Consider the following 103042-nt stretch of genomic DNA (forward strand, 5'->3'; position numbering starts at 1 on the left):
CATGCTGGGTCAAGCACTCACTTCTCTCCAGCCCTCCCACGCTGCTGAGCTGCAGGTAGCTATCGGTCCGCTTGGTTTTCTGCATTCCTTTCCTTCCTTGAAACTTGTAGCATCATTGACGTGTCAGGAGTTGCTTTACAGAAAGGTGACTTATGAAAATATTGAAGTATTTTCACTGTGTGGGGAATTCATCATCAGAATCAGTGATTAGGCTACGGCTGGAAGCGAGAAGATTAAGAAATCTTATTTATCCATATTAGTGTCATTATTCATATGAACACCTGACCATTTTGTACACCTTAGGATGCACAACATCCCATACGTCATGTGGCAGAAAGCTGCACACATAACTTAAGATCTTATTTGCATGGCAAAGAAAAGAGCAGAGCAGACAGTTCCAGAAAGCGTAGTCTGCTACAGCACGCGGCTTTGAGGACTGACTTGCCCAACACATGGTGAATTTGAGCATTCTTTCGATGGGAAAAAATGAATATCCATAGGCTTCTTCCTTCCTCGGCACTCCTTGGTCACAGATCAGAGTGTCCGGCCAAAGAGCTGGACACCCTGCACACCGCAGTGTGCTGCACACAGCATCCTACTTCAGCCGAGACATACCAATAGGCCATCGATCACTCTGGAGTAAGGAGACAAGAATGCTGGCAGAATGACACTATAAATAATTCACTGACACTTCAATGATCTCTCCCGGCACTGCTGAAACTTTAAAGGTGCTCCAGCTGCCAGACTGAAGTTAATCTGGAAAAGGAAAAAAGTATACAAAGGACATAAGAATGACCCCACTGCCTTTCCTCAAGTACTCTTCAAACTGAAGCATCAGCAGCTGCACATCTTCCTCCCTCTCTCCAGCTCCTCTGCTTTACCCTAATTAGCCAGGACGGAGACAAACACAGGAAAATGGAAAACTAATGCGTTTCCAGCACTGGGAAGCTGTGTATGGGAGAAGCAGGGGAGGTGCAGTGAGACAATCTGGTCTCCGAGATGTGGTAGGTTACTGGATAACGTATGTGTAACCTATCGATATGTACGGGCCTACGGGGACTTGCACGCTCAGCCTCACTTCTGGCTGGATCTGGGACAGCGCTGAAGCCTTGCCACCGTTCAGCTACTGGATTTGGCAGCCCTGGCCAAACGCACAGGAACAGCTCGCTCTCTGACCCCGTCAGCTGGAAGGAGTTAGGGAACAGTAATGTCATCAGGATGGGAGTCAAAGAATCCAGAAATAAATCATCGAATCAGAGACAGGAAGGAAAGAAGATAAAGACACCGACGAGTACCACAACAGCCTGCCCCCTTAACGCCCCTCCCACAGCTGCCAGCAGCAGGCATCACGTTCTGCTCCCCGCTGCCAGCCAGGCCCGCAGCGACCTTTCGCCACCCGCCCCCGGAGGACACGAGAGCCACGCACCAGCACACTACACCCAATTTTCCTTCAAGTGCCCGCTTCTTCAGCACGTGCTAACTTTAGGGCAATCGGAGATGAGATTTCGTGCTGGCTTTTGCAGTTAGGAGCAGGAGCTCGTAAGAAAAAGAACCGAAGGTGGGTTTTTCTCCCTCCACGAGGAAGGTGAAATCATGCTCTTTAAATAGTTCCAAGTCCTCAGCGAGCGCCCTCAGTATAAACACTGCAGAGAAGGCAGAGCTGTCCTTTAACTCAACCACTTGAAAAATGCTCTGCACATGTAACTGATCTTAATTCAAATTGCATTTTACTATGCTGGTAAGGCACAAAGTAGAAGGACTATGAAGAAACAGCACTGCTTCCCACTCACCGCAGCGGAGCAAAGTTTGCAATTACACCGCAGGCACTGCATTCCACGCCAGCCACCGCCCCGAGTGAAGCCCGCAGCGCCGGGGGCAGAAGACTGGTCGGCTCCTCCCGAGCAGAACGAAGCCCTGCCCCACGGCCGTGGTCCCCAGGCGCCCGAATGTGACCCAGACAGGGAGCAGAGCTGCTGCAGCCGGGCCCCGTGGCTCCAGAGGTGAGCCATGCTCACCGTTTTGCTTGGCGACCAACTCGCATTGACTTCGCTACAGGTCAAAGAACCAGGATGTGCAGCTACAAAGTTATCAGTGGGTGAAAAAGAGCATTAAAGTGAGCTGTTTTTAAGAGGTAAGTGCAAAACAATGGGTTTTACTCATGCGAGAAGGTCCATCCCCGAACGCCTGCTGTCCCCGAGCTGTTCGCTGCCGTCACAGACTGCTAAAGCCCCCAAATTTCCTCCTTAAGCAAGCCACTGCCGGCGAGCAGGTGCGCACCCACCTGAGGGCCAGCAAGGCACCGCCCCAGGCAGCTGCCTGCCTTCCACTGAATTTCGCTGGAAAACAGTACTACAAAACTAAGCCTCTTCGTTAATCCTTTTTTTTTTTTTTTTTTTTTCTTTTTGTCATTTCCTTCTCAGTCCTCAGAAAGAGCAGCCTAACTTTGGAACTGCAGCTCCACTCTGGTCGCCAAGCGCAGGTTTCCCTGATCCCACATGGGTTTGTCACCAGCCTTTGCGCGCAGGGAGGTCAACTGATCTCCCAGAAGAGAGGAGTGCTGGGCGGACTGGGCAAAGTCCCGCAGTTAACAGAAACTGCAGGGGAAACAACAGCAGCTGTCTGCCCCACTTTAAACGGGGAGGTAAAAGTGGATTCAGAAATATTTCCTCCGGCCCATCCGCTCGGATGGTTGCTAACCCCGCTCCCCAAGCACAGCTGCTCTGCAGAGGCCCCCGGTCTTTTTGCTGCCCCCCCCCCCCCGCGCACAAAAGAGCGCTGAGCTGCCGACTTGGTCAAACAGCAGCAGGGCGGACTCGTGCATCTCGCCGCCCGCCTTGTAATTAACTCTGGGGCAGCGGAGCAGCGAGGCAGCCTTGAGGACGCGGCACAAAACCCCATCTCCTCTTCAGCGGAGAAAAACCGTAGTCAGGAGCCAACCGGGGAGAGAATGAAGCATATTAGTTTCCCACTCCAATCAAAGTAGAAATCTTTTTCCCACCTTTCTTGACAAATCCCCTTATAGTTGAGAATCCAAGCCCTTGCATCTCCTAGCTGTTCCCATAGGAACCTAACAGCCACAACTGCTTCCAACCTCATCGTTCTCCAACCGCAGAAATATCTAATGAAGTCTCGGCAGCCTTGCTCCTCTGCAGCAGGAATGTTACGCATATTTGAAGAACAGATAGAGATTATGCTCCTCATCTCTTCTACTCCTGCTCCCTACAGAAAGGGTCGCTGACCCTGGGATAAGCATATCTTCCTCCCTATTCCCCTCTGCTAATTGGCATCTGCCACGTTTTCTCTCCAAAAAAATCTAGAGTTGGAACAAAAACTCCATGATGTATGAAATGCCAGCTCCAGGAAAACTCCTGCAGAGAGGCAGCAGCCAGGTGCAAGGCACTTGAGCAAACACCACCATAATCAGCTAGAGTACAAGGAAGCCACCAGACACATTTCGGGGAAGCAGAACCTGCTGATTCTCCAAGCTCGGACAAGCAGGTTCCAGTGTCTTCCTCTCTGGCACCGCACCTCAGCAAGAGGCTCATGTGTCCAGACGCAGCAGACCGACCTGCAGCTCCTACTGCCGACACGAAAGCCGTAAGCGCAGACATCCCGGCATGACAAAGGGAACCCCGGATCAGAACAGGAAAAGAAAAGGGGCTTCATTCACATTCCCCACCCAAAAGATTTCATATTAAAGATTTCAGGAAGTAAACCAAACATGTTAACTTGAACAAAGCCTGCTGGAAGGACTGAAAGTTCAACTTACTCTTTTCTTCGGGAGCGTTCAGCCCTTGTGGTTTAGGCCAGAGGCTGAAGAGCTGTATTTTCTCATGCTAGTCAAAGGGAGTGTTTTGGCATAACACCAGGTAACTTACAGCCGAATGGTTTGCAAAGCAAATCTACGTTAACATTGAGATTTTCATGTCATAAATCCGGTAATTTAAAGTGAAAAGGTTCCTGATTGCTTTAGCCACACCCTTTTCTGCATTTGCACTCAAAAGGATTTCATTTCATGGCCACAATATATAAGGGGCAGTGACACGAAATGCAACTGACCTGCAGCTACGGCAGCAGGAACAATTCCTTCCCTTTCTGCTCAACTCTGTTGCTTTCCAAAAGAACATGCCTCCTTGTCTAGTGCTGCGCTCACATGAACAAAAACTAAAAGGGCCTTATTCCTATGAACGCATTAAAGTGGGAAGCAAGACTCGAGCTTTCGTCTTTTGCTCTCTTCTCTTCAATTAAAAACCGATCCATTACGCTGCTTTCAAGTCTCCTTTTGTTTATTACAAATTAAGAGTTCACTAGAGAAGAAATATGAGCTGAGCAACTGGAAAAGCAGAAGTTTTCATAGGATAAACACAAGAGCAGCTCAGGACATAAAGGCCCATCCTTCGCACATCATTAGTGTTTTAAAGAGTGATTAGCTCAGAGGACAGGCCCGGATATTCAGTGTTGCAGAGACTTCCATGTTCCTTTTGGCTACTCCATCCTCCCCCCACACTAACCAAGCAACTCACCTCACTCAGAGAGCTGGCAGAAGCATCCCGTACACGTCCTGCAACTTGCTTTATATTAACGTGCATATTCCGAGAATACGGTGAATTTCCTTCTACCTTGTTGATGCAAGAAATACTTTTGAGAGCTCAAAGTCATTAAAAGCAGCCCCAGAACAAATCTGCTGTTTCACCTCCCTGGTTGCTACAGCATCATCTCAAAATACACAGCAATGCTAAGCTCTTATCAGGCTTTCAGTTAACACTATGCTAAAAGTTCAAGTCCCACAAAAACTCATTTCCTCATCGTGTCCTTGATGCTGAACACTTTGTTCACCAACTCATTTCTCTGATGATGGCTATTGTCTCGAAACATCCATTTAACCTCACCCCACCACCATCTGCAGACCCAAGCGCACGCAGGAGCGCAGGCAAACAAGGCGGTGACAAGCTCTGTGAGATGAGAGCAGCGCGCAGCAGCAGGCTGAATTTCTCTGCTCTTTGCTGCTCCCAGTAGAAGGGAGATCACTATTTCTGTGGCCCCGGGAGCTGGTCAGAGTAGCTCATCACAAAATACGTGCTGCGTGTCCCAAAGAACATGGAACGCAACCATCGTACCTTCGAGCTCCTAACAGCCGACTCCCAAGCCGTTCCAAGGAACAAACACCCGAGGAGCCAGGAGGATCAGGGACACAAAAACGTAGGTTTCTCACACTGAAGAGCACAGTTTGCATTGTTTGTTTCCTCCGTGCAAGTCTAGCGACTCAGAAGCACGTGGGCCTGCACTACACAAACATACGTCCAGCAAATTTGCACGCTCAGTTACAGGAATAGACGTCTCTTCTCCCCAAACACCCGGTACCCACCTCACGGTGGATTTTCAGGCTACCTACCCACCCCTCCCTGAACAAGCTTATGCACATCACCCTTCACTGGCACAAATTAACCATACTTGATACTTCCTGTGCTTGCGTGCAAACTCATACACTGCATACTCCAAATTCACCAACTCTGTAAATATTACCAGCAGGCTCCCATGAGGCACTTGAGATGCATGCACCACACTTACTCAGCCGCCCGTTCACAGAGGAACGAGCATTTTCTGCAGCGTCCCACATGGCTCCCACCTCCAAAACCGCCTGTACTAATTCCTCCACCTTCATCTGAGAGAAAGTCAGACCAAGGCCTCGGGGAATTGATAGATTCTCTTCCCCACCAGCAGCGAGCTGCGGTCCTATAAAAAGCAAAGTAAACAATTAACTAGCTAGCTACATGCAGCCCACAAAGATCTTTATCTCAGACTCTTCTAAGCCTGCAGAAGGCATCCAGGACAACACCGCATTTGTGGATGTCCCAGTTTCCCGTGGAGTTAAAATTGATCACGGCCCCTGAGGCATTCAAAAGGGTTTGCTCTTAGAGATCTGGAAAAACATGTGCTACTTTTTCTTCTGTCCACAAAAATCAACAGGGATAAAAGACCGGTTTCCAAAAGCAAAGCACTGAACCAGGAATAAGCATGACATTTGGAGAGGAAAGGGCTTCTGGTGGAAGAATACCATGGTTTCCTGCAGAGAGAACTTTTAACACCACAATCATGCAAGGGCATTTTGCCCTGCACTCCAATAATGTCACTGAAGTTCGAGGAAAGCTCTGCTCTTTCCGGTCTTAGAACACACACGTAATGTCTCAGGAAAAGCACCTCTCCCTCCCTCTGCACTTCATTATTCATGTGCCAAGCAGTTCTAGCCCCGTACTAACCTTGGAAGGAAGACTTGAAAGAAAGAGCAGCCTCTTTCTCTGCTAGAAAATAAGTGAAAATGACAAAGGTGAGGGGAAGAGCAATCCCGCAGCATGCAAACCGAGAATCTCTCATTAAAGAAATCTGTCATTATTCTGTCCATTCTATGCAGGGAAGAGCATCCACTACAACAGGAACGTAACACAAGTCACAAAGTGCTGCTGCTTCATCTTCTTTTAAGGAAGAAACTTACCCACCATTCAACAGAGCAAACAGGAACTTTTCCCTTTCCTCTGATGGAGGATCACGCGCACAGGTTACCCCTAAGTAGAAGCTGAGGTTGGTACCTGAACGCCCTCCTTTAGGGGAGCGGCTGTCACCAGCAGACACTGGGATACCACGGAGATGGTGCCAAACAACCGAAGCAGGCAGAGCACAGTAACAAGAAGGGCGCCGTGGTTTACAAGGTTAAATCCGGCTGAGAGGTAACGCAGTCACACGGGACCTTCAAAATGGAAGGACAGATTGTCTCGGTGGGGATATTCTGGAACACACGAGACAGGCCGCTGGGCTAGAAAAACTCCTCCGTTTCCGGAGGGTCAGAGGCAGACGCCCGAGGACTGGCAGGCATGCTTTTAAAAGAGGGCTCTTGCGAGTTCAGCAGCAGATGAGCAAACAGAGCGGCCCGCTTCCTGCTGCCGAGCCATTCGGCAACGGAGAGCCACACGGAGTTCATTTACTACTTCTCACATCTGGATCGCCGGAATCTGAGCTGCATTTCAACAAGGAAAGAATATAAATTTTGGCCATTCATAGGCATGCTAAGCATAAAGGGAAGTTATAAGATGGTACTAGGTTGAATTTTGAGGAAGAATGCACTTTTGACAGGTCCTGATATGCTCTACTAATGGAGTATGCAAGACAACAGAAGACAGGATTTGCCTTATTAGGATAATCGCAGGCTGACTGAGATACTGCAAACTCCCAAAAACGCATCTGACTCGCTCTTCTATTATGGGAGGTGAAATAGTTAATCTCCCACCCGAGAAAAGAGCACAGTTCTGCAAGATCTGCACATCACCTGGGGAAAAGGCAAGCCTCCAGACTTTTGAGCTGGAATCTACGTTCCAAAAATGCATCAAGGCTGTATCTACAGCTGTAAACACCAGCAAGCACACGACAGAAATTGTGCCAAATCATTTTTATTCTTCTTCCTAAAAGATGCAGAGCTCTAAATTCCAACTATATACATAAATCTGATAGGAGACCTTTCGGGGAGAAATGCACTTAAGAGTTTTTATCCCTACCAGCCAGCCCAATTCTATTGTACTTACTGCAATGACACAGTAACGAGATCCTGAATTTCCCCATTTCTTCCTATTATCCAGTTCAATTTTATTTAAGCTGGCCTAAGGGATTCACCATTTCATTTGCACATCTGTTGTTCTTCAGAAAAGACTGACTCAGTCTAGAAGCCTGCCTGGATCTGAACTCGGGATCTCCCAGGTCTGTGCCGACAATCACACCTCTAGGCCAACAAACCCAAAGCAGACATTACGCAAGACAGACACAGCAACGGCTTAGAGCACCTACGCACTTCTGGTAGTCCTTGCACATTTCTTGACTGACTCCTAGATCTACAAACACTGGTTAAAACTATCTCACCACAGCTCCACAAGAGGAAGAGGATCTGGTACAAACCACCCAGTATCAGCGAGTCTGCCCTTTCAGCAAGGAGCGCAGTTGGGAGCGTAGCTCCTCACCAACACAACAGACTCACTGCTTGGATGCTCCAGCAAACCTCCCCACCTCACGTGTCACCAGGCTGCACCACGTAAGGATCCCAGCAGCAAAGGTGGGCAAGCAGGCTACCATAAAGGATCACCAACGCTCGCCCACCCCTAACGCTGCCCATGCCCTGACAGGAGCCAGGGCCTGGCACAGGCGCCCTGAGCACGTCTGGCAGCCGTCTCGGGGCCCCTTAGGGCACAAGGACACTCCCACTCCGAGGAACGCTCCGAAGATGGAAGCGCACGCAGCAACACAATCCTACCTCTTTTTTATGCACCTCCTTTGTGCATAAGGTTAGGGAAATGAGAGCAGCTTAAACAACTCCATAGGAGACGATGCACCTTACTGTTAGCTTGGTGGAGAAGTTACCGCTGCACCAGGTTTCTCCCTCTATTGCTGCCTGCTGAATAGCACCTTCGCCCGATGAAATGGTATGTGAAGAGCACAAGGAAAATTACAATTTTTAAGGCTCTAGATTGTATCTTGCTCCATCCTGTTTGCAGGGAGAAATTCTTATTAAGGTCACGGATCTCACTGAGTAATCTACTTGTAGTTTTAATTCCGCACACGGGGAATGCGCAAGAACCAAAAGAGGGCTGCCTATCGAGTTAACTTGACTGGAACTAAAAGCCATGAATTCTCCTGCAACTCCCCCAGACATTTAGAGGCAACCTGAGGGAGACCAAGAGGAGGAGCAGAAACCGCAGTGCAGGAGAAGGGAGAATTTCCAGGAGGCTGCCAGAGCCCCACCGTCTGCAGGAACATGCGTCCAGTTAAAGGAGCATTTGTGCAGAAGCAGACTGTCTGTACACTTGGGGGTTAAGAGCCCACAACAAAACTCCTTGTTCGACAGGCAGTCTCTGCTTGCCACGCACATTTTTTACTCTTGCTGCAAGGAAGAGTAAAATAATCAGCAATCTTTTTTATTTCATCTTTTAATTTGACATCTTTTCAAGCAAATCCAGTCTATGAGGTAAGGAACTTTCAACCTTTCGCTGGACGGTGCAGAAGAAAGAAGGGAGATGGAAAAGAACAGAAACGAAGAAACACATGACTGAAGAGAGAGGGCACATTTCTTCCTCTGGCTCAGTAGGAATTTAATTCAAAATCACCAACAAGGTACAGCAGCGTCATGCTCTGCATTTAAAACCAAATTGTGTATGCATTTTATATTAGGATATTCCACTTTACTGGATGTTGCTTCTCAAATATAAAAACGTCAGTTTTCACGTTCATTGTTGTCACTCTTTAAGGCTTGCACTAGTGCTTCAAATAGTTAAGTGACTTCTTAAGCAGATCACTTAAGGGTTCATTCCTGTATATGCTCAGTTCTATAACGCGCTTAAGATCCAGATGCCAGGCACCATATGACAAGCTCACGCACCCAAACAAGCAAGCAGGATAAGAAGAGCGCTGAGCATCTTGTACTACAGAATTACACATAGAGCAATTGCACTCGGAGGAGACGAAATACATACGGTATTACTGGAGAGCAGGCTGAGATCTAGCGAACAGGATCCTAGTTTTTACTTTTTCCAGCATACGCTTTTCTCCATTTCTTATTAAAACCAGAAAAAAATAATTTCTTCCTTCCTAAAAGTTCAAAGCTAGAAAGACTGTGCAGCAGGCTTTAAAAATATATATATATATATTTTTTTTCTTTCCTGAGATTTCTCTTCAAAAACACAAGAGCCAGCAAGCGTTAGCTTGAAGCTGGAGGAGTGTAGTTCTAACTAGAAGTATCACAAACATTCCCACCACCGTCGACATGCACCACACGTGTTTGTTCTGGCAGACGTGCACTTAAGCTAGATTCTCATACATGTACACCGAAGAATAAAGATATCAGCACAAAGCAACTAAAAGCTTGATTTACTCTTGAAGAATCTATTCCAGCAGGAATAACCATCCCAAAGCTATCCACGTATCTCAAGAGTCCCTTTGTCACAGTCCTGATAGCACAAAGGGCACTTTCATAAACCCCTTCCCCGTCTGAAGTCTTCCTTCAGAGAAGTAACTGGCCCCACAGCTCTCTAAAAGAGAACCAAAATAGTTTCACTCCTCTAAGCATCTCCACTGCTGTCTCTTTAAATATAACTTCCTCAAACTGCAACGCTGAATCCAGCTCAGGATGTACTTATTCATCTGCTGGATCATTGTCAGCACCAGACTCTTAGCTTTAACCACGTATTATTAACTGCTACCTAGGTGGCAAGCTGAAAAGCCAAGCGCAGTGTTTTCTTAGAGGGAAAGCAGGGTACAGGCAGACTGCCCAACATAAAAACTACGCGTTCCAGAGGAGATATAGGACTTCGCTACTCAAGGAAAGAAGTCTCAAACAACTTTCCCCTGCCAGCAGGCTGAACAGAACCCCCGCTGTTTTAATGCAAGGAAGATCATGAAATTGTAGGCAGGGCCGTAAATGACTCAAAGCGCCACATTACCTAGCTGAAGCTGCGCGGGGTACCGAGCATCATGGGGCTCGCGCTCATATGTTTCCTACATGTCCCCAAGCTTTCTGGTCCTTCCCTGGAAGGCACCCACAAAAGCAAAAAGATTGAGATTTGCATTGCTTTAGGAGGGTTTCATAAGCCACGAAGGCTTGGAAGAAGCGCACGAATCCTGCTTGTGAATTCATACAATTTTATTGCAACTCAGAAACCAAAGTGACCTAGTTTTCATGATCTATCTCAAAATTAATTCACTGCTGGAATGAGGCTGCATATGAAACACCTCTCCGCCCGGTTTTGCTCTTGGCACTCTAAAAAGCCATGGAACATCTGCATCTTCAACACCCTAGGATTAAAGCTTGCATCCCAAAGAAACAACCTGAACTTCCCTTGGATTACATGACAATCCACAGCTGGCATGCTCAGATCCCACAGGGAACGCCAAACTTTTGCAGAGGGAAGCAAAGACAGGCGGGGCTGAAAAAACATGCAAATTAAGTGGGTCTGTCAAAGGGTAGCTAGACAGCTTGCAAGTCTTCTTCGCCAGCCTCTGGTTAGATGCACACAGTGCTCAAGGGATGCATAAAAATCTTCTCTATGAACAAACTGAGGTAGACATGGGACAAGAAACACAGCATCTCTGTTTCCACACGAAATCCAAAAACACATCCGTGCACTCACGTACACTCCAATTTTTCTGTTGTCATAATTATTTGCTCACAGGAATTTTGAGTTTCATAAAAATTAAAGCTGCCACAATTTAGTAGAATGCACTGAGAGACAAGTCTGTTCAACTCTTTTAAACAGTTTCTTATCTACGTTCATTCATTTTTTATCAGGCAGACCAATGAGTATTTTCATTTACCCTATTTCTCCTCTAGTTTTTACCACAACTTTGTCATCAGAGGGGCTATTTTTGACCTTTCCACTTTTCTGTCACTTACTAGTCACTAGTTTCTCAGTTTTAACCACTCAGATCATGTTGTTGCACAACTGCTCCTTCCTAGGGCTTGAGAAGAGGAACTGGTAGACACAGCTGAGTGAAGTTTGCCTTTTTCGTTACCCATTTCTGGCAATGATTGAGCCATCAGGAAGTTACAGAAATCTCAGTTTCTGATCATTCTGATTTCGTTTTGCAGACAGTGATCAAAGGGATCTAGCCCGATGCCTTACGTTCAAATAGAATTCTGATCAAGTCTCCTTTTACAGGCCAGCGCCATCGAGGTTGGCACAGCAGTACGTACGTAGCTCAAAAGGTCAAGCCCAGAACTTCATTCCCTTCATAACATGCTATAGAGTAAAAGTTTTCGTAAAACAACAGACACAGTAAGTCCCAAGTCCGTTATTTAACCACTGATTAGAAGTTTTTCTCTTTTCCAAAGAGTTTTGGTTACAGAGGTACTGGACTACATGCCTTACAGCATAGCAAGTGCTGTTCATGTTTCTCTAAGGATCTTGCATTTCTCTAAGGATCTTGCCCCGTAGCCATCACAGGGCTGCACAGACACGCGTTCACTAGGCTGAGCAGTAATACAATCAGCAGCTTGAAGAACCCAATGCAACTTTTATGCCACAGAAAGCTAACACCTAGCACAACGATAACTGGGTAACTTCATCCAGACCATGTATCCTATTCTGAAAACCTTCCAGCAGTGCCTAATAGATATCCCTTCCTCCCCAATCACAAGCAGACCTCCTTACCGGCATAGACACTTCCCCACTAGACCCACATTTCACTGAAGCAAATGTCATAAAACCCAAAGATTAAAGAATCTGTCTTTACAGAAGCCACTTCCTACAATTTCATTATCTCCCAACCACGACTATTTTAAAAACACTCAGCCTGACCGCAAGAGCTCAGATGCTTCTCCCTGCTCAACCAGAGAACGACAGTCAGCGGGATGTGGCAACTCCTCACCAGGTAACACAAGGTTTTGTCCTCGCAGGCGGGTAATCTCCTTCCCACCTTGGCAGGGGTTATACTTTCCTCCAGACCCATTTTTCTTTTAACGAGCTGGCTAATCCACCCAACAGAGATTTGCGGCTTTCAATACGCAACGCTTACAAGCGCTCCAGCGTCCCAGGAGCTGGATATACTATCTTTGGCAATCCCTGTGCTATTTCCCCACTCGGAACCGCCTGCTAGTGCCACACTGCCTATACCAGGACCTGCAGACTCCGCAACCACCAATTCTGTATTCCAAGCGGCAACCGAGCCTGTCCCAGCCGCACAGGCACCAGCTCCCTGAACGCGCCCAGCGTGAGTTGTGGCCGAGCAGCCTGGCAACGCCCCAGCCCTGAGATCTCAAGGCGATGTACGCGCCCTTTACTTCGCGAAGCACGCGGGTCTCTGACCTTAGCCGTGGATCCCTCTGGTCAGGGCTCACCCCCCGCCGTGGCGGACGCATGTCGCAGGAGTATTGCCAGAGCCGGGAAACTTTTCCACGCGCCGGTCCCTGCGGAGAAGCGGTAACGGCTGACAGGGAGAAAGAACCCACGCGCCACGCCCGCCACCGAGCCACCGGCGGTGCCCGCCCCCCCCCCCCCCCCCCGCCCCGCGAGGCACCGGCACCTCGCCTTGACGGGCGGGGCCGGTACCGGGGCCTGCCCCCGGCGGGCCCCAGGGCAGCACGGGGAGGCCCCACCGCCGGCCTCGGGGCCCGCCCGGGCTGGGAGCCGGGGGCTCGGCTCCGCCCGCAGCAGCCCCGCTCCGCTCATCCCCGCCCCGCGGGCACGGCTCCGCCGCACCTGCCGGCCGGGACGGGGTGAGGAACCGGCCGGGGCCCGCACCTGCCGCGGCGCCTCCTGCCCGCCCCGGTGCCCGCCGGCACAGGCCGCGGGGGGCGCCGCCACCCGCCCTCACCTCTCTGCCGCCGCCGCCGCCGCCAGCGCCGCAGGCCCGGGGCCGCCGCCGCCGCCTCCATCCCGGGGCCTCGCGGCCCCCCGATTCTCCAACGCCGCCTCCGCCCGTGCCGGGGCCGCCCCCGCCCGTGCCGGGCCGCCCACTGCGTCAGCTTCGTAAGGGCCGCTACGCACCCAGCGGTCACCATGGCGACGGCTGGCAGGGGAGGGGGAGCGGGAAGGTCGGGGGGAGCCGGCGGCGCCCCCTGGCGGGCCCGGCCCGGCCGCGGCCTGAGGCGAGCGGGACCCGGGTGGAGCCGGGCCCGGGGGCACCGCGGCAGCCCCGGCACGGCCGTCGTCCGCCTGCCCTCCCGGGGAGGTCCCCCCGGAGGTCCCCAGCGCTGCCCCAGCCCCCCACCCCCTCCCCCGCAGCCCCATCCACCGGCGGTGCCCCCGGGCACCTCTCAGCCAAAAGCTCCCTCCCGGTGTAGCGGGACGGAGAGGGAAACGAGGCCTCTGCGGGGCTCAGAGGGGTGCCCGAGGACATCACTGAGAGGCTCTTACTGCAAAAGAATAGGAAAGCACCAAAAACATCTCCGGTGGTACGAGTACAGGTCCCAGAAAACAGGCAGGTTCATCCAGCAGGAGTTAGCGGCACACATGTTTCTGTCCGTTCCTCCTCAGAGCAAGGGGAGCTCTTCAAATGGCCCACTCGGTGAACGCCACCGTACCTGGAAAATAAAACAGCCCAACAGAACTATAGGTGGTGGAAAAACTTCCAGCAAAAGCTTTGAAGCTCCGGTATTCATTGATGCTGAGATCTTTGTATACTGCGCAGGCAATAGAATTGCACTCATGCTCATTTTAAGTCCCTTTATCTTGCCAGACAGGTGTAAAGTGGCTCCGGTTTAGATGAAAAGCTGGTGCCAAATATAGTGTTTGGAGAAATCGTTTCACCCCGCGTTGTGGCACTTCCAAGGCCTCCTGTCAGCACAAGCCGTTCCCAGCAGAGCCGAGCCAACGCGGTGGGCAGACGCCCCTGGGAGCTCTGAAACCTGCAGCAGACAGAAGCAAGCATCTCACGAAAGCTATACCTGACTTTTATTAATGAAAAAGCAATCAGCTGCTGTCCAAGACTTTCAATTCAAGCCGTGGTAAGGAGTATATAACAGTCCAGATGCTGCCAATTAACCTACACAACTCATCACAGGCAATTAGCCTCGTCCAGCTCAGGTGTTCAGCATGAGCAGCCCCAGCCATCCGTGCCCGACTGGAGCTGCCCCTTAAGCAAGGATCTGACCACATTTACAGCCCAGCCCCAGCAGCAGAGCACATCACAGCTATTGCCAGCTCTTCATCAAAACTCCTGTGGCAGTGACACAATTTGCAAACAAATTTGGACTTTTTGTGTAATGATGTTTCCTTAACACTCCCTCGAGTGTTAAGGGAAGGACTCAACACCCCTCAGAAGTCCCCCATCTCTGCCCCTGCGCCACATAGGCATCGCCCTCTGTCCTCCTTGTGAGGGTGGGTGGAGGAGCACCGTGGGTAATGACTGCTTGCCAGAAAATCTGCCTGATTAAGATATTAATGGGAGCGCATTATAAGAGAGGAGATGTTTGCTAAGCCTCAGAGAACCACCTCAGCCCTGCTGAACCTGATCCTCACTTACATCCTCTGTAGCAAGAACATTACCTTACAAGCTTCCCAGCCTGGGGAAAATGAGAGAGTTCAGCTTTGAGTGCCCAGGGTGATGGCACAGAAATGTAAGTGCATCAGTGACAAGCCCTACATCTTAGGAGAGATATAGGAGAGCAGAGTTACAACATCAAAGATAACATACATCATCTGGGTCATCATTATGGATAGCTCAGACACATGCCTATTAGGGCTCACTTAGGCTGCTTGATTGCCTCTTCATCAGGAAATCAAATCCACTGACACAACTGCTGGTTTCTCAAGAAAGCCTTTAGCAGCAACTCTGGCTTAGTAAATTGCTGCCCCTTACTCATGCTTGGACTATACCCCACTTTGTGCAGTCAAGCTCAGCTGAAAAATAACCCAGGGATAAAAGATGGCACAGAGCTGGTCTGTCACCACGCCCCCGGGTCGCCAATGACAGCCATCCAGGACAAGCAGGGAGTCCAGACCACTGCAGCCAGCCTTGGCTGGGCGCTGGCAAGCTCTTGACATGCCAGCAGTGCACAGGAAGGATGTGATCAGCGGAGAACCAGCAGCTCTGCTGATCTGAGGGTCCTGTGGAAAGCCAGTGGGATGCTGGAGTTAAGGATCACATCATCCTAAACCTTAAAGCAAAACAAGATCCTCCACAGGAAATTTGGAAAAGTATCAAGGCTCTGAAGTGTACAAACCCAGGAGCCACCAGCTTCTAAAAATAGCTGCCTACATGGGAAGCTGTTTTATTATTATTATTATTATTCAGTTTGTTTTAGTTACCACCACCCCCAAGCACAGCACATCCAATTGAACTGCTCTTAAATCAGGCTCCTGCTTGCTTCACAGAGCCAGACAGCTCATTACTCCGTGGTAATGAACCCCTCTCCTTGGTCCCAGCCCTACCCGTTTCCCTGAACTCCTCCATAAGAGTTACTGTAATACTATAGGGGCCAGGAGAAGGAAAAAAAAAAAAAAAAAGAAGAAAACGCCACATTAACAGAAATCCTACATGAGATCTTCCGAGAGCACAGCAGCCTCCTTGACACCAGGCTTCAAACACCCAGGCTACCAAGGCGCCTTCTGCCTCCTGTTCAAGCCCTGTGAGACCCCAAACCAGGGTAAACCCCATCACCCGGCTTTGTGCCAGGCTCACCTCCACTTCCCTGCAGGTTAAAACTGCCTCGAGATCACTTGCGAGGTCAGTTTTGGGGGTCTCACCACCAGACGATTGTCCCACAGTTTCTTCCACTACACGTGCTGGGAAAGTGAGCCATCTCCAGCTGCTCTGCGGTGCCCGAGCTGCATGCAGAGAGAAGCCAGGACCCAGCCCCTGCGGAGGACCCCGGTGCTGGGTACAGTTTTGCACAGCTAAATTCAAAGGGAAAGCCTCTAGGACAGGCAGATGAGGGATAACGTTGCCCCGGTATTCCCCTCGGAGGAATGCCCCCCACACCTCACCTGCCATCTCTCACTCCGGGGAATGTCGATCAACCATGTTTCCACAGGAGAGTGCCTGCAAATCAGAGAAACGCCGCACTGTTGCCAATGCCAGATACAACCAGAATTGGACAACTTTAAAAAATGAGCCAGTAGGGTTCCCTGGCCCCCAATTCCGTCGTATCAAGTGCCTGTCTTCGCCTTCAGCACCGCCATAGCCGTGCCTCCCCAGCCTGCCAGCTCTTCTTCACCACCCAGCGTCAGCTCCTGCCTGCAACCAGCCCGAGCCATCAGCTCCTACTACCCAAGTGTTTCGAAACCAGTGCCTTCAGGCTGGTTCTACCCAGTTTAGGAGAAGCTCCCCACAGACTGGCCACCAGGTCTATCACTGTCCATGACCAGAGCTCCCTGAAAACCTGCTCTGCCTCGATGGTCACAGAAACAGCCCCAGTCCCAACACACACAGCCACCACATCCCAGGAGAGATGTTTGGGTCCTGTTGGGGACAAAACCACAAACTCACTCAATGCAAGCTCTGTCTTGTCCCCATTCATGCTTTTCAGAAGGCTAGGGTTGCTCCAGCCTGGAGTAGCCCAGCATCTAGATCTGTTCCTGTCCCATGCTGTGTGCTCAGGTCCCTGAAACAAGTTCCTTCCTGCAAGCTGGGGCTCACTTCGGAGATCAGAGCTCCCCAGCCTCAGCCACTCTAACCTGGGGACAAATGTTCTGCGGATGGTGGGAGCACAAAGCCAGGCTCCTAGAGGGACACACCAGGGTTTACAGGCTGCTCTGGAGCTGAATCCCAAAATCAGGCAGGGCAGACCAGGACCTCTTCATTCACAGCAGCATCTGCCAGGCACCTGAAGAGGCAGAGAGGCAGAGCATCACCGAGGTGTGGGGCTGCAGCCAGGTCCCAGCAGGACAAGCTGGGCAGTGCGCTGCCAGCACACTCCCAGCTAACCCAGCAGCTCCTTGCCTCATCGCTGCTCCCCGGGTTCTGCTTCGCAGGATCCATCCTTCCTGCAAGCCGCCCTCCACACAGGGAGCCAGGGCACCACACGCCTTCAGTGCTTTGGGTTCACTTTCGGCAGGGTAAATACACGTGTGCACACGCATTTATTGTACCGGCCTAGACAAAAAGCCTAGAAACCGTTTCCCCCCTCCCCAGGGTTGCGCTTGGTAATTCAGCACAACCCTCGCTGCTAATGATTCCAAGCACAAACTCATCCTCCAGCTGCTTTTCTAAATCTGTGCCAGATCTAACTATGGAAGCCAAGCCTCAAAGACTTGCTATAAATCCCGCCAGCGCTTCCCCCTCCCAAGGACATTATCCAGCATTACCCAAGCTGTGACTCCTCAGCCCAGAAATTTCTCACTGGTAAATAGCCATCTCCACTGAAGAGGAACATTAAATAACGTTTCACTGGAGCTCTCCCTGCTGCTGAGGCTGGTTAGCAATGCTCAGGGCCTTTTCCTGGCCATCAGTTGCAGGTGGCCTCTCCATCAGAGAGGAGCTGGTGGGTGGTCAGAGCAGTGCTGGGGGCTGTTGATACGTTGGCCATCCGCCTCCCTCCTGGAGGAACCCCTCAATCTCAGCAAGCTTTTTTTTTTTTCTCCGTGTTGAAGCTTGCCTTGGATTATAAAGCCTCATGGCTTTGCAGGAAAAGGAAGCAGAAATGAACCCTAGAAGCTGAGAGGGGACAAAATGCAAGCCCATGAGCTCCTCATCCTGGGGGCCTAACTCGAGGTGCTGTGCTTACAGTGCTGGCAGCCCAGCAGAGGGCCTGGCTTCAGCACAGCGCTGCCTAATTCGGGTGCAACAAATGCCGCTCTCGTCTGCTCGACCCCCCTGAATTCCTGTGTGCTCTAATTCCTCCCCACCACCCACCTCTCAAATGCCCTTGGCTCCATCCTCCTTGCTAAAACCTCACTCGGAAGGAGAGCTCCAGCCCAGAAATGAATCAGGATTTTTAACAGGAGCTTTAAGGGACGTGGGATGCATTCACCCCCACAAGCAGGAGAGTTGGCCTTTTCCCAGGGCCCTGCGGGACTCAGTCAGGTGGCATGAGCACAGCCTCCCTGCAGAAGAGCAGCAGCCAAGGTGCCAAACCACGGGAGCTCACCCCATGGGCTGACCAAGAACGAGCACCTTCCCTACTGCTGGTGGCTTGTAAAGTTCCTGCAATGGCAATCATCACTGCAGCAGGAAAGAAAAGTTTGCAGTTCAGCTGTGTTGTGCCTGTTAGTGACAGAGAGAAGCGGCCATAAGAGAGCACTGAGCCTGCCACATCCTCACCACGCAGCTCCTGCAGCCTCCCAGGAAGCAAGGGGGCTGCGAGCACCGCTGTCGGATGTGGGCACTGCACAGAGGATGCAGGTGCTGCACAGAGGATGCCACTGCTCCCCAGTTGCCTCGTCTGGACATCAGTCAGATGCAATTAAAAAACAGCAGCTGGAGCCAGGGCACTTGGATAATTTCATTAGGCCAAATGCTCTCCTGTCTCTGCTAGCTTGGGAATCTGTGCTGGTTTCTGGAGGTGATCATTAGCGGGACTGAGGCAGTTGTACTGAACAGAGAGCTTTCACATCAGGGATTCCTCTCTGGCTCTGCTCCTGGCTCCTTTCCCACTCCTCACACCAGGCTGCGGGGCCATCCCTCAGTTCTCCAGAACCTCAAAGACCTTTCTAACACACTTGGCTTCAGCCCAGCTCTGACCTGATGGAGGGGAAATCTCTGCTCGCGCCTGGAGAGTGCTCCCCAGTGAGAACCTCACCCAGAAATATCCCAGAATAATTCCCCCATGGAAAAATTCCCAATTTTCCCTTGCAGGCAGCAGCTCCCATTTGTACAGGCAGTACAGCAGCACACGAGACTCCCTCAAACACAGGTTGCTCAGCGCTTCCAACAGCAGCAGAGGTGTCACCCCTGTGCCTCGAGTGCCCGAGATGGCCTTGGCTTTGAGGAGGGCAGCCTGCCTCTGGGGATCTCTCCTCCAGGAGGAATTTTGGGTTCGGTGGTACACCAACAGCCTTACCCTCAACCCCAGAGGGGCAAGATGGCCCAACCAAAGCACTGCATCCAGGTGGCCTCCAGGAGCTGCCCTCACTGCCCAGAACCCATTTCTGATGGGAGAAGAGCTGCAAATCCCCAGCTGTTCCTTCTTCGGGCACTGAACCACAGCCTGGGGAAGCAGCAGAAAGACAGCAAGCGGCGAGCAGCCGGGGTGAAGTGGCAGGGCTGTTAAGCAAATGTGGAGAATCTGCGGGGTGCCAGGTTCCCCTGCCTGCTCATGCTGTGAAGCAGAGGCAGCACGAGGATGGGGAGCCCGAGCAGGCAGCGCCAGACACCCCGATTGCTCAGCTGCACCCAGAACAGGGCAGAGGAGCTGGGGAGCTGCAATCACCCTGAGACCCAGCTGTGTACATGCACCTTGGCTGCTGTGATTTGAGCTCTTCTGTCCTGGAAACTGCCAATTCAACACCCACATCATCTGCTAAAACAGCAGCCATCAGATTAACGCATGGCACAGCTCTGGTTCTACCTCTCCAAAGCCACTTCCCTAGAAATTAGTGTCTCATCTTTGCCCTGCAGCAGCAGCAGGCAGGCCAGGGCCCAGACATGCTGCAGGAACACGAGCAGTGCCAGCCCCCAGTCCCTGCGCAGACCTAGAAACGCGATGCAGGCTGAGGAAGCAGCGTGTGGATCAGGACGAGGGAGCTGGAAAAGATCAGGCTGTAAAGAAATAGCCAGCACACAGGCAGAGACACCAGCGCCCGCCCAGAACGTGAGCAAACGCAGAGCTGTCACAACACGAGCGGGACACGTCCCCGTGTGGGACGGCATCATGCTTCTAGGTGAGGAGCCTGTGTGACAGCGACAAACAGGAGCAGTGATCCAGAGAGCCGAACGCAGGAGAAAAGGGAGCCGAGAGAGGGTCTGACAGTCGGGATCTGCTTTAGCTACCTAATGAAGAAGAAAAGGACAAATGGTTGCTAGGGGAAATGGGACAGATGGCTGGCATGGAGAACTTGCTGACTCCTGGAGACTTCAAACTCTTTTTGGGGGGTGGCAGAGGAAAGCAGGCAAACATGCAGTGACAAAAGCAAGGAGATGACCACCGCCTCCTTCCGCTCCGCCTCCAAGTGTCAGGGCAGATCACTGCGTAAGGAGAAAGGTCAGACAAGCAGCAGGAGACGCCGGGCGCTTGCACATCAGCCCATGGAGAGCTCTGCCCCCGGCAGCGCCCCATTGCCCTCCTCAGCACCGGGGGCCAGGGACACCCACACCCCCCACGCTGCGGGCACAGTGCTGCCCTGCCACAGGACGGGGCAAAGTCACCACCGCCGCTCCGAGAGGGGGGATGCTGGCTCCAGAGTTCAGGCTGTCTGCAAAATGCCATCGCTCCTGGACATGCTGTCTCTGAGATGCATTCACACCTCTCCCTGACATTTAAAACCATCTGAGCCTTTTGGCTTCTGCTGCTGTCAACCCGGTGCCAGGTCTTTTCTGGCTCTAGAAGTCTCCAGCTCGATTTCCCTGCAGAGGCATCTGTCCCAACAGGTCCCTAACCACAGCGGCAGGGCAAGGAGAAGCGGGCGAGGGCGGGAGGCTCTGCTGCCATGTCATCTGCTGGGGGTGGGAGAGGTGCCAAGAGCCTGTCAGATCCTGACGGCCATAAACAAGTCTCTGAAGGGAAGAGCTGAGAAGGAAAAAAAAAAAAAAAGCTTTGGCAGCAAAGGCGGCAGAGCTCAGCCTGAGACACGCACTGCCACGGCGCTGAGCAGCATCTCTGCACTGGGGTGCAGGGGTCCAACAGGCAGAGCACCAGGGCTGGGGAGCCCGAATCAAGCTGCCTCTCATCCCCACCACCCACGGGGCAGCACGAAACAGAGGGACCTGCAAAACACAGTGGGGTTCCAGGGGCAGCAAGCATGGCACCACTACCCAAACCACCGCTATGGGCACTTCTTGGACCAGGAACTACCTGGAAGGTCCACCAGGCGAGGCTGCTGCGGGCCACCACGGGTTAGCAGGGAGGAGGAAGGTGAGGATGGGCGTGAGCACCAGCCCAGAGCCACTCGCCCGTCCCGTCCCGCTGCCTGTGTGGGCAGCTACATCTCGGAGCTACACTCGGAGAAGCTGCACATGTCAGCAGCTACCATATTGCGTGCCAAACTGCCACGGCTGCTGTTGAGATAAACCCACACAAACAAACAGACGCTTAGGCAAGCCAAGAAAATATATCAATGCCGTTCGCATGCCACGGGCTGTCCCCGGGCTGGCTGCTCTCCAGCTTGTCCCCTCCCTGTGGTCCTGTTGGGGAGGAGAGGCCACTGGCATGTCTTATTCCTGTGCAGCAGGGCAGTGGGAGGGGGGGTGTCTGCAAATGACACAGCCCCCTCCTTGCCAGCCCCTGTTGTGCCTGGGTGACAGCAGCCTGGATTGAAGCTCAGGCACGCAGCAGCCAGTGTGCAGCCCCGTGCTGTTGGCAGAGCCTGCAGAGGGGTCACAGCTCTCCTCCAGCCTGGGCAGCCCATGTTTCCTGCTGGCTGGGGACCCATGGAGGGTCAACTCCCTCCTGCTGGTCAAGTCCCACGTGGCAAGCTCAGCCTGGGGCAGGTGGATGAGATGTGCTCTCCTTGCACACCTCCACCCGCCCACTTCCATGCAGGATGCAAAGATCCCAGGGTTCAAAGCAGCCTGCTAGCTCATGGGACACAGCCGATGAAAACCACAGCCATGCCTGGCCTCCCCTCTGACCATCAAAACCACCCACCCTCCAGGAGACACAACATCTCTCACTGGCAGAAAACTGCCCTAAAAGCAAGGGAGTAAGTATTTCACGAGAGCCTGGTAGAGCCCACATACAGCTGGCTGGGCGTTCAAACGCACCTGGAGCTCAAGCCCAGAAAAGCTCAAGTAGTTTCTCTGAGTCCCCTCTCCTCACCCCACTTCCAAGGTACAGAAAATACACACTCAAAATAAACACAGAGGATGGGGGGGAAGGAAGCTATCCCACTCCATTTGCTTCCCTTTGCCCCTGCACCCAGAGCTCTTCCCGCATCCACTGGGGTGCCAGTACCCTCCTGCCCCTCTTTGGGGGCTCAGCCCTTGGGCACCAGCTGGGGGCAGCTCCCCTCCTGCGCAGGGCACTGCCACAGCAAGGGGACCCCTCAGGTGGGACAGATGCGCTCTGTCCATTTCTGGTGGCCTCAGGGCTGGGGACAAGCGGGCAGTGTGGCACGGAAGCTGACAGCTGCCTGGAATTTGGCACAGCAGCTCCAACCGTGAGATGGCTGTCCTGCAAATGAGCCTGGCAAGAGGTTAAGAGCCTGATTTTCAAAATTAGGCTGGTGTAATTACTCACATCCTAAAAGCACCGGGCTCAGCTGCTCGCGGTGACACCAATTACACACCCATGGCCACACAGTTGCAGCCTGCTGCTGCCGGCAGCTTACCCCAGCATCCTGCTACCGCAGCTGCTCACAAACCATGGAGCACAGCACGGCCACTGCCAGCTCCGAAGTTTCCCAGGTCCGGGCCAGCAGCAGCCCATGCCACCAGCACAGGGACAAAGTGACACTGCAGGGAGCTGGGAGGGCTCCTGCATGGTGCCAGGCCAGCCCCACGGGGCCGCAGGCAGCGCGTCCCTGAGCAGGGCGGCATCCTTCTGACGGGAGGGACGCAGCCTGTGCACCGCAGTGATGCCGCAGCGGGGCTCGGGCCAGCCCAGGGCCACAACCTGGGGTTCAGCACATACTTGGACTTGCAGACCCAGCAAGGAGCCAGAGGCTGCCCAGCTCTGCACAAAAGAGAAGCTGCACCTGCCCCAGTCCTGCTCTTATCAGGGCAGCCCCACGCCAGCACCCCTCCTCTCCAGCCGTCAGGCTGATGCAGCACACCTGGGGTCCCACCATCCGTCCCTCCTGCACGATGCCGTGCCTCCCCCTGGCGTTAGCCCCCACATTTGTGCCCCAATCTCCTTGTAATAACAGGCCTGCCTGTCTTTCTCTCCCCCTCGGGGGCTCCCAAGCCCCCTCCTCATCCAGGCAGAGGCCGATTTCCACGCTTTGGCCCCACGTAGGTGCAGCGCGGAGGCAGCGGCAGCTAATGAGGGAGCTCATTTAGCCGCTCACACCGCTGACCTAGATATGCCGCCGTGCTCTGCTCCCCTGCCTCAGCATCTCTGTAATCCGGGGGGGGGGGGAACCAGCCCCCTCCATCCCTGCGGGGATCCCCGCTCCCCACGGGGCTGCTCCTGCTCCCCGCAGCTCCATGCTCCCTGCTCTGCCCCCGCTGCCACCCCCCTCCCGGAGACGATCCCGGGGAAGGGGGGGGCCTCCGTGCGAGGAACGTGGGCTGGGACAGCGCAGGCAGCGGTGGAATATTCCAGCACGGCCAGCCTCACCTCCTCGTTTTTGGCTGCTGTTTTTTAAAGCCTGCTTCCCCCGGGACGAGGCAGCTAATTTAGCCAGAGGTCGGTCTCTCTGGGTCAGGGCTGAGGAAGGATGCAAATGGGACAGCTTGCTATAAAAAGCGGCGCGCCGCTACCTTTCCGTGCAGCCAGGTATCGATTTTTCCTTGCGTATCTCCAGCCGGCGGCTACGGCGTGGTGGGGGCACCTCTGCCGGCCTGGGAGCCCCCCTCCCAGAGAGCCTGCATCTATCGGGCATCTTTCGGGGTCCCAGCCCCCGAAATGGCCCCATCCCCTCCTCTCCTCCCTTGCTGCCAGCTGTGCCCACGCTGCTCCTGCTGCTGCTCCCCGCGCAGGGAGCAGCGAGGAGGAGCCCCTGGGGGCAGGCGCTGTGGCAGCATCTCCGCAGCTCCCCGGGTGCCGCCGCCCCCCGGTTCCAGCCCCCCGCGGAGGAGCAGGGTCCTGCCGGGCCGGGGACACGGAGGGTCTGGCAGAGCCCACCCGGCATCTCCGCTGGGCGTCCCGCCGCCGGTGCCCGGTTGTTCTCCGCGGGAGCCACCAGGAGGAGCCTTCAGACCGCGCCCGGTGCCCCAGGCGCATCCTGCTGCTCCCGGCGCTGCTGGGGATCCCAGTGCTCCCAGTGCGTCCTGCTGCTCCCAGTGCATCCGGGCGCTCCCAGTGTGGTCTGCTGCTCCTTAGAGCATCCCAGTGCTCCCAGAGCTCCAAACGCTCCTGGTGGTCTCAGCGCCTCCTGGTGCTCTCGGGGTTCCTTGTGCTCCCGGAGCGTCCCAGTGCTCCCAGTTCACCTCGGCCCTTCTCGCTGGTCCCTGGTTCTGCCCTCCCAGGGGTGCTGGCAAGGCCACAGCACCCAGCAGCACTCCAGCCCCATTCCCACTCTCACCCCCCAGACCCCACATCCCACTCGGCTGTCCCATGGGAAGCCACCGGGAAGGGCCAGATTCAGGCCAGAGCTTTCCCAGAGCCCTCCGGCGGTCCCCAGAGGACCTGGGGGGCTGCTGCCACGGCTTTGATTCCCGAGGTGGCAGGACAGCAGTGGGAGATGGGAGCAGCACCTGCATCCGCACACGCTTCTGGGCAGGGATGCGCATGGTGCTGGAGACGGATGCTGTGCTGCTGGGCAAGGCTCCTGCAGGCACTGGGGTTTGAGGCAGCATGGACTTCTCCCCTGCTGTCGGGGTGAGTCGCTCCCAGCAGCCCTGCACCATCCTCACCGCTGGGGCTGGGGGCGTCCGATTCCTCCCGCCACCCTCCGTAAATCCCATCCAAATCCTGTGCCGGCGCTGGGGGTGGGAGGATTTGCGTCAGCGGGTGACACTCAGCCGCGGAGGGGGACTCCGTCGGGGGAGGCAGCTGCGGTTGAGTCACACAGGTAGAAGCTCCCCAGGGTGGGAGGGGGCCTGTGGCAGCCCCAGGATGTGCAGAGAAGATGAGGGTGGAGGGAAGGGGGAGAGGAGCGTTTTGCTGTGCTCCCCCTGCAGCAGCACTTTGCCAGTTCCTGGCTTTGGAGCTGCTGGGCTGGAGCCATGCATGGGGACCCTGCCAGCACCCCCTGGCTGCTGGGGCTCCCCAGAGCCCAGGAGGGATGAGCCAGACCCCTCTGCTCCCTCTGTACCACCCAGTAGGTTGGGGTGTGTTTCTGCTGGCTGGGAAGGATCATGGGCTCACCCACGCTTGGAACCCCAAAATATTGCAAACAGGACCAGAAACACCCTGTTTAGATACACCTCAGGGGGGCACTTTAGCCATCCCATCCCATCCCAGTCCGACCCCCTATCCCATTGCCTATCCCACCCTATATCCTTTCCTATATCCCACCCCATCCCCTGCCTGCCCGGGGGCTTTCTTCCAAGCAGGTGGAGAAGACTAGCCCCAAAATCCCAAGGGGGCAGAATCCCTTCCATCCCTGGGCCGAAGGGGTTGTTCTGCCTTTCCTCTCCCTTTGCGATCAGGCTGCCTCTAACGAAGGCAAGACATATCAGAGCCCAATTAAGCACTGGCACTGCCCCAGCACATGCACATCAGTGCCTGAAGTGCCTCCTTGGGATGGCGTCGTGAGCCCATCGGTGGAGAGGAGGAGAGAGAAATTAGAACAGCAAATCCTTGCGCTGCTTCAATCCGTCCGCCAGCTCCTGCCTCTGCTGTATGACGCAGCCCCAAAGTGCACAATCCTGCTGCCTGCACCCTGGCCCCACGCTGCTGCTCCCCCCAGGGATGTCTGGGGACTGGGGAATGCCCGGGGCCCCCCGTACCCTCCCCAGTGCTCAGGGGGACACAGGGGGAGTGGCAGGCACTGGAAACTCATGCTTGGGTGATGAAATGGCCTGATCTCAAAAAGATGCTCGAGGCTCACACATCCAGGCGAAGCTGGCAGCTGCTCGACAGCCAGACGCTGTTTTTAAAGCGCCTTTGGGAATTCAGGCTGTGAGCGTGGGGACGGGAGGGGGACGGTGTCAGGCAGCAGCGGGTGCCGATGGTACACGAGCAGCCCCAGGGCCCGCTGGCAAGCGGCGGTGCGGCTGCTGGCATCTGCAGGAGCTGCTGGGAGCTCTCCGATGGGTCCCGTGTCTGGCGGTGGCTGGTGTGGAGCAGAGCCACTGCCTGGGCAGCCTTCCCCAGCGTCCCCATCCCCAGACGAATGCAAATTATCCCACCCTGTGAAATGCAGTGCTGGAAGCTCCATTCGTGATGTTCAGGGGGAAATCAGGTGCCCGCTAATGCTGTCCCCATTGTGGAGGGGACGGGGTGAAGCCTCTGTCCCTGTGCTAGCTTGGGGAATGGCCAAGGATGGACACCTGTGGCCCAGGGAGGTGGCAGGGAGCGGGACGCCTTGGGGGCAGAGTGGCATGGCCCCATCTGGGTCTTGAAGGTCTGTTGCAGACAGGACATCCCCAGCCAGGGCTGTGGGACCGAGGGACTCTGCCCTGGGTGCCACTGCCAAATCCCCCTGGCAGTCAGTGTCCCCCCAGCCCCGCGTGGGCAGGGGGCTGCCGGTGGGGGCTGCTGGCAGCTAGGATGGACAGCGGCATCTTCATCCACTTGGGCAGGGGCCAATTTCTTAATGCGTGCACTGTGGCATCGCTGAAAGGCGCAGAGCCGCTCTGCCCTCCGCTCCCTTATCTCCTTCATCAGTGATTACGTTTAAGGAGGCTATTAGAGGGGTTTGGCACAACCTGTTCTTAATAAACCCGTGTTGCTCGCTGGCTATTAGAAACCTTTCTCCTAAGCACTCGCATTACCGAGTGCACTCCCCACGGGCAGCTGTGCCTCGCTGGGGCGGGATGGCCAGCTCATTTCCCACCTTCTCTCCCCGTTCCCAGGTGCCTCCTTGTCCCTGCTCCTCCTCAACTCAGGGCCAGGGCTCCTGCCTCCCTCCTGGGCAGGTGCTGGGCCTTTTCCTGCCGCACTGGCCCGATCTCACTGGTGGTGGTGAAGGAAACCAAATTTGTTGGGTTTCCAGCCCTGTGCGGGATGGAGCAGCCGGTCCCATGCCCACCCTCACAATGTGGCCACCAGCAGCAGCGGAACCAGCAAGTGTAGTCTCCCCCCCCGTGCCCCCATTGCCCGCCGGCCATCAGCCCATCCCTAATTGCACAGCTACTCGGCAGAACCTGGCTGCCTTCCTACCCACCAGCGAACCCGACGATGTACTGCAGGAACTCCTGATGGGGCTAATAGCATGCCTAATAGAGGTCACTGTTCATTATGGCGCCGTGTACCACAAATTACGTGAGCACCAGGACGCAGAGAGCTTTTCTTCGGTGCGCAGAGAGAGCCTGGGGCCCGGCTCGGCGTCCAGGAGCACTTTGGGCGGGCAGGAAGGGCAGCGGCTGTGCCTGCCCAAGGGCAGCATCTTCTTGCAGCGCTGCTTTTCCCAGCCATCGACCGCCAATGCCTTCCAGCGCTCATGAAAAATACATGTCCCGGGGGCAGCCCTGAAGGGCTCGGGAAGCAGCAGGGTGAGGACAGGGTTCAACAGGCTTTGGGCGGGTGCTAAAGGGGAGAGCAGGGGCAGGCGCTGCGGTGAGCTGCTCTCAGGCTGTCCCCAGCCCAGCAGCACTCATTCCCCTGCAGCAGCCGGGGACACCTCCATAGGCCACCTTCTGCTCTGTCCCTGGAGGTGGGAGTGCACGTCACCCTCAAGCCCCTTGCCAGGGTGCCCTGGCGCCAGCTCTCCCGGTCACGTCCTGAAGGCGCAGCGTCCCATCCAGGGGCTCAGGGAGCCGCCGGCACCCAGGCACAACCGCAGTGCCCGGCTCTGCCGTCCGACGGGGCGGCGGGACCTGCTGAGTCAGGCCAGCGGGGCTGGAGTGAGCATTTTCTAATTGATCGCAACCTGACTCCCAAACCACGAAAGCTGTGCTCCAGAGACTGCTGCTTGCTGCGCGGCCACTGCGTCGCTGCCCTGCCCTGTACCCCCTGCCCCTGGCCTGGTGTGAGACACAACCACGTCCTTCGTGTCAGGCTAAGAGCTGGAGCAATTACCCATCCCTTTATTTAATGGCAACTCAAACAAGGGAAGGCACCGCCCGGGAGTAGGGCACAACGCAGCCGTCAGCACCACTGGACTGGGGGAGAGGTTCGGCTGTAGCCGGCAGCAGGGGAGGATGCCGGCACCAACCAGCTTTTGGCTTGGTGCTGCTGGAAAGACCAAATGTGCGATTCAGGGGGCAGCACCGCCGAAATGCACTGCAAGGATTCCCGGGGCACCGCTGCAGGGTCCCTTTTGCCTTGTGGCTGCTGCTGCAGGGGCAGCGGAGCCTCAGCGCCGTGCCACCTGCCGAGCAGCTGCTGCCAGAGCGGGCAAAGTCTGCGGCGCGACCTTCAGCCCCCACCTGCCGCCTCTCCCGCTGGCCCTGCTGCTTGGCAGCCACCCTGACGTGCCAGGTCCCTCGCCAGCGCTGCCAGCTGAGCATCACGGTGCCAAGCATCACCCCCACAGCACCGAGCACCATCCCCAAGCAGGGAGTTGCAGCAGCACCAAGGGTGCTCGGGGTGAGGCCAGAGAGGTTGGCCAGGAGCAGGCAGGGATTTAGGTGGCCCCGTGCACAACTGCTGCTCTCTCTTCTCGTCCTCCCTTGCATCATGTTTACACGCTTCGAGCCAAAGGGGCATGAAAATGGGGTACAGCCCTGAGCAGAGGGCACACATGGGGCTGCAGAGTGGCTGGGTGACAGTGAGGCTCCATCATCTTCATGGCAGCGCTTCTCTGCTCAAGACTCAGCAGGGAAGAGGTGCCCAGTCCCGTCCAGGTGGAGGAGAGGAGATGGGGGCTGTGGCGGGGCTGTCCTGGTGCCCCCGGCTCGGCCAGCCCCAGGCTGTGGGAACGGCGCCGTGGCTGCCCCGGCTTGCATCTCTCCAGCCACGCCACTGTCTGCAGCATTTCACATTGATTATAATTCATGGTTCTGGTTGTGTTTCTTTTGTCCTTTTAACAACATTTGCTGCCTGGGAGAGGAGAAGCAAGGAACTCCTCCAACCGGAGCTTGCTCCGCACCAGGGCCAGAGGGATGCAGTGCAGCACCCCACTGCCCACAGCCCCCAGTGCTTGCAACTGCCCTGGAGCTGCACCCAAATTGGGAAAAACCTCTGTGCCATGGGCTCGTGCTGCAGACAGCACTCTCCGTGCCGGGGTTCCCCAAGCTCACCACCCAGATCCCAGAGGGCTTCAGCCACCCCAAAATCCCCAATGTGCCTTCCTGGGGAGCCACCGCCTGGGCTGAGCTGTGCCCAGGGACTTGCTGTCTCTTTGCACTGGTGTGGCTGGTGTGGCACGGCACGGCACGGCAGCGTGCATCCCAAAGGGCTGGTCTCTCCACTTCAGTCAGGCAAAGCAAACAGGCAGGCTATGCCCACAGCAAACAGCGCCAGCCACGGCGGAAATCTCCGAGCCCAGAGCAAACGCGGCGCCCAGCATCTGCGCTGCAGGAGCAGCCCATGACGGATGCTCTCCCGATAATTAAAATACACGCCAGGGCGTTCGGCCACTGCCAGCCCAATTATTCACATGCCAGCCTCCCCAGGAGAGGCAGCGCTCATCTGTCCCAAAGCTCGTGGCTGCTGCTCATCTCCCCACGCCTTTAGGGCCGTGCGGGTCCCCAGGGTGCAGGCAGAGCCACAGGGGCAGCTCGGCAGCGCTGAGCCCGCTCAGCTGCCCGACTGGTTCTGTCCTGCACTGTTTGCACAGGAAGGCAAACACCGCGCCGTGCCGCCCGGCTCTGCTTCCACCTGGCTGGCGGATAAGGACGGGCAGGGACCCTGTCCCTCTCAGCCACCTCCTGGGGCAGGGGCATGGTGCTCAGGTCCCCTGCCCTGGGGTCCTCCTTCCTTGTCACCCTCGGGGACAACGGCAGAGATTCGAGGTGCCTGAAGGAGAAGGAAGGAGATGGGAGGAACAGGAGAGCCGCCTCGTCGCTGCCGCTTCATTAACATTTTTATTAGCTGTAACAAGTGCCAGGTCACAGCCTGCTCTTGTTAAAGTTGCAAAATAGTTTGCTTTCTAACCCCCTGTAATTACCCCCATTAGGCTCTGAAAATTTCATCATTTTACATGAAATTTCCCCAGGCTTGGCCTCCGCCCAAAGATTAATTTGTATAAAAGGCTGAAACGAGGGAAAAGAGAAGAAAAGGTTCTCCCCTTTCAGTGCAAAGGGAGAATAAGAAATACCCATCTTCTCCCCATCGACAAAATAAAAGAGGAGGTGAGAAGAAAGGCGTATAATGACCCTTTTCCAAACAGCGCAAGAGATGAAGCGGCTGGGAACTGAAAACTGCAATTTGGCAGCAAAAGCTGCCTTTGCTGGGGAGCCCTGTGCTGGCACCTCCCGCAGAAATTTGGGTTGGTTTGGCAGAGCCGTGGCCTGCTGTGAGAGGTGGCCCGGGAATGGCGACACTGGTGCAGGACAAGGAGGCCAGAGAGGGGCTGCTGTGTCCCCACACTGCCAGGATCAGGAGCTGGAGCCGCCCCTCTCCCAGAGCTGAGCCCTGACAAGCTGAGCGCTGCCAGCCCGGGGGACGCAGCGGTCCCTGCAGTGCCCAGAGGGGCATGGCCAGCACCATAGCAGAGCCGCAGGGGCATCTCCCTGCCCCATGGCCCCGGGAGAGCACAGCCACAGGGCAGGGGGGACACGCTGGGCTTCACTTGGAGACCATGGGGTTCGGGATGGCAAGGCTCAGGTAGGCCAGGGGTTTGGGGTGGCAGGGGTTTGGGATGGTAGAGCTCTGATTGCCCAGGGGTTGGGGTGACCAGGGGATTGGGATGCCCATGGGGTTGGGGTGGCAGGAGTTTTGGTTGCCCAGCTATTCAGGCTAGCAGAGCTCTGAATGTCCAGGGGTTTGGGATGCCCAGGGTTTGGGATGCCCAGGGGTTTGAGGGAGCCAGGGTGTGTAGGACATATACCAGGAGAAGGGCTGTAGAAGATGGGGCTGGGACTCATATCTCCAACGCAGTGACACAGAAAGCGACAGGGCCCCTGGCTACGAATCAGGGTCCACCTGCACCACCTTGGTTGAGCCAAGCCTTTGGCCAACCTTCTCGCTCCCCTGTGGCTGGATGGCAAAGGGAAAAGCTCCCCGGCGCTGCTCAGCACCCAGCCGGTGCCGTGAGGTGCCGGGCCCTGCCCCGCCGTGAGTCAGCAGCGCCGCACACCCACCCGGCCCCGGTGGAAGTGACGGCGCGCGGCGGCGGCGCGCGGCTGCGTGGGTGCGGGAGGTTACGGCGCTGCCGGGACGTCTGCGTGCGGGGACGGGGATTTCAGTGCTCGCTGAAGAGTGCGTGGGAAGCGAGCGGAGAAAAGCGGAGTGAAAGCAGGGGTTTGTGCCAAGGGCTTAATGAGAAGGTTCCCACCGGGGGGGAGGGGGGAATAACAAAAAATCAAAATAAAGCTCTGCACTTCCCCATGACGAGGCTTTGGCAGCCCCTGAGTAGAGGGGGCAGAGGGTCGTGCCGGTTGCTGCCCACTCCACAGCCTGCCCCACGGCCCCAAGGCTCGCACCCAGCTATCCCCTCACCCGGCTGCGTGCACCAAAGCCTGCCTGGCAGGCAGCCCCCGGCCAAGGGGTGCGCATGGGCACCCACCCCGTGCCAGGCCGTCGGGCCAGAGCGGGCTGCAAGGAGCCCGTGGTGTGAGCTGGGCGCGTGAGACCTGGTGCCTTGTGGTCCTTGCGCACCTCCGCATGCCCCCTGCTCAGTCCCATCCCCAAACACAGCCCTGCTGGGGCAGGGTCTCCTCCGCAGCCTCTTTTAGGAGGGGGCATCCCCTGCTTCCTTCCCTGCTCAAAACCCAGCCTGCGGGCAGGGCAAGTCGAGGTTAGGTCCCAAGAGGTTCTGAACCACCGCGGCACAGGGGCCTGGCTCTGCCCGGCCCAGGACGGCTCCAGGGAGCACCCACCTGAGCCCCTCCGTCCCACGAGGCCAGCTGGGGCTCTGCCCCTCGGGGCTCCACGACACCCTGGCCGTCCAGGTGAGCATCCCACCGCTCCCACGGTGGGGGCTCCCCCTGCCGCGCAGCCCCCCAGGGGATGGAGGCGGAGGTGCCGCTGTTTGCACAGCCCCAGCGCTCCGCAGAGCCGCGCTCCCGTTTGTTTGCTCTTCTCCTGCATCTCTTTAGCAAATGGTAACGAGGCAATAAAAGCCGGGCAGAAACTGCCTCTGCGTGCTGGGGCGGGGGGGGGGTTAGGCAGCGAGCGCACGGCTCGCACCCGTTCCGCGCCTCCACGGCTCCGCTCCGGGTTTTCCTCCGCCCGCCGCTGCCGCCCTGCCCGCAGTGCCCCGGCGGCGGCCGCCGCGCCCCGGCACCGGGAAAACCGGGCCTGGAGCCGTCCGGAACGGGGCCGCTCGGGGAAGCTGCGGGGCTGGGGCGTCGTGCGGGGCGTGTGCGCGCGTGGGTGCGCGCGTGTGCGCAGCCCCGTGCCCGTGCCGCGCCCGTGGGCCCCCACGCGTGTGCGCCCCGCGGCCGGCGCCGCGCGCGTGCCCGCGGTGCCCCCGCCGTGGGCGCGCTGCGTGGGGGCGCGCGGGCGGCGCCGGCCGCGGTTCCGCGTGGGCGTGCGGGGGCCGGGCGTTCCCGCGGGGGCGCGGCGCCCCGTGCGCGCCCCCGCGTCTTACCGCGCGTGGGCGTGGGCGCGGCGCCCCGGGCGTGTGCGGCACCCGGTGCACACGCGTGGCCGCGCCGCTGCCCCCCCCCCCCCCCCCCCCCCTCCCTCGCCGCGCTCACGGCACCGACGCCCCCCCGTCCAAACCCCCCCCCACCCCTCCCCGGCGGCTGCAGTTTCCTCTCCCGCCAGCAGCGAGCAGCAAGTGGATGCGCGGTCGGGGCACACGCGCGCACACCCGCACACACACGCACACGCACCCGCGCGCCCGGCAGCAGGCAGGCAGCGGGCGGGCAGCACGGGCTCCGCGGGGCTCCCGGCCCCCCGCCGCCGCATGCGGGCCCCCGCGGCCCCGCCGCCGCCGCCCGCGGCCCCCGCGCCCGCCCCGCCGCCGCCCGCCGCCGTCTGATGAGCCGCGGCCCCGCCGCGCCCCGCCGCCGCCCGCCACCATGTACCTCGACCCGGAGGCTGCCAGCGCAGGTGAGCCCGCCGGGGGCACCGGGAGGACGGGGAGGGGGGGGGGGGCACCGAGGGTCGCCGCCGCCACCCCCCCGCCCAGCCCCGGGTTCCCCGCACCGCTCCCCACCACCGCCGCCGCCCCCCGCCGCCCTCCCCGGGCTGCCCGGCTGCCCCCTCGCCTCCCCGGCTGCGGCTCGGCCGGAGGTCCCGGCCGGGAGTTACGGCACTTTGGGGACAAAGTCACCGCCGCGGCTCCCAGACGAGTCACCGCCCTGCGGAGCCGCTGGGGCCGGGGCTCCCCGGCCACCCCCCCCCCCCCCCCCCACCGGCACTGCCCCAACCCTCGGGGCCGGCGCCCCCCAGCCCGGGCAGCGCCCGGAGCCCGAGGCTGAGCGCCCGGTGCCGTCCCCGCAGCCCCTCCCCAGCCCTCGCCTCCCGGGGTCCCCCGGCCCCGTTCCTCCAGCGCCGCCACCGCCGCGCCAGGGCTTGGGGAGGGGGCTCTGGCCTCCGCCGTTTTGCTGAGCTCATGCTCTGAAGGCATCGCTCGGCCTCGCCTCGAGGGCTCCGGGACACCGCCGGGGTGGTCTCGGGCAAGGGCGGCAGGAGGGATGCTGCTGGCACGCGGCGGCTCGCCGGGGCCCGGCAGCTCGCACCCTTGGGGTCCCCGGGCCCAGGGAGAGGGCAGAAGGACGGCGTGTCCTGCGGTGGCAGGGGACGTGCCGGCGGGGATGTGGCGGAGCACAGGGAGTGCAGGAGCTGCCGGCGTGCCTTGCTGGGGCGAGCTGCAGGCAGCCGGCAGAGCCAGGCCTGCGGGAAGCGGCAGCGTGGGGCCACGCCGGGGACCGCCACGCACCCGTCACCCGTGGCGGGTGACAGCGTCGGCGCTGCCCGGGAGCTGGAGGCCCCGGTGAGCAGCCTTCGAGTGGAAGCTGTCATCTCCATGGGGCTCGGCGCTCCCGCCTGCTGCGGCACGGGAGCAGCTCGGTCCCACGGTGCTCCGTCCCCACAGCCTCACCGGGATGGGATGCCCTGCGGACAGGGGAGCGCGACACCGCCGATGGCCTGGCCAAGGTCACCCGGCAGTGTGGTGGCAGAGGGGGGACGTGAGCCCGGTCCCCGCCGGCACTATGCGTGGCCCTTCCCTCCCAGAGCTCGAGCTCTGCGCCCGAGTTGATTTTCCCCCCGAACTTTGCACCTGCCCCCAGTTTGCCCCTGCCCCTTGCCCCCACCATGTGTCCCCCTTGGCACACGCTGGGCCACCAGCTGCTGTGCCAGGCTGCGAGGTTGCACGGCAGAGCCTGAGCTGCTGGGGTGGGAACAGGGCGCAGACCCCTTCTGTTCCCCCAAATCTGTCCCTGGCTCTCCCCGCACAAAGGGTTGTCCCCACAAGGCTGGCTCCGGGGCAGCGGGGTGCTGCGGTGCCCAGCACCAGGACACCATCTGCTTCGTTCATCGGTGCCCCTGCTTCCCTCTGCGCTTCTGCTCCGCTGGCACCCGCGTCTGCCCCTGCTCCTGGCAGCCCCTCTGGGTTTGGGAAGAGCCGGGCTGCATGGGGTGCTGGGGGGCCGTGGAGAACATGGGGGTGCCCTGGTTTTGGGAGAGACCCTTCTTGGGCAGAGGGTGCCGTCAGCCCTCCCGAGCCCGGTGCTGCGCCCCTCTGAGGGCAAAGCCCACCCGGGGGGCGCGGGGCGGTGGCGGTGGCCTCCGGCATTCCCTGTGTGTTTTAGGGGGCGGATGGATGTCTGGGGTGATTCGGGAAACGTTGCCACCATCTGTGACGTGCCTGGGGCAAAGGAGCCTCAGAGGGCGGGGAGCCGCTGGTAGATGATGGGGGGGATGCCCGAGGGGGCAGCTGCAGGGGGTGTTCAAAACCGGGACCGAGGTGGGGGGGCTTCCCAAAGCAGCCACATCCTGCTGGGGGGCTGGGGGGGCTGCGCCGCTGGCAGGGCCCTTGCCCGCTGTACCGCACCCTGCGGCGTGTCAGGGGAGCTGTGGCCGAGGGCAAAGCTTTGAAGATTTGGCTTTGAAGCCAAAGGTGCCCTCTGTGTCACGGGGACGATGTCCCCCACGCCGGTGCCCCCCCTCCCCACTGCCCTGCCACACGCCGTGCTGCCAGGCGAGATGTCCCCTCCGTCCCTGCTGCCAGTGCCAGCTGTCCCCTCTCCAGGCAGCGGCTTCATCCCCACACACCAGGCAGGTGCTGGGAGCTGCGGCCGCTGGTCCCCACCTGCGTCCCCGTCCCCACGGGCTCCGTTTCTGCTGGCCCCTTGGGAGGCGGTGGATAAATAACCCGGTGCTGCGTGCGCCTTCCCCCGGCGCTGTCTCGGGGAGGGCTGCGCGCTGGCACGGCGAGTGCCGGGAGACGTCGGAGCGGGTGCCGAGGGTGGGACAAAAGCTGAGAGCCGGGTTAGAAATGAGACGAAATGCCGTCAGGAGCACGGCTGGGGGCGGGCGGGGGGGCTGGCGCGAAGGGGCTGTGAGGAAGGGGGGAGCGCGAAGCCGGGGGAAGGCAGACAAAGAGCGGAGGGCTGGCAGCGCTCGCGGGCTGGCCAGCCTCGCTGGGAGCCAGGCACCTGCTGCAGCCATGCGTCCCGCACGGCGCGGGCACAGCACCCTTGTCCCCTGCCTGTCCTGCCCCTCCCCCGTGTCCCTGCCTTGCTGGGGGTTGGGGCTCCCCCCTTTGCCGGCCCCCAGCCCCTCCAGAGCGGGCTTCGTGCTGCTGCCTGTGCCCCAGAGCATCCTCTACAGCCTCACCCCATCCCCATTGTCCCCAGCTCTGGCAGCGCCCATGTTTCCCCCGCGGTGGCTCCATCCCATCCCCCATGGCAGTGGGGTGCCTGTGGGGGTGCTGAGCCCCCCGGGCTCTCGCTCACCCATGGGTGCTGCCAGCTGTCGCTCCCTGCCCACCACCCCCGAGCAGTTCAGCTGCCCACAGAGGTGGCGGGACGGGGACAGGGACGGGCAGGGCTGGCTGCGGGGGGTGCGGGGACGGGGACAGGGAGGTCTGGCTGATCCCCCCGCGCCAAGGAGCAGGAGAGGATCTGGAGGCGGCTTTCCTCCGCCTGATCTCGCGGCTTTTCAGCCTGCCGGGGAAGGGCGGGGGAGAGGGGAATGAAGACAGATGCAGATAATATCGCTGCCACCCCCCGGCCCCTGGGGGCTCAGCTACAATATCTATTATAGATGAATTCAGCAGGGGAAGGGCTTTCGAAGAGCCGACAGCAGGGCTGGCGCGCAGGGACTGTGTGCAAAGGCAGAGCGCCAGCCGGGGCGTCGAGCGGGGCCCGAGAGGGGACCTGGGCTCCTGGGAACAGGGCTTGGGGGTCGGGGGCATGCAGGAGTGTCCCTGGAGGGCTCGGGGGGCTCGTCCCGTAGCCTGCGGTCCCGGCCTTCTCGCCGCGCAGGGCTGCCGTGCGCCCACCCGTGGGCTCGGGGTGCCCCGTGAGCGTGCGGGGTCCCCCGTCCCCTCGCAGCGTCCCCGGGTGGCTCGGCTTGCGGCCCTGCTGCAGGAGGGAGCGGGTCACCTTGGGGGGAGTTAATGAGGTTTGAAAGGGAAGCGGCCGGTGGCGCTGACGGAGATGGAGCCGGGGCGATGGAGGAGGCTGGGGCGGCGAGGGAGGGAGGGCGCAGCGCAGCGGTGCAGGGCGCGGTGGGATGCACGTCGCCCCGCCTGCGCGCAGTGGGACACTGGAGGCTGGGGGGGTGATGGGTGGCTGCCCCCGCTGCCCCATAGGTGACCATCCCTGCTGTCCCAGGGTCTCAGCATATAGCTAAGGGTGCAGCCTGGGGTTTCCCAGTCCTTCCGTGTCCCCAGGGCGTTCCTTGGGCTGTTATTCCCTTCCTCTCTCCTCCCCTCCCAGCTGTGTTTCTTCTCCTGCACTTTCCTTCCTCCCCCAGCACCACCAGCCTCTGTTTTGGGGGCTGCCACCATGCTGAGCATCCCTCGTGTGCTCGCAGCCCCTGGCACCAAGCCCTCTGAGGGGCTCCCATCCCCACACTGGTGGCTAGGGACACTGCCTGGACAGTGCCGGGGGCTGCCAGGGGGCTCGCAGGGGTGAGGAGGAGGAGGGGGTGAGGCCGAGGCTGTGCATGCAGGTGCTCAACCTGAGTGTGCCTGCGTTTTGGGGGAGATGGCATGGGAGAGGTCAAGGTGGGGGAAGCCGTGAGGGATGGCACAAGGATGTCAGGAGGTGGGCTTGAAACAGGGAGGGTGACGCCTCGTGGGATGGATGGAAACCCACGGGCACAGAAAGTCCTGAGGGGCTGGGGGGGTGGGCACTTGACGGGAGGAGCGGCACAGTGGGGACCACGAAGCGCAGAAACCACACGCGTCTCCGGAAATCCTGAGCCAAAAATAGCCCGGACATGGGAGACCACTGGGGGAAGAGTGTGCTCACGTGCCAGATTCTGCCTCTACCACAAGCTTCTGCTCTGGAGTGGGGCACGGGTGCTCCTGGCTGCCATGGGCATGGGGACATCGTGCCCTGGGGGCAGCAGGACCCGACCTCACCGCCCTGCACGTGCTGTGTACTGTGGCTGTGCCAGTGACCGTGCCGTGCACACAGCCTGCACGCCAGGAGGGTTCCTGGCACCAGGATGGAGCAGTGCTGGTGTTGTGGGAGGGCATCCTCGTCTCCCAGAGCCAACAGTGCCACCTCCAGCAGCAGGCACCTGCCAGGCCCCGGTGTGTCGGCATTGCTGCAGCAGCAGGCATCTGAGTGCTGGGGGAGAGGGCTGGAGAGGTGTGGGGGGTCCCTGGGGGTCTGGAGACAAAGCCCCCCAGGGCAGGCTGCTCCACGTGGGGGAGGCAGAGACGGACAGATTGACAGCTCCGGGGGCTGGACAGATGGCTGGATGGAGAAGCAGATGTGTACGAGGGATGGATGGTTGGAGAGATTGATGGATGTGTTGGAGAGGGGGATGCACGGATAGACAGACAGATGCACAGATGGAGAGCAGACGCCTGTTCCCTTCCCTCTCGCCCCAGGCGCGCCTGGTGCGGTGAGCAGCGGCACTCGGCGCGTTGTCTGTGCAGACGGGTGCCGGGTGGCAGGACCACGGCCAGAAACCTGCCAGGGTGGCGGGATGGCTGCAGGGCTCCAACATCCCTGCCACGCAGCCGTGCTCCCCTCCAGGGACAGCACTGGTCCCAGCCCCCTCCTCAGGGGGTTTCCGTCCCAGCACCCCGGCCGCTCTCCCCCTGCCCGCCGTGGGGTCCGGGTCTCGCTGCCCGCTCTGCCCATCCCACCCACACTGCGCCCGGCATCGCGCACAGGAGCGAAAGCTGCAAATTCACAGCTTCTCAGCTGCAACCTAAAAATAAGAGGTTTGGGAAATATCTAGCAAATGAGTGGGAGGATGAGCAGAGGAGGAATTAACGGCCTGGCGCCAGGCAAACAGCATCTGGGAAGCCCCGGTGTGGCAGAGCGGCCACCTCGCTCCCCGCCCCGCGGCCTCCGGCACGGCACGGCACAGCCCTCCCGCGGAGCACAGGGACACTCTGAGACTGTGCTGGACAGGATCACGCTCCCTTTGCTCCTCATCATTGCCATGTCCCCTCTCCATTCGCCCCATTTGGGCTCAGCATCGTGTCCTGCTGAGGCTGCAAGGCACGGCTCGCTTGGCACCCTCGCCCGCTCCCCCTCTCTGCGAGCGCGTGCGCTTCCGCTGCTGGGCTGGCGAGGCGCGGGGCTGGCGCGGGGCTTGGCGCATGGGGCGGGCGCGCTGGGCACCCGCGCCGTGGCGGAAGGCGGCTTGGCATGCGGAGAAGTTTCTCTGCGTGGAGCTGTGGCACGCCGGCTGCGGAAGAGGCTTTGATGGCGCTTCTCGAGAGCGCGGCAGGCGGGGTGGGGTGGGGATGTATTTTGGAAGCGGGGTGGGGGGGAAGCTCTGCACAGCTTTGGTTTCTCCTCCCCGGGAATCGTTTGGGAAATTGGCTGTTCCCCCGGTTCTGCACCCAAAAACAAAGCCCTGCGAGGCTGTGCAGGGTGGGCATCCACAGGGCACCTGTGGAGCAGGCACCGGAGGTCAGAGCCAGCCGCGTGCCCACGGATGCTGCCGGCTCGCGCCCACCACTCGCCCAAGCCCTTTCTGTCCCTGGGAGAGCTTCCCAGCTCCTTCCACCGGGGAGAGTGGCCAGGATCCCTCCAGGTACCCCTCGCAGGTGCTTTGCCCACCCGCTGCCACACGGGAGGCACTGCCCAGGGCCAGCGGTGTGTGGTGGCAGGTTGGTGGCAGGACCCCGGGGGGGCTTTTGGTCGAGCCTGGGTCTGGGTCTGTCTGTGCTGAGCTCCAGCAAAGCCCATCTTGCAGAGCTGAGGTGCGCAGGGCCACTGAGGCATGCAGCGCCACCCAGGCCAGGGAGCACCAGCACCCGCTGTCCCCCCTCCCACCCCCCCGGCAGTACCGGTGCTGCCGCTCCGCTGCGTGTCAGATCCGTTGGCATCAGCACTTCTCGCCTCCGCCGGGCCGATCTCACGGCATCTCCGGCTCACGCGGCGCTTAGGAAACCATCATCCCTCTCTCATTTCCCTGCGCGCTCGCTCGTGCTCAGGAGTGGCTGGCAGCTCTGCAGCCCCCCCCCCCCCCCAGCCCTGGCCCCCTACTCCCAGCCCTTTCCATCACCGGCACACACAGGAGACCCGTGGAGAAAGCAGCGCTGCGTTTGCCATCCGCTCGCAGGGCTGCGTCCCCACCCGTGCCACCCCCAGCCCCGCCACCCTGCTGCGCCCCAGGCAGCGCCCGTGGCTGGGGACCAGCCAGGAGCTCTGAGCTCAGCTTCTCTGTCTAATTAAGCAGCGCTAATTGCCCAGAAAACAAGTCATTTAAACCTCTGCTGCAGCGGAGGCTAGCGTTTCCCCATTGGTGCTGGGGGCGCGTGGCCCCACAGGGGGGGCAGGTCCCCGCTGGTGTCACCGGGGCAGGCATCGAGCATCAGCACTGCGTGGCACCGGCAGGAGCCAAAGTCCCCTTGGTGACAGCATCCCCGATTTCTCCTTCCTAAGCAGGATAATCCTCACAGCCCTGGCTCCACGGTGCAGGCAGCACGCATCCCTTCCCGCTTTTCTTCTCCCCTTTTATTTCCCTTTACCGGATTATACTGGAGATGAACTTGACCCTGTGAGCACCGTGGCATCTCCTGAAGCTGCTGGCTAAGCTGGGGGGGTCACAGCCACCACCGGCACAGGGTCACTGTCACCGCATCCATTAGCTCGCCTCTTTTGGAGCAGCTGAGCTGGCATTTTCCAGCCTGGCCTTGCTCAGGGCGTGCTGAGCCTTCCCAAAGCCCTTCACTGTCCCGCCTGGCTCCCCCCTCCCTTCCCCTGGGGACACAGAAGGGACATGGTGGCCGGGAGCATTGCAGGGATGAGACAGAAGCTCAGCCCCAGGTGCTGGGGAGGCCAGCAGCGCGCAGGGATGCTGGGGACTGGGAGCACTGGGATGCCACTTCCCCTGGCTGGGGTCTGGTGCAGCGGCAGGTGAGGTGTCCTGCGTGTCACCGTGTCACCAAGCAGGTCTCAGGGCCATGGGGACGAGCAGCAGGGTGAGTTGGGGGGCAGAAGGAGAGCTCGCCCCCATCCCTGCCCACACCAGGCTGCCCAGTTAACCCATGCCGAGCGCTCTGCGCCCCCAGCAGCTTCTCTGGCTGCAGTTTATAAATGTTTGAAATTAAGGGCTGGTCCCAAATTCCCTCCTAGGCAACAGTTGCTAAGCGGGTTTTATTCACGGGTCCTCGTGACCGAGCGCTGGAGCCCCCCTGGCCTGGTTTTGGAAGGAGGCAGCGTGTGTGTGTGGGCTGGGGCTGCCGGTGGTCCCAGGACCCCAGCCCGCAGGGAGCCCCCAGCCCCGTCCCCACCGCCCCGGGGCTGGCACTGCCACCTCGCAGCCTCAGCAGGCGCACAGCTCCGTCCGAGGCAGCCGCTTCTGGGGCGTTTGTAAAACTCCTCTTCATTGCCACCGTCACCCCTGCCTCTGTGTTTTATTCCCTCCCGAGGCCGGGGGCCACCAGTGCTGGGGCCGCTTTGTCACCCCTCGTCCTTCTCCGGGCAGCAGGCGTGGGAGCGGGGCGCCGGGGTCCCCGCCACGCACCGGGGGGATGCCGGGGCGCTGGATCCTGCCTCTCTGACTCATGCGAGCGCCTGAGCCGCTGGCAAATTTCATTACAATAACAAGGTCTGCGGGCGAATTAATTATTAACGATTATTGTTTAATATTTATACTGCAGCACAGCTACGGGCACGCTCGCTCCGGCCTCGCTGCTTCCCACCGCTGGCTGGGGCGCGAGCGGCGGCCAGTCCCCACCCCACGCTGGCAGCGGGGATGTCACAGCACGGATGTCACCGCAGGGGGGGTCCTACACAGGGGTGGGCCTGAGTGGGGCTGGGGTCCCGCCAAACCTCCACGCTGCAGCGGGGAGAGGTGTGGGGAGGAGCGGGGTGGCACCAGGGGCTCTCGGCCAGGGCCACCACACAGCCCCTCTCGTGTCCAGGTCCCCATATCACATTTATTGCTGGGGGGGAGCTCCCTGTGCCATGGCCCCCAGCGGTTTGACCAGAGGGGTGAATGTGGGGGGCTCTCAGGCTGCAACACAGGGCACAGAGCGGAGGGACAGAGCGGGGGTGCCCTGGGGTGGCCGTGGGTGCCGTAGGGCAGCCGTGGGTCCCCAGAAGGGCCGTCCCTCCCCGTCCCCCACCTCAGCTCTGCTCTGCTCCCCCACAGGGGCCCCCTCCCGCGATGTCATCCTCGTCTCAGCCATCATCACCGTCAGCCTTAGCGTCACCATCGTCCTGTGTGGCATCTGCCAGTGGTGCCAGCGCAGACTGGTAAGTGGCCCTGGGGCTGGGTGCCCGCAGGGGGGGACAGCGGGGTGGCCGTGCCCCATGGGGGGCCGAGGGGTGCGGGGCTGCCTGCAGGCAGAGCCCATTGCCGAGCACAGTTTGCGGCGATGCCGGCTGCAGCTTTTATTTTGCTCTTTAGGAAAGGCGATAATTAAATGTTTGGGTGAAACTGTTTGTGCGGCATGGAGGGAAGTTTCCAAATACGTATAGATACACGCTTGTGACAAGCTGCAACGATCTGGCCCCTGTCCTGCTCGGCGCGCTCTTTCCTGCTAGAGCCCGGCAGGAAGGCAGCCAGCCTGTCCCCGTCCCCGTCCCTGTCCCCGTCCCTGCCGTGGGCTGTGCCCCCCAGCTCCTCCTGCACCCCGGGGCGCTCGGCGTCGCTGAGCCCCCTCGCCACCCTGCCCGGCCCTGACTGCATTTCCTTCACAACGAGATCCAAATCTGGGTCAAGTGCTCTGAAGGCAGCGGTTTCTCTCTTGCGGCTCTCTGCACGGGAGAACCCCCCCGGCCAGAGCCCCCACAGCGTGGCGGGGAGGGGGACCCAGACCTGCCCGCAAAGGGAGGCGGCGGCTCCTGCGAGCGTGCCCGTGCGCGAAACGTGGGAGGAGAAGGGCAAAGCTGGCAGAGGAGCAAAGAAGTAGAAATCGGCCGGGAATACGTCCAGGCTGGGAACTGGAAGCCGTGTCCCCAACCCTCGATGGCACGCGGGAGCCATGGCCAAGCCGGCTGAGCCGCCAGCCCCGTGCTGGCAGACCTCAGGGGACGGTGGCGGCGGTGTGCCCGTGGGCACCGTGCCATGGACAGGCCCCGGGGTGCCGTGGTGGGGGCTGGTCTGTGCCCCCAGCCCTTCTCCCGTCCTGCTGCAGTCTCCGGGCACCTGCAGCGCTGCTCCTAATCGTTCACTAATCAGCATTAATTGCGCTCTTGTCCGCCCTGGAAGAGAGCGGCACGCCGAACCCACCGTAGGAAATCACAGCGCAGCGCCCTGATTACGAGCCCCAGTTAGGAGCGAGCGCGGCTTTGTTAGCATATGGCACCGCTTCCCTTCTGCTGGGAAGGTGAACTCAATTAATCCAACTTCAATTAAGCCTAAAATTACACACTCCTGCCCTGTGGCGGGGTGCAGGGTGCAGCTGCTGCTCCGTCCTGGGGTTGGTGCCCAGCATGGGGACAGAGCCAGCCGCTGGGCAGGAGGCACCCACGGGAGGCCATGAAGGCGAGGGTAAAATTTGGTGCCAAAGCAATGGAGGGCACAAGCTGCAGCCCCCCCTGCCATGGTGGGGGCTCCATGCTGCCCGTGACCCTCTGCTGTCCCCATAGGGAAAGCGTTACAAGACGTCCCTGGAGACCGTGGGGACCCCAGACTCCAGCCGAGGCCGCAGCGAGAAGAAAACCATCAAGTAGGTGCCAGGGCGGGGGGAGAGGGGCAGGGGCTGCGGTGCCAGCGGGGGCCCCGGCACAGCCACAGCCCACACAGCGCCCTGCCTGCCGTCACCTGTGTGGGGACACCGGGATCGAGGTGCCCCGACCCACCCAGCCGCGGAAGGACCCTCCTTGGGGACAGAGGTGGCTGTCCCCTCTGCTCCCAAAAGGGCGTCAGCAGACGCTTGCCCAGCTCTCTCCCGTGGGCTCGATTTTAGGTTGGGGAGACTGGGCGATGGGTGGTCCCCCTGTCGTGCCAAAGCATCCCCCACTCCTGCAGTCACCCATGGGGAGTTATCGGCCTTTGGCGTGGGTGTCCCCAGCGGTGTCCCCGGGCTGGGCGTGCTGAGTCCTGCCCCACGGATGGAGTGCCCCGCAGAGCTGGGACCACCAGGGCTGTGTCAGGGAGCGCAGAATTGGGGTGCATATGGGGGGCTGGCAGCCAGGGGCCCCCGGCTGCGCTCCTGCACCCCCTGGCACCGTGCAGCGCCGTGGGGATGGAGCGCACTTCGCCCTGGGCAGAAAACAGCTACGGTCCCTACCAGGGCTACCGCAAACCCCAGCCTCGGTGGGGTGCAGACACCAGAGATCCCGATCCGGGACGGGGCCACATCCCACACGGCTCTGCCTGTGCAGCTGGCAGCATTTTGGGAGCTGTGCGAGGACCGAGCGCTGCTTTTGACGCTCGGTGGCAGCAGGAGGCACGGGATCTGCTCCCATCTCCCCACACTGGCAAAAGGGAGGGGATGGGGGGGTCCCAGCATCGGGGTACCCGGGCGCAGCCCCCTCCCATCACCGCCGCTCGTCTCCCACCCCCATCTCAAGGCACAGCGTCGGCCTCTGGACCCGGCTGCCGAGGATGCCAGGATGCGGCCCCCTGCCCAAGCCCACGTGCGGGGTCGCAGCGCCGTCAGCTCCCTCTAACCCCTCTGCGTCCTTCTCTCCTTCCCAGCCTGTCTCTCCGCAGCTCTGCCCCGCTCCGTCCGTCCGTCTGTCCACCTGCCTGCCTGTCCATCTGTCCATTTCTCTCCGCAGGGCTCGGCCACAGCGGCTGGCCGGGGGCGGGGGGCTGCGCTCCCCCCGGCAGGAATTCAGCTTCTCTCTCTTGTATTTCCCTCTTCTTTCTCCCCTCGTCTCCGGCCGCTGTAGCGATCTAGACAGAGACTTTTGGAATAACAATGACAACACAGTGCAGCAGAAATGGAGCTCGTACCCTCCCAAGGAGTTTATACTAAACATTTCACCTTACGCCCCGTATGGTGACCCGCGCCTTTCCCTCAAGTGAGTTTCTCCTTACCGGGCTTGCTCGCGTCTAGTGAGTACATGGGCAGCAGCCACGCGCCTTCCTCCTCCTCCTCCTCCTCCTCCCCCCGGCCCCCCATGGGCAGCCCCATGGAGACGAGCAACCCCCCCCCACCCGCTCCCCGGTGCCCCGGGGCCCCCCGGCAGCACGGGTTGGGGTTGCGCGTTCGGGACAGGACCCCGGCCTGGGGCCCCTCTGCCTCCTCCCCCCTTCATTTTGGATTTTTTTGGTTCTGCCACCTCCACCAGCCCCCCCCGCGCACCCTCCGGCCAGGGGCCTCCCTTTTTTTTGCAGTGCTGATGTCTCTCTCTCTCTCTCTCTGTCTGTCTGTCTCTTGTCTGTCTGTCCACCTCTGGCTCTCTCTCCCCCATCCTCGCCCCCCCCCCCCCCCCCCCCCCCGTTCCCCATACAAAACGGCTCCCCCACATGTCCGTCTGTCCGTCCGGCCCCTCTTCATGTCTGTCTGGGGGGGTCCGACCGCCGGCCCGGCCCAGTGGCTCTCTGTTATCAGGGGCTAAGCTGACAGCGTCGGCCACCGCGGGGTTGGCGGGGGAGCGCGACGGCCGCCCCGGGGAGAAGCAGCGCGGCGGCGAGGACGGCATGAGGAGCAGCATCTCTGCCCACAGCGAGCCCAGCATGGGGAAGGCGGCGAGGGGCCGCTGGCACACGGTGCAGAGCCACTTGGCTGCAGGGAAGCTCAGCCTGTCCAAGTGAGTGAGCACGCTCCGGCACAGCCCCCCCCCCGGATGGGTGCCCGGGCTGGGGGCAGCAACTCGGTGACGCCCCTGGGGCAAGAGCCGTGTCCCCACAGCACGGGGACGTCGTGGGGATGCGCGGCGGCGCCAGCCCTGTCCCCACGTGGCGCTGCTCCTACCTGTGGTGCTGCTGCGGGACCTGGCACCGGCACCTCGCCTGCAGCTCTGATGCTGGGGCAGATTTGGGCAAAGCTCAAGCATTATCAGGGCTAGGGGAAGAAACGGCCGTCGTGTAGGACTCACCAGCCGGAGAGGCTGGGAGCACGTCGGGCGTCCTCAGCTTGCGACCACCGACGTGGCTCTGCGGGTGGGACCACACTTCTGGTCTCCGCTCCTCCCACACTGGGCTGCAGCAGCCCCTGCTTGCTCAGGCGCTGAGCCCAGCACCGGGCAGTGGCGAGCATTTTGGGCACGCTGGGACGCACCGGGAGGCGAGAGGGGAAGGAGAGCGCAAGGAGATGGTCCGGCACGGCACGTCTCCCTGCCTGGTGCCAGCAGAGAGGGGAAACCCCCCGGGGCAGCGCCGAGCTGCTGTGCAAGCGCGCGCCCATGGGTGGCTCAGCACCGCCACGGCAGGGAGTCAGGCAGGGGCTGCGGGTGGCCGGGAGCCAGGCAGACGGACGGATGGACGGACGGACAGCTGCCACCACGGGCTCCGCTCGCACAGTCTGGCAGGGGCAGGGTTAAGGGGACGGCTGTGATGCCTGCAGGCTTTTTCAGCATCTTTTCTGCAGAGCCTACTTGTGGTCATGTTTTGCTGCATTTCAGGTGTTTTGGGGGGGTTCTTTCACGCTGGGCATCCTGGGTATGATCTGTGCTGGCAGCAGGCTGCTGTGCCATCCCGGTGCCACCATCCTACGGCCGCTCGGTGGCCCCAGGGGATCCCAGGCTGGGGACAGGGGATCGATTTTGGGAGGTTTAAGGGGGTTGCAGTGCCCCATCCCCAGCCGGCTCCCGCATGGCATGGTGCTGGCAGAGCCCGCGCCTCCAGCTGGCTCGGGGCCGAGCAGAGCCAGATTTAGTTTCCTGTGACGGAGAGGTTGTAAATTGAACTAATTTAGGATTTGATAGGAAACCGAAAGGAGGTCGGCGGCAGGCGCGGGGGAGGCTCAACACCCCGCGTGCCTCCAGGCCCCGGCCATGGGGCTGCATCTGTCCCAGCTCTCCACTCCCCTCCCTCTCTCTCTCTTTCTCTCACCTCTCACTCTTTCTTCACCTCTTTATTTTATTTTATTTTATTTTATTCTCCCCCTCTCTGTTTCCCCACTGCTGCGATGCACGATGGCACAGCTTCGCCCCACGGTTGCAGCCATCGCCCGGCCAGCCCCAGGGCAGCGCAGGGACCGGGGTTGTGGTGGGGGGGCTGCTGCTGAAGGCGACTCTCCTGTGCCGGGGGTCTCCCCGTGCACCGAGGACCCCCAGAGGGCTTTTGCCAGGCTGGCTGGGCTGCACACCCCTTGTTCTGGTGGGCTGGGCGGCTGCTGCAAAAACCCGCTGTCAGCGCTGCGTCTCCCTCGAGCCGCTCTGCACGCCAGCGGCGCAGCCAGGCGCGCACCCGGCCACGCATTTTGTCCCCGTCCCTGTCCCACCGCTGGTACAAGCCATGAGCTCCGCGAGCTCCATGGGCATCACACTCCTTCCCGGGTCTGCGCTGGCTGCGCCCCGTGTGCCTGCAGCCCCGGCACGGGGCTGGCTGCGTGGGCAGTGATGGGCATCCCCGCCGCTCGCCTGCTCGTGCCCCCTCACTGGCGGGGCAAAGCCCATCCGTGTTCCCCAGTGCTGCGTCCCCATCGTCCCCCTGCTGCCTGGCTTGGCCCCGGGGACACCCGGCTTGCTGTCCTGGGGCTCAGTCCCCATCGCTGCAGGGACCGCAGCCGGCACGGTGCTTTGGGGACGGTGAAGCTGTGAGACCCCACGGCACGGGCTGGGTGCTGGGCTGGGAGGGACGGGGACGGGGCTGGCTGGCTGGCTGGCAGCACGTGAGCGGGCGCCACGCGGGCACCGAGGGATTCGCCTTCACGCAGCAGCCTAATTAATTAGCTCGCAGACGAGGTCGGTCGGCCGGCACGCTGGGAAGGCGCCGCGGCAGCAGGAGGGCACCGAGCCCCTCGCCGCCGGCACCCGGGAGGCAGCAGCGGGGCGGCCGGCGAGATGGCGGCAGCGCGGGAGCCTGGCACTGCCGGGGAGGCCGTGCCGCGGCCGGGAGGCAGAGGAACCGCTCGCTGCAGCCGCTGGCCCCTGCCGGAGCGCTCCCTGCGCTGGGGCATCTTCTCTCTAACTCTCTTCTTTTCCTTCCTCCAATTTTGCCCCTTCACCTTCTTCTCCTTTCTCTCCTCTCCTCTGCCCTTCCTCTCCCTAAGTTTCGAGGACTCCACCTTGTCCACAGCCACTACCCTTGAGTATATCCCCACCTCAGCAGGCGACCCCAAATGCCAGAGGCCCCGCACGCTCATGCGCCAGCAAAGTCTGCAGCAGCCCCTCAGCCAGCACCAGCGAGGCAACCACAGCCAGCCCACCACCAGCCAGAGCCTGGGCCACCTCCAGGCCCACAGCGGCTCCTCCGGTGCCGGCAACCCCCGGGGCTCCCGCGGCGGCCAGGGGCGCCAGGGCATCGCCGCCGGCTCCAAGCATCGGACAGCTGGTGGCCGGAGCCGCTCCAACCCCGGCAGCTGGGACCACGTGGTGGGGCAAATCCGCAACCGCGGCTTGGACATGAAGTCCTTCCTGTAAGTTCGCTCTCGGTCCTTTCCTCTCCCCGGCGGTGCCTCCAGGCTCGGGTAAACGCTGCGCGCGGCCGGCGGCGAGCGCCGGGTCCCCCCTGTCCCATCGCTGCCTCCCTGGGGGCTGGGACTCCGTCCCCAGCGCGGGGGGCTGGGGAAGGGGGTCCCAAACTCCCCCGGCTCGCCTCCCACCCTGGCTTTGCCATCCGTGGCACCCGGGTACCCTTCGCTCCACAGGGAGCGCGGGGATGCAGGGATGCTCCGGCTTCGTCCCCGGGGCGGTGGGGGTGACGCTGGGGGGGCAGCCCCCGCGCAGGGCAACCGGCTGCACGGCCCCGATATCGCTGCCTGCCCGCCTGCCTTCCGCCTGGGCTGTGATCTGCACGGGCAGCCGGGTGGGAGCCGCCGGAGGCGTGTGATCTTTAATCTGCCTCAAACGCAGCTCCCCTATCAGCGCTGGCTTTTCAGCCTCCAGCGGCGAGGACTAATCTGCGCCCCGCGCTGTCCCCATATCTCGGCACATGACATCGCCGCTGCTCGGCACACTCCGTCCCCTCCTTCCTCCTCTGTCCTCCCCACGGTGCCCTCCGCTGGCCCCTGACGCCCTGGGGGGGTCCCTCCCAGCTGCGCCCCCCCCCCTCTTATTTGTCCCCTTCTCACCGCTGGTGGGGACACCTCCGGCAGCCCCGCGGCCCCTCTCCGCCACGCCGCGCAGCCTGTTTTCTCCCACCGGCAGCCTCCTCGCCGGCTCCATTTGCCGGCTTCCTGATTTATAGATGAGGCTCATTAGCCATCCCCAGGGTCGTGTTCCTCTCTGTTTACCCAGCCTTGTCGCCTAATTGGCGGGGGGGCCCCGCGGAGCAGGGGCCGTGCCGAGCGTGCGGCGCTTCCCCGCCGCAGAGCCGCTGCCGTTGACCGCCGCCGCGCTGCGGAGCCATTAACTTCTGCTGCTTCTGCTCTTTGCTCTGTTTACCCTCCCGCCCGGCTCCCGGCACCACGGTGCGGGCGCAGTTTCGTGCCCCGGGATGCCGTGCTGGCGGCACCGGCCGAGGACAGGGGTGGCCGTGGTGCCGGGGGCGAGTTGGGCAGGAGCCGGCACCTTTCTCCCCGCAGCCCTCGCCCGTCCCAGACGCCGTTTCCTCCGCAGGGGCCGGTGGTGGAGTGCTCCCCACGCTGCCGTCCCCGGTTGTCCCTGCCCGCGGGGCCACCGCTGCAGCGGGTCCCCCGCCTGACGCTCTGTTCTCCTCTCTCTTTCTCTCTCTCCCGTTCTGCTTCCTCCCCGCGTGCGGGGCCGCCTGGGCAGGGAAGGCCGGATGGTGGTGTTATCCCTGGTTTTGGGACTCTCAGAGCAAGATGACTTTGCCAATATCCCCGACCTGCAACCTGCTGGGACGCAGCCGAACCAGCCGAACGCTCAGGGGGACAAGAGGTATGAGTAAGGAAGAGGGCAGTCCCGCAGCAGGAGGAGACCAGGGCCTCACCCAGGGTGGAGGAGGAGGAGGAGGCCGGCCTCGCGGAGCGCCCAGGTTGGAGCGGCCAGGCAGCGGGCACGGCGACGTCTGCAGACGCTGGCAGCTCTCCTCGCCGGCCCCCGCGGTCCTGCCACTGGAGCGGCGACGCCGAGCAGACCCCGACCCCTTCCTCCCCCTCCTTCCCTCCCCGCCTTCCCTCCGTCCATCCCCATCCTCATCGCCGCCAGCGTCGTGCTGTCTGCATGCCGGGGGGGCTTGGGGCGGCCGTCGCACCGAGCAGGGCAGAGACGCCGTGCCAGGAGAACGGGGGCGTGCAGGGAGCGGGCACGGCGCGGCCAGGCTTGCGGGGACCCCATAAAGCGTTGCCGGCTGAGACGCATCGCATCCCAACGCGCTTCTCATCCGCCACTGGTGCCCAGGGGTGGGCAGCACTCCCTGGGACGTGGGGGCAGCTCTGCAGTGAGGAGCGGCCCCGCCAGGCTCCTTGCCGGGGGCCGCCCAAAGCTCCCGCGGCTGGCGCCGGTGGCAGAGCCCGGCCGGACCCGAGCGGCGAGGAGCAGAGGAGCCCCGGGCGGTGTCGATGCCCTCTTTGGGGAGGTGCGAAGCAGGCGGGTGCTGCCTCCCCGCGTGATCAGCGTGTTAATGAACCGGCACCGTTCTCGCCCACCGGCTATTTTTACCCTGCTCGGCTCAGTTTCGCTCCATGTTTTAGCACTTCCCCCCCTACCCAGCGCCACGCAGCCGCTCGCAGCCCCGTCCCCGCCATCACAGTACGAGCATGGCCGTCATGCCTCCATCTCCTTCCCCTGCCCCCTCGGCCCCGTGGGGCTCGGCCGGCGGAGGGGACAGCTCCCCACCGGCACTCCTCCGCCTCGAAACGTTTCCTCCGTCCCCATCTCTTGGCTTCTTCCTTCTAGCCCATCCCCAGCGGCTCCAGCCAAGCGCCTCGGTTCGTCTCCTGTGCCTTTGGCCAAGCTCTCTGTCCACCCTGCTCCTCTCTCTCCCCTTCCCTCCCTCCAGGCCAGCCATCCCGTGGTGGAAGACGCTGCTCCTCCTCCTCTCTCTTGCTCTTCCTCCCTTTCTCTTGCTGGCCCACGACCGCCGCTGGCGCACATTGCGGCCCAGGCAGCTCCAGCGACACCACACCCTCCTGGCCCCACCGCCGCTGTCTCCTCCGCCTTCAGTCTGTTTTTAACCTGACTTTGCCTCTCCAGCTCTCAGTTTCTTCATCCTCCCCGTGCGCCGTCACACCTGTGTGAGGGGGCTGCCCACAGCCCCCACCCCCCACCCCAGCGCCGCCTTCATCCCCACTGCTCCCAGGTCTCCGGCGTCTCCATTGGCGCGTGCCTGCGTGTGCTTGCCGTGTCGGTGGGCATCCTGTGTGCATGCGTGGCTTTGCCACCCCGGGGTCAGTGCTGCCAAGGTCCGTGCGTCCTGGAGCTGCGCCTGTTGTCCGTCTGTCAATTTGTCCCCGTGCCTTGGCTTGTGTAGGAGTTGTGCCATCCCCGCGGCCAGGGCGCAAGTGCGTGTGCACGCGCACATCCCCTCCTTCCTCAGGTCCGTCCCCACCGCCGTGTGCCTGTGTCCCCCGTTGTCCCTGTGCATCACGGCAGCGTGGTCCCGGTGTGTGCCCGCCCGCCTCCATTGCTGCTCTGTCCGTTCGCAGCTCCCCCCGGCTCCATGCCCAGCATCCCTGCAGCCGCCAGGACAGGCGCCCGAGACCCGTACGGGGACAGACGGGGTGGGTGTTCCGGCTGCAGGACACCAGAGAAGGTGGCCCTGGGTCAGCAGTGACCAGAGAGGGGATGGTTATCAGCCAGGCACTGAGCTGCAGCACAAAGCGCCGGGGCTCGGCCACACAGCCAGCACTGAGTGGGCGCAGCCAAAGCCAGGGGTGCTGGAGAGGACCCCTGGGGCCAGGAGGTGGCCGGGGGCGGTGGCTGCGCCTTGCTGGGCTGACGGTGTGCCCGGTGAGCTGGCCGTGAGGGACTGACCTGCGCACTGGCACCGGGCTGGCACCACCAGGGATGCCCACAGGCTGCTGTGGGTGGCTGGCATCTCCGCAGCCCAGCTCTGCCTGGATCCGGCCCACCGGGGCACCCCAGGCTGCGGGCATCTCCTCGGGGTCCCCCCGGCCCCGCTCTAGGGCGCTGCTTCTCTTTCCCCAGGTTGCCAGCCAGCGGCAAGGCGGTGAACACCGCACCCGTGCCCGGGCAGACGCAGAATGACGAGTCCGACCGCAAGACGGAGCCGCGCTCCTCTGTCTCCGACCTGGTGAACTCCCTGACCAGCGAGATGCTCATGGTGGGTGCCACGGGTGGGCAGGGGCGCCGGCCTCTGTCCCTCGCCTGCGCCCATCTGGGCATCCCCTCGCACCCCCCCGGCAGTCCCAGCCCGCGCTGCTGAGTCCCCGTCACGGGGAGCTGTGCCGGGGCCGTGACGGGCGGGCTGTCAGGAGGGATTTGGCTAATTGCTGCTCCCCATCCCCATGGAGCGGAGCCAGGAGTCATCCAAGGGGACGGTTGTGGGTGAGACGGGAGAGGCTGATGCCCGCTGACAGCTCCCGCCGCAGAGCTGGAGACGCCGGCGCTCGGGGCCCTGCACACACAGCTCCAGGGCGGTGGCTGTGGCTCCAGCTTGGCACGGCGCAGCCGACATGGCCACGAGCTAGACGTCCGCCACTCACGACCCCTTCTTCCCCCGCCACAGCTCTCCCCGGGCTCTGAGGACGATGAGGGCCACGATGGCTCCAGCCGGGAGAACCTGGGCCGCATCCAGTTCAGCGTCGGCTACAACTTCCAGGAGTCCACCTTGACTGTCAAGATCATGAAGGCCCAGGAGCTGCCGGCCAAGGACTTCAGCGGCACCAGCGACCCCTTCGTCAAGATCTACCTGCTCCCTGACAAGAAGCACAAGCTGGAGACCAAGGTGAAGCGGAAGAACCTGAACCCACACTGGAATGAGACCTTCCTCTTTGAAGGTAAGGGCTGGGAGGGACTGGGATAGCGGCGGAGCGGCTGCCGGGCCCCGCCACCCGGGGCAGGCTCTCCGGTGGCTGCCGGTGATGAGAGGGGCCGCCAGCTACTGTCGGTGCGAACCTCTCCCAGCTCTTGGGCTGCCTCCTCATCGCCTCCGTCTCCGTCGCAGGGTTCCCCTATGAGAAGGTGGTGCAGCGGGTGCTGTACCTCCAGGTGCTGGACTACGACCGCTTCAGCCGTAACGACCCCATCGGGGAGGTGTCCATCCCCCTCAACAAGGTGGACCTCACCCAGATGCAGACCTTCTGGAAGGACCTGAAGCCGTGCAGCGACGGCAGCGTAAGGCCCGTGGGGACAGTCCTCGGGGGGGGCTGCCCCTGTCTCCGCAGTGTCCCAAAGGGGCCAAGTCTTGGGGCCACCCTGGGGGCGCGTGCTGGCTCGGGTGCTCCTGCGGGGTGTCCACACGGGGCTGCTCGTGCCTCGTCGTCCCCATCTAGCAGTTACAGAAAGGCATTAAGTAGCCCAAACCAAGCGTCTCATTTGGGGTCAGGCTGAGATATTTCAGGGAGATCTAAAATTAAAGTTTTCCTTTTCTCCTGCCTCTAACAGGAGCAGAAAACATCCCGCAGGGGGTGGCCCCAAAAGCATCCCACTGGGGATGGCCCCAAAAAAGGTCCTACTTGGGACGGTCCTGAGATGTCCCACTGGCAATGACCCCAGAAATGTCCCCCCGCGAGGGTGGCCCCTTTTTCTCCTGCCCGGTCCCAAAGTCCACCTTTGGGGTGGCTCTGGGTGTCCCCAGCCCACCACCCCGGTCCCGTGGTGGGACATGGAGGTGTTTGTGCACCCGGAGGGGCTGGGGCCAGGCTGGGCGCACCACAGCGAGGAGCAGGTGCCTTTGGGGAGCCCGTCTTGGGGCGGGGGGGGCCCTAACGGCCTCTGTGGCCCCCCCAGGGAAGCCGCGGGGAGCTGCTGCTGTCGCTGTGCTACAACCCCTCCGCCAACTCCATCGTGGTGAACATCATCAAAGCACGGAACCTCAAAGCCATGGACATCGGGGGCACGTCAGGTACGAGCGCCCCGGGCATCGCCCCCCAACACCCACCCGGGGGGCCGGGCCCTGTCCCTGTGCCTGGCAGGGGCTGAGCGCCGCGTGCTGTCCCCCCTGGCAGACCCCTACGTGAAGGTGTGGCTGATGTACAAGGACAAGCGGGTGGAGAAGAAGAAGACGGTGGTGATGAAGCGGTGCCTGAACCCCGTCTTCAACGAGTCCTTCTCCTTCGACATCCCCACGGAGCGGCTGCGCGAGACGACCATCGTCATCACCGTCATGGACAAGGACAGGCTGAGCCGCAACGATGTCATCGGCAAGGTGGGTCCGGCCCCAAAAAACGGACGGGTTTGATGGACGCCGAATCCATGCGGCACTCGGCTCGTTACGGTTAACGATGACAAACGAGCGCAGTCATCCCCGTTATTGCCGCAGAGAGGCAATTAGCCCCTGGCGCGGCAGCACCCGATCGAACCCAGGGGAAGGGAGGGGGTGGAACAACACCAGGGGTGAGGGGCAGAGGTGCCGGTGTCCCCGAGGGGGCAGTCAGAGGGTCGGACGGACAGATGGACGGCGCGTGACGGTGCGTGTCCCCGCAGATCTACCTGTCCTGGAAGAGCGGCCCCGGCGAGGTGAAGCACTGGAAGGACATGATCGCCCGGCCCCGGCAGGCGGTGGCACAGTGGCACCAGCTGAAAGCCTGAGCCCCCCCCCGGCCCTGGGGCAGGACAGGGGCGGGACGGCGGTGGCCCTGCGGTGGAGGGTGGGGGACGGATGGACAGACGGACGGAGCGCCCCCGTCCCCATCCCCAGCGCCGGGCAGGTCTCCTGCGAGTGCTTCCAGCCACTGTCCCCAGGGCCCCGCCGGCCCCCCCCACCAGTGTCATCCCATATTTTGGGAGGCTGCCATTGTGAGGGGGGGTCCCGCCTCCCCCCCTTTCAGCCCAGTCAAACCTCTCCCAGCCGCCAGCGTCGCCCCAGCGGGAGCCACGTCCTGCCCAGGGACGTCTCCGCACCCTGCCCCGTCCTATCCCACCTCCCCCCCAACCCCTGGGGCACCCAAGGGATCGGAAGCCATGCCGCAGTTCGTTAGCCAAAGCGGGCACATCTGTCGCTGCCTCCAGCGGGGTTTGCTGCTTTACCTCCGCCCCGGCACGTCCCCCACACTCCTGATGCCACTGCGTCCCCCCTGCAGTGGCACCCAGGGGTGCTGCACCCTGGCCGTATCCCCACGGGGTGGCCTGGGGCCCGCACGAGTGCCCAACGGGGGGGTCCTGCGTGAGGATGGAGCGGGTGCCACCGTCCCCACGCCATGCAGGACGGTGTCCGTGTCCCCGCTGTTGGCTGCAGGGGGCTGGCACCCAGCGGTGGCATCCCCAAGGTGCCCGCGCCTCCCCGTTGGCTCCCCGCTGTCGCCACGGTGGGTGTCCCCCATGTGCCAGGGACTGGTGGCATTGGATGCAGCAGGACAGCAGCAGTGCTGGCTGTGACACGTCCCCGGCTGGTGATGCCACTCAGTGTCCCTCCACAGGGCTCCCTGCTCCACCAGGGATACCATGACCAGCGTGTGCATGTATCCTCGGGGTGTCCCCATGCCAGGGACATTGGCCAAGCCCTCCCACAGCGGGGCTGCTGCCACCTCCGCAGCCATCTCAGGTAGGGCACGGCCACTCCCTGCCCGCCACGGGGACACCGAAGGGGCCGGGCTCTGCACCCCAGTCTTCCTGTGGCCACCACAGTGTCACCCAACACGTGCCAAGGACACCGCCCCGCCATGGGGACCAGCCTGAGACCGGGGTGCCACCACCTAGAGCACCACGAGCATCGTCCCTGCGTCACAGCATCCCCGGCACAGGCACCCTGGGGTGCCCCGCAGCTGGGACACTCCCACGAGCATCGGTGCCATCCCTTCAGGCTGAGCCCCAGCCACCAGGGTCGATTGCATTGGGGACCCTGCGCCAGACCTCCCCAAAAAAAACAAGGAGCAGCCATCAAGGGGATGCTGCCCCCCCATGTCCCCCGCCCCGGCTGCCTGCCCTCCTTCTGCCACAGCGGATTTGCTGCTGGGGGACAAGTGGCCCTGGGGACACGGTGGCACCGTCCCTGTCCTGCCGCCAGCAAGTGTCCGGCAGCTACCGGAGACCCCCCCGTTAGACCATTTCGGACAATCTGGAGAGAAGTCATAATTCTGCTACTACAGTAATAATAATGCTTTTAGGGACATTTGTATTTTTATCACATTTCTCTCTTTTTTTAACATAACAGAGGAGATTCACGCACCTGGGGAAGGGGCTGCAGCTGGGCTCGCGCACAAAGCCAAGGGGTGGCAGGGTCCCCAGTGCCAGGCACTGCGTCGGGCTGTGCCGGGGTCCCCAAAAGCGGGGTCTGTGGGCAGGGGTGCCCGTCCCCCCCTGCCCCCCCCTGCTCCTCGGGGAAGGGTGGGCTCCCCAGGGCTGTGTGTTCATTTTTAACTCTAGAGCTCTTAGCCGTTATCTTGTTCAGGTATCTCTCTTCTTCATGTGACGGTAACATCCAACTGGTGTGTAAAATAGAGAAAAAAAGAAAAAAATGAAAAAAAAAATGAAAAAAATGAAAAAAGAAAAAAAAAAAAGGTGAAGCCCAGAGCGGCCGGCGAGCGGGTGTGCTGTGGATGGGGCGCACTGGGTGATCCCAGGAGGCGGGGGCGGAGGGGGGGGGGGTACGGCCCCGGCGGAGGCAGGGGCGCCTCTTTGCAGAATCCTATTTTTGGGGAGCGGGGCCCCTCGTTTTCTGGAGGCAGCCCCTGCTCTCAGTAATAAAGGACAGTCAGAACTGCCAGCGTGCCTTGTCTCTGGGCTGGGGGGGGCCAGCCCCGTGGTCCCCCAGTGGCTGTGCCAGCAGCGGGTGTGGGTTGGGGGGGGGGGGGGCGGGCTGGGGGTCCCCGGGGGGCTTTGTACCCACCGGGTACAACGCCACCGTGCCCAGGGCCATCCCGCCAGGGCGCCTGTCCCCAAAGCGGGGGGTACACAGGCTGCCTGCGAGCCCGGGGCGCCAGCAGCACCACAAAGGCTCAAGTTGCTGTGATAAATAATTGAGCGGGCGCTGGTCTTGAATAAGTAAAGGAAACTCCAGGCGCGGGGCTGGCAGGGGGCGATGTGCTCGGGGCAGCGTGGTGCTGGATGAGGCCGGGGTGCTGGGGGGGGGGAGACGCCGGAGCCTGGTTCTCCTCGCGACTGGGGTCTTTTGAAGGAGGAGAGCGGGTGACGCGCTCGGCCCCGGTGCTCCCGTCATGTGGAGCCCGTCCTCGCCGCAGCGCTCCCGGTGCCTGCACCTTTGTGCCCGCAGTCAGCAGGAGCAGATGGAAATAGCAGCACGCTCCCAGCTGCGGCGAGGACACGCGGCGTTGTGCGCGGGGAGCTGCGAGGAGGCAGGGATATATATAGAGGCAGACGTATGGATGATGCACTGCACACACGCCTCCCGAAGATGCCAGCAGCCCCAAAGGCTCGTGCGTAGCAGAAACGTGTGGGGGTTTCTGCCGCCCGCGGCAGGTCCCAGACACCAGCCCCATCCCGGGACAGGCACAAATCCCACACCCAAGCTGGGAATTGGGATCCAGGGTGGGAATAGGCACTGGAGAGGCAGGAACCCCCTCTGCAAGCATTGCCTTCTGTGCCATTTCAGTGTCACCCTGTCCGTGGATCTCGTCCCTGCTGCGGGGAGAGGCTGGCGGCACCCCCGGCTGCCTGCACCCCTCGTCCTGCGGCGGTGGCACAGCCCTGCTCAAGGGAAAGCAGCTTCTTAATGGCATTGCAAACAGCCCGTGGTTTCTGCAAAGAGAAGGAAAAAGCCCCAAAGAAGGCAGAGGATGTGGTGGGCACGCGGGCTTGGCCGCCGGCCGCCCTGCCCAACCCCTCACAATTAAAAGCGGATGCGCGGTCTGTGCCCTCCGGTGAGCCGAGACCTCAGAGGTGGCACGGGGTGCGCCAGGAGGGCTCGGGGGTGGGCAGAGGGACCAGGACCGCATCCAGCCCAAAAAATACAAATAAGCTGGTCCTGCTGCGAAGCATTGACAGGCTGCGTTCAACCCCCTTCCCAAATACCTCCCCCTTCCCTGCTGCAGCCACCCGAGAGCCGAACCCAAAGCCTTTCCACACCAGATTTGCTGGGTTTGTGCTTTTTATTGCCAGAGTTTGGTACAAATGGGGCTCGAGGAGGGGAAGAGGGACAGTGAGCCTGCAGCCCTGTCTCCAGAGCCTGATTCTGGGCAGGGCATGGGACTCCTCTTCCCACTGCAGACAGGCAAACCCCTTCGCAGGCTTGAGAGTAGGCGCACAGGCGAGGCTTTCCATCTTTCCAAGCCTGGAAGTGGCAGGGTGGGGGGGTCTCTGGGTGCAGAAGAGGTTTGTGCGTTTGTCTCAAACCTTGACGCTCTTCAGGGCAACGGGGTCTGCACGCAAAGATGCAAACAGCGTTGCTTCTTTCTGTCTTGCCCCGTGGAACCAGGAGCAAAAGGCACCCATGGAGGCGGTGGGGCACCTGCAGCTCGTTGTAGGAAAGTCCCCAGAGCCGTGCTCCTGGGACACCGGCTTCTCAGGGACGCCTGGCTGCCTGTCCCGTGGGTGAGCGGGGTCTGCAGGGCCACCCGTCAGGCAGAGGGAGGTTTCCCTTGTCCAATGCTCGAGCCCCATGCTTACGCAGGGCGCTCTATGGTGGACTTGTGGATGCTGACGGCAAGCTGCGAGCCCCGTGGGTCCAGGTGGCAGCTCTTTGCAGTCCCAGCAAACTGTGGACTGTTTTCCCTTGTGCAGAGGTCGCAAGCTTCCCGTTCTGCCTGCCCTAGGCGGGAGACGCTGGTCCTTGGCAGCCCCGCAGAGGCTCCCCATCCCTTTGCAGCACATCGAGGGGGTGTCCGGCTGCGGCGCAGCGCCTCACGTCTCCCTCGGGGAGCCCGGCAGGGCCGCGACGCTGCCCTCCTCGTCCCCCAGCAGCGGGGAGCCGTCCCTGGGGGCCGCCGGGGAGGCCTCAGCACCTTCCTCCTCCTCCTCCTCCTTCTCGTCCTGGCACCGGAGGCCCTGCAGGCGCTCCTCCCGCGCCTCCATGAACTCCTGCGCCCCGTCGCCCACCAGCCGCACGGCGTCGGCCACGCGGGGCGGCTGCCGCACGGGGTTGTGGTCGTAGGAGAGCAGGCGCAGGCCGGCCAGGCCGGCCAGGTCGGGGAAGCGGGCGATGCGGTTGCGGTCCAGGTCGAGGACGCGGAGCTGGCCCATGCGCAGCAGGGCCGGGGGGAACTCCTCGAAGCGGTTGCCGTAGAGCCAGAGCCCGCGCAGGCCGGCCATGCGGGGCAGCGCGGCGGGCAGGCGCGCCAGGCGGTTGTCGCCCAGCTGCAGGCTGCGCAGGCCGGGCAGGCGCAGCAGGGCGCGGGGGAAGCGTGCCACGGCGTTGCCCTCCAGCCAGAGGCAGCGCAGGCTCTGCAGGCGGGCGAAGGCGGGCGGCAGCCCCCGCAGCGCGTTGCGGCCCAGGTAGAGGTGCGCCAGGCGCGGCAGGCGGCACAGCGCCTCGGGCACCTCCAGCAGCTCGTTGCCGTCCAGGGCCAGCGTGCGGAGGTGCCGCAGCGCCGCCAGCTCGGCCGGCAGCTCCCGCAGCCCCGCGCCGCTCAGGTACAGCTTGATGAGCCCGCGCTGCGCCCACAGCGCCGCCGGCAGCCGCCCGCCGCGCACCTCCAGCCGCTGCTCCGCGCCCCCGGGGCCCTCGGCCGACGCCGGCCGCGCCGAGCCGCCGCTGCCCATCGCCCCCGGCCCGCACGGCGCCGCGGCAGCCCGGCACGCCGCGGGCGGCGGGGAGGCGCGGGGCCACGCCCCCTCCGCGGTCAGGCCACGCCCCCGAGACCGGGACCACGCCCCCGAACCCGGGACCACGCACCCCGCTGGTCGGGGCCACGCCCCCCGGGAACCCGGGGCCACGCCCCCGGGAACCCGGGGCCACGCCCCCCGGGAACCCGGGGCCACGCCCCCTCCACACTCAGACCACACCCCCGAGACTGGGACCACGCCCCCTCCGCATTCAGGCCACGCCCCCCTCAACCGGGACCACACCCCTGAAACTGGGACCACGCCCCCCCCCCGCTGATCGGGACCCCGCCCCTCCGCACTCAGACCCCGCCCCCGACGCAGAAGCCACGCCCCCGTCGCGTTCGGGCCACGCCCCCGAGTTCGGGACCACGCCCCCGAGTTCGGGACCACGCCCCCTCCACGCTCAGACCACGCCCCCACAACCTGGGACCACGCCCCCAGTCCGTGCTCAGACCACGCCCCCTTGATCGTGACCACGCCCCCAGAGCCGGGACCACGCCCCAGAGCCGGGACCCGCGCCTTTAATCCCCCTTCCGCAGCCTTTTTATGGGGGGGGGGTCTCCAAGAAGCGGGCGCGGGCGCCGCCCCCCAGCCCCGCGCGCAGGTTGTCGGTGCCGAAGCCGCTGGGCCGCAGGGCCTGGACGCCCCCCCAGGGCCGCGCCGTGCAGCTGGGCCCGGGCTCCGCTGCGAAACCGAGGGGCGAGGGGTCACGGCTGGGCCCCCCCGGCCGTTATCCGCCCCCCCTGGCCCGGTCACACTCACCCGGTGCTGCGGGGCACGGGGCCCACGGGGGGGGGGTCGCGGCCCGGCCGTGGTTAGTGGTGAACCCCGACGGCTCCTGGGGGGGGGGGGCGGGAATCGAGGGGTGGGTGCCCAGCCCCGTGGGACCGGGGGCACGGGGGGGTCGGGGGCACGCACCCACCATCCTGCCGGTGCTCTGCCGGCCCCGCAGGAGGGCCTGGGCCGGGCAGGGGGCCTGCAGCCCCCGGGAGACGAGCGGCACGGGGGGGCGGCGGGGCGAGGCCTGCGTAGGGACAGCGGGTGAGGCCGGGGGGGGGGGACACGCGGGACGGGGACGGGAGCCACTCACCGGCACGCTCAGGAGGCCCGGGGCCTCCCGGCTGAAGCCGCTGCCTCTGTCGGAGCCCCGCGCCAGCACCGGGAGCGCCCTGCCACCCTGCAGGGGACGGGGAGGGATGGGACACGGGGGTCCCCAGGCGGGGCTCACCTCGCCGCCCCGTCCCTCTTACCGTGCCGTGAGCAGGGGGCAGGTAGTCCGCCGCGGTGGTGCTGGCCCCGAGCCGCAGGAGAGAAAAACGTGTCGGGCGTTGGAGGGGGAAGAGGGGCTCCGGGGGGCTGGGGGCTCACGGGTTGGCCCAGCGTGGGTGGCAGGATGGTGCCGCTCCTCGGGGTGGCCCTGGTGAAGCCCGTCTCCTCCTTGGCGCCGATGGTCGTCCTCTGCAGGACGTCTGCGGGGGGGGGAGATGGGGGTGGGGGTAGGTCGTGGCGTAGGAGTCCCATGAGGTCCCCGCTGTCCCCTGCACGTGGCTTTGCACAGACGGTGCCCGGCCCCACGGCAGGTGAGCCCCAGGACAGGGACCGCAGCTTAGCGCGAGGACAGACAAACGGACGGGTGGACGGCATGCTGCTGGGCTGCCCGGTGTCCCCCCGGTGCCGCCACAAGGACCTGGAGGCAGTGGGGGCTGCAGGACGTCACCGCGGAAGCGGATGCCGGGGGCGCCGTGTCGTCTCCAGGTAACCGGCACGGTGACGCGCGGTGACGGCGGCCGCACGGGGACCGTCCCTGCTGCCTGGGGACACCGGCCCGGCTGGGACACCCTGCGGAGGGCGCTGGGGACCAGGTGGGATGGCACCGCGGGCTCCCCGGTGCCCCGTGTCGGGTTGAGGAGCACCAGGGGTGCCTGGGTGGCCGAGGGTCAGCAGGACACCGCTTACCGGGGACCAGCCAGCCCCCAGCTCAGCACATGCCATGAACCTGCACTCGCTGCCAGGGCGAGGAGCCCCACCTTGCCCACGCGTGGGGCCACCTCCCGGAGCCCCCTGAAAATTGGGTTTGGAAGGAACGGACACGAGATGGGGGCAGCCGCCACCTCCGCCCAAGAGCAGAGCCCGGCGTGCAGCAGGAGGGGCAGCCAGGCAAGGCGAGCGCCAGGGCTAGCAGCCACAGCTTTATTCATCAAGCCCTGAGAGTCCACGGGAGCCACTGCCAGAGGAGGAGGGCAGCAGGGAGGGCGGCAGCGCTGGTGTTTCTGCAGGGCCCCCGGTGCCCCTCCTCTGCTCCAGGGGACGGGGAGGGAAACGACAGCCGCCGGTCAGCGTGGGGGCTCGAAGAGGTACTCCAGGTCCGGCTGCCGCAGCCTCTGCTCCCTCTTCTTGTTCTTGGCAAACTCCCTCAGCATGGCCATCACCTCGTTCTCAAACACGGCTGGCGTGGGCTTCGCTTCTGCGGTGAAAACAAGAAGGGACCGCGTGAGGAGAGCGGCCCCACGCAGTCCCAACACGCCCAGCACACCAAGCCCAGCTCCCGCAGCCCAGTGCGGTGCCACCTCGGTGGCCACACGTACCTGTGGCCCAGTAGTAAATGTCCCAGTCGTTGCTGGGCTCGTTGATGAGCCGGTCGTAGAGGTTCAGCTGCCGTTCACTCATGCAGTTCAGGTTCTCCTTCGCAAAGAGGCTGGAAGGGGGATGCACGAGGATGAGTGCGGGGTGCTGGAGGAAGAGCAGGGCTGGCACAGTGGCTGATGCCTGGCTCTCTACGTGGCACCAGAGGACCGGGAGGAGCTGGTGTGTGCTGCCTCCTGCCTTACGCCTCGGGCTACGCTTTGTTACCTACCACAGGAGAAGCCCAGGAGGCCCCAAAAGTCCTCCCAAAGGATTTTTGGCTCAGCCACCAGCTAGGAGCTTCCTCCAGACCTCTCATGTGCTGCCTCTGGCACTGTCCTGCCAGCAGCCGCACCGACCACTGCACCCTAAACCTACTCAAGCGGTGATTTATCTGACAGCTCAGTGCAGATCCTCAGATGCTTGCCACCTCCCCCCCAAGCAACACGACATCTCCTCAGGGCTTGGATTCTGACCGTGCCCTGCCCCATCAAGCTGATTCCTGCAACGCCCAGAGCTCTTCCTTGCTCATTAAGGACCTGTGACGTTAGTAGCGAGCTGAGTTGCGTGGCAGCTACGCTCACCTCCTGACGGCCCTTACCTCTGCAGGGCTGCTATCGCGTCTCCCGTGAAGCATGCCCTGTCCCTGCCCGAAGCGCGCCCAGGGTGCCGGAGGGGCCGGGCAGCCCTTAGCCTCACCTGAGCAGGATGCAGTTCTCCAGCATGCCCCTCTTCCTGCTCTCGTACAGCAGCCGGGCCCTCTTGGTGGGCAGCGGCTCGTCGGGGCGCTCCTGCCAGGGGGGCAGGGGGATCTCCAGCACGTCCTTCCCCGAGTCGCTCGGCGAGTCCCCGCGGTATCCGCGCTGGGCGCACAGCGGCACGGGCCGGCGCGGGGCCCATCGGGGCAGCGAGCAGAGCTGCGAGAGGGGCCGGGGCAGCACCGGGGGCGTCAGGCACCGACCTCAACGCAGCCCCAGGCCCCAATTACCCCCCCCGCACCGAGCCCCGCCGGCCCTAATCCCCACCCCACCCCAATCCAGGCCGCAATCCCCCACCCCACACACAGCGTCCCACCAAGCCCCACTGCCCCTAATCCCCTCCCCACCCCCCCAGGCTCCCCCAGGCCCCCATCCCTTACCCCACACGCAGCTCCCCCCCCAAACCCCCCAGCCCCCAAACCCCCCAGCCCCCAATCCCCACCCCCCCCCACGGCTCCCCACTCCCCCCCCAGCCCCCTAACCCCCCCCCAGGGGCCCCCCAGGCCCCCATTCCCCGCACCGTGCCCCTCTTCCCCCCCCAGCCCCCAATTCGCCCCTCCCCAGCCCCCCATTCCCTCCCACCCCCCTCCCCTCTCACCCTGCCCGCCGCCATGACACCTCCACACCCCCCCCCCCAGGGCCGCTCTGCGCCTGCAGCCCCCCCCCGACTCTATGGTAAGACCGGGGCGGAGGCCGGAAGGGGCGGGGCGCGGCGGGCGGAGGCCGGAAGGGGCGGGGCGAGGCGCGGCGGCGCTGGCGGTGGCGGTGAGCGCGGGCGGCGCGCGCGGGGCCTGCGGGCGGCACCGGGAGGGGCGGGGGGGGGGGGGGGGAGGAGGGACTGCGCCCCCTCCCCTTGCTCCCGGGTCCGGGGCCAGGCCGGGACCGGGGGGGCGGTACCGGGACCGGGGGGGCGGTACCGGGACGGGGGGGGCGGTACCGGGCGGGGGGGGCGGCACCGGGACGGGGGGGGCGGTACCGGGCGGGGGGGGCGGCACCGGGCGGGGGGGGCGGCGGAGGCTGGGTTTGGGGGGTGGGGACCGGGGGTCGGTGTCCAGACGGGGGAGTGTTTGGGGAACCGGGGGGCACCGGGGGGGACCGGCACTGACAGCCGCCCCCCCCCCCCCCGCAGTGCCCCCCTTGGTCTGCTGCTGCTCGTCCCGGTCCCGGTCCCGCCCCGGTCCCGGCCCCGTCGGGAACTATGTCCGAGGGAGTGGACCTGATCGACATCTACGCCGACGAGGAGTTCAACCAGGTGAGGGGCTCCCCGGGGGGAACCGGGGGCGGGGACGGCACCGGGAGGTGAGCTGGGCAGCGGGGCCCCTGCCCCCGGCACCCAAACGTTCCCCGGGGCCCGGCGGGTGCTTCCCGGTAGGCTCCCGGAGGGAACCCCCCCGGCCGCGGAACGGGAGAGCTGGGGGGCTGAGCGCGGAAGGTGGGGGGAAGGAAAGGGCCCGGAGGGCGCCGGGCCGGAGTTCAGGAGCACGCGGAGCAGGAGGCAAGGGGGGAACTCGGTTTACGGCGCTGACCCCGCACGGCAGGGGGAAGGAGCTGAGAGGAAGCAAACGCGACGCCCGCAGAGCGGCGGCGGCGGCGGCGTGGCAGGGAAGGCCGTAACGTCCCGCCGGAGGAGCGGCGAGCAGGTGGGAGCACCGGCCGGCGCAACTCCGCCGCTGCCTCGCTTCTGAGCCAGCCCCGTGCCGCCCGTCCTGCCCGCGAGGCTCGGGCGCCGGGCGGCCGCCGGCGGGATGTACGGCCAGGGGCCGGGCACGGGGCTGCTGGGGAGCCGGGACGGATGCGGCAGGGGCTCGGTGAAGCCTCGGGGAGCTTTGGGAGCGCAGGAGCGGAGCGGCGTCGAGAGAACAGTGCGAGCCTGGGCGCACGCAGCAGGAAGCAGCGCGGAAAGGTTCATCCAGAGGGTTTGGGGCACGGGACACAAAAGGGCTTCGACAGAGCCGGCGGCTTCTTGGAGCTGGAAGTGATTACGGCCGGCTGGCCCGCGGCGGCGGGGGGCGAGGTGTGCAAGGCCTGTGCGGTGTGAGACGGCGACGGTAAGAGGCTGCCGGAGCGCGCCCCGAGCGCCGGGAGCACGAGCTGCGTGCCGTCTGCTGGGAGCACGGCAGTTCTTAAAAAGGCGAGCGCCGAAAGCTGAGCGGAGCCGGAGGATCCCCAGCGGCTCCCAAGCCGCAGCATCCCCTCCGTAGCACAACTGAGGGCTTCCGAGGGATTTCTGCGCCAGCCGCCCCTTGTTCTCCAGAACTCGCCAGAAGTTACCTTTCAGGCAGAAAGTTTCCAGCCTTGGGCCTTGCCGGGGGGGCAGCGGCGTGGGAGGCGGGCGAAGCGAACGGCTGGGCTGTTTTGAGAATGAGGACGAAAATACCTCTCCCTGTTGAAATTCCTGCAACCTTTTTATCAGCTCCGCAGCTGAAGTTGCCGGATGCTGAACGGTACAACTTGCCTCAGGAACAGCCCTGGCTGTCAAGAGAGCGTCTGCGGGTAAAGGCTTTGATTTCGTGTCTCCGCGAGCCTCCGAGGGCTGCGTGCTGAGCACCTTTCCCCGGCGGCCCCGCGAGCTCCCGAAGCGCCGTGTTGTGGGCACGCAGCTCCCCGGCTGTCAGCACAGGGGATTTCACCGCCCCGCGCTGGTTTCCCCAGCGCTGGTGGGTCCCCAGCGCTGATGGGTCGGGCTCCCCGCCTCGCCGGGGCAGGGTCTCTGGTTTTGTGCTGCCTGGGGCCCGGGGGCAGTGCCGCTGTAGCAGTGAGGGGCGAGAAACGACGCTCTGCGCACGTTGAAGCCGGGCGAGCCATTAGTACGAAGAGACGTAGCAAACACGGCGCTCGCCGTACGCTCCCAATTAAATATAGCACGGAGCGGGAGTGGGAACGGGAAGGCGGGATCTAGGACGCCCGAGTTCGCAGCTGAGGAGCTGCTTTGGTGGCCGCTCATCCCGCGCGGGGCGGCGGTGCCGCGGGGGGGAGCGCTGCGCACGCGGCCCCGCGGGAGTTCGGCTGGCCCGAGGGGGAGCGGGAGGAAGGCGCGCTGCCGTACCCGGGGCACAGATCGGCCCGACGGGCAAGGCGTTGCTTACTGAGTTTGATTTTCCGCCGCTGAACTCGTATCGACGAGAGCTGAGCTTCTTCCTGGTGCGAGGAGCAAGCCGAGTCCTGCCCGGGCGCGCAGGCCGCGGCGAGCCAGCCCTTTGCCCACGTGGGGGGCGCGGGCCGCAGCCGAGCGGAGAAGCGCGTGGGGAAAGCGAAAGGCTTGTCCTCGAAATCGGGAGGGGGAAAGTCGGGCCCGCACAGGCCGCCGGCGAGGCGCAGCCCCGTGGCTCTGCTCCGGGGAGCATCCCTCCCTTCCCACCTCCGCACGTGCGCCGTCGCGGCAGGGTTACGCCGAGCAGCGCGCTGCTGCTCCTCCCGGGCACGCTGCTGGGGGTTGTGTTCACGCTGGGCCGCGCACGAGGGCGGGTCAGGGATTTCCGTGCCGGCGGGGAGGAAGCGCAGACGCGGGGGTTTCCACGGGCCGAGGCTTTTTTTTTTTTTTTTTTTGGCAAGCCCAGGGTGCCGCGCGGTTTTTGCAGGGTGGTGGAGTAGCAGAGAGGGGCTGGCTGGGCCCGGGGGAGTTGTCGCTGCAAAAATGAAGTCCTGAAGGCGAACGCACCCTCCAGGAGATTGCTTCGTTCGTGGCTGCGGTTCGCCTTCCTCTAGCTGTGAACAGACCCGAGACGAGCGGTCCGAGGGGTACGCCATCGGATGGGGTGGCCGCAGCATCTCTCCGGGGCAGCGTCCAGGCTTGGGGGGCGTTGATTCTGCCTCTGCCCTGGCAGGAGGTGGCCCTGGGGACAGCAGGAGCCTTGGGGACGTGAAATCCCGGAGGGGGACGAGAGTTGGCTTCTGCTGGGGGCGTGTTGGAGGCCTTGAGCGTATCAGGGCAGTCCTCCAGAGCCCCGCGCGTGGCCACGGGCCCCTTCCCGAGCCACGGTTCCACCCCCGGGCCTCCCCTGACGGTCTCTTCCCTCGCAGGACTCCGAGTTCAGTAATGCTGACCAGATGGACCTGTACGACGACGTGCTCGCAGCCAGCTCGCAGCCCCCCGAAAGCCGCACCAGCAGCTCGGAGCCACCCCCCGAGATCCGCCAGGAGCCGTCCCCCAAGCCCAACAACAAATCCCCTGCCATCCTGTACACCTACAGCGGGCTGCGCAACAAGAGAGCCGCCGTCTACGTGGGCAGCTTCTCCTGGGTGAGTGCTTTGGGCGCGTACGCCGATGAGGGTCCTCCAGAGAAACCCCCGAGGGCTGCAGAGCTGCTGGGAGGTGCTGGTTCTCCTCAGTCCACGTTGACGAGGCGTTCTGAGCTGGGCTTGGCCCTAGGGTGCGAACGGGAACGGGATTTGTAGCCCTGAGAGGCTGCAGGTCCCAGTGGGATGGGCTGCGGGAGCTGACGCCAGCCTCCGCCCTGCTGCCCGCAGTGGACGACGGACCAGCAGCTGATCCAGACCATCCGCTCGGTCGGCGTCTACGACGTGGTGGAGCTGAAGTTCGCAGAGAACCGGGCCAATGGCCAGTCGAAAGGGTGAGAGCCGAGGGGGAACAGGGAGGAAACGGGGGGTGGGGGGAGCCAGGCCCCTGCGGCCGCATCCCGGGAGCAGCCGGAGCTTTCCCCAGCGGGCACAGGGGACGCACGGCACGCCCGGAGCAGGGGTGGTGAAATGCAGGCTCCCGGCAGCGCGAGCACCTGGGAAGGGAACCGATGGGCGCGTGTGGCCCCAGGCTGGTGTCAGGCGGTGGGGGGTGCTGCGGGGGGGCGGACTGGGGCTCCGTGGGGGTCCTACCCCTGCCAGGGGGAGCAGCGCTCGGGGCCGGCTCCTGCCCGCTGACCGCCGGGCTTCCCCCCAGGTACGCGGAGGTGGTGGTCGCCTCTGAGAACTCGGTCCACAAGCTGCTGGAGCTCCTGCCCGGCAAAATCCTCAACGGGGACAAGGTGGAGGTGAGGCTGGCCACCCGGCAGAACCTGTCACAGTTCGAGGCGCAGGCTCGCAAAACGTGAGTGGGGCGCAGGCGCGCCGCGGGTTGGGGGGGGCCTCCGCGCTGCGCGGCAGCTCCCGCAGGACCCCGCCGAGCTGTCAGGCCGAGCCCCCGAGCCCTCGGGGTGGGGGGACACCGCCAGCGGCCTCTGGGGGTGATGTCCAATTGCTGCCGAGTCCGATTAGATCCTGACTCGAGTCTTTATGATCCCCTTTTAGGTGCTCACACACTGCGAAGATCCCTCGTAGCCTCCTCCTCCTCCTCTCCAAACTGAATGGGCTTAAGCTCTTCAGCCTACCAACATAGCTAAGACCCTCCATATCTATTAGTAGCTCTTCTCTGGATCTCCTCCAGAATTTGTCCATCCCTGCGGAGGTAAGGTGCCCATCACTGGACACAGTATTCCAGCTGGGGCCTGGCCGTGGGCTTTCTACAATGGCAATAGGTGGTCCTTGCCTCACTCCGCAGCGATGTGACACCCCGGCCCCGCGCCGGGGGGCTCTGCGGAGCCGGAGGGACTGACCTGGCAGGAGCGTGTACGAGGAGGTCTTGGCCAGCTGTGGCCATTGTAGATCCGTGACCCGTTTCATGCAAGGAAAGCCCTTCTTTCTGAACGCTCTGGCTGAGGCTCAGCGGGGTGGCTCTGCCCTTCGCCCCCTCCCTTCAGCTCCGATCACCGCTCGGCTGCGCCGTTAGACGGCGTCCCCGCCTGCCCTCGCGGCTTGGTGGAGCAGAGCGCATCCCCTTCTGGAGTTTTGGCCTCCCTCAAGAGGCTTTGTGGCGGTCTCGGCAGCTCCCCCAGGGCTCCTGCCCCCTCTTTCCTCTCCTGGCTCATCCTCAAAGCCTCTTCGGACGCAGCGAGGGTTCCTGCCCGTCTCTTCTAGGGCAGACAGGCACCGAGTTTTCCTTCCTCCAGCTGTCAGCGCTTGCGTTCTGTCCCCTGGTGTCCCTCCACGCCCAGGCTGGTGTGAATCCATTCCCATCAGCAGGTCGCAGGTGCTCTGGGTTGTTTAATAGCTTCTGGGACTGGGGACTCGGCCACCTCTCCCCGTTTCTTGGGGCTTTGCACCTCCGTCCGTGTAACCCGCTCGCTCTGCGACCACCGCAGAGCCCCGCCGGCTGCAAGCGAGCGTCCCTGGGACGCCGTGGCCGCGGCCGGCGCCCTGCTGAGAGCGCAGGACCCTCCTGGAGGCCCGTGGAAGCGGAGGCTACGCTTGGCTGGCTGGATCTGTCTCTGGGCACCTCGAGCTCCTCAGAGACCGGACCTCGTGCGGGCGGGCGGGGAGGAGGAGGAGGAGGTCTCCGAGGTGCGCGGGGCCCCCGGCCGCAGCTCACGGCCCTTTCCCGTGCCACTTGCAGGTGTGCCGCCGCGGGCCCACTCCCGGGACTCCATGGACTCCGTGGATGGCCGCGCCACGCCGACAGAGAACGCGCTGCCGCCCGCCCGCGTGGAGAAGCCCCCCTCCATCCTGCCCTTCTTCAACCGCCCCCCCGCCGCCCTGCCCCTCATGGGGCTGCCCCCGCCGCCCATGCCGCCCCCGCCACCCCTCTCCTCCGGCTTCGGCGTCCCCCCGCCGCCACCCGGCATCCACTACCAGCACCTCATGCCCCCGCCGCCCCGACTGCCCCCCCACCTGGCCGTGCCGCCCCCGGGGGCTGTCCCGCCAGCCCTGCACCTCAACCCGGCCTTCTTCCCCCCGCCCAGCACGGCCCTGGGTCCCCCGCCAGACACCTACGGCAAGGCCATGGCCCCCTACAACCACAGCAGGTGAGCGGAGGGCGAGGGAGGGGGGGCTGAAGGCCGCTCGGTACCGAAGGGGGGTCGGAGCCGTGCCGACTCCCCCCGCGCGTGTCTCCGTGCAGCCGGGAGCTGGGCCCGCCGCCACCCGCCGTGAGCGAGGTGGAGTTCGAGGAGATCATGAACAGGAACCGGGCCATCTCCAGCAGCGCCATTTCCAAGGCGGTGTCGGGCGCCAGCGCAGGTAACGCTGACTGCGTCCCCCCCGTCCCCCCGCCCTGCCCCGACCCCGCAGCTCGCCTGCATCCCTCAGCCCCGCTCCGCTCCCGCCCAGGCGACTACAGCGACGCCATCGAGACCCTCCTCACGGCCATCGCCGTCATCAAGCAGTCCCGCGTCGCCAACGACGAGCGGTGCCGCGTCCTCCTCTCCTCCCTCAAAGACTGCCTGCATGGGATCGAAGCCAAGTCCTACAGCACAGGCGCCAGCAGCAGCTCCTCCAGGTACCACTGCCTGCGGGTGGCGTCACGGGCACCCGTCTCAGGGTCCCGGTCTTGGTCTCCGTCCCCTCTGCGGGGAGAGACCCGGCCAGGTCCCCCCCGGGAGGTGACCAGAACCCTTTGCTCCGTTTCCCCAGGAAACGACACCGGTCTCGGGAGCGCTCTCCCAGCCGGTCCCGCGAGAGCAGCCGGCGGCACCGGGACCTGCTGCACAGCGAGGACCGGCACGAGGACTATTTCCAGGAGCGGAACCGGGAGCACGAGCGGCATCGGGACAGGGACAGAGAGAGGGACCGGCACCACTGAGACAGGTGAGCCGGCGGCAAGGCACCCGCAGGACTGGGGACGCCCGTGGGGGAGGCGCGGGGTCTCTGGAGCAGCGCTGACCACCCCTCTCCGCTCTCTCCCCTGCAGGAGTTCGGCAGTAAGTGGTTTTTAATGGACTCGTATCTCCTCACCTCGACCAGGACTGTGCCACCGAGGCCGCTCCACCCCCTGCCCCCTGCCCGCCGCCCCCGGCTCTCTCCGGGCACCCGAGGAAGGGCCGCGCTGCGCCCCGCGGACTCCCTCCGACACCTCGTGGCCTTGGGCCTGAGCCCTTGCCCGCACCCACCGCCGCTGCTGCTGCTTCCCGGGGAGAGGCTGGAAGCCGGGGAGCCTGGGGCAGCCCCGCTCCGCGGATACTTGGACCCAAAGAGAAACAGTGCTTTTATACCACGGAGGGAGGTTTGTGAGCCTTTTCCTCTCCGCAGCCCTTTGGGGGCGTCTGGAAGGGGACGGATCCCCCCCAGGCGCCTGCAGCGGGGGGGCTTGGAGGCGTGCAGCTCGCGCCCCGTGTCCGGTTTGGCCGGAGGAGGCGCAGGGAAGTTGTGCCTGGTCCCAGCCTCCCTCCGGCCGGCGGAGGGGAAGCGCAGCCCGGCCCCGCTCTCGCCTGCCCAGCTGGGGCGGGGGCCAGCGTGCTGGGGTGGGAGCCGGGCAGGGGTCGCCCCCTTCCCCTGCCCCGACTTTCCCAGCGGGATCGCCGCCTCCGCGCACGTCTCCCGAAGCAGCGCAGCTCTGGCCAGCAGGCGCCAGCGGGGCCCCGCGTGGAGCCGGCCTCTCCCGCAGAGCCTTCCTTGTTTTAGAGGAAGCGGAGGAGGCAGGGCGGGCCGCCACCCGCAGCCAGCGGGCCTCGGGGACCGCGCGGTCCCTGCAAGGGGCTGCCCCCTTCCCCGCGGCGTTGCCCTGACCGCCCTTTCCCAACGGGCGGTGTGGCACGGCCCCTCTGCGTGCGGTGGCACGCCGGCTGCGTGGCACAGTCGCAGGCTGGGACAGGGGTGCTGGGGACAAGGCCGGGAGGTTTCCGTGCCTGGCGGGGCTGCGCAGAGCTGTGCGCAGCCGCTTCGAGGCCAGGGAGCAGCCCCCAGCCCCGCACGGGTCCCTCCGGCACAGGCTGTGTGCTGGAGGAGCCCAAGGGGGTCGGGGCGAGCTAGGGAGACCCAGAGTGACTTCCAGCCCCCAGGGATGCCAGCCGGGTGGTCTTGCCCTCTGAACTGTGGCTGGAGAGGAGAAACCCGGCTCCAGAGGTCTTTTTAGGCTAAAATCACACAAAACAAAAGAAAAAAAAAATAATTCTGTAAAGTACCATGAGGTGCCGGCTTAGCGGGTGAGTGCTGGGGGGAGCATTTGGTGGGAGAGTTCTGTTTTTTTACTTAAATGACACAAATTTTTAGTTTCTTTCCAAATAGTGGGGAAAAGTGCAGAGCAAACCCCTATTAACCATCCAGCGAGGCGCTGCCCCTCCTGCTCGCAGTGACTAGATTTGTTTGTCTTTCTGATAGGTTGGAAATTGTGTAATAAACTTGATGACGTTGTCAATCTTTTATATGGCGCTGCAGGGAGCTTCTGTCAGGACTTTTAGGGGATGGATGCGGTGTGAGTGTGGTACGGAACAAGGAACAACAAGCTGTGGGGATCAAGGCGGCATGGGAGGGAAGGGCAGCAAGAGCCAAGTGCCCCCCTGTCCTCTGGCACTTCCAAGGGGCTCCTTGTGCCCCCCTGGGGAGCTCTGGGCAGCGCCGTGGGGCGGGGGTCAGCACAGGCGGTGCCGTGCTGGAAGCTCCTGAGCGCTCCGTGCCCAGCCCGCTGCCCCGTGGGACGCCACATGCCCAGGCACCAGGTAAAAATAAATATTTATTGGAAAATAGTGAATGATTCTGAGAACACGGTAGAAAAAAAATAATTCTCCGTACCTTGAACTGACCTGTGTGTCACAAGCCCCGGGGGCCGGGTGGCAGCAGGGCAGGTGCTGCCCAGCGCGTCGCTCGCTCGCACATGCTGCGGGCAAAGCGGAGGGGATCGGGCAGCGGGGAGACCGCTCCTCGGGCTGCCCGCAGGTGCCAGCGAGGGCCTGGGAGGCGGGCTGGGGCCGCTGGCTCACTGCTGTCTCGCGTACCTGTGCCTCGGGTCCTCTGGTGCAGGGCCTCAATACACATCAACGCTGCAAAGGATGCGGGACGTGTTAGCACCCGGCACCACACGGCGCCCCGGCGCTGCCCTCGCCCCGCGCGGTACCTGGAGAAGGAGAGCAGCGCGAGGACGCCCAGCAGCAGCTCCGCGGCGTAGAAGAGCAGGAGGATGGCGCTGAGGATGGCCTCCAGGCGCAGGACGTAGGTCTGCAGCAGCAGGTAGTAGGCCGCCATCACGGCCGCCGGCACGGTGAGGGCCAGGCTGACGGAGAGCGGCACCTTCCGCTGGCACAGGTTGCCCTTGGAGCCTGCGGGGCGCCCGGTCAGCGGGGCGGGGGCCGCCCCCGTTCCCCCCACACCGACCCCGGGATGGGGGGGCGGCGGCGGCGGGGGGGGGGCCGTGGCTGGAGGCCGCCCGTTCCCCCACGACTCACCGAAGAAGATGCGGGTGGCCTCGGTGCCCAGGTAGAGGAGCAGCAGCAGCGCGTCCAGCAGCAGGTTGCTGACGGGGTAGGGCAGCAGCAGCGCTGCGGGCACGGCCGGCTCAGCGCCCCCGTCCGCCGCGGGGCTGAGGGGGGCGTGAGGAGGAGGAGGAGGAGGAGGAGGAGGAGGAGGGGGGGGGGGGCTCACCCTTGTAGGCGAAGATGAAGGCCTCCGCCACGAAGTAGGTCGCGCTGTACCACCCGTTGAGGAAGAGCAGCACCTGCAGCGGCGCCGAGGAGCGCTGGCGGCCTGCGGGGGAGCGGCGGCCGTGGCCGGGAAGGGCGGGGGGGGGGTCACGGCACCGCCCCGCTGCCCCCCGGCCTCCCCCTCCGGTACCGCCCGGCCCGGCCCGGCCCCGCCGCGCTCACCCCTGGGCGCCATCTTGCGTCTCCATGGCAACCGGCGGGGCGCGCGCCCGCCGCTCCCTCCGCCCTCTCGATGGCTCCGGAGGACCGAGGCCAAGGGCCGCGGGTTCGAGTCCCGCTGCCGCCCGGGGCCGGCCCTCCCCGCGGCCCTGCGCCCGTCTGAGCCGCGGCCCCCCCCCCCCCGCCCGTGCGTCCGTCCGAGCTGCCAGCAGAGCCCGCAGGGCCCCACACGGGCCCACCCGCTGGCACCAGCCCGCTCTGTGACTCCCCCAGCAGGCCAGGGCTGCGCGAGCTTCCTGCTGTCCCCTCAGTCCCAGGCCCAGGCAGGGACGCTGGCCGCGGCAGGAAGGGAAGAGCAGGAGACACCAGGGACGCGCAGACACACTCTGGAAAACGCAGCCAGTTTGTTTCTTTACTACTCACAAAAACACCCAAGTCCCACCAGGGGCTGTGACGCAGGGGCAGACCAGGACGCCCCACGAGCATCCTGCCGACCCCCGCTGTCCGCGTGAGCCGTGCCAGCGCCGGCAGGAGGCCTGGGCGCTGGAAGGCCGAGGAGCACAGCTGGGCTGGAGCTGAGGGGCCTGGCCAAGCCCCCCCCCGGCCTCTTGGATCCGTCCCTCGGGGCGAGGAGTTGCAGAGGGGCCGCAAGCTGGAGCGGTGCCGTCAGCCGCGGAACTGCGCGAACTCCCTGCGCAGCCAGAGCGAGTCCTGGTAGAAGAGGGGGTCGCCCAGGTGCACCGCCGTCCTCTTGTAGAAGTAGCAGTAGAGCACGGCCGCTGCGGGAGGGAGGGAGGTGAGGGCAGGCCCCCGCCTTTGGGGTTACGGCCAGAAGGGCCGGGGGTGCCCACACGGCCTCCAGGAGCCCCCAGTCCCCCCAGGCAGGGCTGGTCCTGCTGCCCCAGCCAACGCGAGCCCTTACCCAGCCGCTGGAAAACAAAAAGCGTCTGCAGGCCCTCGGTCCAGACGAAGCGGCTGGAGTCCCTCCACCGCAGGTTCTGACACGGACAAAGACACGGAAGAACCCGTGCGTCAGCTTGGGGGCAGCACCTCTGGCTCCTGCGGCCTGGCACGCCGCTGATCCCGGCGGGCGCGGGCTGGACCTGTGCCCCGCGGGTCCATGTGATGCTGCTGGCTCCGGGAGCACCCGCACCCCAAAGGTTAAGCAGCTCAGGGGATTTGGCCAGCGAGCCAGGACCTATTCTGGCTTCACACTTCAGATCCCTGCAAATCCCCATCAATCCCCTGCCCGGACAGCGTGGGCAGGATGGCCCCGGGCCAGCCCCGGGCACTACCCCGGCCCCGGGGCAGCAGGGTGGGGACAAGCCCTCGCCCCAGCCCTGCAGAGGAGGGGCTGGGCAGGGCCCGGCAGCTGCTCGGTTTGGGAACTGGCAGCTGGGACAGGGGGGCTGAGACGGGGGAGAGAAGGGGACAAGGCTGCTTGGACAGAGCAGGAACCCCCGGGGCTCGATGCCAGCAAGAAGGGGGCTGCCCCCAGCCTCCCTTAGCGGGCGTTTGCTGGGGATTAATCCCAGGTAAACTGGGAGCTGCCGCCACAGCCTTCAGCAGGGATCACTCCAGTGTGGGCTTCTGTGGCGGCACGCAGCCAGAGCCGCCACGTTTTCCCTGGGGAAAGAGGATTTTGCAGCAGGTCACGATGCTGAGGGCGGGGGCTGGGATGCGGCAGCTCCCTGCCAGCCCGAGAGCTACGGCAGGGGGCAGGCGGGGAACCCCAGGGGGACAACAGGGATGGGGCCACACCAAAACGTCCCCAGCAGTGGGAAACCGTGCCCTGCCTCTCCTGGGAGAGAGACAGAAGGCAGCAGGGGGTGGTGGCTGCTGCCTGCGTGCCCTTGGGAGAAGCGGGCAGCCCCCAGCCTACCATGACCCAGACGTGGAAGGAAATGCTGAGCGCCAGGTAGGCTGCGGACAGCAGGATGGTCCCCTTGAACTTGTGGAAGAGGAGGTTGACCAACCCGGCCTGGAAGACGAAGGTATTGAAGAACATGAGGAAGATGATGATGACGTTGAAAAGAATGGCGATGTCCTGGATGCTGAGGGAGAGGAGAGGCGCGGTGAGACCCTGGTGACGCGGGAGAGCCCGGCCCTCCCGCCCCGCCGCCCAGCCCGCCCAGCGCTCACATGAAGAGGACGAGCTGGACGGCGGGGGCTGTGCGGAGCAGCTCCGAGAAGGAGTTGACAAACAGGTCGTAGAACAGCAGCAGAAACTGCAGGAACAGCACCAGGCCGTAGTTGCTGGTCTGGAGCATCCTCCTTCCCCGGGGGCTGGAGCCCTCAGCCCCGGCATCCCCAGGGGTGCAGGCAGCTCATGGTGTGGCGCCGGGGGCTCAGCATCGCCGCTCCCTACAGCTGGCACCTGAGGGGGGAGCAGAGGTTTTGCTTGGTAGGGCTGGACGCAACCCCCCGCAACGGGGCGGGGGGGGGCAGCTCCTGAACCCCGCGACCTTCCTCAGCCAGGAAACCCAAAGCAGCGTCGAAGCCACAGCACATCCTGACGGTTCCTGGCGCAGATGCCAAGCTTTGCTCCGGCCCCTGTTCCGTAAAGCTGGGCTCTCACAAACAAGGTTGCTCTCTCCCACCCTCCAGGGCTTCTGCTGCCCCCGATTCCACGGAGCAACCAGGAAAAAAAAAAACGCAGGGACGAGGAAGACGTGCGAGCCCCGGTGGGTGCGGGCACATTACTCACACCTCTCCCCGGCGGTGCTGAGCAGGCCACGCTGCGGGGCCGGGCCGGGGCACGCCGTGACCCAGCACCGCTCCCTGTCACCTCACCCCGCAGCACCGCGCTCCCCGACGGGGCAGCTCGCCCGGGAGGAGCCGAGGAGGCGGCGCAGGAGCGGGGCTGCCCGGGGACGGGCAGGGAGGCGCGGGTGAGGCAGGGGCCGGGGCAGCGGGGGGGGGGTGTGGGGGGGCCCTTCTCTGACAGGGGACCCCGGGGATGGGAATCGCCCCCCCGGCCCGCAGCCCCCCCCACCCCCGAGGATCCCTCGGTGCCGTCCCGGCGGTGCCCGGTGCTGCCGCTGCCGGCGTGCCCCCGCCGCGCCCCCCTCCCGCTGCCCAGCGCTCACCCGCGGCCGCCATCTTGCGTCTCCATGGCAACGGCGCCGGGAGGGGGGGGGGGGAAGGGCGGAAGCGCGCGGGGGCCGCTCTAGCCGCCGCTCTCGCTGGTTCTCGCCGGCTCCCGCCGGCCCGGGGCGGGGGCACCACCGAGACGGGCGGCCAGAGCGCCCCCCCCCCCGCCAACATGGCGGCGCCCGGCGAGGGCGAGAGCGAGGGGGCGGCGGAGGGAGCCCCGGGGCTCCTTCCCCGCAGCCGGTGAGGGGCAGCGGGGGCAGGTTCGGGGGGGGCCGGGCCGCGGAGGGCGCCCGCAGGTGCCCGCGGGGATCGGGCTGCCGGAGCTGACGGGGCTGCGGGCGCTGGGGGCACCCGGGGGGCACCCGGGGGGCACCCGGGGCTCCCCCCCCCCCCCCGCCCCGGGAGGTGTGTTCCTGGCGGCCGGGCCGCCCCCCCCCCCCCCGGCGCAGCGGGGTTCCCCTTTCGGGCCGGCTCCTCCCCCGGGTGCCTGCCCGCAGCCCGGAGCCGGGCAGGGAGCCGCCGGGGAGGCTGACGGCGCCTCGCTCTCCCCGCCAGGCAGTGCCGCCGCCCCGCCGCAGCGATGCTGGCCGTGCCCTTCCGGCCCTTCTGCGCCTTCCTGGGCGGCCTGGGGCTCCTCTGCCTGGCCTTCGTCGGCGCCTGGTGCCAGCACTGGCGCGGCGGCTTCGCCTGGGACGGCGGCGCCCGCATGTTCAACTGGCACCCGGTGCTGATGGTGGCGGGCATGGTGGTGCTGTACGGCGCAGGTGAGTTTGGGGGGGTGCGGGGCGGGGCGGCTCCCACCCCCCCCCCACCCCCCCCCCAAGGTTCCCCCTGACCCCTCTCGCCCGCCAGCGGCCCTGGTGTACCGCCTGCCCGCCGCCTGGCGCGGCCCCAAGCTCCCCTGGAAGGTCCTGCACGGCGCCCTGGCCCTGACGGCCTTCGGCCTCACCGTGGTGGGGCTGGTGGCCGTCTTCGGCTTCCACAACGCCTCCAAGACGCCCAACATGTACTCGCTGCACAGCTGGCTGGGGCTGGCCACCGTGCTGCTCTTTTCCTGCCAGGTGGGTGCGTGTTCCGGCCCTCCCCCCATGTCCTAGCCCCCCCGCAAACTTCCCTTCCTCAATTCCTGTCCCCGCAGTGGCTGGCTGGCTTCAGCGCCTTCCTGCTGCCCTACTCGCCCCCCTGGCTCCGTGCCCTCTACAAGCCCATCCACGTCTTCTTTGGCTCCACCATTCTCATGCTCTCTGTGGCGTCCTGCGTGTCGGGCATCAACGAGAAGCTCTTCTTCAGCCTGTGAGTGTTGCAGCGGGTGCTGGGCTGGGCTCTGCCGGACCAGCCATGGGGAAAGTCCCCGCAGGGAGAGAGGCTGGGGAGCTGGGGCTGCATTTTTATCTCTCCGCTTGCAGCGGTATCAACCGAAACTAAGCACGGGCTTAACTAAGGGAAGTGAAAACTTTCCCCCCACCCCAGGTGCGTGGTTAACTACCACAGCTCCCCGCTGCAGGGTGGATAAAGGGTGATGTGGGCTGAGGGGAAGGCTGGACGTGTCAAGGAAGGGTCTTAACCCTGCAGCTGTCACCTCCAGCCCCGTGCTGCTCTGTATACCAGCCACTGGCAGCTCCTTGCAGCAGCACCCTCAGGGGCCAGGGGACTGTCACAGCCTCAGATGGGGCAGGTGGCCACGGGAGCGGTGTTATGGGGCTGCTGGGGTAGCGGGGTTGTTCCCGCTGTAGCACGTGAAGCTGTGCTGGGGGCACGGAGCCAGCCCGCAGCCCCCGGGGCGGCGCGCAGCAGGCACAGCGAGGCGAGCCTTGCGATTCTCCTCCGCAGGAAGAACGGGACAGCAACGACGCCGTACAACCGCCTGCCCCCCGAGGCCGTCTTCGCCAACATGCTGGGGCTCCTCATCGTCCTCTTCGGGGTGCTGGTGCTGTGTGCCCTGGCCAACCCGGACTGGAAGCGCCCCGAGGACGACTCCACGGACACGCGCCAGGTACCCGCAGTGCTGCAGGGCTGCGCATCAGCTCCCAGGGAGGCCTTGAGGAGCCGAGCCGGGGGTCTGCCTCCCACCACGGCCCCAGCTGGTCCGTCCCCGGGGTGGGCTGGGCAGGGGAGCGCAGGCTCCAGGCTCACCCACGTCTCCCTGCAGCCCCTGCTCGGCACCGAGCGCTGACGCCTCCGAGATCTGTCCCTGCCGTCCCGGGGCTGCCAGCCTGGAGCTCTCCGACCCCGTTGCTGTCCCGCCTGCCCCGACGCCTCGCCTTCGCCGGGCTGCCTGTGCCCAACGCTCTTCTGTTGGTGGGAAGAACGGGGTCAGCTGCCTTACAGCAGAGATGCCGCTGCAGTGGGGATGTCTCTTTGCCTCCCTTGTGGCCCAGCACTGGCCTCCTGCCAGCCTCAGGACAAGAGCAGCTGCAGCGCCGCGCTCCTGCCTGCGTCCTCGTGCCTCTGCCTGCCAGCTCCCGCGGGGTCCAGCTGTCCCCTCGCGCCTGGACCGCGATCTGTGCCAAATCGGCTGCCCCTGAGCCCTGCGGTGCCATCTCGGGCACCTCGTCAGGTTGGAAGCCGCCAGAGGAGCACCCCGTGACTGGTGGTGGTGGGACCCAGCACAGCGTGGGCTGCCCCAGCCCCGTCTCCTCCACAGGGAGGGCAGGAGCCCTCGCGCCGTGCCTTACCCTTCGCGGGGATGTGTGTGTGGTGGTGGGACCAGCTCAGCAGCCCTCAGGGACACCTAATAAAATGCTGGCTTCCGCAGCGCTCTTGCACCTGCGTCCTTTGGGGCAGCCCAGGCCAGTCCTCATGTTCACCCTGTTCTGAGTCTGCTGTGTGGTTCCCCCAACCCTGTGCTGCAGGGCAAGCTCTGCCCCGGCCCTCAAGTTCCTGTTTTGCACCCCTCCTGGAGCCTTCTCCAGACCCCGTGAGTGCAGCCATGTGAGCCTCATGGTTTCCCCACCCAGCCACGGGGCAGAGATGAGGGCTCGTGGGTAGCCCGGCAGCTTCCTTCCTCCCTGGCCGTCACGCTCAGGCTGAGCTCAGGGCTGGCTGGATCCCCCCTTGACGTGGGGACGTGGCCCCAGGGGGCCAGCTGCCTCCCCCCGGGCCCAGTCCCCACCACCCCACCCCTCTCTGCACGAGGACAGACGCTCTGGGCCAACTCAGTGGGACCGCAAATATTCATTGGGGGTGCTCGGGGCGTGCTGCCGTGTCTCCCATCGCTGCTGCAGCCCTGGGGAGCCAGGGCCGGGGCGGGGGGGGGGCAGCCACAAGCCGGCCGCCCTCCCTCAGCCCCGCAGCCCCTCCAGCACGGCGCGCAGCACAGCCGCTGCCGCCACCGCCCCGGGGTCAGGCTGCAGCAGCTGGGCCGAGCTGATGTAGCTGGCTCTGCCCGCGCCGGCCTCCATGTGCCGGGTGGCTTCTGCCGCCGCCTCCGCGCTCTGCCAGGGGAAACGGGGAGCGCTCAGGATGCGGCCAGCACAGCCCGGTGCAGCCGTTCCCAGCCCGCTCTGCCCACCCTAGGTCCCCCCCCCCGTCCCCGTACCTGCACGGCGGAGGCCAGCACCGTCAGCAGGTCGGCTCCGGGGCCGCGCAGGGCGTGCAGCGCCTGCGCCGCGGCGCACAGCGAGTCCAGCTGGGAGACACGGGCAGGGGGCTGAGCGCCGGGGCCGCCGACAGCACCCACAGCAGGTGGGCGGCATCGGGGCCCCGCCGCGCTTCCCCTTGCGCGGCGGCACTCACCATCGTCCTGTCCCCCGGGGCAGCTCCTCCGTACCTGCGTGGCGAGCATAGGACTTGGCAGGGTCCCGCGGAGGGGCCGGGGGGGGTTCCGCGGGGGTCCCGCCGCACTCACCGCTGCATGGCTTCGATGCCGGCGTCCATGGCGTCAGCCCACGTCGGGAGGTCGCTGCGGTTGTGCAGGGGCCGGGCGGCCGCCGTCAGGAACAGCCCGTAGAGCTGCGGGGACGCCGGCCCCGTCACCACCCGCGGCGGCAGCGGGGGGGGACAGCGGGGGTCCGGATCCGCGCTCCCTCCTCTTGCCCCGCACTCACCACGCCGGAGGAGCCGCCCATCTTCTCCAGCAGCAGGTCGGCCAGGGCCGAGAGGAGCTGGGCTGGGGCTGCCGGCGGGGGCCGGCTCCGCACCCACTCCTGGATGGCTGCGGGGCAGAGGGGATAAGAGGGGAGGCTGTGGGGACCCAGCAACGTGGGGGGACCCTGCCCCCAGGTGGGTAGAGTGGCCTGGGGGTCCTCGCTCCCCACCAAGGGACATCGTGGAGCGGCCCCCGCTCCTCCGAGGGGGCAGCGGGGGTACCGTGGCCCAGGCAAGGGCCGGCACGCACCTCGCGCGGCCCGGGCATGTGTGTGGCCGCAGTCCCCGTCGCCCGCCGCGCGGTCCAGCTCGTTGAGCTTGTCCTGCAGGCCCAGCAGGGTGCTGCACACCCGCTCCAGGACCAGCTGCACCCACTTTGCACCAGGCCCTGCAGGGAGGAGACGTCACCCCCTGCCCGGCCTTGAACTCAGGGGAGGCGGGGAAGCTGAGGCAACAAGAGCGGCGACAGCTTCTTCCCGCAGCCGCCCTGACCTGTGCTGGGCGCTTGCTGAGCTGTCTCTGGTCCCTCGTTTGGTGCCGGCACCTCCGGTCTCTGGCTCATGGCAGGCCCCGCAACCAGGTTGGGCCAAGCCATGGCCGTGGTCTCGGCATCTAGAGCAGCCGGAGAGGGGGGAGGCAAGTGCCAGCTCAGCAGGAGCCGCTGAATCCATGACGCCGCATCCAGCAGCGCCAGCGGCCGGGCACCGGTCCCGTGTGCCCACGAGTGCCGGCATCCAGGGCCACCCCGCGTGTCCCGTGCCACCTCCCCACCTGCGGGCACTCACCGATCAGCCCCACCAGCTCCTCGTCTGCCAGCATGAGGGTGAGGGAGACCCCGGCCATCTCCAGCGCCGTCATGAAGGAGCCCACCAGGGCCCGGGCGATGCGGACTCCTCGTCTCTCTGCAAGGGTAAGGGTGCCCATGAGCGAGGTGGCATGGCAGGAAGGGTCCTCAGGAGCAGAGGGCTCAGGGCAAAGCCAGGGAGGGCTCCAGGGTGCCCCCAGGCCCCAACACTCACCCAGCCCACGCACGGCAGCGCCAGCCACGATGCCCAGCTCCAGGCAGGACAGCCCGCCCAGGTTGTTCACCACCAGCACCACAGAAGCACCTGCGAGGCAGCGAGCAGAGTGAGGCCCCTGCCCTGCACGTGCAGGGGGTGCCCGGGGAAACACGAGGGCTCACCGCGGCTCAGGGGCAGATGGGAGGCATTGGCAGGGTCTGTCATGTGCGCCAGCATCGTCTCCACCGCCTCGTCCGCCGGCATCACCTGGCAGGGGTGCAGGGGACCGTGAGGCCAGGGCAGGGGGGCAGGGAGAGGGCCGGGGCGAGGGGACGCTGCTCACCTTCATCCTGCGCACGCCCGCCTCGCCGTGGATCCCTGCAGGGACAGGGCAGCGTCACCCCATGCTGACGCCCAGGGCCGAGGGGCACGTGGCCCCCATGCCCGCCAGCAGCCTGGCGCAGGGGGGAGGCAAGGGGGCAGCTCCTCACCCAGCCCCAGCTCCATCTCATCGTCAGCCAGCTGGAAGGTGGGCTTGGACCCGGGGACGCTGCACGGGGACAGGCTGAGCCCCAGGGTGCCTGTAGGTGGCGGGGAGAAGGAGGGATGCGTGCCAGATTTCGGGGCATGCGGCGGGCACGCAGGCAGCCACACGGGGAGGCAGGAACGTGACCATGCCCCAGCCACGCTGGGGGCACGTGGGATGCCCAGCTCGGGCTGAAGTCCACCCCGTGCCGGTGCCTCTTATCTGCCACTGGGGAGGGCCCCGCGCACGTACCCATGGCTTTGGCGACCGCCGACACCCTCTTGACAATCTCATCCAAGCTTGCCCCCGCCTCAGCCAGGGCCCCGGCCACCTGCAAAGGGGGCAGCAATGGGCGAGGGACCCCTGTGCATCGTCCCCCCTAGGGGCGCCAGGGGACCCCACGGACCTTGTGCACGAGGACGGTGCCGCACAGCCCGCGGCGCCCAGCTTTCTTCTGGGTGGTGAAAGCGCAGTCGTCCCCCACCACCACCATCTGCACGTCAGCCCCCTCTGCCCGTGCCCGCTCCAGCGCCAGCCCGAAGTTCAGCCGGTCCCCAGTGTAGTTCTTCACGATCAGGAGGGTCCCCACTGCGGGGAGGGGCAGGGGGTTAGGTGACGGCACGGCCGCCAACCTCCCCAGTGCCCCATCGCGTCCCCGTACCTGCGCCAGCCTGCGTCACCGCCCGGATGGCCGCCAGGATGCTGCCCACGGCGGGAGAGGTGAAGACGGCGCCGGCCACCACCCCGCTCAGCATGCCCTTCCCAATGTACCCTGTGGAGGAGCAGGGACGGGGGGCTCGGGGATGCCCGGGGGGGGCACCGAGCCCACGGCGGGGCTGTGGGCACTCACCTGCATGGGCGGGCTCGTGGCCGGAGCCCCCCCCGGAGAGCAGGGCCACGCGTCCCCGCAGGGCGGCCAGGTCAGCGCGCAGGGCCACCCGGTGTCCCCGCAGCAGCCGCAGCCCGGGGTTGCAGGCCACCAGCCCGGCCAGCGTGTCGTCGGCGCAGCCGGCCACCGAGCTGACCAGCTTCTTGGAGGCCTGCGGGCACGGAGAGGCGGTGTCAGCGGGACGGGGAGCGGGGCGAGGGGCTTCGTGCTGCCCCCGGCTCACCTCCATGGCAGCGTGGTGGGGCAGCGGCTCCTGGAGGTCCCGGTGGCACTGGGGGGGGACGCGGGGCTCCCCGGCTCCGTCAGCTGTCCCCGCGCTGTGGCTCCCGCGCAGCCTTCGGCCTGGGTCCAAACTCTACCGGGGGCTGAGGGAGGGCAAGGTCCAGACCCCCCCGGCAGGACGGGGGCGTCCCGGCTGGGCTGGGCTGGGCTGGGCTGGGCGGCTCACGGGGAGGGCAGAGGAAGGGGGAGTGCGGGGGGCCTGGGGGAGCACCCCTAAAATGGGGGCCCCTCCCGGGATGGGGGGTGCCAGAGGGCATACCCCCGCACACGGGGACCTCTCTTGGGATGGGAGGAGGGTAACGGGGGGCGCAGCCCTGCACATGGGGACCCCTCCTAGGGTGGGGGGGGGGGGGGGGGGTAAGAGGGGGCACGCCCCTACGCATTGGGACCCCTCCTGGGATGGGGATGGGGACTGGGGGGCGCCTCCCCACACATAGGGACCCCTCCTGGGATGGGAGGGGGGTAACAAGGGGCGCACCCCTACACATGGGAACCCCTCCCGGGGACGGGGATGGGGGCCGGGGGGTGCAGCCCTGCAAAGGGGGACCCCTCCTGGGATGGGGATGGGGATAACAGGGGGCGTCCCCCTGAACACGGGGACCCCTCCCGGGATGGGGGAGGACCTGGGGGAGCCCCCTAGAAGCGGGGACCCCTCCCCGTCCGGGTGGCGGGGGGGGGGGGGGGGGTCCGGGTGCCGCCCCCCACCTGCCCTCTCGTCTGCTCCCGGCGGTCCTCCCGGCGGCGCAGAGCGGCCCTTCCGCTGGCGTCACGGCGGCGGCGGGCGGAAGGGGCGGCGGTGGCGGTGGCGGCGGAGAGGCCCCGCGAGGCCCCGCTCCCGGTGCGCGCCGCGCTCTGCCCGGCCGGGCCCCGCCGCCGCCATGTCCTACAACTACGTGGTCACGGCCCAGAAGCCGACGGCCGTCAACGGCTGCGTTACCGGTACCGGGGGGGGGGGGGGGGTAGGGTTATGGGGGGAGCTCCGGGGGGCGCGGGGACACGGGGGGTGGGGGGCGGCCGGGGGGGGTGCGGGGCCCCCGGGGGTGTTCCGGGGTGCGGGGGGGGGGGGGGGGGGCCTGGGGGTGCTGAGGGGGGACGTGGGGGGGTGGGGCTCGGGGTTCCTTGAGGGGGAGCTGAGGGAGTGGGGGCGCCGGGGGGGGGGGGGGGCTGGGGGCGGCTTGAGGTTCTTGGGGGGCTGTGTTTTTTTTCTTTGGGGTGTGCTGAGGGGGGCAGCGGTGCCCCTCTCGGGGCGGGGGGCTGAGGTTTTGGGGAGCTGAGGATATCGGTGGGGCGTTGGGGGCTGGGGTGCTGCGGGGCGGTGGTGGCTGGCTGGCAGGGTCTCGCCTCGCTGCGAGGTGTTTTGGGGGGGGGGGTGGAGAGGGCCCGTGGCTGGGGGGCTCCCTAGGGAAGGACGGGGAGCTGGGGGAGAGGTGGTTGCTACAGTGTTGGGGTCTCAGGCTGCCCCCCCCGGGGTTGTGAGCTCGCTCGGTGAGAGCACCCTGAGCTGCCGTCCCGCTGCGGCGGGGGCTGATGGCCTCTCCCCTTTCTCTCTCTCTCTATCTCTCGCAGGGCACTTCACCTCGGCGGAGGACCTGAACCTGCTGATCGCCAAGAACACGCGGCTGGAGATCTATGTGGTGACGGCCGAGGGGCTGCGGCCCGTCAAGGAGGTGGGCATGTATGGCAAGACCGCCGTCATGGAGCTCTTCCGCCCCAAGGTGGGTGTGCTGCTGCGGGAGGGGGCCGCCTGCCATGCGGGTGTGGGGCCGCTCCCTGCCACCCCCCCCCCTGACGGCACCCCCCGGCCCTTCCTTCGCAGGGCGAGAGCAAGGATCTGCTCTTCATCCTGACGGCCAAGTACAACGCCTGCATCCTGGAGTACAAGCAGAACGGGGACAGCATCGACATTATCACGCGCGCCCACGGCAACGTGCAGGTGAGCAACGCTGCAGCTCCTGCTCGAGTCTGGGAGGAGGCAGGTTCTCTTCCCTGGGGACAGATTTGCTTTGTTAGTGGCAGAGGTGCATCCAGGTGACGGGCGTCTGCCTGGATATCTGGGATTTTTCACTCACTGGGGACCCTAGCCAGGTTCACCTGCTGGCACTGTTATTTCTAAAGGTTTTCTGATCCAGTGAGCAAGCCTCAGGGACTGAGGACACAGCTCCAGTTGTGTTCTTAGAACAGTTTGCAGAATAATAAGGTTGATTTGAGATGCTCCAACTTGAAGGAGGTTTAGTACTCAAAACCCAATGTCAGGTAGTTTTCTTTTTTCTCCAAAACGGCTCCTCCGGTGTTTTGTGACCAGTCCCTACACGCTGCGTACCAGAAGCACGACTGCTGAAGTTACTTTTGCCTTTGTGGCTGTACAGTGAGCTTAATAACTGTAGGTGTGCTCCGTTCTGTTTTTTTTTTTTTCTGGTTAAAATCACGCCTTCCCAGCAGGTCAGGGATCCGCATGTCTTTTTGGCTTTTTGTTGTTCGTTATCCAAGTGAATTTCTGTCAAGCCAAAATATCTCCCATCTGTTTCCAGGTGCTGAGTTTCTGCTGAGGTACTGTTAGCGAAGCTGAGCAGGGGGTTACGGGCAGGAAGCGTAGGTGGGCACGTCCTGTCAGTAAGGTGTTGGTGTGTTTGGGGGAAACATACTTAATCTTCCCGTGCCATGGTTCTTCCTCGTGACATGTGGAGATGCTGATATCAGCCCCCGCCAAGCAAAGCCGAGGGGTCTGCGGGAGGGCGATAACAGCGCTGGATTTTTGGAGGGTGGGTTTTGGTCACGGATATCAAAGCGCTCCACACCAGTGGGGAGCGCTGCCCTCCGTCAGCGACCCAGAGGTCGTTCTGTAGAGAGCTGGGGTTACAAAGCCAGCTGCGGGTTCCGCTCCTGGAGCGCCCATCTCCCGCCACCCTGGAGACGTTCCAGGAGTCAGTGCGGTGTGATCGGGGTAGCCGCGTGCGGCGGGAGCTCTGCTGGGCTCCCTGGTGGAAAGGACCTGCTGCTTCAGAAGACGCGTGACTTGCCTCTGGCTTGCCAGGCAGTTTTAAATCCGCTGGAGGTGTGCAGGGAGCCCTTCCTCAGCGGAGGGGTGGTAGCTCTTCTACCTGCTGTTCCTGAGTCCCGTGCAGGGATCTTCTTCTAATGCTGGTCGCTCTGTTTCCCGTCTCCACATGTCTCCTGCTCAGGATCGCATTGGTCGTCCCTCGGAGACCGGGATCATCGGCATCATTGACCCGGAGTGCCGGATGATTGGCCTGCGGCTCTACGATGGCCTCTTCAAGGTCATCCCCCTGGACCGGGAGAACAAGGAGTTAAAGGCTTTTAACATCCGCCTGGAAGAGCTCCAGGTCATCGATGTGAAGTTCCTCTACGGCTGCCAGGCCCCGACCATCTGCTTTGTCTACCAGGTACCTTGTTCTCGATCGGTGACTCAGGCAGAGGGTGCTGGAGGTTGCTGGGCTGACCTGCACGAGCCAAGGTCTCCAGAGGTTTTCCAAAGTGGCTGGAGCACTGGTGTTGTCCTGGAGCCTGCGGAAAGCAGTGCTGTGGCTGAGTGGGCAGAGTAAGAGACAGTTCTGGCTCCCGCAAGCTCATTTCATAGCTGAGGAAAACCCGTGTTCCTCTGTGCTGTGCTTTTCCATTTCTGGGAGAGGCAAAGAAATGCTCTCCCCCAGGAGAGCTGGGCAGCTGCTGCTTCCGGGGGGACTGTTTCTGTGCTAAAGGATGAAGAGGAGCACATGGGTCCTTCCAGGGAGCGCAGAGTAGGTGGATCAGAGCCTGCTCAGTTGCTTCTTACAAACACGGCTGTGAGACTTCATCCTTTCTCTTCAAAAAGGCAACGTGTCGTCTTCGGTGGTATTTGAGAGGCTACTCCAGCAGTGAAAAGAGGGGCCATAACCTCTGGGTTTTCACAGAGGCGGTGCTCATAGGCCTCTCTCTGAACGCTTTGTTTTGAACCAAAGAGGCTTTGCGGTGCTGGCTGGACGAGGGATTATCTTTGCGTTGTCAAAGCCGGCGCTAGCTGGTGCCTGGCTGGGAGCTACTGCGACAACAGCACAGGATCCGGTGTGAATTCAGTTCAACGCCGCTGTGGTTGTGGAGGCAAACTCATACCATGGGAGCTGCAACCACATGGTAGCAAGGGTCTGATTTTTCCCTGTTTTCAAAACCCACTGCTGTTAGTTTCAAGAGAGTTGGGTGCTCTTGAACCCCACTGGACAGTTAGTGAGAAAAGACCTGGGAGACATCGCTTTGTTGCTGTGTAAGTAAGGGTTCAGGAGAGCAGCCCGGACCCCCTGTGTCAGGACAGTGCTCTCCCCCTGCCCTGCGGCTACCTGTGCTCTTTTTTCTCATCTGCACACTTTTCAGCTCTCCCTTGGCCTCCAAACAAGCTTTCAGAACACGTGGCAGTCCTTGTTTGCCTGTGCGAGGAGCGTATACGGAGCCCTATTTTTATCCCATGACACTTTGCAGCTTGGTGTCAAAGGGAAGCTCTTTTAGCCTGTCTTCGCTGTCGAAATAGGCAGCAAGAGCGGCTGGCGATGCTCCTCGTGGTTTTGACTTGCTTCACGGATGACGTCCCCAAAGCTGGCAGTGGGGGTGTGCAGCTCGGAGAAGTGCTGAGCGCCCCTGTGGGTTCGATTTGTGCTGCTGCCGTTGTCAGGTGGGGAAACAGGCAGAGAGGGACGGTGATTTGGCCAAATTCTTAAACTCTGTGTCAGAGCTTGGACAGAAGCACAAGTTTCCACTCGGTCCTCAAGAGCATCCTAAAGGAGGAGCTTGGTCATCCTGCAGAGTCAGCTAGTAAAAAGGGTCTTATCTCTCGGAATCTGGAACATTCATGTTACAGATGAACTGGGAGCAAATTCATTAGTAGTTACAAACAGGTATTGTACAGATAGAGTAAATTATCCATTTCCATGTCTAAGAGATGAATTTTACCCTTGCAGCAGGAGTGAGATGCGAGTTCTGACTCACGAGGCCTTATGTAAAACGCTGGGTTTGCTTTGGTTCCTGGGAGTCCGACTGTGTGTGTGTGTGTGGAGGGGGGAACGTTTCCAAGGTGCTGCTTTCCCTGATTCCTTCTCAATTTATTAATCATTATCACAGGATTCGGATCGAGTAGAACAGCATTGAGTGTCTGAGATGATTCTCGTGTAGATACGAAACCAGAGGAAGATACAAAAATGAGCAAGTTTATTAAAAAAAAAAAGAAAAAGAAAAAAAGGCTTGAGAACTTCTGTTGTGTGGAGTAAAAAGGTCCAGAAATGCCAAAGTCACATTAACAACACTTCTGCCATTCTAAGAGCCTCGCTTCAGCTTTAACACGTACAGGATATGCTCTGGTTGTGCTAATTCCTCATCTCTCTCCTCCATGCGGATCCGTTTCTCCCCCTGACTTCCCCTTCTCTGTCTGCTGGTGCTGCTCTTTGCTTCTTTCCGCACCCGGACGTCGGGCTGCCGAGTGCTGTTGGTGAGGGTTTGCTGAGCTCAGAGGCTTTGAGGGGTGAGCCAGGAGGTACCCGGCTTTCCTGTGAGTGTTTGCTTACAGGGCCAACAGCCACAGGGAGCAAAACCCACTTTTACTTAGGTCTGGAAAGTGGTAAGGCATAATAAATAAAAAGATGAACAGCTCTTTTAAAGTAGTTCTGCAAACAACGTCTCTAAGGAAACCTGGTTCCTCGTGGCTTAGAGCCTTGTCTCGGCTTTGAGGCGTGAAATAGGCCAGCGGGTTACGATCAAAGACTTCTCTGTGCCTTGACTGCTCGTGGGCCCCGGAGAAAGGGATTAATCAGGAGGTAGTGAGTGGTTTGGGCATTGGTCCCGTGTGTCCCCTACGTGGGTTCCCAAGCGCCTGTTAGTGTGGACCTCCTTTCCTATACCCTTTATTTCCACGTGGACTCTGCCTCCGAGGCCTCTGTTCCCTCTCAGGTTTGGTTGAAATTGCCCACCAGGGTGGGAATTGCTGGAACGGCAGAGACGCCGGAGGATTGTTCAGCAAGCAAGCAGATTGTTGCCTCAGGAAACCAGGCTGAAAAGGCTGGGGAGCATTGAGCTGGGCGCTCAGCTGCTCTGGCACCTGCGCCGTTAGAGCAGAGCTGAATTCCTGAGTGCCTTGTTGGAGCTGGAGGCGGTGGCAGTACTGTGCAGTGCCACTCATACCCAGATCTGCAGAGAGCCATGCGTCAGATGAGTACGAAGCCCAGAAAATCACTTGTGGGTATAAAAATGGAAAAATCATTTCCAGTCTCTTTTGGCACAGGGATTTATCTAAAGGTTGTGCTACATACAGATAAATTTAGGGAAAATGTGGCTGAGGGTGCGTGCGTTCAGACCCACGTGCAGCTGCAGCCTGAACTGGTGGGCAGGATGGCAAGGCTCAGCAGCTCTGGTCACTGGGCGACGGTGTTCTCACGGGAGACGGGGCAGCGCTGCCTTGCTTTGCGGTTGCTCGTCAGCTCAGCCTCAGGAGCCTCTGTTGCTGTGCACACAAGGCTGTCGTCGGTGTACGTGGTCATTTGTGCCTTCTCTTTCAGGACCCTCAGGGTCGGCATGTCAAGACGTACGAGGTGTCTCTGCGCGAGAAGGAATTCAACAAAGGTCCTTGGAAGCAGGAGAACGTAGAGGCTGAAGCCTCCATGGTCATCGCAGGTCAGTCCTTTGTGCAAGATCTTCCCTCCTGTTCGATCCTTGAGGCTGAACACCTCGTTTGTGCTGCACAGGTTCTCTGGTAAGACGTTTCTCTTCTCCCCTGCACAGTGCCAGAGCCTTTTGGAGGTGCAATCATCATTGGGCAGGAGTCCATCACCTATCACAACGGAGATAAATACCTGGCTATAGCTCCACCTATCATCAAGGTGAGCAACTGCTGACGTCTAGAATTGTCTCCTGTAGTTCCTCTGTTTTCAGGCATGTCTGTGGGTGCTGGGAGGGTGCTGGGCCACTTGTAGTCAGGAATTTAAACTGTTCTGGTCTCCAGGTGTGGCCAAGTAGGGCCACTTACTCCCAGAGCTTTGGTGAGCTTAGGCGTTTTGCACGATGGCTGATCTGTGTTTTGGAGGACTGAGGGACCCGTGTGGTCCCTGTAAGGATGTCAGTGTGTGCTTGCAGTGTCGTATGTGGCTCTGCTCTCTGTGGAGTACTCGGAAATGGCTGCAGTAAAGCTGAAATCCCGTTAGGGCCCCAGAGAAAGGGATTAATTAGGAGGTAGTGAGTGGTTTGGGCATTGGTCCAGGCCAGAGCCTGGTTTCAGTTCAGGCAGCGAAAGATATGAATGAGCCCCTTGGAGACTTGAGTCCACCGATGTATGATTGGAGCACTTGTTCAAAGGAAAAAAGACTCACACAGTTTGTGATGGAACTTGAGCTTGTGGTTTCTGTCAGAGGGACGGGCCAGCTCCCACATTTAAATGGTACAGGAAGCACAAATGGCACGGCTGAGGTGCTGCTCAGGACTGAAAGAGGGCCTGAGCTATGATCAAAAGGTCCTTTCAAGCGGGAAATAATGATGGGCTAGAAAAGAGTTATAAATCTTAGGTAAAAAAAAAAAAAAAAAAGTACTAATTGTTGCGTGAACGCCTACAGGCTACTGGACCACTGCTGGGGCTCTGTGCTGGAGGGTTCGTTATACTGGAGTGAGTAGAGCAACTCTCCCACACTGCTGATGTACAAAACTGCCTTGACCTGCAGTCAGAGTGCAGGCACATTGGCTCTTGAGGCCAGTAGAATGCTTGCATCCAGTGAAGATCTGCAAGATCAGGGTTTTTAAGCCAAAGGCGTAAACAGGAGGCCAGGCAGCATCTACCCCGCAGAGCAAAACGTCTGCAGAGCTTCTGTCCAGAAATGGAGCAGGCTCAGAGCTCTTCGGGTCCCAGGCAGCATCTCTGCAACGCACCTGTGAAAGGCTCAGCATTACAAAAACAGGTGTTCTGATGGCATCGTCCCTGGGCTATGAACGAGTTAGGGACATGTGTTATTTAGGAACGCGAAACGCTTTCTAGTTACCAAAAGCGAGGCTGTTTGCCCACAGCTTCTGGCTGTGTTTGCTGCTACAGTTGATTACGGGGTGAACCCAGCCCTCTGCCTCCGTGCAGGAAGAGTGCCCTAGTGTGGGAGTTGGCTGTGGTTCCAGCAAGCAGCTGGTGTGCTGTGGATGTGGTTGATCCCCTCTGGCATGTACAGAGGTGGTGCCGTTTCAGTGGCTTCCTAACACTTCCTTCTTTGCACGTAGCAAAGTACAATCGTGTGCCACAACCGCGTGGATCCCAATGGGTCCCGTTACTTGCTGGGGGACATGGAAGGACGCCTCTTCATGCTGCTTCTGGAGAAGGAGGAACAGATGGACGGCACGGTCACCTTGAAGGACCTGCGTGTGGAACTGCTCGGTGAGGTAGGACTCTGTCACGTCAGCGCGGTGGCCCTGCTGTTTCTCACCACAGGGTCACGGGGCTCTGCAGACAGCCGAATGGCTGGAGTGGTGTCTCTTTGGAGCCCACGTTGGAGTGATATTTCACTCCCCACAGCTGTTAGCTCCAAACTTTCAGTTGCTGGATTTGGCCTGGGGAATTCCTGATTTGGGCACTCGAACATTTACAGCATCTTCGTGGGTTTTTGCAGGGTGTTTGTACACCATCCCTGGGAGAAGTTTGGACACTGTGGGTTCTACGAAGGGCTTAAATTCCTCCCCTGTGTCCAGGGTCTTTCTGCGTGGCTGCAGTTCAGATGTAGTGCTTGGGAGGCGTGGCAGAGCCCTTTTCATACTAAGGGTGGTTCATCTGTCTCTTTGCAATTCCCAGACATCCATTGCAGAGTGCTTGACCTACCTGGACAACGGTGTGGTGTTTGTTGGCTCTCGGCTTGGGGATTCCCAGCTTGTGAAGGTAAGTGGGGGCCTTGTGCTGGCTTAATTGTGTGTTCAGACAGGATTCCTACATCTGCTTTCATCCTGTTTGCGAGAGGTGTATATGTTGGGTGGAAACTTTCCTTTCTTATCCTTGTCTACCCCCTGCTTTCCACTTGACCTTTCTTGTTGGAAACCGATGACTGTGTTTGTTCGTAGCTCAACGTGGACAGCAATGAGCAGGGCTCCTATGTAGTGGCTATGGAGACCTTCACCAACCTCGGTCCCATCGTCGACATGTGTGTAGTAGACCTGGAAAGACAAGGCCAAGGGCAGGTAATGTCGATTCTGCCTTGAAGTTCTCTGTCTCGGAGATGTCTGGGCCTGCAAGGTGTGTGGAGGGTGTCCACGGAAGGAAAAGACTGAAATTCATTTAGTGGAGATTTAAAAGTCTTATCCTGGTGCAGGGAAGGCTTTGAGGTCTTGCACTGAAGAGTGGTTATGAGTGGGAGGGTTTCTTCTTGGGCACCCCTGTTAACAAGGAAGGGTTTCCTCTCCTGCAGTGGGGAATGGTCAGCTGCCAAAGAACTTCCTGTGAGAAGCAAGGAAGATGGGGACCCCATCTTGGCCCGAGTCTGTCACTGCAAGGAGTGGTGGGGGTGCTTCCCAGCAACAAGTGGCAAATATCTGCTTTTCTTCCAGCTGGTCACGTGCTCAGGTGCGTTTAAGGAAGGTTCGCTACGGATCATCCGGAACGGCATTGGGATTCACGAGCATGCCAGCATTGACCTGCCAGGCATTAAAGGTGTGTGAGCTGTTCGGTGCTGTCTGATACGCCCCGTGACCTGAGAGGGCCCAGTGGGGACGTTTCTTGTGAGCAGACTGAGGTTTGGAGTGTGGGTGGGGGACTTCCACCCACCAGCTTTTGTAATATTTGCTGTGAGCACGTGGCCTCTCTGTTGCAGGCTTGTGGCCCCTGAGGTCGGATTGTCATCGTGAGACGGACAATACCTTGGTGCTGTCCTTTGTTGGCCAGACCAGGTAAGGTGGGGTTAAGGCTGAGCCAGGCTCTCGGCCGCATGTTGGAGCGTGACCTAACAGGATCTCCCTTTCCCTTTAGGGTTCTTATGTTAAACGGAGAGGAGGTAGAAGAGACGGAGCTCACAGGGTTTGTGGATGATCAGCAGACTTTCTTCTGTGGCAATGTGGCACATCAGCAATTGATCCAGGTAATGCTCCTTCTAGAGGAGACATCTTTCTCATCTTCACTCTATAGCCCTTCTCCTCTGTGGAGGTAATTTATATCTGTGCTGCACGTCATGGCAGGGGCTGCAGTACTTCCTTGGGCAGATGTAAAAAGTGAGGTGTTGTCCCGGCTCCGAGCAGAAGTGTTCTTTCTCCTCAGATCACCTCTGCCTCTGTGAGACTGGTCAGTCAGGAGCCCAAAGCCCTGGTGAGCGAGTGGAAAGAGCCCAACGGGAAGAACATCAGCGTGGCTTCCTGTAACAGCAACCAGGTGGTGGTGGCTGTGGGACGAGCCCTGTACTACCTGGAGATCCGACCCCAGGAGCTCAGGCAGATCAGGTGAGTGCACGTCTCCTCCTGGCCCACAGGCTCTCAGCCTCTACTGTCTGTCCTCGGGCTCCAGGCTGACTCCTGTCTGATTTCTCCTTCCTGCCAGCTGCACAGAAATGGAGCATGAGGTTGCCTGCCTGGACATCACTCCTTTGGGGGACACTAATGGCATGTCCCCACTGTGTGCGATCGGGCTCTGGACTGACATCTCCGCCCGCATCCTGAAGCTGCCTTCGTTTGAGCTGCTGCACAAAGAGATGCTGGGCGGAGGTAGGGCTCTCCTGGGGCTGGTGGCAGCAGGGACTGAACTAGTTGAGCCGTGAGTGACATCAGCCTTCTCTTCTTCTGTTCCCTGCAGAAATTATCCCTCGCTCCATCCTGATGACGACCTTTGAGAGCAGCCATTACCTTCTGTGTGCCCTGGGAGATGGGGCGCTCTTCTACTTCGGGCTCAGTCTCGAGACAGGTAACTATGGGGCCTAGCACTGAGTGGGCTGCCTGGGAAGGTGGCTGGACATATGCCCTCTTACTTGCTTGATGTACTTTTTTTTTCATCCTTCTGGAGATCTCACTCTCCTTCCAAAAGTTACTTCTTTCTCACTGTGAGATAGTTGTGCTCAGGTGGGACTGGCTGTGGGTATTGTGAGTTGGTGGATTTCTCCAGGGGACTGCAGAGAAAGGAGATTGATGCTTATATCCATTTCTTTGCTGCCAGCAGGATGGATTTACTCGCACTCATTTCCTCCCAGCATGTTACAGCCACATTACTCTCTGCTGTCCTGCTCCTGTGAGCTCTGTTGGGGCAGCTCCCAACACCGGTGCTCCTTTTCTGCAGGCTTGCTGAGTGACCGCAAAAAGGTGACCCTTGGGACCCAGCCCACTGTCCTGAGGACTTTCCGCTCTCTGTCCACCACCAACGTGTTTGCCTGCTCTGACCGCCCCACCGTCATCTACAGCAGTAACCACAAGCTGGTTTTCTCCAACGTCAACCTGAAGGAGGTGAACTACATGTGTCCCCTCAACTCGGATGGGTATCCCGACAGGTGAGCCTGCACCTTGCCTTGCGTGACACAGCGGCGGGGGGAGCTTTAGACTCTGTACTGGCATAAACGAGGTGCAGGGTGGGCTGCTCAGCCTTGGAGCTCCATCTTACCAGGTCCAGGATAGAAGTATGCCTGACTCTGATCAGTGGGAGAGCTTTTTTCATCGATACTCTCACGGCATACAGCAGTCCTGGCCCTGGATTCTCCCAGGGCAATGATCAGTCCCTTGTGCTGCTTGTTGGGTCTCACATGAGAACACAGGTATGCGTGGTCCTGTCTCTTAAGCATTTGTCCCTCTCTTCTGTGCATCAGTAATCCTAGATGCTGCGCTAATTTGGCCACCCTGCTTGGATCTGCACAGTATGGGAAGGGGATCCAATGACTAGCAATTTTGGGGGTGGGAAGAAGAGGGAGATTCTCGGCTGCACTGCCTGCCTTACAAGCCCCATTGCTGAGTTTTCCTCCTGTACAGCTTGGCACTGGCCAATAACAGCACTCTGACAATCGGCACCATCGATGAGATCCAGAAGCTGCACATCCGCACGGTTCCCCTCTACGAATCACCCAGGTGAGCCGAGCAGCGGAAGGGAGTCTGGTTCGAGGGGCTCTTGTTCTGCTGCACAGGACAAGACTGGGGGGAGATTTCACCATGTGGAGAGGCAAGCTCTGCAGTCAGTGTTCCTGTTGCAGGCTCAGTTTAGCACACAGACCAAATCGGTGACATATGCTGAGAGCAGTCTGTGCAAGGAAGCAGCTCTTTCCTTGCAGTTTCTCCTTGGAGTGGCCTGTCCTGGCATTGCTGCTCACACAGCTCTCTGTCCTGCAGGAAAATTTGCTACCAAGAGGTATCACAGTGTTTTGGTGTGCTCTCAAGTCGCATCGAGGTGCAGGATGCCAGTGGGGGCACCACTGCGCTCAGACCCAGTGCCAGCACCCAGGTGAGGGGTAACTGCTAGGTCGTCCCTGAGCTCTGGGCTGTGGGTACTGTAGCTCCTTAGGCCAAACCATGTTGCAGATTTTCCTTGACAGTCTTCTCTTCCAAAGCTCTGAGTACAAGCTCTCCCTTTGGCAGCCTGGGAGGAGATGGGGTGGTAAGATGTCTCTGTGGTGGTGTCAAGGTCTCTCTGTGCTGCTCTCTGGCAGCCTCAGCATGCTCACTGTTCTGTCTGATCGCCCTTGTTTTGAGCACAGCTCCTTCAGTCCCTTGTACAGGCTTCTCTCTGGTCTCGAGTGGTTTCCTGCTCTCAAAGGTGCAGACACAAGTCCCCTTCAGGCAAAAGCTGTGGTGGGAGCTTCAACACTGTGGAAACTGTTCTATTAATGCTGTTGCTCAGCAGTGCTGCCTCTGCCTTGCGTATCACATAAATCCACTGGTGCAGGGAGTGTACCCCATTCCTCAAGCCCAGGGAGCTCCTTTTCTTCCATTCATCCTTCTGGTCCCCAATTGTCTCTGCCTTCGCGGTGCAGCGTGAGGATGTGCCAAGTAGCATGAGGATGTGAGCTGTCTTTCTGTGTCCTAGGCCCTGTCCAGCAGCGTAAGTACCAGCAAGCTGTTCTCCAGCAGCACAGCACCGCACGAGACGTCCTTTGGAGAGGAGGTGGAGGTGCACAACCTGCTCATCATAGATCAGCACACCTTCGAAGGTACCAGCCCCAAATGCTGCCCACGCTCTCATCCAGTGTTCCCCTCCAGAACAAGCTCATCAGCGTGTGGCTGATACCTGTGACCTTCACAAAGCTGTGATCTCATACACTTCCTTCAGTCAGAGCATTTTTTCTGGAAGATCATCAGCCACACGTCATGGGTTTAAGGTGTAGTGATTTGTTGATGGCATGAGGTGGTGGCAGGGAATAGGTGAGGGGATCTCCAGGCAGCCATTGACTCTGCACCTTGTTCATGTCCTGAGTTTCCAGCTGTCCCTAGGCAAACGGCTCTGCTCCTGTATGGGGGTGCTGCCTGTTGGGACCCAGGGGACCTAGTTGTTTCTGCCTTTCTCTCTTTGCACAGTGCTTCATGCTCACCAGTTTCTGCAAAATGAATATGCCCTCAGCCTGGTCTCCTGCAAGCTCGGCAAGGATCCAAACACCTACTTCATTGTGGGCACTGCCATGGTGTATCCTGAGGAGGCAGAGCCCAAGCAGGGCCGCATCGTCGTCTTCCACTACTCCGATGGTAAGAGCAAGGTCTTCTTGTGTGGCCAAGTCTAGCTGCATGAGGGCAGTCAGAGATCCAGCTGTCCCCAGACAGGATCTGTAGCGGTTTGTCACTGCTGTGGGTCATCACAGCATGTCCCCTTTCCCCCATCTGCCAGAGGAACCCAGGAATCCCTCACAAGAACCAGATTCTGGGATTTGCTTTCTGTGTGTCTGCCCCCTGCTGTCCTGCTGCTCCTGCGTTACTTGCCCACAGATCCTCTGAGACAGTTTCTAGAGAGAGAGCAGTATTTAAGGCAGCTTGTCTGAGCCCCACCTCAAGGCCTCCTGGCCCTGGGAGCACGATGCACATAACTTGGCACTCTGTGGATTGATTCCAGGGAAACTGCAGAGCCTGGCTGAGAAGGAGGTGAAGGGAGCTGTATATTCCATGGTGGAGTTCAACGGGAAGCTGTTAGCCAGCATCAACAGCACGGTAGGACTCTCACGAGACCCTGACTTGCTTCGCGAGCACGTTTCAGAGCTGGAAGCTGTCCAGCCCTGTGCCTGTCAGCTGGGTCCCTGGTCTCTGTTGGAGAAGCGTGTCCTGGCTGGCACGGGTGTCCATTCTAGCTCAGGAGTCGTGTCCCTTCCTTCAGGTGCGCCTGTATGAGTGGACAGCTGAGAAGGAGCTGCGCACAGAGTGCAACCATTACAACAATATCATGGCGCTCTACCTGAAGACCAAGGGAGACTTCATCCTTGTGGGAGATCTGATGCGATCTGTCCTGCTCCTTGCGTACAAGCCCATGGAAGGAAACTTTGAGGAGGTACCAGTGGTGTTGGATAGTCATAGAATCATTTAGGTTGGAAAAGGTCTTCAAGAAAGAAGAGGCCTTCACTTCTCTTATCGCTTCAGATGCGTAGGTGCTGTAATTTATCAGACAATTCCAAAGATACTGTTTTCTGTCAGCCATCAACACAAGGGGTGTTTTGGCTGAACTGCAGTTTTAAAACAGATATGACAGTTTCTGCAATGGTATCTAACTACCAAACATTAGAACTAGTCATATAGACAATTTCAGATTACAAACAGTAGAGTTCTAACAGGTACATTCTTCAGGAAGAATGTTCACTTGGTCAAAGAGGTGCTGGGAGTCTGCATTACCTGTTCCAGAAGACTCTGGGCAGGTGAAATGGTGTTGATGGTAGTAAATGGAGGAGCCTGGCTCACCACACTTGCCAGCCCTTGGAATACAATGATGTAGGTTTGTGCACAGAGAACAGGGTCACCTGGTGACATTCTCTTAGGCAGATCTATGTGGTTCTTGGAGGGACAAATCCCTGGGCTCCTGAGGAGCTGAGCTGTGTGCCAGCAGCCTTGTGAAGTGCAGGCTCGGGAGGTGTGCTTGTCACCTGCCAGGAATGGGAAGCTGCCACTCAGATAGCCTGTTGTGCATTCGGGACGGCTCATTGAGACCATTGCTGCGTCTGTCAGCAAACGCAGCACAGCTGGGGGCTGGACCAGGCAATCGGGCAATCCGCGCGCTTAAACTGTGAGAACGGCTTTGGCATGGGCTTGTCAGTATTTGCCCTGGCATCATCTGAGTGCCACTTAGGCCAGGGCCATCTCCACCAAGGCAGTTGGTGCCTTTTGCTCGGCTTCTTCATCCAGCAGCAGAGAGCAGACTGGATCCCACCTTGCTCGCAAATGTGGGTGTTGGGTGGAATGAGGATGTTTGTTAACAGGGCAGGCTGTCTGTGCACCATACTGCATCTCCTTTTGCCCTCTTCCAGATTGCCCGGGACTTCAATCCAAACTGGATGAGTGCCGTAGAGATCCTGGATGATGACAACTTCTTGGGAGCAGAGAACGCCTTCAACCTGTTTGTGTGCCAGAAGGACAGGTGGGCTGCCTAGGAGGGGGATGTGGCAGTGTGTGACAGGAGGGACAGGGCAGTAGGGCCTTCTGGTCCCCTCTGCATCACGGCTACAGAGGTGTGTCAGGCAGGAAAGTGGTCAGAAGCATGCATAGCTCTGAGGAGATGTGGGACAGGAGCGGGGGGAGTTCACCTCTCACCCCAGCACAGACTGAGCAGGGTGTTTTGGGTTTCAGTGCTGCCACAACCGACGAGGAGCGCCAGCACTTGCAGGAAGTGGGGCTGTCCCACCTGGGAGAGTTTGTCAACGTCTTCTGTCACGGGTCCCTGGTCATGCAGAACCTTGGCGAGACATCCACTCCGACACAAGGATCGGTTCTCTTTGGCACAGTCAACGGCATGATAGGTAAGGGTCAGGGAGAATCACCTCGAGCAGGAGGGTAGCAGGTCCCCTTCTCTGCTGCTTGACTTGGTCTGGGGTTTCCTCGTGTCTCCGTTCTCTGTCATCAGTCTAGTGGTGCTCTGTGCCATACTCTCCTCAAAAACCTACTTTTCTCTCTGGAGAGCTTCCAGGAGAGGAAGTTGCTCTGGATTTCTTTGAAAGCCCTTCCTTATCCCAGCCCTCTCAGGCACCAGCTTCCAGTACAGCTCCAGTCCAGCAGCATCTGCTCCCTGCCTGCTGGCAGCTGCAGCAGCGTGGCCCCAGGTTCCCTGGGATGCCCTGGGTTGAGCCCTGAACCCTCATCACCATTTTGTCCTTTGCAGGACTGGTGACCTCGCTGTCGGAGAGCTGGTACAACCTGCTGCTGGACATGCAGAACAGGCTGAACAAAGTCATCAAGAGCGTGGGCAAGATCGAGCACTCCTTATATCCTTCTGTGGTCCAGCCAGGGGCCTGCACCAGCAAATGCTGGGGGCTGGCTTGTGAATCGGGGCGGGGGGCGTTGAAGGCCTGTCTCTGTTGGGACACCTTGGGGAGAGCATGTGTCAGCTGGAGAGGGGGGTGGTGTGCTTGCCAGGTGATCAGGGCATTGTGCTGCAAGAGATGCCCATGTGGTAAAGGGGTGTATCTTGAAGGGTTTGAGGGTTTGACAAAGTTGGCTTTGTAATATTGCAGATTTTGGGGGTCTGATCACAGGAGCTTACTGTGCTTGGGGAACAGCACGTGCATTAAGATCAAGACCCCAAGATCTGCTGTGCATAAAACAGCCCTGAAAAGCATGGCACAAATTCTGTGATCCTGTTGAGGCAGTGTGGTCAGTCTGCCTCAGGCAAGTGCTGTGGATGCAGTGGGGGGAGGTTTTTTCCAGCCATGGTCTGGGGTTGGTGTTACTCCGTGTGGGTTTGGCTCCTTGACAGTGGCACCTGGAGGTCATTTCACACGGAGCGCAAGACAGAACCAGCTACGGGGTTCATCGATGGTGACCTGATCGAAAGCTTCCTGGACATCAGCAGGCCCAAGATGCAGGAGGTGGTGGCAAACTTGCAGGTGAGATGGGTGATACGAGCTTGGGCTCATGAAACTAGCGGTAGGAACCCCGCTCAGAAATTCAGCCTGCACTGAACACGTGCCCTCCTACGAGGGCATGCATTCTTCTGCGCCTGCTGCTGTCTCCACGCTCCCATGCCTTTTCTCTCCATGCAGATTGACGACGGCAGTGGCATGAAGAGGGAGGCCACCGTAGATGACCTGATAAAGATCGTGGAGGAGCTGACCCGGATCCACTAGCAGGATTCGGGGTCCTTCCCTAGCACCTTCCTCCCCATCAAGCAAGGGAGGCTTTTCCCCACCTGCAGCTGGAAGACCCCTGACTGGCTGCACTGAACGCTGGCGGGTGGCACTTGCCCAAGGGGAGGTGGGAGGAGTTTCAGAAGGGGAGCCGGTTTGCTAGGGATCTGGGGGGGGGGGGGGGTCGTTGGCCAGGCACCACGTCATTGCCAGCTTGGATTCACAAATCCTACGGACTCAGCTGCTGACCCAGAGCTGGGCTTCGCTCGTCGCTCTTGTTGGGTGACCAGTAGCACTCAGCTGATGCGATGCCCTTGCCTGGATTCACTCTTCACCGTTGTCTTTAGTAATTTTTTTTCCTGCTTTCGGTTTCGTTTTCAATTCTTTTTGATCCGTTGTGTTTTTTTTTGGAAGGGGAAGCAAAGCTGCCTCTAGGGTGAGGGCGAGGGCTGGAGGATTCATGAGGGGCTGGTGAGACCTGCAGACGTGGAGGGGGAAGATCTCTTTACATCTGGATAAGGAAGCTAAGAGGGACAGCACGCTCCTCTCTCTCCACAGGATCTGTGGCTTGCTCAGGGAGGGAAGTTCTGGGAAGCTCAATCAGTTGTGGAGTCTGAGTTTTACCAAATAAAGTAGTCCAAGAGGAAAGGTCTGTCTCCTGGCGCTGAGCTCCTCATCGGCACAGCAGGGGTGGCAGTACCCGCTCTGCATGCCGCTGTGTGCAGCTGTGTCCTCGTCCAGCCAGAGGAAGCCTCCTTCCCGAGCCAGCGCAGTGCCCAGAGGAGTTTCCTGCACTGAATTGTGTTCCTGTGCTTGGTGGCGGTGAGAGCAGCACAGGCGGCAGCAGGTCTGGCAGATCAGCAAAGGGGTCAATCAGCCCACAGGCGCTGGGGCGCGCGTCTGCTGTCCAGATGTATTTTTATGGCTTTTCTCTGACTCAAAAGAAACTTGAGTTTCACTTCTTGGTGGTGACTGGTGCAAACTGGCTGACGGTGACAGTGCCAAGTGCCTCTGCCAGGGAGGCACGTCCCTTGCCAGATTTTTGAGGAGACTTTCCAGACCGTGTGCATCCCTTTAGAGGAAAGAAAGCTGCAGCTTGCCTCTCCCCTGTAGCCATCTCTGGAGCAGTGCTTCTTGGCAGCACATGGGACAGCCTTCTTGTGTGGCAGCAGCCCTGCAGAGGTCGGAGAGGAGGAAGGTGTAGGGACACAACGCTGCTCACAGCCTTCCTGGGATCATCCCGCAGGTGCCATACAGGCAACCCACAGTGACCAGAGAGCCTCTGTGTGCTGATGGTTTATCCCTGCAATAACCTTGACTCCCTCGGGCAAGGGTGGGTTACAAAGAGGGGTCCTGGATTTCTGCAGGTGTAGCAGCCTGCTCCTATGTGCCATGTTCCCAGAGGAGCAGTGGGCTGGGATTCCTGTTTCCCAGATGCCCAGCAGGCAGCGCTCCAGCTCAGCGCTGCCAGCCCTTCTGCACTGTGGGCTGGTGCTGGGATCACAGAGGGGCAAGATCAGGTCAGGCTCTGGCTTTATGCAGTCTGGGGTCCTGCCCGGGCCAAGGCCAGAGCCAGCAGCTGAGCAGGCAGCAGCCAGAAGCCCTTTTCCAGCTGCCCTGGCCCTTCCTGCCCTGCTTGCTGCAGCTTTGCAGGGTCTCCAACTGCACTCAGGTTGGCTGCGAGCAGACTTTGACTGAGGCTGACGTGCAAGGTCTTGGGCTGGTCCTCAAGCATCATTTAGCATGAACCATGCTCAATTCTGTTGCTGGTAACTTGCTCCCTGCGGGGGGAATCAGAGGTACCCCTGGCTCTGCAGGTCTGTGAGCAAACAGCCCCTCTGCGAGCACAACGTGGGCATGCCGGAAAGCGGTTCGCTCCCCTGGGTGGCAGCTCCCTGTGCTTAAAATACAGATTAATAATTATCCTCCCAGGCTCCACGCAGCTGTAATCTGTCCAAGCCAGGGGCTGCCTGGGCTCACTGCTGCAACCGTCCCTGCAGTGTTGCCAAAACGCACAGGAGGGGGCCGGGGCAGTCCCTGGCTGCCCTCTGCCCCGTGGTGTTGGCTGTGCTGGGGTTATCCTGGGCCTCCGCTTGGGTCCAGCCGTGCTGGGCTGCACCTTACTTGGCATGTGCATCCCATCCGTAACGAACCGAGTTCCTGGAGCCTGGGAGCACCCCGGGGAGCTCCTGTCCTGCGCTTGGCAGGATCTGGGCCACAGCTAGAGGGGAGAAGGGGGCCAGGATA

At 62.3% G+C, this 103042-nt stretch overlaps 9 protein-coding genes across 14 annotated transcripts; 4 read left to right on the top strand and 5 right to left on the bottom strand.

Annotated features, from left to right (window-relative positions):
- Positions 1–33405: 33405 nt before the first annotated feature.
- Positions 33406–54660, top strand: SYT7 (synaptotagmin 7). Of its 5 annotated transcripts, XM_035539817.1 has the most exons (13): positions 33406–33436; positions 42134–42237; positions 43576–43655; positions 44827–44958; positions 45475–45690; positions 48096–48461; positions 49759–49884; positions 52096–52231; positions 52637–52907; positions 53075–53244; positions 53860–53974; positions 54078–54277; positions 54556–54660. In XM_035539817.1, the coding sequence occupies exons 1-13, from the start codon at positions 33406–33408 to the stop codon at positions 54658–54660; spliced, it is 2052 nt and encodes a 683-aa protein (XP_035395710.1). The 5 variants fall into 5 exon arrangements, with proteins under 5 accessions (XP_035395710.1, XP_050567253.1, XP_035395713.1 ...); XM_050711296.1 differs by lacking the exons at positions 48096–48461; positions 49759–49884; XM_035539820.1 differs by lacking the exons at positions 45475–45690; positions 48096–48461; positions 49759–49884.
- Positions 54661–58387: 3727 nt separating this feature from the next.
- On the bottom strand, positions 58388–59724 carry LRRC10B (leucine rich repeat containing 10B). Its single transcript, XM_035539852.2, has one exon. It carries the CDS (start codon positions 59722–59724, stop codon positions 58867–58869), a length of 858 nt encoding a protein of 285 aa, XP_035395745.1. The 3' UTR covers positions 58388–58866.
- A 2239-nt stretch (positions 59725–61963) lies between these two features.
- Positions 61964–63878, bottom strand: SDHAF2 (succinate dehydrogenase complex assembly factor 2). The gene is made up of 4 exons (XM_035539863.2): positions 63766–63878; positions 63109–63326; positions 62373–62482; positions 61964–62251 (listed from the first exon to the last, which is right to left on the bottom strand). Exons 1-4 carry the CDS (start codon positions 63778–63780, stop codon positions 62121–62123), a joined length of 474 nt encoding a protein of 157 aa, XP_035395756.1. The 5' UTR covers positions 63781–63878; the 3' UTR covers positions 61964–62120.
- Positions 63879–64359: 481 nt separating this feature from the next.
- CPSF7 (cleavage and polyadenylation specific factor 7) lies at positions 64360–70980 on the top strand. Its single transcript, XM_035539854.1, has 9 exons — positions 64360–64419; positions 67188–67406; positions 67635–67738; positions 68062–68208; positions 69521–69958; positions 70054–70172; positions 70263–70431; positions 70566–70739; positions 70843–70980. The coding sequence occupies exons 1-8, from the start codon at positions 64366–64368 to the stop codon at positions 70732–70734; spliced, it is 1419 nt and encodes a 472-aa protein (XP_035395747.1). The 5' UTR covers positions 64360–64365; the 3' UTR covers positions 70735–70739; positions 70843–70980.
- A 1613-nt stretch (positions 70981–72593) lies between these two features.
- Positions 72594–73782, bottom strand: TMEM216 (transmembrane protein 216). The gene is made up of 5 exons (XM_035539865.2): positions 73727–73782; positions 73506–73607; positions 73310–73402; positions 72982–73183; positions 72594–72907 (listed from the first exon to the last, which is right to left on the bottom strand). The coding sequence occupies exons 1-5, from the start codon at positions 73737–73739 to the stop codon at positions 72892–72894; spliced, it is 426 nt and encodes a 141-aa protein (XP_035395758.1). The 5' UTR covers positions 73740–73782; the 3' UTR covers positions 72594–72891.
- A 328-nt stretch (positions 73783–74110) lies between these two features.
- TMEM138 (transmembrane protein 138) lies at positions 74111–76939 on the bottom strand. Of its 2 annotated transcripts, none has more exons than XM_035539860.1 (5): positions 76813–76939; positions 75866–76100; positions 75606–75777; positions 74646–74721; positions 74111–74502 (listed from the first exon to the last, which is right to left on the bottom strand). In XM_035539860.1, the coding sequence occupies exons 2-5, from the start codon at positions 75991–75993 to the stop codon at positions 74390–74392; spliced, it is 489 nt and encodes a 162-aa protein (XP_035395753.1). In that variant the 5' UTR covers positions 75994–76100; positions 76813–76939; the 3' UTR covers positions 74111–74389. The 2 variants fall into 2 exon arrangements, with proteins under 2 accessions (XP_035395753.1, XP_035395752.1); XM_035539859.2 differs by having other exon boundaries at positions 74646–74826; positions 76813–76862.
- LOC118244710 (lysosomal membrane ascorbate-dependent ferrireductase CYB561A3) lies at positions 76937–79573 on the top strand. The gene is made up of 6 exons (XM_035539853.2): positions 76937–77059; positions 77375–77583; positions 77672–77880; positions 77958–78112; positions 78650–78812; positions 78969–79573. The coding sequence occupies exons 1-6, from the start codon at positions 76989–76991 to the stop codon at positions 78990–78992; spliced, it is 831 nt and encodes a 276-aa protein (XP_035395746.1). The 5' UTR covers positions 76937–76988; the 3' UTR covers positions 78993–79573.
- Positions 79574–79975: 402 nt separating this feature from the next.
- TKFC (triokinase and FMN cyclase) lies at positions 79976–84379 on the bottom strand. Its single transcript, XM_035539824.2, has 18 exons — positions 84309–84379; positions 83545–83686; positions 83283–83472; positions 83094–83204; positions 82839–83020; positions 82685–82763; positions 82398–82487; positions 82250–82284; positions 82089–82173; positions 81925–82014; positions 81691–81807; positions 81398–81517; positions 81156–81293; positions 80866–80972; positions 80667–80770; positions 80555–80588; positions 80358–80447; positions 79976–80253 (listed from the first exon to the last, which is right to left on the bottom strand). The coding sequence occupies exons 2-18, from the start codon at positions 83548–83550 to the stop codon at positions 80101–80103; spliced, it is 1731 nt and encodes a 576-aa protein (XP_035395717.1). The 5' UTR covers positions 83551–83686; positions 84309–84379; the 3' UTR covers positions 79976–80100.
- Positions 84374–101753, top strand: DDB1 (damage specific DNA binding protein 1). The gene is made up of 27 exons (XM_035539805.2): positions 84374–84542; positions 85170–85318; positions 85420–85536; positions 86783–87004; positions 90134–90248; positions 90357–90454; positions 91827–91985; positions 92392–92475; positions 92655–92771; positions 93138–93240; positions 93401–93476; positions 93556–93664; positions 93841–94019; positions 94117–94280; positions 94369–94476; positions 94846–95053; positions 95526–95621; positions 95880–95991; positions 96574–96697; positions 97062–97226; positions 97588–97682; positions 97846–98016; positions 98984–99093; positions 99303–99472; positions 99832–99934; positions 100432–100555; positions 100712–101753. The coding sequence occupies exons 1-27, from the start codon at positions 84482–84484 to the stop codon at positions 100793–100795; spliced, it is 3423 nt and encodes a 1140-aa protein (XP_035395698.1). The 5' UTR covers positions 84374–84481; the 3' UTR covers positions 100796–101753.
- Positions 101754–103042: the final 1289 nt, after the last annotated feature.

This window comes from Cygnus atratus, chromosome 5 (assembly GCF_013377495.2).
Source record: "Cygnus atratus isolate AKBS03 ecotype Queensland, Australia chromosome 5, CAtr_DNAZoo_HiC_assembly, whole genome shotgun sequence".
Lineage (NCBI taxonomy): Eukaryota > Metazoa > Chordata > Aves > Anseriformes > Anatidae > Cygnus > Cygnus atratus.

Coding starts and splice junctions, on each gene's coding strand:
- SYT7 (XM_035539817.1), top strand. CDS start 33,406: ATGTACCTCGACCCGGAGGCTGCCAGCGCAG. Junction 53,245..53,859: donor AGCCGTGCAGCGACGGCAGC/GTAAGGCCCGTG, acceptor TGGCCCCCCCAG/GGAAGCCGCGGGGAGCTGCT. Junction 54,278..54,555: donor GCAACGATGTCATCGGCAAG/GTGGGTCCGGCC, acceptor GTGTCCCCGCAG/ATCTACCTGTCCTGGAAGAG.
- LRRC10B (XM_035539852.2), bottom strand. CDS start 59,724: ATGGGCAGCGGCGGCTCGGCGCGGCCGGCGTCGGCCGAGGGCCCCGGG.
- SDHAF2 (XM_035539863.2), bottom strand. Junction 62,483..63,108: donor GAGAACTGCATCCTGCTCAG/GTGAGGCTAAGG, acceptor TCCCCCTTCCAG/CCTCTTTGCGAAGGAGAACC. Junction 62,252..62,372: donor CATTTACTACTGGGCCACAG/GTACGTGTGGCC, acceptor TTTTCACCGCAG/AAGCGAAGCCCACGCCAGCC.
- CPSF7 (XM_035539854.1), top strand. CDS start 64,366: ATGTCCGAGGGAGTGGACCTGATCGACATCTACGCCGACGAGGAGTTC. Junction 67,407..67,634: donor ACGTGGGCAGCTTCTCCTGG/GTGAGTGCTTTG, acceptor TGCTGCCCGCAG/TGGACGACGGACCAGCAGCT. Junction 67,739..68,061: donor GCCAATGGCCAGTCGAAAGG/GTGAGAGCCGAG, acceptor GCTTCCCCCCAG/GTACGCGGAGGTGGTGGTCG.
- TMEM216 (XM_035539865.2), bottom strand. Junction 73,403..73,505: donor CTTCATCTTCGCCTACAAGG/GTGAGCCCCCCC, acceptor CCGTGCCCGCAG/CGCTGCTGCTGCCCTACCCC. Junction 73,184..73,309: donor GGCCACCCGCATCTTCTTCG/GTGAGTCGTGGG, acceptor GGCGCCCCGCAG/GCTCCAAGGGCAACCTGTGC.
- TMEM138 (XM_035539859.2), bottom strand. CDS start 75,993: ATGCTCCAGACCAGCAACTACGGCCTGGTGCTGTTCCTGCAGTTTCTG. Junction 75,778..75,865: donor GTCCAGCTCGTCCTCTTCAT/GTGAGCGCTGGG, acceptor CCTCTCCCTCAG/CATCCAGGACATCGCCATTC. Junction 74,827..75,605: donor CCTTCCACGTCTGGGTCATG/GTAGGCTGGGGG, acceptor CGCGGGGCACAG/GTCCAGCCCGCGCCCGCCGG.
- LOC118244710 (XM_035539853.2), top strand. CDS start 76,989: ATGGCGGCGCCCGGCGAGGGCGAGAGCGAGGGGGCGGCGGAGGGAGCC. Junction 77,060..77,374: donor GGGCTCCTTCCCCGCAGCCG/GTGAGGGGCAGC, acceptor TCTCCCCGCCAG/GCAGTGCCGCCGCCCCGCCG. Junction 77,584..77,671: donor GGTGGTGCTGTACGGCGCAG/GTGAGTTTGGGG, acceptor CTCGCCCGCCAG/CGGCCCTGGTGTACCGCCTG.
- TKFC (XM_035539824.2), bottom strand. Junction 83,205..83,282: donor CCACGAGCCCGCCCATGCAG/GTGAGTGCCCAC, acceptor GCTCCTCCACAG/GGTACATTGGGAAGGGCATG. Junction 80,448..80,554: donor CCCCGGGGGACAGGACGATG/GTGAGTGCCGCC, acceptor CGTGTCTCCCAG/CTGGACTCGCTGTGCGCCGC.
- DDB1 (XM_035539805.2), top strand. CDS start 84,482: ATGTCCTACAACTACGTGGTCACGGCCCAGAAGCCGACGGCCGTCAAC. Junction 92,476..92,654: donor GGGATTCCCAGCTTGTGAAG/GTAAGTGGGGGC, acceptor GTTTGTTCGTAG/CTCAACGTGGACAGCAATGA. Junction 95,622..95,879: donor CCCCTCTACGAATCACCCAG/GTGAGCCGAGCA, acceptor TCTGTCCTGCAG/GAAAATTTGCTACCAAGAGG.